The sequence below is a fragment of the Rhinatrema bivittatum genome, chromosome 3 (assembly GCF_901001135.1).
Source record: "Rhinatrema bivittatum chromosome 3, aRhiBiv1.1, whole genome shotgun sequence".
Taxonomy (NCBI): Eukaryota; Metazoa; Chordata; class Amphibia; order Gymnophiona; family Rhinatrematidae; genus Rhinatrema; species Rhinatrema bivittatum.
In genome coordinates, this window is record NC_042617.1 from 496,506,095 (window position 1) to 496,650,273 (window position 144,179).

Consider the following 144,179-nt stretch of genomic DNA (forward strand, 5'->3'; position numbering starts at 1 on the left):
GACCAGTGAGCCTGACTTCAGTGCCAGGAAAAATAGTGGAAACTATTCTCAAGATCAAAATCGTAGAGCATATAGAAACACATGATTTAATGGGACACAGTCAACATGGATTTACCCAAGGGTAACAAATCTGCTTCATTTTTTTGAAGGGGTTAATAAACATGTGGATAAAGGTGAACCGGTAGATGTAGTGTATTTGGATTTTCAGAAGGCGTTTGACAAAGTCACTCATGAGAGGCTTCTACGAAAACTAAAAAGTCATGGGATAGGAGGCAATGTCCTTTCGTGGATTACAAACTGGTTAAAAGACAGGAAACAGAGAGTAGGATTAAATGGTCAATTTTCTCAGTGGAAAAGGGTAAACAGTGGAGTGCCTCAGGGATCTGTACTTGGACCGGTGCTTTTCAATATATACATATAAATGATCTGGAAAGGAATACAACGAGTGAGGTTATCAAATTTGCGGATGATACAAAATTATTCAGAGTAGTTAAATCACAAGCAGACTGTGATACATTACAGGAGGTCCTTGCAAGACTGGAAGATTGGGCAACCAAATGGCAGATGAAATTTAATGTGGACAAGTGCAAGGTGTTGCATATAGGGAAAAATAACCCTTGCTGTAGTTACACGATGTTAGGTTCCATATTAGGAGCTACCACCCAGGAAAAAGATCTAGGCATCATAGTAGACAATACTTTAAAATCGTCGGCTCATTGTGCTGCAGCAGTCAAAAAAGCAAATAGAATGTTAGGAATTATTAGGAAGGGAATGGTTAATTGAACGGAATATGTCATAATGCCTCTGTATCGCTCCATGTTGAGACCGCACCTTGAATACTGTGTACAATTCTGGTCGCCGCATCTCAAAAAAGATATAGTTGCGATGGAGAAGGTACAGAGAAGGGCAACCAAAATGATAAAGAGGATGGAACAGCTCCCCTTTGAGGAAAGGCTTTAGAGTTTAGGGCTGTTCAGCTTGGAGAAGAGATGGCTGAGGGGGGATATGATAGAGGTCTTTAAGATCATGAGAGGTCTTGAACGAGTAGATGTGACTCGGTTATTTACACCTTCGAATAATAGAAGGACTAGGGGACATTCCATGAAGTTAGCAAGTTACACATTTAAGACTAAACGGAGAAAATTCTTTTTCACTCAACGCACAATAAAGCTCTGGAATTTTTTTTCCAGAGGAGGTGGTTAGTGCAGTTAGTGTAGCTGGGTTCAAAAAAGGTTTGGATAAGTTCTTGGAGGAGAAGTCCATTAATGGCTATTAATCAATTATACTTAGGGAATAGCTACTGCTATTAATTGCATCAGTAGCATGGGTTCTTCTTAGTGTTTGGGTAATTGCCAGGTTCTTGTGGCCTGGTTTTGGCCTCTGTTGGAAACAGGATTCTGGGCTTGATGGAGCCTTGGTCTGAACCAGCATGGCAATTTCTTATGTTCTTATGTTCTTATTCAGGGCGGCCAAAAAAAAAAGGCCATCCAGGAAGCATTACCCGCCAAAGGGGGATCCGCCACCTCAGTCCGACCAACCTCTTAATGATTTCACACCCTCTTGAACTCTCTCTTCAAAGTTCTATTTAACTTTCCCTTACAGTACTTGTTGAGTATCAGTCTGTTGTAGCTCCGTCTTACTGACCCGGCTCCAGCGACTGCAAACCCGGCTGGCCAATTCCATGATGAATGTGGGCATCCATCAGACTGATTAATGGGCCAACTGGGGAGGCTTCTGAAACTAACTTCTCCCAGGCCCTACGCTTCCGACCGGAGTGCAGCATATTCACGAAGAGCAGGAGAAAAAGGATGCCCCACGTTCAATGACTAGTGTGCCATCTTGGATTTCCCTCGTTGCAGTCTGGAGTTTTATTTTTCTTTTGTATTTTCTTTATTCTCTCTAGATGTGGGCTTGAATTCTGCTTGTTATATGGATTTACATTGGATTGTAATATCTTTGCTGATATATTTTTTTCTTATTTTCCTTCTGTAACAATCAGAAAATATCTTAATATTTTTCATGTTAATAAAGAATAAATTAATAAAGAGAAAATAAAAACAAAAGAAAATGAGTTACCTTTTTGTTCTTTCATTGGAGCTGGCATTAACTTTCAGGTGATGTACAGTAATTTAGTTAATGATACACGTGAAATGGTTTCGTAAGCACTGTGATTTATCACATAGAAAGTCTAGATTCACTAGCAATATTAAATCCTTCCTTGGTTGCATCAGAGGTGATAGTTTCTGCTTTAGATTTCATACTTTGTACTGTATAAAATGCCCCTCCAATGATCTTGAAAGCCAATTGTTTACAGACTTTCAGCTGTAAGAGGTCATACTGTAGTGAAAATGTAATTGGAAGAGCAAGACATAAGAAGTATTACTCAAATCCCAGACCAGATGCATTTAGTAGCACTGAAGTTTTTCAGCAAGTCTGAACATGATTGGATGGCCAGATAGCCATGTGCGGTTGGGTTCAGTGGAGTAAATCATAAAAATCTAAAGAAAACTGAATGGCATATGGAAATAAATAAATAATATTCTAGATGTTTCTAAGTTGGAATTGTTTCTCTACTGGAACTCATGGTGTATTCATTCCCATGCTCGCACCAGCTCAACTCCTGCGGTATGGCTTGGGGCTCCTCCCTGGGTCATGCCGTGGCCCAAGGGCTCACATCACCAGCATTAGAGACAACCGTGCCTCTGTGCCTCTGAGTGTAACAGCTGCCAGAGGTCGTACTCGTAACAGGACCTGAAGGTCACCATGCCCTCGGGTCATAATGGGATCCAAAGACCCCAAGCTCTCAGTCCCTACAGCTGCTGGAGGTCACGCTTGCAACAGGATCTGAAGGCCATGAGCTTGGTGAGCTGTGCCCGATCGGCTCCAGTTTCTTTTGGACTTTTGCCTTGATTTTTGCCTGGAAATTTTTTTTGCTTCAGTTACTGGACTTTCTTCAGCCTGCTTTTGCCCAAAGAATTTTTTGCTCCTAGCTTTTGGACATTCAATGCTTGCTTTAGTCAAAAATTATTTTTTTTGTGTTGTTGATGTCTTTGCTAGAGCTGTCTGGTTCCCACGACCTGCAAGAGGCGCCTGCAGCCAGACCATCTCTGCATCCACTCGTCCTGGAACTCCTCAACTGGCAGGAGTTGCCTGTCATGGTTCCAGTGATCATCTCCGTTCTTCCCACTTCGATGTGGCCTAGCTCCCTGGGTTTCGTTCGACCTGCAGGAGGCGCCTGCACCCAGGTTCCACATCCAACAACCAGCATCTTCAACTTCGAGAATCTTCATGCTTCAGGGAATACCTGTCTTCAAGGTGTACCATTACACCACCTCAGGTCTTGGGATGTTCCGACCAGCAGGAGGCGCCTGCACCTGAGACCTGTCTTCACATCTTCTCAGTCTATTCAGCCTTTGCCTGCACTGGATTAGTACTGGCTCTGGAGTCTTATCAGCCAGAGGTGTTCTCTACAGTTCACACCTAGGGTTCTTACAACCAGCAGGAGGCGCCAGCACCCTAGACGCATCTTCGCCTCTTCACTCCTGACTCCGCTCCTGTTTGCATTGTCCTAGTGCTTGCCATAGGAGCCATCTTCATCTAGAAGTCTCTCTTCATATCCGTAAGGGAGTTCCCACCTATAGACTACTTATTGGTACTTCGCAGATGTCACCTTCCTGCAAATCTCCTTGAATCCATAGTTTGGTCCAGCTTCCGTTCCATACAGATGAATTTGACTCAGGATCACCATCGTGAGCTATCCTGCACCTCTGATCTCAATGCCATGAGTTCTTCAAACACTCAGTATTTCAGGTCTTCAATCAGGATTGGAATTCCTGATTTCTTGTCATCTATTCTGCCAGCAGTGATTCACTTCTGCAAGTTTGCTCACCAGTGCCTACATTTGACCATCTGTCCATGGGGGTTCCTCGCACCCATTGAAATCCATTGCCATCTTCAAGTCTAGTCTCATGAAGCTCCTTCCATCTCAACGTGGCTTCTTGACTCCGTCCTAAAGGAGTGTTTTCCTTTGATTTATTTATTTATTTATGTATTTATTTTATTTATTTTTAATTTTTATATACTGAAGTTCTTGTAGGGACTACAAATCACTCCGGTTTACATAAAACAATGAACTGCCCAACAGAGAGCGGAGCTTTACATAGAACTGTAGAACATATGGAACAATATAACTAGATGACAATTTAACATAGTGATAAATAAATATTATAGTTTAACTGGTAATACTAGATGACAATTTAACTAGATGACAATTTAACCTAGTGATAAAATTATAGTTTAACTGGTAATACATAAAGATTATATTATTTATTAACAGTTCCTTGCATAGTGCCACAGTTCCTTGCATAGTGTCACAGTGACATCTATCGTCTGTTATGTTCCTTGTTCCAGCTTAAGGGGACTACATCCTCACACCATGACATAGACTTAATTGGCATCTCAGAGACATGGTGGAAAGAGGATAACCAATGGGACAGTGCTATACCGGGGTACAAATTATATCGCAATGACAGAGAGGAGCAGTCGGGAGGAGGTGTGGCGCTTTATGTCCGGGATGGCATAGAGTCCAACAGGATAAACATCCTGCATGAGACTAAATACAAAATTGAATCTTTATGGGTAGAAATCCCTTGTGTATCAGGGAAGACTACAGTGATAGGGGTATACTACCGTCCACCTGGTCAAGATGGTGAGATGGACAGTGAAATGCTAAGAGAAATTAGGGAAGCTAACCAAATTGGTAGTGGAGTAATAATGGGAGACTTCAATTACCCCAATATAGACTGGGTAAATGTATCATCGGGTCACGCTAGAGAGATAACGTTCCTGGATGGAATAAATGATAGCTTTATGGAGCAATTGGTTCAGGAACCGACGAGAGAGGGAGCAATTTTAGATCTAATTCTCAGTGGAGCACAGGACTTGGTGAGAGAGGTAACGGTGGTGGGGCCGCTTGGCAATAGTGATCATAATATGATCAAATTTGATTTAATGACTGGAAAAGGAACAGTGTGCAAATCCAAGGCTCTCGTGCTAAACTTTCAAAAGGGAAACTTTGATAAAATGAGAAAAATTGTTAGAAAAAAACTGAAAGGAGCAGCTACAAAAGTAAAAAATGTCCAAGAGGCGTCGTCATTGTTAAAAAATACCATTCTAGAAGCACAGTCCAGATGTATTCCACACATTAAGAAAGGTGGAAAGAAGGCAAAACGATTACCGGCATGGTTAAAAGGGGAGGTGAAAGAAGCTATTTTAGCCAAAAGATCTTCATTCAAAAATTGGAAGAAGGATCCAACAGAAGAAAATAGGTTAAAGCATAAACATTGGCATGTTAAATGTAAGACATTGATAAGACAGGCTAAGAGAGAATTTGAAAAGAAGTTGGCTGTAGAGGCAAAAACTCACAGTAAAACCTTTTTTAAATATATCCGAAGCAGAAAGCCTGTGAGGGAGTCAGTTGGACCGTTAGATGATCGAGGGGTTAAAGGGGCACTTAGAGAAGATAAGGCCATCGCGGAAAGATTAAATGATTTCTTTGCTTCGGTGTTTACTGAAGAGGATGTTGGGGAGGTACCCGTAATGGAGAAGGTTTTCATGGGTAATGATTCAGATGGACTGAATCAAATCACGGTGAACCTAGAAGATGTGGTAGGCCTGATTGACAAACTGAAGAGTAGTAAATCACCTGGACCAGATGGTATACACCCCAGAGTTCTGAAGGAACTAAAAAATGAAATTTCAGACCTATTAGTAAAAATTTGTAACTTATCATTAAAATCATCCATTGTACCTGAAGACTGGAGGATAGCAAATGTAACCCCAATATTTAAAAAGGGCTCCAGGGGCGATCCGGGAAACTACAGACCGGTTAGCCTGACTTCAGTGCCAGGAAAAATAGTGGAAAGTGTTCTAAACATCAAAATCACAGAACATATAGAAAGACATGGTTTAATGGAACAAAGTCAGCATGGCTTTACCCAGGGCAAGTCTTGCCTCACAAATCTGCTTCACTTTTTTGAAGGAGTTAATAAACATGTGGATAAAGGTGAACCAGTAGATATAGTATACTTGGATTTTCAGAAGGCATTTGACAAAGTTCCTCATGAGAGGCTTCTAGGAAAAGTAAAAAGTCATGGGATAGGTGGCGATGTCCTTTCGTGGATTGCAAACTGGCTAAAAGACAGGAAACAGAGAGTAGGATTAAATGGGCAATTTTCTCAGTGGAAGGGAGTGGACAGTGGAGTGCCTCAGGGATCTGTATTGGGACCCTTACTGTTCAATATATTTATAAATGATCTGGAAAGAAATACGACGAGTGAGATAATCAAATTTGCAGATGACACAAAATTGTTCAGAGTAGTTAAATCACAAGCAGATTGTGATAAATTGCAGGAAGACCCTGTGAGACTGGAAAATTGGGCATCCAAATGGCAGATGAAATTTAATGTGGATAAGTGCAAGGTGATGCATATAGGGAAAAACAACCCATGCTATAATTACACGATGTTGGGTTCCATATTAGGTGCTACAACCCAAGAAAGAGATCTAGGTGTCATAGTGGATAACACATTGAAATCGTCGGTTCAGTGTGCTGCGGCAGTCAAAAAAGCAAACAGAATGTTGGGAATTATTAGAAAAGGAATGATGAATAAAACGGAAAATGTCATAATGCCTCTGTATCGCTCCATGGTGAGACCGCACCTTGAATACTGTGTACAATTCTGGTCGCCGCATCTCAAAAAAGATATAATTGCGATGGAGAAGGTACAGAGAAGGGCTACCAAAATGATAAGGGGAATGGAACAACTCCCCTATGAGGAAAGACTAAAGAGGTTAGGACTTTTCAGCTTGGAGAAGAGACGACTGAGGGGGGATATGATAGAGGTGTTTAAAATCATGAGAGGTCTAGAACGGGTAGATGTGAATCGGTTATTTACTCTTTCGGATAGTAGAAGGACTAGGGGACACTCCATGAAGTTAGCATGGGGCACATTTAAAACTAATCGGAGAAAGTTCTTTTTTACTCAACGCACAATTAAACTCTGGAATTTGTTGCCAGAGAATGTGGTTCGTGCAGTTAGTATAGCTGTGTTTAAAAAAGGATTGGATAAGTTCTTGGAGGAGAAGTCCATTACCTGCTATTAAGTTCACTTAGAGAATAGCCACTGCCATTAGCAATGGTTACATGGAATAAACTTAGTTTTTGGGTACTTGCCAGGTTCTTATGGCCTGGATTGGCCACTGTTGGAAACAGGATGCTGGGCTTGATGGACCCTTGGTCTGACCCAGCTTGGCATTTTCTTATGTTCTTATGTTCTTATCATCAGAGCAATTATCATTAGCATACAGTCCCTTGCTTAAGTACTATAGTGACACCTATTGACCATCAACTCTGAGTGTAACGTCACTACGTTGTGAGTGCCCGAAGTATTCATGGATTTCCCATGTCGCTCACTGTCATACTAAGCTGTAAAGCCCTTTCTCACTCAACCATGCCAGTCGGGAAGCAACAATCCTGAGCCTCTTAGTCTCCGCTACCTGCTCAGTTTCAGACTGCTGCTTTCCGTGGACCACACCTAAGTCCAAGCAGCTCAGATCCTCAAGGGCTCCTCCCGGGGGGATCTCAGGTCTCCAATGGTGAAGATTGTGGGTCTCTCCGGTTTTGACTTCTTGCTCGACTCATGTCCTTTGAAATTTCCATCACACACTAGTTCCCGTATGTCTACTCCTAATCCTAAGCAGCTCGATTCCTCAAGGGCTCCTCCCGGGGGGAATCTCAAACTTCCAATGCTGAAGATCTTGTGAGTATCCCGATTACAATCTTCGCTGAGAGTCTTCCTTCAGAAATGAATTCACCATCTTCTTTAGACAAGTTGCCTCTAGAATTACTCTCCAGCATCTGAACTCTGTGCCTCAGACTTACATTAGAGTCCTCCTGACACCACGGCTCTTCAAGTCAGCTAGTAAGTTGTCTACATATTCTCCTGAGTTCCACCGTTACAGCTACAGAATCCAGTTTGAACCTCACTTTCTGTTACTACTGTGTACCAAGAACAGGCCTTCTCTACACTTAATAATCTGCCTCTTTGATCTACAGAATGTGAGATGCAAGCCTGCCATTCTGCAATCTCGTGCCTTGCTGTTTTATGTCTTCAGTGTCTCATCTATGTCTTGCCTGGATCTTCAATATTCTTCATGTCTTCAGTTACAGTATTGCCATCACTACAGTTCCTCACCAAGAACCTTCCAACATTTGTTCTTGGACCCTTGCTCTCCCCCTGTCAGTTTGGACTGATACCTTGTCTCCTCCAGCTATTGATACGAGGCTTGAGGAGGGGGTCTTTAAGGAGGAGGTACTGTTACGATTCCTGCCCTTGGAGCTAATCTTCTCGAGCTGGCTTCTCACCTCAGCCGCTGCCTGCCTGCCCCACGGTAGGGAGAGCCACCAGCAGAAGCCTCTTCAGGTGGCAGGACACCGCCAACTCCATCCTCCGCAGCCTGGGGGCCGCACCCATCTTCAGCCCTGCACAGCAAGGCTGGTCAGCTGGGAGCCTTCCCTCATGGCCAATGCCGCTCTGGCTCCCCGATGCTCCTCCTGGATTCCACAGACAGCAGGGAGCCGTCCTTGCCGCTGCCAGGGTCTTCGACCAGCAGGGAGGCTGTCCCTGCTGGTGCCTGCAGCCAACCTGCCTTCCCTGCATTGGTGTCAGTGTGCAGGGGATGCTGCTGACCATGGTCCTGCTTCTCTTCTTGCTTCAGCCTTCCTTAGGTGCCAGCGCGCGTCTCTTCACTCTGTTTAAAGGGCCAGCCACAGGAAGTGCTACTGGCTCCACCTGATGACAGTTTCCTGCTTCAGCCCTATAAAAGGGCTTTCCTTCAGTTCTTCCATGCCTTCAGATCGGGTTCCACAGTCGTCTGTGTCTTCTGACTGGTCCAGGTCCTCGGTGGTCTTCCTCTGCTTTCACAGCTTTGTCTCTATGTTCCAGATGTCTTTTGTCCAGGTCTTCAGTTGTTTCCATGTTCCAGATGTCTTTCATTCAGGTCTTCAGTCGTCTCCATGTTCTGGATGTTCTTCATCCAGATGTCTTCGTGTCCCCAGTACCTGATGTTCAGCTCTTCTATTGTCTCGATGTTCCTGAATTCTTTTCCTTCGTCTCTGCCTCCATGCCTTGGTTCCTAGATGTCCACCTTCCTGGCATACCGCTGTCATGGTCCGTGACCAGTCCATCGGGTGGGCTGTGTAGGGCACCTCACGGTACAAGGCCATTCTCATCTCTGCAGCGCAACCCCCTGGAAGACCTCCTGCTTCAGTGTGTTGTTTTTATTCCTTGAGAATCAAATCCTGCTTCAGAGTTGTCCCAGTCTTCAGAGCCTGTTGCACCCTGCATGAAGTCCATGTCACATTTCTGTTTGAACTTGCCCTGAGTCAGGCGTGGTCCGCGACCAGTCCCATGGGGGGCTGTGTAGGGCGCGCCCCAGTGCAGGTCTCTGTAGTTGATTTGTCATGTTCTGGTATCAGCTTCCACTATTCCTCCTGGAGTACTGCCTCGAGCCCAACGTGGTCCGCGACCAGTCTCACGGTCTGTGTAGAGCATGCTGCGTCACAGACTCTCACCAGCTCTTGATCCTGCTTCAACCCTCATCTACAGTGTCTCGCTTCAGCCCTCATCTACAGTGTCTCACTTCAGTCCTCTTCCATGATGTCTTCGCTCCAGTCCTCGTCTGTGGTGTCTTGCTTCAGTCCTCGTCTATGATGTCTTTCCTCCTGCCTTCGTCTCCAGTGTCTTCACCTCAGTCCTTGTTTACAGTGTATTCGCTTCAGTCCTAGTCCAAAGACTTCTGTGTTCCAAGGACTCCATCTGCCCTCGTCCTCTGTCCGGCCTGCCACCCATTGCCGTACCCAGCGGCAGGTCTGAAAGGGCTTGGAACGGTCGGAGGACTGTTCATCAATCAACATTGCATTGTTGGTCATCCTGGGGCGTGCAGGCCTGGTTAAGGGTCAGACTTTGTACTTTATTCCTTGCTTCAGCCTTGTCCTGCTTTCGTTAACCATGCTCACACCAGCTCGCCTCCCGCGGTATGGCTTGGGGCTCCTCCCTGGGTCATGCCGTGACCCAAGGGCTCACATCACCAGCTTTAGAGACGACCACGCCTCCGTGCCTCTGAGGGTAACAGCTGCCGGAGGTCGTACTCGTAACAGGACCCAAAGGCCACCATGCCCTCGGGTCATAACGGGATCCAAAGACCCCTAGCTCTCGGTCCCTGCAGCTGCCGGAGGTCGCGCTCGTAACAGTACAGGTCACAAGGGTACACAGCACACAGGATGGAAAGAGAGAAAGGGAGAGGAGGACTATATTTCACATCAGATGTTTGAAATTTTACAATCAATGGGAGCCTGGGAGAGGGGCATCTAAGAACTGTAAATACAGAGACACACACTCCCCCCCCAAATGCAGAGCAGAGGGTGTTAGAACTGGTGGTTGCATGTTTATAGGTTGATATTCAAAATGTTTATCTAGCTAACTTTTGGAGATAGCTGGACTAAACAGAAGATTCAAATATTTCACTCTACTCTCTGACTAAATTTTTTCTGGGTATTTTGTCGCCTGCACAAATGATAGCTATTTTAGCTAGACAAAAACAGGTGGCACTAGGGGCATTCCCGGAATATGCTTTCATTTTATCCAGGTAGTGCTAATATTTAGCATTGTCTGGACAAAGCAGGGTATTCCTAGTTGAATAACGTTTTGCAGAAAACATTATCCAGGTTTATTCAGTGCAACCTTCATTTGAATAAATTGTACTCAATATCAAAAAACGCAGCCGCTCGTATATTAACCGGCTCCCGCAGAAAAGAACATATCACCCCTGTCCTCAAACAATTACATTGGCTTCCCATCACTGCCAGAATTCAGTTTAAAACCCTCACCCTCATACATAAAGCTGTCCACAATCCTAACATGCTTTGGTTCTCAGACAGTCTACATATCCGTTTCCCCTCCAGACCCACCAGAACACCCTACACAGCATATATGCATATGCCATCTCCTAAATTCTACCACCTAACAACCACCAAACAACGTGCACTTTCCCTAGCTGGACCCTCACTATGGAACTCTATCCCCACCTACCTACACCATGAAACCTGCCCCAAACAATTTAGAAAAAATCTCAAGACTTGGCTCTTCGCACGAGCCTACACATGAACCCCTCTGTCTGTCACTCACCCTTCCCAAACCCCTCCCCTGCCCCCTCCTCTCCCCCCTAACCCTGAACTCATTCATTGTAAACAATTTACTTGTAAATAATCCTCTGTATATAATTTCTATTGCTTATATATCATCATGTTTATAGCTTATATTCTTTTCGTTCAGTAATTCCCTTTTGTTTCCCCTCCCTTACCTCCAGCCAGTTCCATTATCAGTTTCATTGTAAAGCCATGTTGGCCAGTTTTTATGTTACATGGAAACCGATGTGATGTTTGCCTAACAAATGTCGGTATACAAAAATTTCAAATAAATAAAAATAATAAATAAATAAATATCTGGTTAAAGTTATCTGGGAAACTTTCTCACTTGATGGTTTACCAAATATGGACCTTGTAGTCCCTTTTATTCATTGTTAAGCAATTTGTAACACCATATTGTTACACTCTCTGCCCGCGGCAGCCCTCTAACCTTTCTAAGCAACTTCCAGGCTCCAGCTCCCCATCGCTTGCGGCAGTGGGCCGCTAGCTCCGACCTCGGGCTCCCGCCAGCACCTCTGGTCCTGCTCCACTTCCTGGAACTTCCAGCCAGGATGCCTCCATTCGTCGGGCCTCTCCGCGGGGGTTCGTGGAGAGACGCCGACAGCCGCACCGCACCCCTCCGTAGGCACGCTTGCATCAGTAACTCTTTTAATGGGCCAGCGGCCCATTAAAAGACCTGGCCACGGACCCGGATGCTGACATCAGATCCTTCAGCATATAAATGCTCAGGCCTCGCACCATAGCATCGCCTTTACAACAGGTCTCCTCAGTTCCCTGTTGGTTCTGAGTACTTGTTGCCTCTGTGATTCCTTGTTCCGTGTTCCTGAGTGTTTCCGTTCCTGTTTCTTCGTTCGTCTTGTCTGCACTCTGATTGACCTCCTGGTGCTGACCTCTGCCATGTCTGACATTGCCTGCCTTCTCCAAGCCTGACCTCTGCTGCATCCAACCTTGCTTGCCTTCTCCAAGCCTGACCTCTGCTACGACCGACCATGTCTGCCTTCTCTGTGCCTTGACCATTGCTATGCCTGACCATAGACATGACATAGACATAGAAATGATGGCAGAAGAAGACCAAACAGCCCATCCAGTCTGCCCAGCAAGCTTTCCACTTTATTTTTTTTTCCTCATGCTTATCTGTTACTCTTGGCCTCCCATCAGCAACCCCCTGGTTCCATTTTCCCTCCACTCCCACCATTGATGTAGAGAGCAGTGCTGGAGCTGCATCCAAGCGAAACATCCAGCTCAATTGGTCAGGGGTAGCAACTGTTGCAATAAGCAAGTTACTGCCACGCTTGTTTACCCAGCCAGTGCCATTCAGTCCTTGTTAGTTGTCTGAATATAATTCCTCTTTTCTTTATTCCACCTGCCGTTGAAGCAGTGTGTTGCACTGGATATGTATTCCCAGTGAAGTATACGGCTTAATTGATTCAGGGTAGTAACCGCCGTAACAAGCAAGCTACTCCTATAATTATTGGTTTGCCCAGACTATGTAATTAATTCCTTGTTGGTTGTTGCCTGAATATAAATCCTCTTTTCCTCTCCCCCCCCCCCGCCTTCTCTGTGTTTTGACCATTGCAAACGTCTAACCAAGCTGGCCTTCTCCATGCCTTGACTATTGCAATGCCTGACCATGCCTGCCTTTTCTGTGCCTTGACCATTGCTATGCCTGACCACATCTGCCTTCTCTGTGCCTCGACTACTGCAATGTCTGACCATGCCTGCCTTCTCTGTGCCCTGACCATTGCTACAGATGACCACGCCATAGACTCCTCTCTGTCCAGAGTTATATGTTGCTTGCTACACGCTCTGATTGCCGCAAGCTTTCATCTGAGTTTGACAGTGATGCTTCCGTCCCTATCCTCTGGACATGGACTCGCAAGGCTCCGGCCTTTCTTTGCTCAAGCACCTTCAGTCAATCCTTGTTCCTTGGTGCTTAGGTTCCTGTACTGGGACTAGTCCAGGATAGAACTAAGCCACCTGCTGGCTGCTGTCTCTGGGCTGAATTTCCTGCCTTTGACATCCAACCTCGAGGCCTGCCTAAGTCCTGCCGGCCCCAGCACCCTAAGGCTCAACCCGAGTGGAACGTGGGCTGGTATAGGTGAAGCTCCAGTGGCCTCTAGCTTCAGCCAACTCCACCTGCTGATGGTGGGGACCCCTAGGCCCTCACCCATGGGTTGCATCAACCCCACCTCAGCCCAAGGATCCAACTCCTGACACAACACATATAATTCGAATTAATGTAATAGAGTGCTAAGTAAATTAGGGTTTTCTTGCCATCCAGAAAGCTGACAGAGAGGGTGATGAGGGCCAAGATAAAGATTGTTACCCTTCTACCTAATGGTCCTGTTGTGTTGTTTAGAGGTCTTAATGAAATTCTTACCTGTTGATACTTCACTAATCAATACAGTTTATCACACTTGAATGGACAGAGGGATAAGAACATAAGAAATTGCCATGCTGGATCAGACCAACATCCTGTTTCCAACAGAGGCCAAATCAGGTCACAAGAACCTAACAATTACCCAAACACCAAGAAGATCCCATGCTACTGATGCAATTTATAGCAGTGGCTATTCCCTAAGTAAACTTGATTAATAGCAGTTAATGGACTTCTCCTCCAACAAAGTATCCAAACCTTTTTTTAAACCCAGCTACACTATCTGCACTAACCACATCCTCTGACAACAAATTCAAGAGCTTAATTGTGCATTGAGTGAAAAATCATTTTCTACGATTAGTGTTAAATGTGCTACTTGCTAACTTCATTGAATGCCCCCTTGTCCTTCTATTATCCGAAAGTGTAAATAACTGATTCACATCTACTCGTTCAAGACTCTCATGATCTTAAAAACCTCTATCATATCTCCTCTCAGCCATCTCTTCTCCAAGCTGAACAGCCCTAACCTATTCAGTCTTTCCTCATAGGGGAGCTGTTCTATCCTCTTTATCATTTTGGTTGCCCTCTGTACCTTCTCATTCACAACTATATCTTTTTTGAGATGTGGCAACCAGAAGTGTGCACAGTATTCAAGGTTCTTTGTAAGGGCTACGTCCACAAGTTCTTAGTTGTATGTAAACCGATACGATGTGCGAACGGCTATCGGTATATAAGAAACCACAAATAAATAAATAAATAAATAAATAAAGGTGTGGTCTCACCATGGAGCGATACGGAGGCATTATGACATTTTCCATTTTATTGACCATTCCCTTCCTAATAATGTCTAACATTCTGTTTGCTTTTTTGACTGCTACAGCACACTGAGCTGACGATTTTAAACTATTATCCACTATGATTCCTGGATCTTTTTCCTGGGTGGTAGTTCCTAATATAGAAGCTAACATCGTGTAACTTCAGCAAAGGTTATTTTTCCCTATGTGCAACACCTTGCGCCATCTGGCGCCGGCGATCCAGTGCTCCTACCATGTGACAGGAGCCGGCCAATGGCACGGATACCCTGTCAATTGGTAAGGGCAAAGGGCCATCAGCGTCATTTTTATTAATGCAGCCGATGGCCCGAGAGCGGGAGATCGTTCCCCGTGCCCCCACTGGACCACCAGGTAATTTTAAAACGGTTTTTGGGGGTTCGGGAGGGTGGGGGAGGGTTTTTTGTTATCGGATTGGGCACAGCTGATAACAAAAAAAAAATCGAGCCGGACGATAAAAATTCCGGTTCCGATTCACATCTCTAATAGAATCTGGGGTATGGCAGCCAGCCAGAGTGGATTAAAGAACCCCAAGGTGGTACAACATTAGTAATGCAGCAAAGCAGAGTGGCACATAGCCCCCCAAGGCGTAGTATAAGAGCCACAGCAGCAAGGAAGTGAAGCAGCAGGATTCCAAAGGTGTAGCTTCAGAGGCACAGATGGCAACAAGCAGAGTATCAGCAAGACCATCAAGGTGTAGTGTCAGAAACAGGACAGCTAGGCGGAGTGACAGCAAGATAACAAAGGTGTAGCATTAGGAGCAGGGCAGCAAGGCATAGTAGCAGCAATACCCCCAAGTGTAGAATCAGGGGAATGGCAACTACTAGACAGAATGACAACAAGACCCCCAAGTATAGCAGTACAGCAGTAAGGTGGAGTTGCATCAAGTCCCCTAATGGGTAAAGTCTGGGGTATGGCAGCAAGGCTAAGTGGTAGTAACACTCCTCAGGTTATCTTCAGGAGCAGGACTGCTTCACCTTGACTGTGCTCCATCCTGTCTACTTGCCCTCTTCTTCCACCTTGGCTCTGTCCTGGCTACTATTCCACTCAGGAATGTTTTGGTTACTATACTTTCTAGTCTCATTCCAGCAGTTTTGAATGGGCCATAGAATTGAAAGGGAAACATGAATGAAAATAAAATGTTCTTTTAATTCATAGGCACCTTCCATTCATTTTAGGGGTCTACACATAGAATAAAAATGGTTTCATTTTATCCATTGTTTCAAACAAATGCACATCTGCACTAGATATTTTTAGAGGGGTCAAGTTTTCAAATATGACTATCTCCCCAGCTGTGATGTGAAGTGTTATATTTACTTAAAGGCTGCATTAATAAAGTTACTAGCAAATGTCATGGGACACAGAGGGTGCTCTAGGAAATAATAAAGAAGTACACTCTTCCTGTTTAACTGTGTGGCTGAGTGTCTTTGTGATAGGGCCTAGTTATATCTCAATAACCAGCACTCAGCCCTCTAAAACCTGATTTTAGCCAGGTTGACCCTTTAGTGCATAGATTTGTTTTCTTTAAGATTCTCTTGTTATTTACTTTTGGGAGATGATTGATGGAGTCATTAGTTTGCTCTTGAACAGGGATTTCTCTCATCATCTCTACTTATTTTCTACATAAACATTCACCGTGCACTTAACTACAAATCTAATCTACAAATGAATAATTTTTCTTTAAGGTCAGATTTCTTAGGCAATTGTCTGCCACTTGGAAATGTCACAGCATTAATCCTGATCATATCCTCTTTCACACTGTCTTTTTACCCTTTTAAAGTAGTACTAAAAATGAAATTCACAGGAGTTCTTGAGATGCTGTTAACAATATTCACAGATGGGTAAAGGAATGACTATGATAATAGGTTTCAAACTACCATAACATCTTTTTAATTTGTTGAGCTTGTCGGGTGTTAAAGCACATGTATTAACAAGGCAGTATCTCAAATGAGGGTTTAATCTAGATTTAATAAGAATCCATTTAAACATCTTGATATATTGTATGGCCTTTACATGCATGGAAGCCTACAATGAAAATTTTGTGTCTACTGATATTATTTCTGAAAAAACTTTTAGTCTGAAGAAACTTGATTTAATTTAATTTTGCTTTTTACTATCCCCAACTTTTTTAGTCTATTTCCCAGTGATCATGCTTTACAGAACTGGTAATGAAACTAAATATAGTTCAATAAGGAGAAAAATATGATAAAACTGTAGTGCAAATTTAAAATTCATTGTTGTGTCTATACTACTAGTATACTTATTGTGGAAAAGGTTAATACAACAAACACTGCTATCACTGTTGTATGTAATTCTTTACTTATGGCTATACGTTTTCAAGGAAAAATTGGATCTGAGCTACACAGGTTCTTTTAACACATGTACTTTACACACATTTTCAAAGAAAAACTACCTGAGTTGTTTCTGTTTGAAAATTAGCAACTTCAATGTATATCTACTAAAAGTGTCTGTGAATTTTGCTCCTCTTAATTGTGTAGGCAATGAAAATTGAATATTCACATGCCCCCAGCATAAGCACTCCCAAAGGAATGCCTCCTTTCATGGCAGCTAAAAGTGTGTGCACTATGAAACCCATAAGTACATTTTGCCACATTTGAGGAGGGCAATTTTAAGTCTGTTAATTTTACCGAGATACATACTTTTGAAAATGTCAATCTCTACATGCACATGTTGATCAGATAACAGTTGCATCATGGTAAATGCTCTGCTCATTCCTAAATTAATAGTATAAATCTGAGCTTCCATATATTAACAGATGTTGAAGTCCTCAACCATCTCAGGTGCAACCACCTTCTCTCACCTATCAATAATTAACCCCATCTTTGTCCCATGCTGTCATATTTGTAAGAAACAGCTGTCTTTATTGGATGGATATGGCCATAGCATAGGTCATTGCATACAACAATAAAATTACAAAATGATTCTAATATTCTTCAATTTTCAAAACATTAATTACTAACATATTCTCAATCACCAGGGGTGACCATGCCCTTACCTGCTGAATTTCAAATCAAAATGCTCCATAGGATCCTGCTACTGTAATGTAGCACTGTTGGGGGACACAGGGCCATCGAAACCTTGCCCCTCATATTATCCTGCATTCAATCCTCATTACAGATGAAGTTCTCAGCAGTGCACCGAAGTCTACTTCATAAAAGAGCAGGTGTCACTCATTAAGCATGCCAACACAATTTTGGGTGATGAGCAGGCCAAACTCGGCCATTGAAGCCGAAGACTTGACAGTCAACTCATCTTTCTGTCACCCACTGATGCAATGTAGGTGCAGGAATACCATGCTACTTGGTATTCTCCACCCAGCCAGCTTATAAGAATTACACAAGCCATGCACCCTGGGCCATAGTCAAATCCCTGCCCCTATGCTGCGACTGTTCTGTGGTCCCCTATACCCACCATGCCATGTTAGAACCATATAAGCCATCCCCTTGTGGGTGGGCTGAGTGGAAAAACCGCCAAAATAAGAGGCTGGGTAGTGGATCAGCTCACATTTAAATTCTGTTTGCTGGCTCAACCATAAGCCCCCTGCCCCCTCTCTTGCTCCAGAGGTGGAACACCTCAGGGGCTGTGGCCTCCCTGCCTTAGTTGGGGGTGGGTTGGCTCCTCAACCATGTCAGGTGCAACTGCCTCATCTTGCCTATCCATAGTTACTTCACAATTGTCCCATGCTGTCATATTTGAAAGAAACAACTGTCAGTCCATTGTTGTGGGAACACTGGAGGCGGTCCCATTTTTGGGAGATTGTGTAACTTCAGCCATGATGCAACCACAGAGGAGCTCTGGAAAACGCCGAGGCAGGAGAGGAGTGTCCAAGCACAGGCTGGAGATGCAGAACCCTGGCCTCTACCGAACCTGATTGCATCAAAGAGACCCAGCAATGCAATGTTGGTCTCTGGGGTAGCCCTCCGGCCACTCCATAGCCCTTTCGGACCTGCTGTACGGAAACAGCAAATGCGACAGGACGGACAGAGGCTGAAGGGCGAAGACATCAGACTCAGATGAAGACTCAGGATATGTGAGGGATTCACACAAAGAGTCAGGATACTTAAGAGGTTGAGACGAGACTCTGGATACTTAAAGGGTTGAAGAACTGAGACGGACTCAAGTTGCTGAAGAACTGAGACGGGCTCAAGTTGCTTGAAGGGAAGGACTCCTACCGAGTCACAAGATCAAGAATACTGTACAGGTACTGCCACATCACGCGCCCTACACAGCCAATCAAGGAAGGTCACGGACCATGCTGGTGGTTCCCAACTCAGGCTCCTTGGAGGTTCCACGATGAAGACTCTGACGAGGCCTGCACCAAGGTGCGCCCTCCACAGCCAGTTAAGGCAAGGCACAGACCACACTGGTATGGTACAGGTTATGCAGATTTCATACATATGGACAAGGCAAATACAAGGGGCTCCAAAGACCCGGACAGGATTCAGGTTAAGGAGAAGGACTTCAGGATCCAAGGGCTCAGAGTAAAAAGGCTCAGCATGGAGCTCGAGTGAACTCAGAGTATGGAACCTGAAGCTCGGAGGATTAAAAGCCAGAATCTTCAGGAGGCTTACGCTGCCGAGGCAAAGGACATCTGGATAAAGGAAGATCAGGACGTGAAGACATTCGGAGAAGAGGACATCAGGACTTCAGGGGATCCGAAGAACGACACATCAGGGACATTAGGAGATCTGAAGAGATGGATGTCGGAACATCAGGAACTGGATGGATGAAGACACGGGGTCTGACGAGAGACCTTGATGAAGATAAAGACGAAGACATGGAATTCCAGCATGGAACCGAGTTCCAATGAGAAGCTGGATTGCTGAGAAGTCCTAAGAAGGACTGGCTCCTTGTGAAGGCAATGAAGCAATGAAGACAGGCCCTTCTTATAGGGTTGAAGATAGACTCCCATGATGACATCATCAGGAGGACCAGTCCCTCGCTGGCCCTTTAAGAATGGAAGAGAGGCACGGCCTCACGCCTAAGGAGGAAGTGGGCAGGACCTTGGAGAGCAGCATCCCTACCATTGAGTGCAGGAGCAAAGCTGAGCTGCGGAACAGACCCCGACGCTGAAGCGGTGGGGTCCAGACCGCAGGGAAGTGACTGAGGGCAGCTCCATGTCGCAGGCAATGCCGAGGATGGAGGCCCCTCCCCAAGGAGGGGGCAAGGTAACTTCGGCAGCCTCTGGACTGCATGGGAATGCTGTCGGCGGCCTCCTGGCTGCCAAAGCAGCACCTGGGCGGCTCCCCGCCATGGTCAGGCAGTAAGAACATCGGCGGTCTCTGGACCGCGCGGGGACGTCGGCGGCAGCCCCCTGGCCACAGGGCAGCACCAGAGTGGCTCAGCCGCGTGAGAGAACGTTGGCAGCCTCCAGGCCACTGAAGAAGCTGGAAAAGAGGTGAGAGGCTACCCAGGTGGGTAGAATCATAACACCATTATTCGAAAGAAGATCTTTATTGAATGGATATGGCCGCAGCATAGGTCATTGCATACAATCATTAAATTACAAAACAATTACTAACATTCATTCAATTTACAAAACATCAATTACTAAAATATTCTCAATCCCCAGGGGTGACCACAAACTCACCTGCTGAATTTCAATTCACTAAATGCTCCATAGGATCCTGCTAATGCAATGTAGCACTGTTGTGGATGTAGGGCCATCGAAGCTATACTCCAATTTCAAAGGGCTCTATAGTATCATACTACAGCAATGCAGCGCCATTGGGGGACACAGGGCCATTGAAGCCTTGCCCCTCAGTTTATCCTGCATTCAATCCTGATTACAGTCAAAGTTTTCAGCAGTGCATTGAAGTCCTGCTCTATAAAAGAGCAGGTGTCACTCATTAAGCATGCCAACACAATTTTGGATGATGCACAGGTCAATCCTGGCCATCGAAGCCGAAGTCTTAACATTCATCTCATCTCGCTGTTACCCATCGTTGCAACATAGTAGCGGGAATACCTTGCTACCTGGTATTTTCTATCTGGCCAGCTTTCAAGAATTGCACATACTGCGCACCCCAGGTCGGGGTCAATCCCCCACCACAAGCCCACGGTATTGACAAATCACTTGCTGTAGGCACCCCAGGGACCCCGCTGCGGCCATATTTTACAACCACTGATGCTGCTTAGAGCTTTAACAACTCTTAATGCTCTTGTTCAATTTCTTACCCAAAATGCATACTGTTCCAGAGATAGCACCATCCCTCTAAAAATCCACAGGAGGATACTGCATATTGTCTAGAGATGTGAATCGTGTCCTCGATCGTCTTAACGATCGATTTCGGCTGGGAGGGGGAGGGAATCGTATTGTTGCCGTTTGGGGGGGTAAAATATCGTGATATATCGTTAAAATCGTTAAAACCCGCTAAAACCCACCCCCGACCCTTTAAATTAAATCCCACACCCTCCCGAACCCCCCCCAAATGACTTAAATTACCTGGTGGTCCAGCGGCGGTCCGGAACGGCAGCGGTCCGGAACGGGCTCCTGCTACTGAATCTTGTTGTCTTCGGCCGGCGCCATTTTCCAAAATGGCGCCGAAAAATGGCGGCGGCCATAGACCAACAGGATTCGACGGCAGGAGGTCCTTCCGGACCCCCGCTGGACTTTTGGCAAGTCTTGTGGGGGTCAGGAGGCCCTCCCCCAAGCTGGCCAAAAGTTCCTGGAGGTCCAGCGGGGGTCAGGGAGCGATTTCCCGCCGCGAATCGTTTTCCGTACGGAAAATGGCGCCGGCAGGAGATCGACTGCAGGAGGTCGTTCAGCGAGGGTTCCGGCCGCTGCCGTTCCGGACCCCCAGGTAATTTAAGTCATTTCGGGAGGGTGGGGGATTGAAGGAGGTAGGATTTGGCAAGGAAATGTTTAAGTTATTTGGGGGGGGTTCGGGAGGGTGGGGGATTTAATTTAAAGGGTCGGGGTGGGTTTTAGCGGGTTTTAGTGTGGCGGCTCACGATTCTAACGATTTATAACGATAAATCGTTAGAATCTCTATTGTATTGTGTTCCATAACGGTTTAAGACGATATTAAAATTATCGGACGATAATTTTAATCGTCCTAAAACGATTCACATCCCTAATATTGTCACCAACCTATGTGACTGTCTCCATTCTGGAATGTGCTGAATATCACCATGTGTCTGGCGAGCCCTCTATCCTGAAACCTATGGGGTTTATTATGTGGGATGCACTGTATGCCATAATTATCAAATGGGAATATGGTAGTCTTGAATCACTCTAACTGCCAGGGTCCACTAAGCTCATTTCTAGAGCATAGATGTATACCGCTAAATTGTCTAATTTTTGGTTTGGAGATTTTGCCATAAGAGATTTAAACTATTGTAATGTGCGAGGTTGCAAGAGCCGAAGATCAAACAGAAGAACGTATAACCAATAAACTTAGCAAATGTATTAGCAAACACTGGGTGATTACCAGCCTATAATATATCAGGGTTACTTTCCAGAGTCCTTCAAATGCTATCATGCATATGCTAGAGACTAGATTATAGGTGTGTATAAATCCCCTTTCATTCACTTGCAGTAATGAGGAAATTAACTTTGAGTAGCTCCAATGCTGTGCAAGCTATGATGCCACCTCGTGAACACTAGATGAAATATCCTACTTGGACAATAACTGGTCATCCGCAGGGGCAACTCCTCCTGGAAGAGAAAAGAAAATCCAGCATGCAAGGGCAACTATTGCTATAGGCCATCACAAATTCACCTTATAAGAATATGCTAATATGCTCTGGTCTTGGAAAATTCTGACATGCAAATGCTGTAGCATAGAAGGCATCAGGGATAGTAAGTATCTCTTATACCAAGCTACTCAGATCGACAAGCCTATAATGACACAGGGATGCTGAGCAAGGTTTCTGATTGCAAATGCATGACTATCCAAACCAAGAAGATGATGGATGATTTATAATCCTTCAATAACTTATCTTAGTGGCAACATTGCCTACCATATATCTGGTCATGGCCCCAAATTCTTAAAGGAGGAGCCAAATGCTGATGACGAAGGAACAGAACCTTTGCTAGATGGCCATCCTTCTGACCCCTATCCCTCGAGATTCATGGAAGTAACCTGCTGAACCAGTCACTGGTAGCCAATGGTAGCTCTCTGTTTATTGAATCCTGGATGCATTCCATGGCCTCTATTGAAATGGAAATCAAGCAGCATGGGATCAACATCAAAGATATCCGGTCACAAAATGGGCTAAAATTTTGATAACAAGCGAGAAGATACATACTGAAAGCATAGAAGTATAAAGATCTTGCTCCACACCAAGAACCTGCCATGCGCTCTCTCAAAGGCAATGCAATAAGATCCCACTACCAGGAGAAAGCTGAGACAGAGAAAAACAATGTCTGGGTGCTATAAAAGATTAGGAGAACAAGGTAACTGGACAGCTTCCCCACATCCTGCTTCACCTGTCCAGTGAATTGAGTATCTCTGTCACTCTCAAATGTATCTGGAATACCAAATCTCAGAATGACTTCTGTTATCAATTTCTTTGCGACAGTGAAAGCAACAGCCCTAGCCATAGGAAGCACTTCATTCCACCCAGTAAACATATATGTAAAATGTAAAATATACTTCCAATATAGTACTCATGGCATCACAATAAAATCCATTTTCAGTCGCACAAATGGTCCCTAGGGGGAGCCCAGATATGCGGGTGCAACCCACAAACCTTTTCCAATGTTATGAACAGCTCAGGTACCACATGTCTGCATCAGAGCAGAGGCAATGGGTCCTAGATTAGGGGCCCAACAGTGGGAATATATCTCCTTCTTCACTCCTGGCTTGCTTGAGCGAGAGCTGGAGCAAGCCAAACGAGCAAAGTATGGAAGGAGAGTAGAGGGGGGCCACATGAAGGTTAATGGGACCATGCCAAAGGCCAGCTGGCAAGGTGGTGCAATTCTGAGGCGTCTAGCAGGGGTGTTCATCGGTGGCAGCTACCTGCTGCAAAAGAAGTACAGAAAGAGAAACCTGGTCCGGAACCTATACTGGAAAAATAGAGTGAAGAGAAGAAGTATGTGAGTCAGATATGGCAGCCTGATGGGTGGCAGCATCAGCAAAGGCATTTCCATGGGTCTCAAATGAGTCTCAGATGAATAGGCTGAGCATTTCACCATCGCAACCTGTGAAGGAGAAAATAGAGTATATAACAAGGCTTGAATGAAATCATGATGTTTAATTGGAGATCCAGAGGAGGTAAGGAAATCTTGATGCTTCCAAATGGCCCCAAAATGATGGACAACCCCAAAAGCATACTGAGAATCTGTGTAAATAGTGACTGATTGGGAAGGGGTAAGGAGGTATGCCCAAGTTAAGGCCACAAACTCTGCAATTGGGCAGAGACATCTAGCCCCAAGAGCTGGTACAAAATTTCAGTCTTTGACATATTCAGCAGTAACTTATTTTTAAACAGCCAATCTTTAATGGTTTTCAAGCAGAGAGAGATCTTCTTCAAGATACAATCAATTGATCCTTGAATAGGTACAAAAAACTGAGTATCATCTGCGTATAACCGGTAGCCTACATCTAATTGCACCAGTACTTTGCAGACAGGAGCTATATAAATATTGAAGAGAATGGGGGAGAGTGCTGATCCATGTGGTACTCCAGTAGTGAGATTGAAACTATCAGAATGATGGCCTGCAATATAAATGGATTGAGAACAGTCTTTTAGAAAAGAGGAAAACCAATTTAAGACTGTATCATCAGTTCCGATATTAGATACAGTGTAGAGCTTATCCAAAACATACAACTAGACTGCATGTTGATTGCTGAATTGTTTCTGGTGGCACAGAGACATATGAAAGAGGAAGAGGGGTGGCCCCAATAAACTCTGATGGAGAACAGACAGCATACCTGGCCTGAAGGGACCCTGACAGGCCCTTAAAACAGGAGCTGTCAGCAAAATAAATCAAATCTGGAATGAGGAGAAGAATATCCATAACATATGGATGAAACCTGGCATCCATGTGGACAGCGGCATCACAATCATGAGGCTCCCCATCATCTGGTAAAGACAAAAGGGAAGTCTGGTTAAGAGGAGGGAAGTGGCGAATAGTCAAATTATCCTGGCCAGTAAGTATGAGCTCATATCTAGTCAGACGAGCTTGAGACAGCAACTGGGTTTTAGAGTGAGTCAAAAATGTAGAAACAAAATGTGGAACAAAAGGCTGCAGAGGATGGTCTAGTACAAATGGCTGTGATTGTTCTACCAGGCCAGCCACAGCCACAACTGCTTTCATGCATGTTGGGAGACCTCAGGCAACAGCATCAAGTAGATGGGAAAAGTAAGCTACTGGTCTATGAAGTCCCCCATGTTTCTTGGTGAGAACTCCTGAAGTCACCCCATCATACTTGTGGCAACAGAAAGTGAAAGGTAAAGAGTAGTTGGGGAGGCCTAGAGCAGGAGCAGAGGGAAAGGCCTGTTTGAGAGTAGTAAAAGAGGCCTTCTTTAGAGAATCACAGGATAAGAGGGTGGCCTTGGAGGCACTGGAACCTTTAAGTAGATCATAAAGAGGCCTGGTGTGGGTAGAGAAATCAAGGATCAAAAGACAGCAGAAATTAACTGTAGCCAAGAAGGAACACAGTTGTCTAGTAGTAGTGGGATGGGGAATGTTCAGGATGGCCTGAATGCAGTTGGCAGTAAGAGCATGAGAGCCTAGAGAAATATGGAAACCAAAATAAACAACAGAATAAGAACAAAGTTGCAATTGCTCCTTGGAAACTTTGAGACAATCCTCAGCTAACTGAATCAGTAAGTGCAGAGTATCCTCAACAGAGACTTGGTAAGTAACAGAGCAGAGGAGGAGGTCATCAACATATTGAAGCAGGGTAGAACTTTTAGGGAAATGGAAAGAGTTGAGAACAGAGTGTAGAGCATGAGAAAAAATAGAGGGGGAGTGGATGAACCCTTGTGGGAGGTATGTCCAGGTATAATGCTGACATTCAAAGGTAAAATAGAAGAGGTATTGGGATTCTGGGCCAATGGAAATAAAAAAGAAAGTGGAACACAAATCTAAAACAGAGAAGACAAGAGACTCAGGGGGTATCTTATAAAGGAGAGTGTAAAGAACAGGGTCCACTGGAACACAAGGCAAAACAATGGAATCAATGTCCCATAAGTCCTGCAAAAAGCGGTAATGGATGGGACTTTCTTGAGTGGCAGGTTTAGGGACAGGAAAGATGGTGGAATTGCGAAGGACAAGAGTAGCTGGTGGAATTTTCACTAAAATGCCCTGGGCCAAAAGATCTTGAATAGCAGGACAAATGCCCTCAATGGCAGCAGGCTTTAAGGGAAATTGAGGCCTGCAGGGCAACTGGCAGGAATGGTCAACAGGAATGACATCAGGAGGGATAGCCAGATAACCTACATCATTATTGTCCTTAGCCCAAAGGGACTCAGGGACAATTGAGAGGTCTAGTCCAGGAGAGCAAAAGAGAAGAAAAGGGGAGCAGGGAGTATACCATAGGGAGAATCTAAGCAGGCTTGCATTACCAGGGCTCCAGACGGAACTCTGGTACATAGCTCCTGGTCAAGGCCATAACTGGAATGTTCCATAGACAGTCCAGGACATGGAGACAAGACAAGGAACAAGGCGAAGATATCGGCGGAGCACCACCGTCGGGCACATGGCCTTGCATTCTGTTGTGTTCTGTGGTGGTTTAGTGTGCCCATGGGCCTCAGCCCGACCCAGACCTTCCAGGCCGAGCCAAGGATTGATGGTGGCTCCGCATGGCTGATGACCAACAAAACCCAAAAGTAACAGATAGGGATGTGCATTCATTTTTCACGAATTAGACAATGTCACCGATATTGTCTAATGCATCACGGTTCAGTAGCACCAATATACGAAGTGATTTTTGCCAAAATTTTGGCAAAATTCGTATTTTGTGTTAGTGCGCACTAACGGAGTTACTGTGCACTGCATATCTCTTAGTGTGCAGTAATACCAATTAGTGCGCACTGTTTCTAGCTAACGAACTCTTCATGAATTGATACTTTTAAATTTTTAAGTAGCATTTTTTTAGTGCGCACTAACATTAGTTATAGTGCACTACTACATACTTAGTGCACTGTAAGTTCTATTAGGGTGCACTAACTAACCTGTTGGTACGCACTAACGGGCCTTAATGAGCATTAACATATAGCTAGTGCGCACTATCTCGGGTGGTGTACTGCGCACTAATGTGTAGAAAGTGCGCACTAACTGGCTGTTAGTGTGCAGTAAGGCCTGTTAGTTCGCACTAATGCACTTCGTTGAAAATTGCCAAAAAAAAAAAATGAACCGTGGGAAATCAAAATTTCCCATGGAGCACCCGATCCAAAGCCTGAACCGAAATGTTTAAATGAAGCACATCTCTAGTAACAGAAGCCATGAACCTTGGATTTATTATGGACACTACATTGTCACTGAAACCTCAAATCTCCAAGGTTATTAAATCCTCATACTTTAAACTTCATTTGTTATGTAGTTTAAACCTTTTCTAAGTCAGGCAGATTTGAGGACAACTGTACAATCTATTGTACTGACTCCTCTTGACTACTGTAACTCTTTATATTTGGGACCCACAAAAATCTCCGAGAACCCTGCAATTAGTGCAAAGCTCAGCAGCCAGGGTTATTTCATGGGTACCAATTAGAGAACATTTTACCCCTACCTTGATTAGCTTACATTTCTTACCAATAAAATGGAGGATTATTTTTAAAGTTATCCTGCTTGTGTTCAAAGGCATCAATGAGCTCACCCCTCCCAGTTTTAATGCAGCATTAAAACTGTATCCATTTTCCTGCTAAGATCATCAGATCATCATTTATTTATTTATTTGTTTAGTTTTATATACCGTCATTCGGTTTAGCCATCATAACGGTTTACAAAAATCAAACAGAGTATAAACCATTAAAAACATTGATGCATAAATTAATAGTGGAAAAGAAGAAGGGATCGGGGAGAGGTTGGTGGTGAAAAAGGGAGCATAAGGAAAAGAAGGGAAAAGGATAGTGGTAACAGTATTGGTATTTAAACATATTCAGGATGGTCTTCTAGTGCTGTTAATTATAAGTTCATATTGCTATTATGATGGTCGTTGCCAGACAATATTTCATTATCTCTTTTGCATGAGTATGGTTGGTAGTCTTGGTTAAAATTAGATTGTTGAAATAAATAATCATTAATGTAGACTTTATGAAAAAGAAAAGTCTTTAGATCTTTTTTGAAAGTTTTGATATTCGTTTGAGTTCTTAAATAAGGTGGTAAGGAGTTCCATTTTTTAGGACAGGCTATGGAGAAAACTCTATTTCTTGTTGTTGAAAGATGAGCCTCTTTGATGGGTGGAATTATTAGACTAGAGGTATTATTTGATCGAAGATTCCTGCTGTTGTTCTGTGATGTGATTTTTAAGCTTGTTTGTTTGTGGTGATCAGAATGAATTAATTTGTGTATAATTATTAAAATCTTATAATCAATTTGTGATTTAATAGGGAGCCAGTGTAGTGAAGATAATATAGGGGTAATGTGATCATTCTTTTTTTTTCCAGTTAAAATTCTTGCTGCAGCATTTTGAAGAATCTGTAAAGGATTGATATTGATATATGGAAGGCCAATCATAAGGGAATTACAGTAGTCAATAGTTGAGAAGATAATTAGTTGTAAAACTGTTCTGAAATCTACTAAATTTAGAAAAGGTCTTATCCGCCGTAGAATTAGGAGTTTGTGATAACCTTCTTTGATTTTGGTGGTAATGTGGTTATTATAAGATAGGATATTGTCAATTATTACTCCAAGGTTTCTGGCGTGATTGACAGGGGATATTGGCTTAATTTGATTGTTAGTTGTGAATAATGGTGGTGGTAATACAATGGGTTTTTTGTTCATTATAAGTATTTCGGTTTTATCAATGTTGATTTTGAGTTTTAATTTTGTAAGGAGTTGCTTGATTGATTCAAGTAACAAAGATGTGTCTTCATAAGTATCATCAATGGAGTTTCTTATGGGAATTAAATGTTGTATGTCATCAGCATAAAGGTAGTGGGTGATTTGCAGATCATTTAATAGCTGGCAAATTGGTAAGTGGTATATGTTAAATAAAGTCGCAGATAACGCTGAACCTTGAGAAACTCCAGTATTGAGTGTAATTTTTTTAGAGATGTTGTTATTAAATGAAACTTGATAAGTTCTGTTGGAGAGATAAGATGAAAATCATTGTAATGTAGTCTCAGCTAAACCAATTTCAGATAGTCGTTCTAGAGGAATTTGATGATTAACTGTGTCAAAAGCTGCAGAGAGGTCAAGGAGTACTAGTAGATATTAGAGATGTGCCTTCGTTTTTCACGATTTAGCCAATGCCAACGACATTGTCTAATTCGTCATTGTTGGGGAAGTTGGGAAAAAGAATCAAAATTCCACGAATTTTCGGGTTAAAGTCGGTTTTTTATTACTGCGCACTAACGGATGTTAGTGCGCATGGACTATCCGTTAGCGCGCAGTCGCTGGACGTAGTGCGCAGTACATGGCGCCTCACCATACTGCGCACTAACGGATTATTAGTGCGCACTAGGTACATGGCAGTGCGCAGTGATATATGTTAGTGCGCACTAACGTAAATTGATACTAAATTGACACTTTTTTTAAAATTGAAGGTTGAATATGTATTCCTATTGGGTGTCTTCTTGTTTTTTTATTCATTACCAAGGTTACCAACAGCCAAGGTGCTGTTTTTTACAGATTGTTTTATATGGGGGATGGGGAATGGGAATGGGGGATAGAGCTATTAGCTTGAAGTTCTAATCCTACTGTAGTAGTGTGTCTGTGGATATTGTGATTATGTCATCAATCATGTGACTAGAATTTGTTTGATATATTATGCATAATATTCATTTGCATCATTTTTGAATTGGCCACTTAAATTAATAGGTTTATTTTCCCTCCTACTTTTAGTCAATAGGTAGCAATAATAGCTATATAATAAGGGGTGCTCTGCTTATGTGTTGCTTTTGTTTTGTGGGTTTGAGGAGAAAACATCAGTCAATCAGTTTATAGCTAGCTGCAGCTGTTGATTTGATAGTTAGTTAATATTATACAGCCTTTATTGTTATTAAGGGGTACTAGCTGCTAGCTGGCTTAGCTAGCTGATACTAGTATCAGCCTATGATACTAGCAGCCAGCCAGTAGCCAGCCATTGCCACTAGCCACAGTAGCATATAGCTAGCTACTGGTAGCAGCCAAGCCACTAGCCAAAATAGCCAATAGCCACAACCAGTGAGCTGAGCTGAGCTCTACTCTTTTTTTCTGTTTCTTGAGTGAGCTCTTCGTTCGCAGCATTCCTAGCCTAGGCATAGGCAGGCACCAGCACTCCAGTCCAGCAGCAGGGCTTGCTTATAAAGGACAAGGTGAAGGTACTAAGGTAGGTGCGTTGATTGCTTTCTGAACATTGCAGCAGTAGAGTTTTAATAGATTTATAAAGATATAAAATTATATAATATTATATTTATCAATATTATATAGATGTATGTGTAATCTACCAGATTTATCACTAATAGTGTTTATAGCTAGCTAGCCCTAGCCAGTGACACTAGGCTAATAGCTAGCTTGGCTATTAGCCTAGTGTCACTGGCTATATTGGCTAGCTATTAAAGCCAGTGAGTCACTACTATCAAATCAATTCTACTACTAAACCTATAATTGGCCAATAGTCTGTCCAATATCCTATATTATGTATCTTGTGCTTGGCTTGAGGCTTCTGCTCCTGTGTGTGAGATCTGTGGGTAAGACTTGAAGTGGGAGGGAGAAGTTATTTTAGTTCAAAGAACAGAATAGGCCTGAAAAGGATATGAAAAAATAGGAATAGGACTTCTCTAACCTCAATGCAGAAAAGCCTAGTCACTAGCCAGTCCTGCCAGGAGGCTAGTGTAATGAGTGAACTGAAGTATTGCAGCCTAGTTTCAGTCTCAGTCTGCTGCAGTTTGATGCTCTGGCCAATGCATGGTATAAATTGCAATATAATATATTAGTAAGTATACTATATCAAATTATCAATTGTCAGTGTCACTCACTGACTAATAAATAATCACTATATCCTTCTTTGTCCTGTGGTCTGGGGGTAGCCTTAGCAATAGCTAGCTAGCTAATGCTATTAGCTCAATAAAGTTTTAAAAATGAATACCAAACTAATTTATTAACTTGTTTAATGTACTATATTTATTATATATTTCTTTGACCACAGAATCATAATGCCCCTACCAGTACCCTCTGGAAAAAAACGTGTTGCTAGTGATAGTGCTACTGGAAAGAGCTGTCTGCCAGTCCCTAGGAAAAAACTGCGATTTTTTGAGAAGAAAGAGGATGTAGAAGTGCAAGGAAACTTGTTGCAAGGGAAGGAACGAGCAAAATTTGAGGGAAAGGTGAAAAGATTAGATGAAAGAATGGTGCTACAGAAAGTATTGGATGATGATGATGAATCAGATATTGAGGAGGAGGAGGAGGAGGAGGAGGAGGAGGATGATGATCAGGAGTTTTTGGCTAGTAAACATTCTGAGGAGAAGGAGGAGGAGGAGAACAGAAGCAATGACAATGTTAGTCAGATTGCAAAACAAACAACTACTGCCAGTGCCAGCAGTATTGCTGGTACCCTGTCCCCTACACCATTTGAACATCCACGTGTGACTACTACTACTACTACTATTTCTACTACTAGTATGAAAATGACAAGTATCCAGCCTAGAGTAAGGAACAGTACAAGGACATCAAAGATTTGGAATCATTATCATGTTGTGGCTGACCAGAGATTTGGACAATGTATCCATTGTAAAAAGATGGTGAGCCGTGGAAGAATTATTGGACATCTTACTAACAGCAACATGAAATATCACCTTGAAAGAGAACATAGAGCACTGTTGCTTGCAGAAGAAGCTGGTCCCACTGTGCTTGCCCAGGTTTCAAGTAAAGCAACAGGGAAGCAGCCACAGAAGGAAAGTAGTAGTAGTACTAAAGATAAAGAAGATACAGATTGTGTGCATCTGCAGAAGCAGCAGTCTCCTCTTCCTCATCCCCAGCAGCAGCGGCAAGCTACCATGGAGCAGATGGGGTGGTGTTCTTCTGCAATGTCACAGAGCAGGAAGCAGGCAATGTCTAAAGTGGGTACACGACATATTGCTCTAATGATTGCTTTGGATGATCAGCCGCTGCAGATTGTAGAAAATGAGGGATTTAAGCGGATGCTCCATTATTTCACCCCTTACTACAAACTTCCTTCAAGAAGTACATTTAGCCGTCAGGTGCTTCCTTCCCTATACAGAAAATGTCGTGCTGAAATGCAGATTATGATGGCAAGGGCAAAGGGGAGGAGCATCCATCTCACCACTGATGTTTGGACTAGTATGAATGCAATGCATGCATATTTATCTCTAACAGCACATTGGTGGCAGCTGGATGAGGCATTAATACCTGTAAGCACTAGCAGCATTGGCAGTGGCAGTGGCAGCAGCTCCAAAAAGGTTTTGCCAGGATACCATTGGGCTTTACTGCATGCTCAAGTGCTAGACAAGAGACATACTTCCGAAAATATCTTACACGCAATTCAGGGGATGATGGAAAAATGGAATGGGCTCCTTAGAAGCAGTGATATGGAATGCTTAAATGGATTTTTCATTACTGACAATGGTTCCAATATTATTAAGGCTCTGGCTGATGGTAGATTCAACGGCATCCGATGCTTTGCACATACCCTGCATCTGATAGTGAGGGATGCTTTGGGGCTTAGTGGCAAGGAAGGTGGTACTACTAGTTGTAGTAGTCAACTCCTGAAGCGGTTGATTGAAAAGTGTCGCAAAATAGCTGGGCATTTCAATCGTAGTGTAAAAAGTGGGAAGCAACTCAGAAAGAGGCAAATAGCAGTTGGCGCACCTTTGCACAACCTTCTTCAGGATGTGCCTACCAGATGGAATTCCACCTATCTTATGTTGGAGAGGTTGTCTGAACAGCAGACACCTCTTCATGATTTGGCAATGGCAACTGAAATTGGATTGGAAAATCCTCTTGGATGTCAGGACTGGACAAACATTGCACACATGGTGCATGTCCTCAAGCCTTTCAAAGTATATACTGATGCATTGAGTTCAGCTAATGCCACTTTGGGTGGTGTCATCCCTGTAATAAACTATCTGGAGGAGGTATTAGAGGAATTTCTGCATCATCCAGATTTCTCTAAGGAAGTGTTAATGCTTGTTAAATGCTTAAAAGAGCAAGTTGAAAAAAGATTGAAACCTCTCATGCAAAGGGATTGCTATATGTTAGCCACGATGTGTGACCCACGTGTGAAAGGCAGTATTGCTCTCAAGAACAATGCTCTTACACATTGGAAAAAAAAGTTGATTACAATGGTTGAAAACATAATGTCTAACAGGGTCTGTTCCACTGCTAACGATGAAAAAGATTTAGTATCATCCTCTCAGTCTCCAACTCCATCCTGCTCAAGTACTAGTATGATCAGCTGCTCCCCTACCCCTTCCATAACACATCAAAATATGAGTCATTCCACATTTAATGAACTGCCTGCCATGTCACAAGCAATCGCATCAGCTGTTGGCAGAAGAGTTACTACTGAGTCCTACCTGCAGGAGAATGTTTCAGAACTGCATGTTAAGAGTTTTCTGTCTGAGCCAATTCAGAGCATGGACTCAGATCCCTTGAGATATTGGGCACAGAAAGCTTCAATGTGGCCTGATCTTGCAATACTAGCACAGCACTTTCTTTCCTGCCCGCCAACAAGTGTGCAAAGTGAAAGAGTATTTTCAATGACAGGGAACATAGTGAGTCCACACCGTGCACGTTTGTCTCCAGACTTAGTCGAGCAATTGGTTTTTATCAAAACGAACTTTCCACAGCTTGGGTATCCGAACTTTCCCTGTGACTGGGAGGAGTGAGTCTCTTGTCGAGGGCCGAGATCCAAGGACAAGGGGTGGAAGAGAGGCTTGGCTCTATGCAGCTGTGCTCCCCGCATCGCTTGCTGGGGCGCCCGGCCACAAGAGGCAGCAGCGGCCACAACATTGCCGCTGCTGCCTCTTGTGGCCCACAGGAGAAGCCAGTCTGGGAGTCACAAGACATGAACACTCTGTCCTGCTGCGTCTCCAACACAGGCTTCTCACTCCCAGGCTCCTTTCCCCCAATGTCCACCTCTGAGGCAGGCAAGTCCTCGCTGGGTTCTTCTGCCTCAGCGTCCATCTCCGACAGCATGATTGTGTGAATGAAGTATGAAAGAATTTCAGGCCAATACAATATTAAATTGCACTTACAGTGCACAGAGAGGTTGATACTCTAACTAAGTAGCTAGTGGCTGTACTAGTAGTAGCTAGCTACTAGCTACTGGATATCCAAGTACTAGCTACTACTTGGATATCCAGTTTATATCCAACTAGTAGCTGCTACTACTACTAGCTACTAGTTGGATATAAACTGTTACTGTCTGTTATATCCACTACTGTAACAATATATTGATTAACCAAATATATACAGACACCCTTGAGTGTAATAAAAAGAGAAAACTGAGCACCCAGAAGTTGTACATTTCTGAAGGATTTTTTGTTCATGAGTCTGCTTTCTCCTAGTCCTTACTCCTACTTTAGTATCACAAGCATTACATTTTTTGCTTCAAATGGCTGTCTTGGTCATGGAGCAATTTTTGGCATTGACGTGTGAGTCATTGCAGTAGCTTGAGTGCTGCACACACTGCACACAGTGCACAATATTGTATTGGCCAGGTTGAAAGATGTGTGAATGGTCAGTAGCCACGGTTGAAGCCTTGACGTTGGCGCTACAGCTCACAAGTATACAACTTGTGCTAATTCAGCCAGACTGAATGTTGTATGGAAGTGTATGACTAACTTAGTTACTACTACTAAAACAATGAAATGTGTTGGATTATAATAGACATACATCCGTACATGTCTGCTCTTTGTAATTTAGTAGTACCATACTATATTATTTTGGAATAATAATTATTAGTTAAATGACTAATAAAATAATATATAAAAAAGAACAAGCAAACATTTACAATATAAACAAATTTATTTTAACATTTATATTTCACACCACCACCACAGTACACACATTTAAAAAAAAAAACAAAACAAAAAAAAAAAAACCCAGGCCAGCAGCCCAGGTCAAGGCGAAATATGATGCCTTGACTTCTTGATGTTGCAGCAGGGTCAGGCTCATGTGGAGAGGAGGGTGTCGCCACTGGAGAAACCTCCTCTGAAGCAGAGGGAACTGGCACCTCCTCCTCATGAGGCATCTCATGAGGAGGAGAAGCCATTTCCCTCTGCTCCTGAGGGGCCTCCTCCAGGGCTAACAACCTCCTCTCCACATTGCTCACACTGGCCTGCACCTCTCCGACCCTCTGCTGCAACATCATGAAGTCGGCATCATATTTCGCCTTGAACTGCCGTACTTCCTGCAGGATCTCCTCCAACTTTGAATATTGTGCACAGCAGCACTTACATGTTGGAGGAGATCCTGGAGGAAGTACGGCAGTGCTGGTGCTGGTGCTGGCACTGGCGCTGGCGCTGGTGGTGGTGCTGGTGGTGGTGCTGGTGGTGGTGCTGGTGGCAGTGGTGGGCCGCTGGCTCCTGGCAGCTTTTTCTGGTCCTATAAAGAAATTAAAATAAATAATAATTCAACATGAGACACAGAACTATACATTATACATACATTACATAGTCAGATATGACAAATAAAAAAGCAAATACTACTGGATGCGTGTGAACAAGTTTATAAAATAATCTACCCCTTATTTAGTTTATTGACCTTGAGGATTATAGAAAAATGAGGAGTCCATTGCAGGGGAGAAGGAGTGAGGGGGAGAGTGGAGGGATATCAAATCTATCAACATAGATTAGAGAGAATACATAATTTGAAGGATTGGAAGGAGAAATAATAGTCAATCTCAGGTTACACAGAATATGATGGTAGGAGATACACTACAAACCTCTTCTTTTTTTTCACCTTCAATTCTTTAGTTTACTATCATAGCCACTCAGTGTCATTTAATATATACAAATAAATAAATACACACATCCCCCCATTCCCAATCCCCAGCCACTATAACTGACTGATATAAAAAAAAAAAGATTTTGTTTTTCAGCCTCAGATAATATATACTACTGTACTGGCTGTGCCAAGATATATTATTTCCTACCTAGACCACTTGTTGTTGCTGCCTCCGTCCTCCTCTGGTGACAGCTCTGCCTCCCACTAGGCCCAGGAAGCCCCGCCTCGTCCCTACCTGGGTGTTGTTCTGTACAAGACAAATCAAAATTCAGAGAACAACAGTTAGAATTTTAAAAACAAGAATGAGATCAGACACAATGATTCATTCACTGTTATAGTAAAGAAACATTTTTAACACAAATTCCATTACAATTAATTGAATAGTTGTGTAATGTGTGTTGTTCTTGTGTAGTATTCTGAAAACAACTTACCAGGCACGGAACGGGGCAAGGTTCGGCGGACCTCCTCGAGCCACCTACCCTCGTGCAATCGCAGATGGCGACCTGAAAATTAGAGGAATATACAGGAAAAAGAATAACATTGATTAATTTTTACAACATGCCCATGTTTTGCCTTGACCTACTAGATTATTTTTTATGCAACATACAAAAGTTAGTTATACATAAATACTATTTTATTTATATTTCAATGTGGCTTTCAAAAAAATCCCAAATACCACCATTTCAAAAAGATAAATATAAATATCAATAATATACCACAGATAATTTTATTTCCTTTGTAGTCTAGTTATTAAGTATTAATACTAGTATAGTATAGGGTAAGGGTGGTACACTAGTAGCTAGCTAGCTAGTAGCTAGCTACTAGTATTTCTGTTTTTTTAAAATATATTTACTTAACATTATAACTTTTATTACTTATAGTAGTTAATTATTACATTATAATTATATAACTCACTGTATGCTACTAGTAGCTGCTACTGTAGCTAGTATTACTATCATACTCTATTTAATTTTCAATGACAAAATAATATACATAATTTATAATTGAATAATATGATCAACATTATTATTTCTCACCTTTCTTTTTGAGGTCTTCCACCTCACGAGGGTAGGAGGCCCGCCGGCAAAACTCCTCCTGGAGAGAGGCCCAGGCAGCAGTCTCCCTTTGCAGGTTAGGCCTGCTGCCTGAGGGGGTGTACAGGTTCCTCTCATCCAGGAGCATGAGCCGGGCCAGGAGGTCCACGTCGCCCTGGGTAAAGCGGGGCTTCCTGGAACTTGCTGCCACCTTGGAGGAGGACGGTGGGGAGGAGTCAGACTCCCTCCCCCTGTCCTCACCGGACTCCCTTTCACGTTCCATCCTACCATGAGAAAATAAAAAAGAAGATGAAAAAAAGTATGTGCTATAGGACAGCTGTTTGTTCAGAAGCTCACACACTAATGCAGGGAGGGGCTAGGCAGCTCCCCCCTGTCTGTGAAGCCAGCCCTCAGCCCTCACCCTCACAGTGACAGTACACTATTCAGTTCAGTGGCAGGGACATGGGGGGAGGGGAGGAGTGAGGGTCAGGCAGCTGAGCTCCCCCCCCCCTGTCTGTGAAGCCAGCCAGCCTCTCACTACGTAATGCAGGCAGGGAGGGAGCTGTCTCAGCCCTCACCCTCACAGTGACAGTACACTATTCAGTTCAGTGGCAGGGACATGGGGGGAGGGGAGGAGTGAGGGTCAGGCAGCTGAGCTCCCCCCCCCCCCTGTCTGTGAAGCCAGCCAGCCTCTCACTACGTAATGCAGGCAGGGAGGGAGCTGTCTCAGCCCTCACCCTCACAGTGACAGTACACTATTCAGTTCAGTGGCAGGGACATGGGGGGAGGGGAGGAGTGAGGGTCAGGCAGCTGAGCTCCCCCCCCCCTGTCTGTGAAGCCAGCCAGCCTCTCACTACGTAATGCAGGCAGGGAGGGAGCTGTCTCAGCCCTCACCCTCACAGTGACAGTACGCTATTCAGTTCAGTGGCAGGGACATGGGGGGAGGGGAGGAGTGAGGGTCAGGCAGCTGAGCTCCCCCCCCCTGTCTGTGAAGCCAGCCAGCCTATCACTACGTAATGCAGGCAGGGAGGGAGCTGTCTCGGCCCTCACCCTCACAGTGACAGACAGTACGCTATTCAGTTCAGTGGCAGGGACATGGGGGGAGGGGAGGAGTGAGGGTCAGGCAGCTGAGCTCCCCCCCCCCCTGTCTGTGAAGCCAGCCAGCCTCTCACTACGTAATGCAGGCAGGGAGGGAGCTGTCTCAGCCCTCACCCTCACAGTGACAGTACGCTATTCAGTTCAGTGGCAGGGACATGGGGGGAGGGGAGGAGTGAGGGTCAGGCAGCTGAGCTCCCCCCCCCCTGTCTGTGAAGCCAGCCAGCCTCTCACTACGTAATGCAGTCAGGGAGGGAGCTGTCTCAGCCCTCACCCTCACAGTGACAGTACGCTATTCAGTTCAGTGGCAGGGACATGGGGGGAGGGGAGGAGTGAGGGTCAGGCAGCTGAGCTCCCCCCCCCTGTCTGTGAAGCCAGCCAGCCTCTCACTACGTAATGCAGGCAGGGAGGGAGCTGTCTGTGTGACACTGACAATCTCTGTTAAACTTTTTTTTCACTAAATTAGCATAAAATTAAATGAAGTACTTTTGTGTGTTAAACTTTTAATTTCCCCTAATGTAAGTAACTTCATTTAATATTATTTTTATATTATTTTATGCTATTTCACCGAAAAAAAAGTGCATTAACTATTTAACTTAACCAACTAACTAATAGTAAAGTAATACTGTATAAAAACTAAAACAAAATCTTATATATTTATTATATTATACACTTACACTGGTAAAGTTGTTGATGATACTGCACACTATAGCTCAAGCACTCAGCTTCTGATTCCAATCCTGTCCTGAATGGCACTGCAGTCTGCTGCTGCTCTCCTCTGTCAGACAGCACGTAGTAAGAAAATAATTATTAGTGCGTGCAGCAAAATGGCCTCTGGGGACCTCACAGAGCATGCTCAAGAGAGCGCGCACTAATCCGCGTTTGTGCGCACTAACCAGCGGTAGTGCGCACTATCCAGCGGTAGTGCGCACTAACTACAGATGAGTTAAAATACTGATTCTACATTCCCATTGGCTGTTTTCCAGGTGGTGCGAACCAGTGGGAGCCCAGAACCGTACATTTAGCTAACGAACTCCTTAAAAATTGATACGTTTTACTTAAAAGTTGCAATTTTTGGTAGTGCGCACTAGCATTAGTTAGTGCGCACTAACGGGAACTTTGGGCACACTAACCCCATTAGTGCGCACTAACTCTGTTCGTAAAAAAAACCAAATCACACGCGAAAAACTAAACTTTTAAACGAATCGGTCGACCGAAGCCCGATCCGATTCCTAAAAACGAAGCACATCTCTAGTAGATATTGCTTTCCATTATCAAATCCTCTTAAAATAGTATCATTTAGAGAGAGAAGGAGAGTCTCAGTATTTAGGTTTTTTCTGAAACCATATTGGTTTGGAGATAGGAGGTTGTTAGTTTCCAGGTAATCATCGAGTTGAGAGTGAACAACTTTTTCAATGATTTTGGCAATAAAGGGTAGATTTGAAATAGGCCGATAATTTGATAGGTTATTCGGATTGAGGTTATTCTTTTTTAATATGGGTTTGATAATTGCAGATTTGAGACAATTAGGATAATTTCCTTCAGTAAGTGATAGATTGACGATCTTGGTGATTAAATTTGTTATAATAGGTTCAATTGACTTGAGGCTTGTAATGTGTATGCTATCCAGAGGGTGGTTGGCAGGATTCATTTTCTTGATGATAGACTGAATCTGGATGTTGGAGGAGGTGTCAAAATGGGTCCATTTTGATTTTATTTTTGTGTTCAGACATATAGATTGGGTGTTATTGATGAAGTTGGATTGAATAAGGTTTAAAATTTTATTATTAAAGAAATCAGCAAAATCATTACTACTGTAGGAAGTACAAGTAGGTTTATGAGTAATCTTTGTGAGGATTGAACTATTGAAAAGAGCATCATGGGATTATGATGAAATTTATTATTTTTTTTTGAGAAATATTATTTTTTTGCATTATTGATGGAGTATTTATATTGTGCTAGGTGTGTTCGATATCTATTTAGAGTGACTGAGTTTTAGTTTTGTCTCCATTCTCTTTCTTTTTTTCTGAGTATTCGTTTAGATGTTCTAATGGAATCATTATACCATGGATTGTTGTGCCTTGATGGTTTTATTGATTTGGATATGATTGGATTTATGTTATCAGCTACTTTTTTGGTGATCATTAACCAAGATGTTATGGCTTCATCTGCTGACCGTACCCTCTCCTAATATAATTTGCCTCGATGAGACTAGGGAAAAAATTTTTATGTTCAAGGCCCATTGTTATGGAATTCCCTTCCCCTTAAATTAAAGGAGGAAGTTTTATTACCAAAGTTTAGAAAACTTCTTAAAGCACACCTATTTTATCAGGCATTTATGAACACATAGTTGCTGGAACAGTCTGTTGAACAGTCTATGATGTTTTCAGCTCAGTATGTTGGAGTGGTCGCTAAGATTAGTTTGTTTAATTTTATTGTTATCTTTTGTTTTTAGTTTTTAATTATTTTATTGTCTTATTAATTTGTTTGTCTTTCATCGATTGTATTTTTATGAGTTTATTATGAATGTCACTTCTGTTAAACTGCATAGGAATTTATATTTGTGGTATATAAATATAATAAATAAATAAGCCTTTGCTTTCCAATTAGAGGATCACTGTCAAAGTAGGAACTCATAACTTTTTTCCTTCTGAAGAAACAGAGGTATTATCTGATTCCACCACATCTCTTGATGTCTCATGTAAAGTAGGAATATCCCACTCTAAGGGCCTCATTTTCTAAAGTATCGCAGGCCTGCGATACTTTAGGGAATGAGGGGCAGGGGGCCGAAACGGGGGCGGGCCTGCGCTAGCTGGCAGCGATCGCACCGTCGTGGTGCGATAGCTGCCGGTTTCGCACCTAATAGCGCCACCATAGGAGGTGTAGCTATTGGGAGTGAACTCGGACGCGAAAAGGGCCTTACCTTTTCGTCGTCCGCGGTGTCTTCACAGAATCGGCCCCGGTGACACCCTGACTCCTCCTCTTCCAGGGCCGACTCCACCCCCATTTTGGTATCGCACGTGAAAAGGGACATTTCGCGTGCGAAACGTCCCTTACCGCGTGCGATACGTTTAGAAAATAAGGCCCTTAGTCAGGCTTAGGTGATCCCTCAATGGTCTGAACAATGTTCTTTTGTGGACCCAATGGGCAGATGAGTGCCTGCATAACCAAAAAAAAGCAGTCTCCTTGATATACCTGGAGAATATAGCTCATGTTAGCATTAATATAAGTAATACATTCTAATGGTTCTCAGGACTAATGTATAGCTTATAGTGCTGCAAGTGTCATTTATCTATGGCCATGATTTCTCTTGGGGAAGACCTATAAATGCTGCTGTTGTAGCAGTGCCATTGCGGAAGAAATGCATGCCATATAAACTTATTTCACAGCCAATGGCTGTGAAGATCATGTTTAGAACTCTCATGAATTAAAAATTAGAAAGGAGCAGGCTATTCTTTTAAAGTAATAAGAAAGGCTGAAAGGCCAAGCATGCATTAAGGTTCTGTACTAAGTATGTAATCTCACCTCAGCTTAGCTCCCTACTCCTTCTAGTCTGTTTTTGACCTGCAAATTAGAATCATAATTCTGCTATGCCTAAAGTGAATGATTCTTATCATAAGCCCAGTTGTGTGTTTAATGAGCAGACAGTCTGGGGAACCTGCTGGCTCACTCATAATGCTCTGAAAAATGATAGCAAAAATGCACACCTGAAAAAACATATTTCAAAAGCATTCAAACATACTGATTGCAGAGCTTTTAATAACATTTTAGGGCAATCATGTGTGATTAGTTTTCTGTTGTCAATCCTTAGACCCAGTGAATTAGCATACTCCGTATCATCTTTTTAACATGTTTTTATCTTTGCTGTTAACTGTTGTGATTGATAACAGAACAATGGTATATAAAGATAATAAATAAATAAATATAATAATTTGTTTGTTGGATCATCCTTCCCTAATGGATGGACAAAGCAGCCTATCCTGGCTATCTTATCTGCCATTGATGATCTGGATATGCCTTCCAGCTTACACTGTAGTATAAGATGTACAATTTTGATAATTTTAATTGGCCATGAGTATTAGGTGCCCATCTGCATGGCAAATAATTGGTAGTCTGATTTGGCCCTAATGTAGCTTTTTCTGTGCTAAGTGCCAGGGTTCATGAGTCACCATGCCTCTGAGGGTCAAAATGCCATACTGTCTCAGAGACCGGTGTTCCTTTGGCATCGGCAAATGGTGCCAGGGATCTGAAAAAGCACCACTTAAGGCAGGCCAATGAATCAGCTTATATCACTATTAAGTCCTGGAATGGCGCTAAGGAAATACCTACAGTACCTAAATGTAATCTGCTTTGAAGTGCCTGGAAAAACAAAATTATAAATAAATAAATAAATAAATAAATAAAATGTGCAGTGTGAAATGTTATTGTTATGCTGAAGTCATTATAGATCTAATTTTCTCAGGAGGGAGATCACTTCCTGTGTTCTAGCTGATGTCCTATTGATATCTTCTATGATTGCCATATTGTGAGATCTGAACATGATATCTTTGTTTCTAGGAGAGAGCCACGTAAAAAGGAGGAAGGGCACAACTTAAATGGAGTGGATGCCAGCCCTCCCCTTCCCCTGATTTGTCCTTATATGCATTAGTGTGAAGCATATCTCTACCACATAGGACAACACAGGGGCACCCCTTCCAACTTACCAGCCCTTCTACTGTGGCTAACAAGGATGGGGATTGGTGACACATTGTTATTATACATGGCCATCCCACTTCTGGAGATAATGGGTGGGTGCCTGTGTACCACCAAAGTTGTGGCTCCCTTCCCCTTCTTCCTAGGAGAGAGGTGGAAAAGCTCCTTTTTGTGCAGATACAAACGTAGTTCAATTATTTGGGAAACATCAATACTTAGGAAGTAGATTTTTAAAGAATGCTATCCAAACTATGCCATTGACATGACAAGGGTACAGCATACCAACAGACTAGTCCTCTGTGCGCTTTGGCACGGACGAATTGCCTAATAAATTAGGTCTCTAATTTGGTACTCAAATACTAGATCACACCTCATTTCAATGTTTTCTTTCTTTCTTTTCTTTTTTTTTTTTTTTTTTTACCAAAATCTCACAATAGAACCCAAATTTTGAAAGTAGTAAGGTCCTCTTTCATGTATCTGCATCAGATCCACCAACTATGACATTTCCTTGATAAATGAAATCATGCTACTGTTATCCAAGCCTTAATCACCAGTCAAATTGATTACTACAATTCCTTATACAGCAGCATCTCGCAATACAGAAAGTACTGCCACAAGAATTTTGGTAGATGCAAAATAAACTTATCATATCAAGCCTATTCTACGTCATCTTCACTGCCTCCCAGTAGAACATAAGAAAATAAGATATGCCATATAGGGTCAGACCAAGGGTCCATCAAGCCTAGTATCCTGTGTCCAACAGTGGCCAACCAAGTCAAAAGTAAGTACCCAAACATTAATGAATAGATCCCAAGCTACTATTCCTTATTGATTAATAGCAGTTTATGGACTTCTACTCTAGGAACTTATCCAAAACCTTTTTTAAACCTAGTTACATTAACTGCCATAACCACTTCCTCTGGCAATGAATTCCAGATCTTAATTATGCATTGAGTGAAAAAGAATTGTCTTATATTTGTTTTAAATGAACTACTTACTATCTTCATGGAATGCCCCCTATTCCTTGTATTATCTGAAAGAGAAAATGACCAATTCACATTTACCCGCTCAAGTCTTTTCATGATTTTGTTGACCTCTATCATATCTCCTCTCAGCCATCTCTTCTCCAAGCTGAACAGCCCTAACCTCTTTAGCCTTTCCTTATAGGAGAGCCATTCCATCCCCTTTATCATTTTGGTTGCCCTTCTCTGCACTTTCTCCAGTGCCAACTATATCTTTTTTGAGATGCAGTGACCAGAGGTGCACAGAGTATTCAAGATGCTATATTATAGAGACATTATGACATCCACCATTTTATGCGCCATTCTCTTCCTAATAATTCCTAACATTCTGTTTGCTTTTTTGACTACCACAGCACACTGAGCTGACAATTTCAATGTATTATCTAGAGATGTGAATCGTGTCCTCGATCGTCTTAACGATCGATTTCGGCTGGGAGGGGGAGGGAATCGTATTGTTGCCGTTTGGGTGTGTAAACTATCGTGAAAATCGTTAAAATCGTGAGCCGGCACACTAAAACCCCCTAAAACCCACCCCCGACCCTTTAAATTAAATCCCCCACCCTCCCGAACCCCCCCCCCCAAATGCTTTAAATTACCTGGGGATCCAGCGGTGGTCCAGAACGCAGCGGTCCAGAACGGCCCCCTCAATTGAATCCTGTTGTCTTCAGCCGGCGCCATTTTGCAAAATGGCTGCCGCAAAATGGCGGCGGCCATAGACGAAAACGATTCGACGCAGGAGGTCGTTCCGGACCCCCGCTGGACTTTGGCAAGTCTTGTGGGGGTCAGGAGGCCCCCCCAAGCTGGCCAAAAGTTCCTGGGGGTCCAGCGGGGGTCAAGGAGCGATTTCCTGCCGCGAATCGTTTTCCGTACGGAAAATGGCGCCGGCAGGAGATCGACTGCAGGAGGTCGTTCAGCGAGGTCCGGAAATCTCGCGAGGGTTCCGGACCTCGCTGAACGACCTCCTGCAGTCGATATCCTGCCGGCGCCATTTTCCGTACGGAAAACGATTTGCGGCAGGAAATCGCTCCTTGACCCCCGCTGGACCCCCAGGAACTTTTGGCCAGCTTGGGGGGGCCTCCTGTCCCCCACAAGACTTGCCAAAAGTCCAGCGGGGGTCCGGAATGACCTCTTGCGTCGAATCGTTTTTGTCTATGGCCGCCGCCATTTTGCGGTGGCCATTTTGAAAAATGGCGCCGGCTGAAGACCTCACGATCTAGTGTGCCGGTTTTCGTGCTCTCCCCCTTCCCCCGATTTAGCCACGGACTGCCGCTACGGAGGACTCCCAGGTAATTTAATGCATTTGGGAGGGGGGTTCGGGAGGGTGGGGGATTTAATTTAAAGGGTCGGGGGTGGGTTTTAGGGGGTTTTAGTGTGCCGCTGGACCACCAGGTAATTTAAGGCATTTGGGGGGGGGGTTCGGGAGGGGGGGATTTAATTTAAAGGGTCGGGGGTGGGTTTTAGGGGGTTTTAGTGTGCCGGCTCACGATTTTAACGATTATGACGATACTTTACACACACAAACGGCAACAATACGATTCCCTCCCCCTCCCAGCCGAAATCGATCGTTAAGACGATCGAGGACACGATTCACATCTCTACTGAATTCCATTGCTTTATTAATTACAAATTCTGATTTGATTGTAAGTTGTTCTATTACCTCTGTTCATTTAAATATATTGTGATCCACTTTGAGACCAACTGTGGAAAAGGCAGAATATCAAATATGCAAAATTAAATAAATAAATTAATATTTTTGCTTATTGGCTTTACAAATTTTATTTTTCATATATTGCAACATTTCATTTATTCTACTTTTCACCAAATATATATTATAGAATTTAATAAATGTTTTCCAGAAAATGTTAAATATAGTTTTCCTTAACATATACTGGCATTACAAAATATTCTCTAGCTGCAGTACAATCATGAAGAGAAAAACAAATCCTTTAAACTGTTTCCATACTGAGAGCCTGTTATGTGTGCAAATAGATTAAAAGGATGTATAAAGGTGTATCTTTAAATGACTACAAATAGCTATTTTACTGGAGTTGCCTCGGCTACATCAGTAGCCCCCTAAATGTTCAAAAGCTATAGCCAGAGGCAAGGTCCAAAGCCACCTGCTTATCCAAAGGACTTTTATAAGAGAAAGTTGATATGATATATTTACATTGATTTTTCTTAAAACACTGTAATGAATAAAGGCTTCTACTTTTAAAAGGTTGTATTGACATAAAAAATACTCTTTTTAGTTATAGCCTATTCTTGCTTAGAAATGGCTTCCTATGGGCTTATTTGAATAAAAGAAGGAGTATTTTACATTCACTCAGTACAAAAAAAAATCTAATTTCAATTTCAACTTGGACTGTACTTAGCAGACAAAACTTTAATTTTATTTAAAAGATAGCTTTCCATATTTATTCCTGATTATTTTTAATACAATTATACTTTGTACATTTCAGTTATTTTATTATTCTGAAAGTTGCATGACTGGATATTTAATGCAATATACATTAAATACTTATCTTTGTTGACTCTAGGATATTCCAACAAATGTAGATAGAGAATGGGGTCAACATAAATAAAATAGAAACATAGAAAGATGACAACAAAATAAGACCATGGTGGTAATTTTAATAGGAGATACACTTGCAAATGTAACATACTATTATAGCAATTTTAGAAAGTCATTTACACACATAAAGTGCACTTACACGTGAATATCCTTTGGACAAGTCAATGGGATTTATTATAACAGTTTTCAAAACCACACTTACAAGGGTATAGAGCATTTACATATATAAAACTCACTGCTAAGTGTGTAAATACTTTATAAAATCACATCTCATATGTTCTATTCAGTATTCACTATAATAGACACAGAGAAACATGATTGCAGAAAAAGACCATATGACCTAATCAGTCTGCCTATCCATCCAAATAATTTAGCATCACTTTCTTAGAGATCCCTGTATTTATCCAATGCGCTCTTGAATTCAGATATAGTTTTTGTTTCCACCAACTTCACTGGGAGTCTGCTCCATGCATTCCCCACCTTCTCGTAAAGAAATATTTCCTAAGATTACTCCTGAATCTACCGTTTCACCCTTATTTCACTACGCCTCATTCTAGAGCCTCCTTTCCATTGAAAATAGCTTACTCCTATTCATGGAAACCTTTGAAATATTGAATATCTCTGTCATATCTCCCCTATCGCATCTTTCCTCTAAGGTATACATGCTTAGACCTTTACGTTTATCCCGAAATGATTTAGAACAAAGAGTGCTGACCATTCCAGTAGTCACACTCTGGACCAACTCCACCCTTTCTATATCCTTTTAAAGATGCAGTCTCCAGACTTGTACACAGTTTTCCAAGTGAGGTCTCACCAGGGACCTATACAGGAGCAATATCACCTCCCTTTTCCTTGCTGACCATTCCTCTCACCATGCAGCCAAGCATCTTTCTGGCTTTTACCATCACTTTATCAACCTGTTTAGCAACTTTAAGATGATCAAATAACAATTATCCCCAGATCCTGCTCTTCCATCGTGCATACAAGAATTTCACTTCTAATACTCGGGCCGATACAGTACAGTGCGCTCCGACGGACGCGCGTTTTCGACGCGCTAGCGTTACCCCTTATTCAGTAAGGGGCCGAAAACACGCGTCCAACCCCCCAAACCTAATAGCGCCTGCAACATGCAAATGCATGTTGATGGCCCTATTAGGTATTCCCGCGCGATTCAGAAAACAAAATGTGCAGCCAAGCCGCACATTTTGCTTTCAGAAATTAGCGCCTACCCAAAGGTAGGCGCTAATTTCTTCAGGCACCGGGAAAGTGCACAGAAAAGCAGTAAAAACTGCTTTTCTGTGCACCCTCTGACTTAATATCATGGCGATATTAAGTCGGAGGTCCCGAAAGTTTCCAAAAGTAAAAAAAAATAAATAAATTTGAAGTCGGCCAGCAGCTGTTGGGTCGATAACCGGATGCTCAATTTTGCCGGCGTCCATTTTCCGAGCCCGTGGCTGTTAGCGGCAAAATTGAGCGTCGGCTGTCAAACCCGCTGACAGCCGCTGCTCCGGTCCAAAAGGAAGCGCTAGGGACGCGCTAGTGTACCTAGCGCCTCCTTTTGCCTGTTTTTACCACTGGGCCTCATTTGAATAGGAATCACGCGTACAGGAGAGCGGGCAAACGCCCGCTCTCCCGCGGACTTTACTGCATCGACCCAACTGTAACTTTCCCTTGGGTTTTTGCACCTTAAATGCATTACTCTGCATTTTTTATCATTTAATTTTAGCTGCCAGACCTTAGACCATTCCTTGAGATTCACTAGATCTCTTCTAATGTCTCTGACTCCTTCCTGGCTGCCCACCCTGTTACAGATATTGATATCATCAGCAAAGGACAAACATTTCCTGACAACCATTCCATTAAGTCTATCACAAAAATGTTGAAAAGAATCAGTCCAAGGACTGTTCCCCAAAGCACACCACTAGTAACAACTCTCTCCTCAGAGAAAACTCCATTTACCACTACCCTTTGTTGTCTCCCACTCAGTCAGCTTGTAATCCAGTCAGTCACTCTAGGATCCATAATAAGGATGCGCAATTTATTTATAAATCTTTTGTGTGGAACTGTGTCAAAAGCCTTGCTGAAATCCAAGTACACTCCTTCCTGGGCAGGACAAATTTCAGGCAATTTACCCAGGTAAAATGGTTTGACTGAAAATTGCCCTCCACTGCCCTGTTAAAAATACTTTCTGTCTAAAGAGGAAACATAAGCAGTAATAAATCACGTAATCCCTGATGTATGAATTTAAGCGCTATGGCAACAAACAGAGTGCCAACAGTGCCCACAATATATGAAAAACGCTTACATTTGTCAGAATTGACCAGTCATAATAGGCTTCATCGTGGGAGCAGTTCACTTTATGACTCAGCCTTATTTATAATCATCGGTCAAGTGAACAAATCTTTAAACTTACACGAAGGCGCAGATTTGTTTGCACAACCCGGCGCAAACAAATTTGTGCCTGATTTTATAACATGCCGTGCGAATGTTATAAAATCCAGGGTCGGCGTGCACAGGGGGGAACTTTTTTTTGTTCCCCCCCACCTTTCCCTCCCTTCCCCTATCTATCCCACTCCCCAGCCCTAACTAAATCCCCCCCACCTTATTTCATGGAGTTATGCCTGCCTCTGGCCTCTGGCAGGCGTAACTTGCACGCGCCACTGGCACCCTGCCCCGGCACAGGCCGCTGTGCCGGAGCACTCGGCCTCGCCCCTGGACCGCCGTCACACCTCCGGCCTTGCCCACGGACCGCCACCATGCCCTAGATACGCCCCCGGCCAGCCTCTTATTCGAAGCCCCGGGAATTACGTGCATCATGGGGCTTGCGCGTGCTGCCAAGCCTATGCAAGATAAGCTCGCGCGCGCAGAGGGAGGCAGGGGGAGGTTTTTGGGGGTTGCGCATGTATCTTACGTGCACAACCCTTTGAAAATCTACCCCATATTTTTTTTATTTTTAAATTTTGCTTAGTGAATATAACTTATCTCAAAAATCACCGCTGCTTTATTGAATAGCTCTGAAGCCTTAGTTCTTAACATGCCCGACATAGGTCAATGTTTCGAACATAGCCATTCTTTTTCAAGGGCTTAATTGCAGCATTGTATTTGTAGTCTTTAAAGTCTTGAACATGGCGTTTCTGCGTTCTTTTTCCTGTATCACAGAATCCTAGAGTGACTAACTGGATCCTAGAGTGACTGACTGGGTTACAAGCAGCTAAAAGGTTTTTGGAAATTATCCAAAACATTTTAAACCCAGCTACGCTGTCTGCTTTAACCACATCTTCTGGCAATGAATTCCAGAGCGTAATCATGCATTGAGAGAAAAAGAATGTTCTCTGATTTGTTTTAAAAGTTCTACTTGCTAACTTCACGGAGTGCACACTAGTCCTTGCATTATCTGAAAGAGTAAATAACCATTTCACATTTACCCATTCATGTCCTTTCATAATTTTGCAGATCTCTATCATATCCCTCCTCAGCCATCTCTTGTCAAGCTGAAAAGCCCTAATCTCTTTAGCCTTTGCTCATAAGAGGGGCCAGTCCATGCCATTTATCACTTTGGTCACCCTTTGGTCACCCTTATCTATACTTTCTCCAGTGCAACTATATCTTTTTTGAGATGTGATGACCAGAATTGCACACAGTATTCAAGGTGCGGTCTAACAATTGAGTGATACATTTGTAATTCCCTTCCTAATAATTCCTAACATTCTGTTTGCTTTTTTGACCACAATAGCACACTGAGCTGATGATTTCAATGTAATATAAACTATGATACCCAGATCTTTTTCCTGGGTGATAACTCCTAAAATGGAACTTATCATCATATAGCTATAGCATAGGTTATTTTTCCCTATATGCATCACCTTGCACTTCTCCACATTATGTTTCTTCTTCCATATGAATGCCCAATCTTCTAGTCTCACAAGGTCCTGCAATTTATCACAATCCACTTGTGATTTAGGTACTCTGAATAATTTTATATCAGCTGCAAATTTTATCATGTCGGCCCCTATGACATAGTGAGGGCAAAGGCGATCGGCGCCATTTTGAATACTGGCATCCGACGGCTGGAGTGCAGGAGATTGCTCCCGGACCCCCGCTGGACTTTTGGCAAGTCTTGTGGGGGTCAGGAGGGTCCCTCAAGACTTTCCAAAAGTCCCTGGTGATCCAAAGGGGGTCCGGGAGTGATCTCCTGCACTCGGGACATCGGCTGCCAGTAATCAAAATGGCGCCAATAGCCTTTGCCCTTATTATGTCACAGAGGCTACTGGTGCCATTGGTCAGCCCCTGTCACATGGTAGGAGCACAAGATGTTGCCGATGGCCATGTGACAGGGGCTGACCAATGGCATCGGTAGCCCCTGTGACATAGTAAGTCAAAGGCTATTGGTGCCATTTTGAAATGGCAGCCGAGGGTGTGAGTGCAGGGGATGGCTCCCGGACCACCCGCTGGACCACCAGGGAGTTTTGGTAAGTCTTGGGGGGTCAGGAGGGTGGGGGGCTTGTTTTAAATTGATTCCTTTAGGCTGCCAAATAATTCAGCGCATATTCATTGTATTCTTGGGGAATCATGATACGTTTCGCTTTCCCACGAATACAACAAATATGGCCTTATACATTGCGGATTCCCAATTTGTAGGGAATGAATGCATACCCCTACTGGTCTATAGCTTCCCAGATCATCTCAGGAACCCTTTTTATATATTGGAGTTACTGTGGCTATCTTAAGTCTTCAGGAACAATGGATGATTTTAATGATAGGTTAAAAATTACTTAAATTTCATTTTTTAGTTCTTTCAGTACTCTGGGATATATACCATCTGGTCCTGGTGATTTGCAGCTCTTCTGTTTGTCAGTCTGGACTACTATATCTTTCATGTGAAGGAGGTAAAGTTGCTGCCATGGTGACTAGCATGGATGCTTGATGAGGTTCCCATATTGCTGACCTATTGCTGCCATTCTCATTCCTATGGCTCAGAGTAAAAGGAGTATACATGAAAAGTAAGGAGATTGATAGAGGAGAAATTTGAAGGAGAAAAAGGAAAGAGCAGGAGCAGAACCTGGGAAAGAAAGAGAGGATCTTTTTGGGGAGGAACCAGTAAAAGGAAGCAAGAGAGGAATTTGAGGAGAGTACAGGAGAGGAATTTGTGGGGGGTACTGTAGGAAATACTAGAAGTTTCACTACCTGAATGAAGCAAAATGTGAATTCTCACTTCATAATATGGACCTATGAATTTTTAGGCCACACCTTTTTATATTTGCTTGTTATTATTTTCAATTGTTTTCATTTATGGGAAGAATGCTATGATTCTTTTATCAATGATTGTTCCTTTGTACTATGATGTGAACCGTTGCAATGGCTTGTCTTAGTGACAATAAATAAAACCAAATAAATAAATAAATACAGAGATGATGAACTTTGGCCAGAATATCATTAAGTGACTGAGTTATTTGGTCTGCCAGCACAGCTGTTTACCAAGACCCCTCTAAAGAAATATCTTCTCTCCATAACACAATGCAGATATGGTGTGTTTGTGTGTGTAAGAACAATTCTAAGACCTCCAGAAAAGCAGTTCTTCCTGGAGGACAGTCTTATCAAATGGTCACACAACCAGGTCAGTTCCCTGGTCAAGATATCACAAGGTTAGATAGCATGACCTGGTCAAAAGTCTGATCATGAGATGACTGACACCCCTCAGTTGGGGGGAGCTTAGCAGCTAAAAATAAAGAAAAGACCCAATTTTGTGCTCCTGTTTTACTATGCAAGAGCACTTACATATGAATATCTGGGCTTTCAAAAACAGCACTGAAAAATGACTCAGGAAAGGGTGAGGAAGATATCCATTTAGCACCCAAGCCATCACTTTCTGCTTCTCCATCTGACTGAATGGATAAGCTTCAGTATCCTAGAGAGCACTGCATGGATGATGGACTACAGTGGCTTTCCTGGCTCAGTCATAGAGACCTCTCCAGGGAAAGACTGAAAGCATCTTCTAAAGTTATGGGGACATTTAGCTAAATTTATTAATAACATCCTAAACAATCAAGATTATCCTGATGGGTATTGCTCTGAGTTCACCTAGGATATGTTAAGTTTAAATTACTATAAATGTATGCTGTGTTAAGGATTGTAGTATAATTTTTTCACCTAAGTAGCATAAGTAGTGTTTAATTTTGAGCACTAAGCCTGAAAATAAAAAGGTCAGATTCTGAGATAAGCAGTTGTCCTTCCCTGGGCTTCTCCTATTGCATATAAGGTAATAAGAGTTAAACTTCAACAGCACTGTCCCTCCTGCGAAAGAAAGGGGAGAGACAATGGCGAGGAAAGTGGGTAGGAACCCACAGGCTACAGTATACCCTTTGAATTCCTTACAGCATTAAAGGAGAAGAAGAACCTGGAATTGGACAAAGAGAGAAATCCAGGGGAAGGAGACAGGATAAGAATCTGAGAACAAACTGGCATGGGGAAAAGATGGGAAAAGAAGAGAAGAACCTAAATGAAAAGAGAGAAGCGACAAGAAAATGAAGGGATGAATAAGTGATGAGAAAGAGGAGGAATTACCCCAATATTGACTGGGTAAATGTAACATCAGGACTTGCTAGAGACATAAAGTTCCTGGATATAATAAATGACTGCTTCATGGAACAACTGGTTCAGGAAGCAACAAGAGAGGGAGACATTTTAGATATAATTCTTAGTGGAACGCAGGATTTTGTGAGAGAGGTAATGGTGGTGGGGCCACTTGGCAATAGTGATCATAACATGATTAAATTTAAACTAATAATTGGAAGGGGAACAATAAGTAAATCTACAGCTCTAACACTAAACTTTCAGAAGGGAAACTTTGATAAAATGAGGAAAATAGTTAGAAAAAAACTGAAAGGTGCAGCTGCAAAGGTTAAAAGTGTTCAACAGGCAAGGACATTGTTTAAAAATACCATCCTAGAGGCGCAGTCCAGACGTATTCTATGCATTAAGAAAGGTGGAAGGAAGGCAAAATGATTACCATCATGGTTAAAAGCTGAGGTGAAAGAGGCTATTTTAGCCAAGAAAACATCCTTCAAAAATTGGAAGAAGGATCCATCTGAAGAAAACAGGATAAAACATAAGCATTGTCAAGTTAAGTATAAAACATTGATAAGACAGGTGAAGAGAGAATTTGAAATGAAGTTGGCCAAAGAGGCAAAAACTCATAATAAATTTATTTTTAAATATATCCAAAGCAAGAAACCTGTTAGGGAGTCTGTTGAACCATTAGATGATCGAGGGGTTAAAGGGGCTCTTAGGGAAGATAAGGCCATTGCAGAACGACTAAATTAATTCTTTGCATCCGTGTTTACTAATGAGGATGTTGGGGAGATACCAGTTCTGGAGATGGTTTTCAAGGGTGATGAGTCAGATGAACTAAACCAAATCACTGTGAACCAGGAAGATTTAGTAGGCCAGATTGACAAACTAAAGAGTAACAAATCACTTGGACCGGATGTTATGCATCCTAGGGTGCTAAAGGAACTAAAAAATGAAATTTCTGATCTATTTATTAAAATTTGTAACCTATCATTAAAATCATCCATTGTACCTGAAGACTGGGGGGTGGCCAATGTAACCCCAATATTTAAAAAGGGCTCCAGGGGTGATTCAGGTAACTATAGACCAGTGAGCCTGACTTCAGTGCCAGGAAAAATAGTGGAAACTATTCTAAAGATCAAAATTGTAGAGCATATAGAAAGACATGGTTTAATGGAACACGGTCAATATGGATTTACCCAAGGGAAGTCTTGCCTAACAAATCTGCTTCATTTTTTTGAAGGGGTTAATAAACATGTAGATAAAGTTGAACCAGTAGAAGTAGTGCATATGTAGCAAACTCCAGTTCCAATATTGAGTATATCTGTCCAATGAAAGCTTTTATTCTGAGCTGCAGGTTGATAGGATAATTAACTTGAAGGTGAGAAGTTAAAGTAAAACCATTTTTCTTCTTGAAAGCAAACATATAGCCCTATTATTGTGCAGGAGCACTCAGCTTGAGTGATTTGTTCTTGCATTGTAGTCAATTTAGGCCTAGGGCAAGAGTTGTGAACCCTGCTCCTCGAAAGTCATAAACATACCTGGTTTTCAGAATATCCACAGTGAATAAGCATGAGATAGAGTTGCATTCAGTAGAGGTAGTGCATGCACATTTATTTCATACATATTCATTATGTATATCCTGAAATCCTGGCTTATTTGAGGCTCTCAGTGATTAGAGTTGACCACCTCTGTCCTAGGGTCACTCCAGGGGGGGATATTTTTATTCACAATTTATTTATAAATCATTTATTTATTCATTTATTTATTTATTTACTTACTTATTTATTTACTTATTTCAAATACTATAATTATAACCTGCACTGATCACAATGCTCCAGGTGGGAAACAGCATTACCCACACAAATGTTCAACTAACAAAAATAAAAACACTACTAAGACTGATCCACCAGTTCTTCGTAAATATATAAAGTTAATCATCCTTGATGACATGAATCAAAGCCTCAAGTGCTTAATTTCCTCAAGATTTCCTCAAGATTCTTTCACTAGATATTTTGTCAAATCCACCAGTTTACCCAGTTCATATCAAAGTCTTCAAGACCACTCTAGCTCTTCATCCTGCAAGCCCCCACTTGAACCCGAACCTTCACTCTATGCTAAATGCCCTAAAACACAAGATGTCTAGACTTGCTCCTCATCAGGACCAGAAGTGTAAATGTAGGCCCTGGTCTGGAATGCGTATGCCCCACCCATGCCCCATCACTTTTCTGCCCCCTTCTTCTTCTTGATACGCACATGAGTATGTACATGCATACTTTGTAGCTTCTTAAAATGTGCATTTGAAAGTTATACAGTAACTTTCAAATGGATGCACGGGTGCATATGTATGCAAGTATTTTGGCACATGCCCAAAGATGCAGCAATTTTATAACATGAGCGCATGTACACACACACATCATAAAATAGCCTAGGCACGCGTATATGTGTGCCTAATTTTAAGCTTGTGTGCACCCAGAAGTGCAAATTGGATTTGAGCTATGTGAGATAATTTTACAATAGGTACACGTCCATGCCATGACCAGTTTCAACAGCTTGTCCACTAGTTTGCCTAGTTTAGAGCTAGGTCCTCCAAACCCCCCTGGTTGTTAAGCTGGCATACCCCCCCAGTTACCCCATACCTCTTAAACCCCTCACAGATGCCTGGAAATAGTTTTAAGACTTATGCCTTTTCCATAGCAAAAGTAAAGTTATATGGCACTGGACCTGGATGCACACCCCAGCATATCGGAACTTGCATGCACATCTCTTGGCCTTGCCCGGAATGTCCATCATCTGTCCACACCATGCCCATACCATGCCCTTTTTTTGCCCGATACAAGATGTGTGTGCATCGGCACTTGCGTTCACATCCAGGTATCTTATAAAATTGGGTGGACACACGGAAGTGCCAGGTGCATTCAATTCTACAGATTTTTGTGCTTGCCCGACTTTAAAAATTCAACTTTTAGTATTCCCTTTACCCCTTGATCATCTATTGGTCCAACTGACTCCCTCAAAGGCTTTTTTCTTCAAATGTACCTTGAAACATTTGTATTATGAGATTTTGCTTCCCCAGCAAGCTTCTTGTCAAATTCCGAGTTTTGCCTTCCTTATGAATGCCTTGCATCTAACTTGCCAGTGCTTTTCTTGTTTCCTATTTTCTTCATTCAGAGCCTTTTCCATTATTTGAAAGATGTAATTTGGGCTAGAATAGCTTCTCTCACCTTACCTTTTAATCATGTTGGCAGTTGTTTGGCCTTCTTTCCACCTTTTTTAATGTGTGGAATACATCACGTCTGAACTTCCAAGATGGTATTTTAAACAACATCCATCTTTACCTTTGCAGTTGCTTCTTTCAGTTATTTCTAATTATTTTCCTCGTTTGATCATAATCTCCCTTTTGAAAGTTAATGCTATCACAGTAGATTTCCTTAATGTCATCCCTCCAGTTGTCAAGTCAAATATGATCATATTATAATCACTACTGTCAAGTGGTCGCAACACCTTTATCTCTCGCACCAAATCATGGTCTAAAATAATACCCCCTCATTTTGGTTTATGTACCAGCAGCAACAAGATGAAGTCATTTATATCATCTCGAAAGTTTACTTCCTTAGCATGTCCTGGGGTAATTGAAATCACCTATTATTATTGTGATGCTAATCACCTATTATTATTGTGATGCTACTTTTGTTAGTTTCTCTATTAGCATCTCATTGTCTATCTGTTCATCCTGACCAGATGGATGGTAGCACACTCCCACTGCTATTTTATTCCTTATCTAACATGGAATTTCTATCCAAAAACATTCTACAGTGCATTTTGTTTCCTGTAGAACTTTTATCCTGTTTGACTCTATGCCTTTTTTAACATATAGCGCCTCCTCTTCACCAATTTGGTCTAGCCTATTGCGATATAATTTGTGTCCCGGTATCATATTTTCCCAGGAATCTGAGATGCAAATTATATCTATCTCTTCGTTCAGTGCTATACATTCTAACTCCACCATCTTATTTTTTAGGCATTTCAAAGTATGCATTTTGTTTGAATTAACAACTGCTTAGCAGTTGACAGGGGTAATGTGGAATCTTTCTGCTCTGTTTGCTCTTTGCTTAAACATGTTTATCACTGATTTATTTATCTGATTTTTATATTCCGCTTTTCAGCACTTCAAAGTGGATTACATTCAGGTACTATAGGTATTTCCCTATAGTACCTGAAATTCACTATCCCCAGAAGGCTTACAATCTAAGGCCTAGATTTATCAAAGTGCTAGAAGTATAGCAGAAATAACATTCACAATTTTAAAAAAAAGGGGACATGGTTAGGCTAATTTCCTTGCTCCCATATTAGTAATTTCTGCAAGCTGCAATAAATGTATCACATCTGCAGTAATTTTTGCATTGCATACTGATTAATCCACCACAGGCACAAGAGAGAGAGAGAGAGAGAAGGAAAGTGAGAGAGAGAGAACACCTCTATAGAGAGCAATATGTAACTTTACTATTTATACCACTGTAAGAGGGGAACTTTTAACTCGGCTTGGGATTTGGGAGTTGGGGTAGGTTTGGGGGGGGGGGGTGCAGTTTTACATACACAGTCAGAGGTATGAACAGCAAAGTTGACATCACTGAAGATTTTCTGTCATTTGGAGTGCTGAAAGGTAAAAGAGGAGTTGATTTTTACAATGACTCTGTAAGTTTGTACCTGAGGCAACAGAGGGTAAAGTGACTTGCCCAAGGTCACAAGGAATGCCAGTGGGATTTAAATGCTGGTCTCCTTGGTTCATAGCCTGCTGCTCTAACCACTAGGCTACTCCTCCACTTAAACATACCTGGGCTACTTTAGCATTTATTGCAACCTCTCTATCGGGATGTCCTAATCTATTTTGTTAGTATCATTCAAAGATACATCATTCTAAACCATGCACTTTTGAGTAACTTATCTAGTTTAAAAGATTATCTATCTCTTTTTCAAAGGTTAATGCCATCAGCCTGGTTCTGCTCTGCCTTAGGTGGCGCCCATTCTGTTAGTATAGACCCCCACTTCCCCAGCATGTTCCCCAGTTCCTATCAAACCTATTACCCTCTTCTCTGCATCAACGTCTCATCCATGCATTGAGACTCTAGAGCTTGGTGTGTCACTGGGGTCCTGCACATTGAACAGGAAGCATATCTGAGAATAGCACCCAGGTAGAGTGCATCAAGCTAAGGTGAGAGTACAATGTAGATAACTCATCTTTGTGTGCCTTTCCTCATTCCAAATCACATCAAATCTTCAATGATGTGTACTGTGCTGTTTGTATGTTTTGCCCCCCCCCAAAAAAAAACAAAACCCTAGACTACCACCAAAACCTCACCTTGAGTTACTAGATAACCCTCCTATATATAGTGTCTCTCTCACTCCATGCACTGCTCTCCCTGCCTGAAATGGGATTTAAATATCATTTCAGGCATAATGCCTGTGTTGTGCTATTGCATGCAGAGTTAGCACTTCTCATTTTCATTTACTCCTCCCAAAATCTGCCCACTTGAATATATTTTGAAACTTTGCATGGTCAGTGTGTGATGTGATAAATAATGCCTGCATTATGGTGTCAGGGATCTAATGCATTTTGATGAATGACCATGTAAGTTTGTACCTGAGGCAACAGAGGGCAGGGTGGCTTACCCAAGGTTGCATGGAGTGGTAGTGGGATTTGAGCCCTGGTTTCCATGGCTCAAATGTTATAGTCCTGGAAATGGACCCCTGTTCCGAGGTAGAGTAGCACTGCCCCAAAACGGTTCAACCCTTTTAGGTGTCTACCGTCGGTGGGCAAGGCCTGAAGATGCAGATGTTGAATGAAGACTTCACCCTGGAGGCTCATGATTCCCCCAGGAGGAGCTCGTAGGAACCCAGCCACTGGGACTTAGGAGACTCACCAAAGACTGATTGTAGATCTGGATGCAGGCGCCTCCTGCAGGTCATTGATTCCAGACGGCTGACGCCTCCAGCAAGTCGTAGACAGTCCAGGAATGGGAGTCGAAGGATAGTCAAGAGCCGGTCCAAAGGTTAAAGTCTAGAAATGAAGGATAGTCAAGAGCTGGTCCAAGGGTCAAAGTCCAGAAACGAGTCAGGAGAATGGTCCGAAGTCAGTCCAGGATCGAGCCAAGAAGATCACCGCAGCCGGTCCGAAGGTCAAAAGCCAAGAAGTCAGTCCAACAGAAGGCAGGAGCGGGACATGGAGCGGAACGGAACCAGGAACACGGAACACAAGCAAGCCCCCTCCAGAGCCACTTAAATACCCAGAAACAGGAAGGAGTCCAGAGGAGGAACCACAACAACTTCCTGTCATGGTTCCTTTAAATTTTGCAGACAGTCGCGCGCGCGGCCCTAGTCATCCCCAGAGGGGGACGGAGCCAACCCAGCCGAAGAGGAGCCATGCGGTCGGACGTCAGTCTAACCACTAGGCTACTCCTCCAGCCCCCACCCTCTGCTGAGCTCCCAACTTGGTATCAGATTAATAGTGGCATCCGTGCACTGGTCAGATGCCATGTCCTTGTTTCTCTTTTTGTGTTTTATATGTTAAAAAATATCCACTATACGATCACTTGCTGTGTTTTCCTTCAAAACTAAGATGTCAATTATTTAAAAGTGTGTTCTGACTTCTGAGCAGATTACAGCTAATAAAATCCTGTTGACTGCAACATACTGGGTTGGTGTTTGTGTGTGTGATGTGTGCTGCTGGCATATTGCATGAAGCCATCCATTGCATATGCAGATTATAAAATGTTATAATAGATCTCTGCATTCCAATATCAATGTGAGGTTGTTTGAATGTTATCTTTTAAACTTGTGAGCCTCGAAGGGGAAAGTGTGCAGGGCTCCATGGACACTAGAGTTAGACAGCACAAAATACAGTTGCATCATCCACAACTATAGTAGTACACCTGATGCCTGAAATACACCTACATATCACTCTATTTTATTCTAATCAAGATTTTCATGTTGGCCCCTTTTGACATGCAGCTATAATATAAAGATTTTTTTAAAAGCATAGACAGATACAAGATAACACATCACAAAGAAAAGTAAGACAGTTTCATAGGAGAATCTATTTGGGGACCAGACCACTGCATCAATGATCTTATGATCAGGATATCAAAAGGGAAATTGAGAACAATCCAGAAATATAGGACATTTTGGGGGGTAATACTCAAAAGCACTTAGGTGCATAAAACTTGGTAGCTCTTTGAAAATAGCCTGATGAGTATGCTTGTATTAGTATTTGCAGAACATGATTTGGCACATACTTATAAGCATTCTAAATAGGCATACTGGGGGGTGGAGTTGAGGTGGGATCAGGATTTATATGCATTCTTTTGATTTTCAGAAATATGTGTATACATCCAGCAGCTATGAGACCTACTGTTGCTTGGGAGCAGGCAGACCTCAACAGACTGACTGCCTCCCCTGTACTGGCCTGGCATGTGGATCTGTGTAATACCTGTTCGCTAAGGCTGTTAGGCTACCTGTGATGGGTCAGGTGAAGCAAATAGCTTCTAACACACCTTTGCATTGAGTTTAATGACATGATCTTTTTATTAGGAAAAATGTGGGTGCTCTTAGAGTCATTAGAAACTTTACTGTGACACTGACATTTCTGAGCTGAAGGCATGACACCATCTGATACCTTAAATTGTCTACCTGTAGCTTTAGGCTGTGCCGTTAAGTTTCAGAGCTACTTGTGATTTATAGGATTTCTAAAATTGTTGCTCTCCATGTTCAAGCTCCATCTGTTGCCCCAACCCATCTATGGTACTATCTCACCCACATGTGAGGGATAGGACAGCATCCTAGGTGTAGGCCGGCCAAGCAAAGCACAGCAAGTTAGGCCAATCTACGGGCACTGTGGTGGAAATCGTACACAAACTCTCTTGTAACATATGCCTCTTTTAGATTCACTATCAGTCAGAAAACATTAGGCATGCCACATGTATTTGGTGTTATTGTTACTTTGACTACAATTTTTCAAGTACAGTCTGATGAAGTCTAAGTAGGTGTATGTGTTTTCTGTTATACACTGAACCAGACAGAGGAACAGTGCGTGAAAGAAAGATGATAGAAAGCAGCTACAAACATTCTACTGACCTCCCCTCCATGGAAGGGGAAGGGATAGTTGAGGCCTAACAGGCAAAGTCGTTTTCTATGAGGCTTTGCTGAAGCTGGCTGCCGCTCAGCATGGTGACATCGGTTTGTACAGGTGCACATGGGGGATTCGGGGTAGATCCAGAAGTATCTCCATTGGTATCCCATAGCATAGAGTGAGATTATGGAATACACAGCAGAGCAGCACTATATCTCCTATTTAGGTTGGGCATACATTAAAGCTCCACCCATTTTGTCCAAGATGCATTCTATGACACAGCGAGTAGAACATAAGACCTCATTGTACCTCATCTCTGCTGGTATGGGTTGGGAAGAGCAATGGGTGTGAGAAGCCAGGTCCTGCAACCGTATCCCAAATCTCCGGTGGCAAAGACAGAATGGGGCATCAATCACACTAGTCACTTAGAGATCTAGCTGCCAAACCACAGCATGCTATAAGATAGTAGAAGCTAATAATCTGTAGCTTAGCCTGAGCGTTAAAAGCTTATTTCCCATCCCTAAGTGCATGCCACCTTTTTCTGGGACACTATATGACCAGTATAGCATTAGCTGAATCCAGGTCAGATCTTCCTGATTAGTAAACTGCATCTGGGGATTCCACCAAATGTGTGGCAGCCCTTCACAACCAAACTAAGGCTACTTGTTCATGACAGACATCAAACCCATCAGAGCTGCCACACCTATCCTAGCAGAAAAACCTCAACCTCATGGTCTGAATGTACAAGTCCCTAGTTGCTCTGTAGTATATCCTCCAGAGATACAAATTTGTCAGCCCTGACACAGGAAATATGCTAGGCCCCAAAATGCATAGTCAGCTGCTTATGATTTACCTGTGTGATGGGCAAGACAAACTGTGCCTGACATCCTGGATGACCCATCATTTTCAGGCCATACCTGTTCTGCAAGTACCAGCAGTGTGGACATTTAAAGGTTGTGATTAACCTGTAAGATGTCAACTGCTCCAAATGGAAGGATTGGAAAGGCCACTTTTTCAAGTGAAGCTATATAAAGTGTGCAGTGCCTTCTCACACATCAAGCTTTATGGCAAGCCCATTGGGTTGTGGAAGATCTCCTCCCTGTCACAGGGTGGGATGATGGCTATGTGAGTGCAGTTAATAGCTCCCAGAATATTGGGAAAGTTAGCTATGGCATAAAAGCCTTTATTCAATTCCATCAGACCCTTTCTGTCCTGAAGAAATGCTATGTAGCTATTCATGCAGTCAGATACAGCTGTTAATGCCTGGTCTAGACACTGGGAAAAAGTGGTTTAGGACATTCCCCCCATGAACCCTACTGTCATTTGTAAGGAACTGCTTGCCAGGAAATGCAGGGTGGCCAATAGTTGGTGAAGCATGGCACATTGTGGCGCATCTCTTTGCCTGGATCCAGATCACCTCAGATTTGTTCATATAATTCCAGGATAGCCCAAGAGCTGAGGTGATACCTGCTAATCATATAACCCTCTTGCATGCCCAGCAATGAGGCTCGTGGAGGAAACATGTGGTCCCTGTATCTGATCCACCTTGCCAGCCTGCATACCAGGCGCTGCAATGGGTCCGCACTCTCTCCCTGGGGGCCAGTGGGTTGTGATCTGTTGCAGGGACTTCCCTAGGAGGGGTTAGAACTTCCCTTGCCTGTTCTTGTGATCATTGTTGTTTCTCTTGTTGTTGTCTGCGGCGAGCCTCCTGAAGCATCCAGTATCCCAGAACAAGTAAACTTGCCACAAATATTATGGGTTTAAGGAGACAGGCCAGGTAAGAACAGGTGTTTTTATTGGCCCAGGATGGCCTGGTAGGTGTGTCTGATAGAAGACCTCTTTTTATCAAGCACGATAATAGCTGTGATAATAGCTGCAATCTGCGATAACGGCCGCGGGCGCAATAAAATGTTATTTCCCCTTGTACCACAAAAAAAGGTGTAGTTATGTCTGACATTAAATCCTGTGTTTGTGTGCGTTAAGCTATCTTGAAATGTGGTAGGATACCTTAATTTGATTTAAGTCCATGCTAGCTTGTAGGGATGTGCAATTGTTTAGGACGAATTAGGCAATTTCAATGAAATTGCCTAATTCATCCTGGTTTGGGGAACCCGAAAACTGAACCAAATTTTCCTGAAATTATGAGAGAATTTGGCTTTCGGGCTAGTATGCAGTAACTCCCGTTAGTGCGCGCTAAAGTTAAAATGTTAGCGCTCACTAACGGAAGTTAGCACGCAGTAACGGGGAGTTAGCGGCTCCTGTTAGTGCGCACTAACCTGAAATTCAAGTCCCCCGATTTATAAAGGCCCGAACCACGGGAAATAAGATATTTCCCGTGGCGGGCCGAAAACGAAGGCCAAACCGAAAGGTTCAAGCTTTGCACATCTCTACTAGCTTGCATTTATTACATGTGTGAAGCATGTTTGACCACATTTAACATGCATTCAGGCCTAATGCACTTTGATGAATAATCTGATAGGTGAGATAGTGCAAAAAGATGTTGTTTTTGTTTCTTTTTCGTTCTATGGGTGGGCCTTTTTGGGCAATCCCTGGATCTTTTTTTTTTTGGTTCACGTTTCATCATCTAAAAAAAAAAACAGAAGCCCCCAACATTTCCCATTTATTAAAAGATGGAGCACCCACCCTCCTGACTCCTCCAGGCACTGGTAGCCCCTGTCACATCGTAAGAGCAAAAGGGTGACTAACGCCATTTTGACTAATGGCAGCCACTGGCTTGTGAGCAGGAGATCACTCCTGGGTCCCCCACTAAACCACCATGGATTTAAGTTAGTCCTGGAAGGGGTCAGAAACATAGCTGGGGTGCTCCGCTAATGGGGGGGCTCCATCTCTTAATAAATAGAAAGGGTTGGGGGTTCTATTTTTTTTTCTTAAAATGTGCTTTTTTAACTCCCCACCCCCAAAAAATGATAGGAAAAACCACACAAAAGTTTTGTTTTTTCCAACCTTTTTTTAAATTCCCAAAATGCAATGGGATAGGAAATATTATTGGTATTTCTTATTTCATTGCAAATTAATTCCCACCCCTAATTCATTCATTCATTCATTCATTCATACAATGTAATGTTCACTTTTCCCTCTGTTTTATTTACTTTACAGCATCAGAGCACTGCAGTCTCCGTAAAAGAGTTAAGATAAAACACTCCTGCTCTTGTCTATGTTCACTGTCCCTCTCCTCAGAATTCTGTAACTGACTGAATTTTTCAGATATAGTGATATCCATGTTTCTGGCTATGAAATCAGAAAAAATACTACCAAGTAGTCCGTTAATAACATACTGCCAAATACCTCTAAATATCCTCCTATTTAAGGTAATAGTACAGAATAAAGATTTTAAGTTTTATTTGATGCAGGTATTAGGCTTTTAAAACTCTCAGTAAGCCTAATTACTGTATAATTTACAGTGTTTTTACAAAAGCCTTTTTACAGCATTTTATATGCTCTCCCCACTAGGCAGTTCTCTAACCATAGCAATGGCTCCTTCTGAACATTTCAAACTGCTTGGAACTGTGCCAATTTAAGATATTCACTGGAATTTATCAGAAAAAATTTGGACTGGATTATCTTAAAATGCCTGGAATGGACTAAAAGTGTGCACAAAATTTAAACTTTAAAATACTTTCTCATTCAGAAATTATTATCTGAGTTCTTTAAAAGGTGTTAGGTGAAGTTCCTGGTTGTTTTCACACTTATTTCATCTTTTATTTGTTCAATTAAAGAGACACACCTACATTTTAACTTGATTTCTTTCCAAACTTAAAATAAATAAAAGCTCATGTTCTCATTATTTAACACTACCTTGATAACTACAACCTTTATTCCAATTTAATTTGGCCATTTTAAGCACTTTTAAGCCCATTTTGGATTGCTGGTAATTATTTTACTTTACTTTTAAAATTTCTTTTAGAGTTTATCTGGGGCCAGAATAGAGGTTTATAATCTCCCCATATTATTCTTAACTTTAGTTTGTTTTATTATTCTGTTTTTTATTTGATATATTGGGATTGCATTTATACCTCCGGGGCTTCCAAAATCTCATCAGAGTTTCCTTGAAACTCTCCCATTGAGGAAGGACTATTTTTATATTTGTTATTTATTTAGTTTTTGTTTTATTTAACTTTTAATATTAGGCACACAATTTACATCATTGTCATTCCAGCATCAAGGCCTAATTTCCTGCTATTCCAGGGACTTGTTGGAACCTCTAGGGCATGCAATTTCTCTTCCCCAGCCACAACAGCATTTCCAGGGTTCCCACTCCTAAAATGAAAACAATTGCAGAAGCCTTGTCTCTCCCATAATCGTGTGAGAGAGATAGAGAGCATGTGGGAGTGACAACCTATATGTGATATCATATGAGACTGAGACCCTGTGTAAGTGTATATGTTTGTCTGGGAGTGTGAGCCTGCATGTGTGACCTGAGTGTATGTGTGTGTGTCTGTGTGTGTGTGTGTGTGTGAGGTAATGTGAATCTGATTGTGAAAGAACATGTAAAAATGAGAGTCTGTGTGAGTTAGGGGGGGACTGAAGCCTCCATGTAAGAGAGAGCATGTGAGAGTGAGAGCCTGTGTGTGTGTGTGTGCAAGAATGGGAGTCTACATGTGACAGAGGGCATGTGAGAGTGAAAACCTGTGTGTGTATGTATTAAAGGGATTAATGTGAGAGAGATCATGTGAGAACCTTATATGTGAGTGGGAATGGGAGTCTGTATGTAAGAAAGCATATAAGTGTGAGAGATTTTGTGTGTGTGTGTGTGTGTGTGTGTGTGTAGGGGGAAATGGAAGACTGTATGTGAGAGAGAACACGGATATATGGGACTGGAAGGCTGTGTATGAGAACTTGTGAGAGTGAGAGCTTGTGTGTGTGGAGGAATGGGAATCTATGTGTGAGAGAGAGCATGTGGAAGCAGGAGCCTATGTGCATATGAGAGAGAGAGAGAGCATGTGAGAGTGAGATCTCGTGTATGTGAGAGTTGTATATGTGACAGAGAGTGTATGTGAGAGATAGCCTGTATGTAGGTGTTTGAGGGACAAAGAAAAGAAGAGAGGAAGACAGAGAGAAACAGAAGGACAAAAAGACCCTGGAAAAGGAATTGGATCAAACAGTTACCAACAAGGTCCCTGAACTTGGTGGTCGGTGAAACAGATAACTATGGGAAAATAAGTGTGGGAGCTTGCTGGGCAGACTGGATGCGCCAATTGGTCTTTTTCTGCCTTCATTTCTATGGTTCTATGTTTCTATGAATTATGAAAAGACAGACAAGGGGAAAAAAAGAGACCTGGACCAACAGATTGGAGAAAAATAGATCAGAAAACAAAGGTAAAAAAAAAATATTTTGACTTTCAGCAATTGGAATATGCCATCTTTGGGAATGTGCATTTCTTATATATTTTTGTATTTTGCTTTTTCTTTAGTATTCCACTGTTCACAGTCTGGTTTCTTGGGATTTCCATTTCAATTTTGCCTGCATGTTTTTCTGTTTCTAACTTGTAATATCTTATTCTGTATTAGGAAGGGGTCTGTCGGTGGCTGAGCATTATTTCTGCTAGCATGTAGTTTTTCTATAGGGATTTATCACAGTCCAGCTTGTTGTTTGCTCAATAGGTGGTGTATTGGTATTTATGGTGTAATATTTGCATTGATGGATTTTCATAGATGATTGCTGCTGTTTGAGCCCTGAGAGTTAGTGCTTTTATGGTATGGGATGGCAAGTTTCAATTTTTTTTTTTTTTTGCAGGGGTTTATGTTATTTCACAAAGTATTTGGCAGTGAAGGAAGTTTGTTTTGCTGGTACTAAGGTGACACCAGAATTTGAAAATATTTGTAATGAATATTGGGTTGTAATATGAACTGTCCTAGTTCTGTTCTGTAACCACTGCAAATCTTAATTTCTTATGATTATTATGATTATTGCTGTTTTATTGTCATTATGATTTTCTCTGTATTTTTAGAAAGAGGATACATAAAAGAATACATTGATATTTGTTTTATTATGTGATTTACTGGATCTGATATTTCCATTAACTGCTCATTGTTTACTTTTTACATGATATTTTGTATATTTATCAACTGCAATAAATATAATATAAATTAATACAGATAATTAAGGCATTTTAATGTTGGTAAGTGATTATAATAATTGAATTAAAATATTTTAAAGCATCACTCATGATGCATGATGGCTGTTGCAGACTACTTAGAAATCCATTGTCAGGTGCATTCTAAGACATTATATATCATTAAGATTACAACTAGCAGAGCCTATACCTCTATGCCGCCTACTGTCAATCAATGTTAACCTTGGGCCCCTCAAAAAAATGAATTCTGTCTATGCAACTTACAAAGATTTCAAGCCAAGAATAAAGATAAACAGGAATATATCTCTTGTGGTACACATAGGCGGTTATTTTCTAAAGCTATCACACGCATGTGATAGCTAGCTCGGGGTGGAATCGGCCCCAGAAGCGGAGGAGTCGGGGCGGCACCGGTGCCGACCCTGCGAAGACTTCACAGGCAGCGAAAGTATGCATCCTTTTCGCTGTCATTTTCGCACCGAATAACATGGTGTAGTTATTTGGCGCGATGCCAGCAGCGATCACACCGCTGGGGTGCGATCGCTGCCGGCTATTTCAGGACCACCCCCCCACTTCACCTCCCCGCTCCCTATTACCACGGGATTCAGAGAGCCCGGCGGTGTTAGTGAATCCAGACCTAAGGGATGTGTAGTGCATACAAATATTCATTCAACTGGACCAACACACAACAGCAACGTCACAGCATCAGGAGAGACAAATAGTGCTTGAAATCTAACTTCCAGCCATATATAGACACACAAAACAATGCTATGCAAGCATGTCATCTAACTAGATAAATGATGCCTGACCGACGTGCTGCAAATGCGCAGTAGAGAGCAGCTCTACTGCGCATGTGCGGGCGAGCACGTCGGTCTTAGGCAGGGTAAGGAAAAAAAAAACATGGCGGCGGGTGGCAGCAGTAGCGGCGGCGGTGGCGGTAGCGGGCGGTAGCGGGCGGCGGTAGCGGCGGCGGCGGTAGCAGCAGGCGGCGGTAGCGGCAGCGGGCGGTAGCGGCAGCGGGCGGTAGCGAGGGAGGGACGGACTGAGTGAGAGGGAGGGAGGGAGTGGGAGGGACGGAGAGAGGGAGTGGGAGGGAGTGACTTAGTGAGAGGGAGGGACTGAGGGAGGGAGGGATTGAGGGAGGGAGGGGGAGGGAGGGACTGAGGGAGGGAGAGGGAGGGAGGGACTGAGAGGGCGAGAGAGAGGGAGGGAGGGACTGAGGGAGAGAGAGGGAGGGAAGGACTGAGAGGGAGGGCCTGAGTGAGAGGGAGGGAGGAGTGGGTGAGTGTGTGGGAGGGAGGTAGGTAGGGGGTGGGGAAGAGTGAGGGGAGAGGGAGAATGAGGGAGAGGTGAGAGACAGGGATGTGAGTAAGTGGAAGGTAGAAGTTGTGGAGGCAGAGAAAAAGGGAGTGGAGGAGGGCTGAGGGGGAGGGGATGGATTGAGAGAGGGTGGGGAGTGACTGAGGGAAGGGGAGAGAGGTGGGAGTGACTGAGGGAAGGGGAGGGAGGTGAGAGTGAGGGGAAGAAGGCAGTGGGAGACAGAGGGTGAGTAAGACTGAGTGGGAGGGAGGGGAGGAGTGAACGAGGGGAAGGGGGAGAGAGGGAGAAAAAGTGTAGAAGGGTGCTGTGTTAGAAAATGGACTGAAAACAAAATGTAATGTAGCCCGTTTTAACGGGCTTAACGGCTTGTATAGGAATAAAATACTCACCATGGGATATCGGAATACCACCCATCTAAACATTTCTTAGACTTCCCTCTATAACCTCTCCTGGTTACTAGGACACCTATGAATGCATAAACTGTTCATCTCTGTACCCTGGAGGGAGGGTGTTTCATTCTTTCTTCCTGAAAAAAGAGGGTCCAGGCTGGTATTTTCTTGGTCTAAACATGCATAAACTAATTAGATGATATTAAAAAATTGCCTGTAAACATGCCAATGCCCTTAATAATAGAAAAGCAAACACCTGATTGCATAGATAATACAGATCAACTATGGTTAAGAACCCACAAATAATGGCATTACAAATGATCATGTCTTACCAAATAGATGCAGAGAGACACTTGCAGGGTGCTGTATTAGATGTCTGGAGGATGGACAGCAGGAAGGTAGACCATGGGGAAATCAGAAGAGTGAATCAGCCTTCAAACATCAAACAATTGAAATAATGTGACATCAACGTTTTGATAGTGTCATGCATGTCCATAAAAGTGGTGATGATGAGGAAATTAAAAGATCTGTGTCTTTCATTCAGTTGAAAAACATAATATGAGAATGAAAGGAAAAACAGGGCCACCTGTATAAGCAGGACAGTAGATGGGATGAATTTTTTTATTTCATGTGGTCTCAGTCTGATGGCTATGTCTTTAATATACATATTTATTTCTATGATAATATCTTGTTTTGAGCATTTTAGGACACGCTGATCTTCATTTAGGAGATCATTTAACTCAGACTGGATCTGTAGGATCTTCAAAAGGATGTATATAGAAGTGAGGCTGTTGGGAGAATGGACAGAGACTTTATTAGTTTCACAGTTAGACAATATGCGCTGTTGTTTAGATAGTAAGAAGATTGGTATTTTAATGCAGTTAGATGTTCAAGCATCCTTTGATAGTATTTTGCATTTGAAATTAATTAGAAGGTTGTCTGAAGCTGGCTTGGGGGAGCATTGTTTTAAAAGGTTGTTTTTTTTTTCTCCAAGGAAGAACACAGCTAGTTCAAGTGGATGGCAATCAATCCGGCCAATATTCTAATGAGCAGGGGGTTCTGCAGGAGTCTTCCCTTTCTGTGGTTCTTTATAACATCTTCTTACAACCCTTAGGTGCTTTATTAGCCTTGCTTCAATTAGTATATTGGATTTATACTGATGTACAATTTTATCTACCAAGCAATAAGATCAGGGCATTTCCTGTTGATTCTTTTAATCATTATTTTAAGATCATTAACCATTGGTTTGAAGGGAATTACTCGGTTCTCAATTGTGCTAAAACTTCAGTGTTATGGTTAGGACCTTTGCCCTTGCCTGTTGTGCATCAGTTACATATACAATGTGATGTGCACTAGAATTTGTAAGTGAGGCACAGAATCTAGGATTTGTGTTGGATTCTAAATTGTTATTAACAGCGTAAATACAGAAAGTGCTAAAACTACATTCATTAAGTTGTGATTATTGAGGCCTTTCCGATATATTATTCCTTCTCTTGAATTTTGCTTAATGGTTCAAGCTATTGTTTTATCATAATTAGATTACTTCAATACATTATATGGGGATGTGTCTGAAAATCTATTGCATGCTTTGCAATTAATCCAAAATAATGCCGTCAAAACAGTGTTTGGTTTACAGTTTAGGGATCATATGTCTCCTCATTTAAAAGACTTACCCCCAGGTTCATCAAAATGCTATAATAATGCATGGATAACAGCTGTGGTAAGAAAAAGGGGTGTAATCATATCAGTTTTTGCACTCTGCAACTGGGGGGGGGGGGGGGGAGAGAGAGTCTATTTTCATGGTCTTTATAGTAGTCAACTATTTATATCTCTATAAGAGGGCCAGCCAATATCTCGAGGAGAAGTGTTGGTGTTGGTGATGATTTAGGGTTTAGGGGCCAGTTTTATATGCAGATTGAGATGTATGAACAGCATAGTACACCTAGGTGAAGATCTGATGATGTTTGGAGTGAAGAAAGTCTCACAAAGTTGAGATTTCTACTATATTCTTTCATCCTAGCTTGAGGGTATTAGTTTGCTCATCACAAATTGCATTACAGCCATTTCAGACATATTGCACAGCTTAGCACCAGAAAAAAAAGATGTAGTTATTTCCAGCATTAAAAACACGCAATAGCATGCATTATGCTATCACACAAGGCAATATTACCCCTCATTTTAATTAATCCCACCCAAACCCATCACCAATCCTACCCCTTAAAAAAATTTGCAATCACACCGTTTGGTAACATGATTATCACATGCGTTATGGCGTCACTACATTCGTTAATGTGTTATCACATGTGTTAACACCATAACGTATTTTGATGAATGATTGCCGGTTGGTCAGAGGATTCAATTACTAACCATACTTCATAAATTCATATATTTAGATTCTTTTTTTTGAAGCATAAATTGAAATATTATGTACCAAATTGTTCTTTATGCCTACTTCACAACATTTATTTACTGTTCCATCATTGACTGTAGCTAAACTGGGTGTCACAAGAGCTAACGCTTTTTCAGTTTTAGGCCCTGAACTTTGGAACATCATTTCCTGGGAGATGCGCAGTGAACCGGAATATTTAAAATTCTGAAAGATGTTGAAAGCTTTCCTATTTTTTAGAGGCTTTTAACTGTTAGATTACACAATATATATTATATTTTATGAATGGTTTTATTGTACTCTATGAATGTTTTTTTTATTGTAATCCACAATGTGTTTTGAAGAATTTACAGAATAAATAAATAAGGCTTCCAAAACTGTGCTGAGTTTGCACCATCAGTCCTATGAGGAGAGACTTAAGAACCTAAGGGGCAGATTTCAAAAGCCCTGCATGCGTAAATCCAGCTGGATTTATGCGCACAGGGGGGTTACATGCACCGAGCCTATTTTGCTTAGGCCAAGCGACGCGCACAAGCCCCGGGATGCGCGTATGTCCCGAGGCTTGAAAAAAGGGGAGGGGTGGGGGGGTCCGAGGCGGGGTGGGGGCATGGCCAGAGGCCTCAGAAGGCTCACTAGGCCGGGGGAAAGCACGCCGGCCCTCGGCCGGTGTGTGTAACCTATGCCTGCCCGGAGGCAGGTGCAACTTAAATAATAAAGGTTAGGGGGGGTTTGGTAGGGCTGAGGGGCGGGTTAGGGAGGGGAAGTGAGGGGACTGCCGCCACGCCCATGGACATGCCCTCGAATGCTGCGCCGCCCCTGACATGCCCCTGAGCAAAGCCCCGGGACTTACGCTCGCACAAAGTGCCGGATTTACGCGCGCAGGGCTTTTAAAATCTACCCCTTACTGTATATATTCATATATATATATATATGTAGTAACTGAAATATGCACACATATCTTCGATTTCTTGCATGCTCATCCAGACCTCACAGCATGAGTAGGCTCCGTGTCCTTCCTCTACCCACAGTGTCACACCTTGGGCAAACAAGAGCAAATATGTATTTGCTTATTAATTTATTTAAAAACACGTATCCCACAACCTACAAAGATTGGGGCAGGTTATATAAAAGCATTCATAATAAAACACATAGTCATAACAAACTCTTGGACTAAATGGTTCATGTGCCTGGAGAGTGTGGGGGGACCAAACTGGAAGAAATTGGGTGCCTATATTCTATATTATTAAATTCTCAAATACCTTGTTAAACCCAAAAAAGGTTTTGAGGGCTTTCTGGAATGCCTTGGGGTTTCAATGTTAAAAAAAACCTGAAAGGATAATGAATTCCAAATGGTAGGGCCTACAATGGAAAAGGCTCAATCCCTTTGGAGTTGAGACAGGCAAACCAAGTTGAGGGGGTTTCAAGAGCTGTTTATTTAATGAAAGGAATGATCTGCATGGAGTGTATAGTTTGAGGTTAGCATTGACCCAGGGTCTAGAGGCATTGAGGTAGATTTTCAAACCAGCGTGAGCGCGACTATGTGCGCGTGCTACCCGGCGCACGCACATGGACACACAATTTTATAACATGCATGCGCAGGGACGCACATGTTATAAAATCGGGGGTCGGCACGCACAATGTGGTGCACAATTGTGCACCTTGCACCCGCGCCGAGCCACAATGCCTTCTCCCATTCCTACCCCCCCCCAACCCACCTTCCCTTCCCTTCCCGTACCTTCCCTGCCATTTCCCCCCTACCTTTTTCTTTTTTTTTCTTTTATTCAAAACTTACTTCAGCCCTGGGGCTGAAGTAAGTTGCACGCGCCAGCCAACTGCTGGTGCGCAATCCTCGGCACAGCAGCAAATGGCTGCTGGGCCAGGAGCTTCTGACCCTACCCCGCCCCACCCCGCCCCCCTTCCTGCCCCTGTTTGCAAGCCCTGGGACTTACACACGTCCCGGGGCTTTACGCACGTCGCCGGGCCTTTTGAAAATAGGCCCAGTGCGTGTAACCTTTTGAAAATCCATCCCTTTATGGGTCAGATTTTAAAAGCCCTACGCGCGCCGAGCCTATTTTGCCTAGGCCCGTCGACGCGTGCAAAGCCCCAGGACGCGTGTATGTCCCGGGGCTTGAAAAAAGGGGTGGTCCGGGGCGGGGCCAAAGGTCTCTGTAGGGCCACTAGGCTGGGAGATCACGCGCCGGCACTCGGCTGGCATGCGCAACCTACGCCTGCCTAGAGGTAGGCGCAACTTGTAAAATAAAGGTTGGGGGGGGTTTAGGTAGGGCTGGGGGCGGGTTAGGTAGGGGAAGGTAGGGGAAGGTGGGGTGGGGTGGAAGGAAAGTTCCCTCTGAGGCCACTCCGATTTCAGAGCGGCCTCAGAGGGAATGGGGAAAGCCATCAGGGCTCCCCTAGGGCTTGGCATGCACCCCCTTGCGCGTGCCGACCCCAGATTTTATAACATGCGCTGGGTTGCGTGCACAAATGTAAGCCCGCACGTACATCTTAAAATCCGGCCCTATGTGTGAGGTTATGAATAATGGAAATGAGTATATATTGGATTTGCCAGAATACTGGGAGCCTGTAAAGTAAGAAAAGTACAGATGTAATATGGTCATGGATATTTGTACCAGTAAGAAGCCTTGCAGATACATTTTGTGTTATCAGGAGAACACAAATTGAATTTTGAGGGAAACCAGTGTATAAGGAGTAACAGTAGTCGAGAGTCTAGGTGTCTGGCTTCAGTTGAGCTGATATTAGTGGCCCCAGTAGCGGCCTATGTTTTTCTGTTATTAGATATCAGTTCAGTATCTTGAACTGTGGGTACTGAAAAAGTATCTGACCATCAACAGAGGCAGAGCCACAGGTGGTGGTCTCCATACTCTACCACCTCAAATAATACACATGTTAGTGAAATCAGGAGAGTGACTGCAAATTAAAAAAAAAAATGAGATTTATACAGGTTGAAACAAAACCAATAATGTATTTTTGTTTGAAAGCTGGGGAGGGAGATAAACATTCTATACTCTGGAAATAAGATTGTTTTACATTTTCCAAACTATGCAGGTCTTCTGAAGCCATTTTTTAATAAAGGATGTGATTACTTTTATTTACCAATGCTTGTGATTACATATTTCTGAGTCTCAAATTTTGATAAAATTAAACCTTCAGTAATTTATTTTTGTAAAGTGAGAAATAAAAAAAAACCATAGCCTTGATGACTTTCTGAGGTCATTATGCAGTACCCCTATGAACAGAAAATGGCAGAGAGAAAAAAAAAAGTCACCATACTGTCTTTAATCTTTTTTATTCAAATGACAGAAAAATATTTCCAAAATGCTAGTTAATATACTTGCTGTAAATTAGCACTGAGTTGCATTCACTGCTAATTAACCTATTCCCAAAGATATCTAGTGGGGTATGCTTTATTAATGTTTAAGACCTAAGATACAGGAAAATGTTTGCAGTACTGCGTTATGGTACCCAGGAGCAAGTCTGTGACACACTCTTCTAGCCTCTATCTGTAGCTCACTCTCCACAGGAACTAATTTTGAAGCAGCGGCATGCTGTGAATTGGCTGTAAAACATTGTAGAAGAAGTTCAATGTAGAACAGAAGGCATGCTTTCCCTGGCAAGAATGCTGATAAAATTTTAATGAAGTAACATGTTGTCATGGGGATTTGTTGCTGTTCATTAATTCATTGTGCTTTTTCTCTACAGTTTTGCTGAAGTTGAGTGACAAATTGTCACATAGTTTCTTTCAGAGGTTTAATGTTCTTCATTGATAACGTAACTGTCCTGTAGATTGCTAAGATGTATTATTGTTTACAGAGTAATCCATTTTCAAAAAGTAGATTAGCTATTTTTAAATCCAGTTAAAAAAAAATAAAATCACTTTGATACATACAGTATACTTTGAGTCCTGAGTATATCATTTAAAGCTGGTTTTCCACCAGTTGAAGCAAATATTTAAAAGTTGTTACTTCTTTAATGTGAGCCTCTATCAGGTGTTTAGAGAACAAGCAAGATTTAATAAAATCATTTTAATTATAAAGAAATATGGTTTTAAATTTCACAAATATTTTAGAGATACACAATATCTATTTTCAAATTATATTTCTAGCTTTTGAGGCAATACACATTAGTTCAGTTCATAACTGAGACAAATTAATAACCAAATTATTTCTTTTTAAGCCAGAAAAAAAAAATCTGCATATCCAGTTCTGCATTTTTAACGTTCATATTCTTTCATTTTATCTTTCATTTACATTCACCACTATAGCTATAAGAAAAGTTCAAATTAAGTACATCTCAGAAATATTAGCAAAATGAAGAAATGTAGTAAGTTGGATAAAATTAACTATGCCACATTTGCTAGCCAATAATTGAATTCAAGCCATAACCTATTACATGGTCAATATATACTGAGTTGAAACAAAACAAAAGCTTTCTACGTATGAAATTAATGTCTCCATAGAGTCATTATGGATCAGTATACTGTAGTTTGCCTTTTTTCCTCTATTCTTATCTCTCCTATATCTAATTGTAAAATGGAAAAGTTAATTATATTGATTCTTTATGCTTATAAAACAGACTGAAAAGCCTTACATTCATACAGATAATTACTTTTCTGCAAATTCTTATAAATAAAGGCTGAAAATGACATACAGCTTTATTTTCAAAAGCATCCTCCTCCCTCGCCCTGCTCACTTGCTGCTGACATTATTTCTTGGTTATTAGATGACAGTTCAGTGCCTTGAGTGCTGCTCTCGCTGTAGGGTTAGCAGTATAATTGACAAACCACAGGGACCAGATCCCTGGATTAGGTTGACCAGACTGTCAAAACAGCCATGACAAACTCTCACATCAACTTCTACTGCAAGTCAAGTCTAGGAGGGAAAAATGCACCTTGGCAGAGTCAGGAGGAAAGTCTTTAATTTAGTTCTTTTCCCAGTACAGGGAGCTGTTCAAAGTTTCCTATCTGTTTAATTCATAGAAATTTATTTTAAAGTAAGTCACAGCTGATTACAGTTCTGACTGCAGAGATGCAGCCAGCTGTTTGTCAGAGATCGGATTCTCATGAACAAAACCCTGTTGGTTCAGCTAAAAGTTCAGACAAGTATCTAAGTTCTAAGATGGTAACTTTTAAACAGGTGAGCGGGCATACATGTGTTTGCATTTGCTGGTTCATGTCCAGAGCCACGTCCATTTTATAACATATTTGCATATATGTGTGCACATTATAAAATAGCCTGCTCACGCGTAGATATGTGCACAATTTTAAATGGTCACAAGCATGTGCACATTTATGCCACTTCTGTGTACATGGGGAAATTTCTAAGGGACGTATGCCAATGCCATAGCTAGTTTTCCCAGTTTGTTTCCTGCTCATCCAGTTAAGGGATATCAACTACCAGACTCCTCTAGTTTTATAGCCACCCTTTCCCCCTGTTAGCCCTGACCCTTAAAATCCTGCTGACTAGCCTAGATTTTTTTTTAATACTTCTACTCCATCCATAGCAGAAGTAAATTTACGTGGCAGGGGATTCTGGTATATGCAAGGACGCATAAGTAGTTACACGCACATTTCTAGCCCAGGTTCCAATATGCCCACGCCCTGCCCATATCACGCCCATGCTCCACAAGAACCTGGCAATTATCCAAACACTAAGAAGATCCCATACTACTGATGCAATAAATAGTGGTGGCTATTCCCTAAGTAAACTTGATTAATAGCCATTAATGGACTTCTCCAAGAACTTATCCAAAGCTTTTTTGAACCCAACTACACTAACTGCACTAACCACATCCTCTGGCAACAAATTCCAGAACTTAATTGTGCGTTGACTGAAAAGAATTTTCTCTGATTAATCTTAAATGTGTTACTTGCTAACTTCATGGAATGCCCCCTAGTCCTTCTGTTATTTGAAAGTGTAAATAACTAGGGATGTGAATCGTATCCTCGATCGTCTTAACGATCGATTTCGGCTGGGAGGGGGAGGGAATCGTATTGTTGCCGTTTGGGGGGGTAAAATATCGTGAAAAAATCGTGAAAAAATCGAAAAAATCGAAAAAATCGCAAAACCGGCACATTAAAACCCCCTAAAACCCACCCCCGACCCTTTAAATTAAATCCCCCACCCTCCCGAACCCCCCCCAAATGACTTAAATAACCTGCGGGTCCAGCGGCGGTCCGGAACGGCAGCGGTCCGGAACGGGCTCCTGCTCCTGAATCTTGTTGTCTTCAGCCGGCGCCATTTTCCAAAATGGCGCCGAAAAATGGCGGCGGCCATAGACGAACACGATTGGACGGCAGGAGGTCCTTCCGGACCCCCGCTGGACTTTTGGCAAGTCTCGTGGGGGTCAGGAAACATAGAAACATAGAAACATAGAAATGACGGCAGAAGAAGACCGAATGGCCCATCCAGTCTGCCCAGCAAGCCTCACACATTTTTTCTCTCATTCTTATCTGTTACTCTTAGCTCCTTGTTCTATTCCCCTACCACCCCCACCATTAATGTAGAGAGCAGTGATGGAGCTGCATGCAAGTGAAATATCTAGCTTGATTAGTTAGGGGTAGTAGGGGCAGTAACCGCCGCGATAAGCAAGCTACACCCATGCTTATTTGTTTTACCTAGACTATGTTGTACAGCTCTTGTTGGTTTTTTTTTTTTTTTTTTTTTTCTTCTCCCCTGCTGTAGAAGCAGAGAGCCATGCTGGATATGCATTGAAAGTGAAGTATCAGGCACATTTGGTTGGGGTAGTAACCGCCGTAACAAGCCAGCTACTCCTCGCTTTGTGATTGCGAATCCTTTTTTTTTCTTCACCCCTGTCATTGAAGCTATGCAGGATATGCGTGAAGCATCAGTTTTTTGTTTTTTTTTTTTTTTTTTCCCCCTGCCCTTGAAGCAGAGAGCTATGCTGGAAATGCGTGATGTATCAGTCTTTCTCCCATGCCGATGCAGGAGAGAACCATGCTAGATATGCATGGAAAGTGAAGTATCAGGCACATTTGGTTTGGGGTAGTAACTGCCGTAACAAGCCAGCTACTCCCCGCGTTTTGAGTGCGAACCCTTTTTCTTCTCCTTTGCCGTTGTAGCAGAGAGCTCTGCTGGATGTGTGAAGTATCAGTTATTCTTCTCCCCTGTCATTGAAGCAGAGAGCTATGCTGTATATGCATTGAAAGTGAAGTATCAGGCATATTTGGTTTGGGGTAGTAACCGCCGTAACAAGCCAGCTACTCCCCTCCGGCAGGAGATCGACTGCAGGAGGTCGTTCAGCGAGGGTTCCGGCGCCTCGCTGAACAACCTCCTGCAGTCGATCTCCTGCCGGCGCCATTTTCCATACGGAAAATGGCGCCGGCCATACGCGTATGGCCGGCGCCATTTTCCGTACGAAAACGATTCGCGGCGGGAAATCGCTCCCTGACCCCCGCTGGACCTCCAGGAACTTTTGGCCAGCTTGTGGGGGGCCTCCTGACCCCCACGAGACTTGCCAAAAGTCCAGCGGGGGTCCGGAAGGACCTCCTGCCGTCCAATCGTGTTCGTCTATGGCCGCTGCCATTTTTCGGCGCCATTTTGGAAAATGGCGCCGGCTGAAGACAACAAGATTCAGGAGCAGGAGCCCATTCCGGACCGCTGCCGTTCCGGACCGCCGCTGGACCCGCAGGTTATTTAAGTCATTGGGGGGGGGTTCAGGAGGGTGGGGGATTTAATTTAAAGGGTCGGGGGTGGGTTTTAGGGGGTTTTAGTGTGCCGGCTCACGATTCTAACGATTTATAACGATAAATCGTTAGAATCTCTATTGTATTGTGTTCCATAACGGTTTAAGACGATATTAAAATTATCGGACGATAATTTTAATCGTCCTAAAACGATTCACATCCCTATAAATAACCGATTTGATCAACTCATTCATGACCTTTCATGATCTTAAAGACCTCTATCATATCCCGCCTCAGCCGTCTCTTCTCCAAGCTGAACAGCCCTAACCTCTTCAGCTTTTCCTCATAGGAGAGGTGTTCCATCCCCTTTATCATTTTGGTTGCCCTTCTCCATACCTTCTCTATCGCAACTATATCTTTTTTGAGATGCGGCAACCAGAATTGTACACAGTATTCAAGGTGTGGTCTCACCATGGAGCGATATAGAGGCATTATGACATTTTCCGTTTTATTAACCATTCCCTTCCTAATAATTCCTAACATTCTTGCTTTTTTGACTGCTGCAGCACACTGAGCCGACGATTTTAAAGTATTATCCACTATGATGCCTATATCTTTTTCCTGGTTGTTAACTCATAATATGGAATCTAACATCATGTACCTACAGAAAGGGTTAATTTTCCCTATATGCAACACCTTGGCCTTGTCCACATTAAATTTCATCTGCCATTTGGATGCCCAATCTTCCATTCTTGCAAGGTCCTCCTGTAATGTATCACAATTTGCTTGTGATTTAACTACTCGGAATAATTTTGTATCATCCGCAAATTTGATAACCTCACTCATCATATTCCTTTCCAGATCATTTATATATATACTGAAAAGCACCAGTCCAAGTACAGATCCCTGAGGCACTCCACTATTTACCCTTTTCCACTGAGAAAATTGAACATTTAATCCTACTCTCTGTTTCCTGTCTTTTAACCAGTTTGTAATCCACGAAAGGACATCGCCTCCTATCCCATGACTTTTTAGTTTTCTTAGAAACCTCTCATGAGGGACTTTGTCAAATGCCTTCTGAAAATCCAAATACACTACATCTACTGGTTCACCTTTATCCACATGTTTATTAACCCCCCTCAAAAAAATGAAGCAGATTTGTTAGGCAAGACTTCCCTTGGGTAAATCCATGTTGACTGTGTTCCATTAAACCATGTCTTTCTATATGCTCACAATTTTGATCTTGAGAATAGTTTCCACTATTTTTCCTGGCACTGAAGTCAGGCTCACTGGTCTATAGTTACCTGGATCGCCCCTGGAGCCTTTTTTTAAATATTGGGGTTACATTGGCCACCCTCCAGTCTTCAGGTACAATGGATGATTTTAATTTTAGGTTACAAATTTTAACTAATAGATCAGAAATTTCATTTCTGAGTTCCTTTAGTACCCTAGGATGCATACCATCTGGTCCAGGTGATTTGTTACTCTTTAGTTTGTCAATCTGGCCTACTACATCTTCCAGGTCACAGTGATTTCATTCAGTTCGTTTGACTCATCACCCCTGAAAACCATCTCTGGAACTGGTATCTCCACAACATCCTCATTAGTAAACATGGAAGCAAAGAATTAATTTAGTCTTCAGCAATGGCCTTATCTTCCCTAAGAGCCCCTTTAACCGCTCGGTCATCTAATGGTCCAATCGTCTCCCTCACAGGCTTCTTGCTTTTGATATTTTTAAAAAAGATTTTTATTATGAGTTTTTGCCTCTATGTGCTTTTCCTAGCATTTTTTTCTCTGGAAGTGTACATGTACAAATAAAAACCACCCCAAACCTGCCCCAACCCTTCAAATTTAATTAAATATAAAGCCCCCCACTCTTCCGCCCCCCCCCCCCCCCCCAAGACAACCAAACTCCTGGCAGTCCAGCAGGGGACCCGGGAGTGATCTTGCTCTCCCAGGACGACGGCTGCCAGTAATTAAAATGGCACCAGATGCGCTTTGCTCTTATCATGTGACAGGGGCTAACAGTGCATTTGGCTGGCGTCTGTCACATGGTAGAAGCAATGGATGGCCAAATCCACCAATATTTAAGTTGCATGATCAATTATTTCACTTCGGTACAATTCATGTTAATAGGTTAAAACCTTAAAAAATAATTTTATAGTTAATACCTGCTACTTCCTTCCAAATTCTAGCAATAGAGAATCTAATGTTCCATTTCAAGGCGATCTGACCAATTTTTTGGAAAATTCTGAATTGCTGGTTATAGATAAGGGAACATTATTGATATCTCTTGTAACAAATTTCGAAGTGAATAAAATAATGAAAGTCTACTTCAGGAAATATCCTATAAAATGTCATGATTCAAATATTAAAATATTTCCTGATTTGGCCTTAGCAACCCAGCAGAGATGGAAGAGTTTCTTGAATTTACGTCAAGAAGTTATTGCATTAGGTTATTCTTTTTTATTACATTTTCCTTGTAAATGTTTAGTTAAAAAGAGAGATGAATGCAATATCTTCTTTACCCCAGAGCAATTAGCAGGGTTCATAGAATTAAAGAAACAACCTACATCATCACCAGAGGCTATAGGTTAAAGAAGTAGGTTTGTCTTGTGCCGCTTTATCTTTAGTTTATCCTTAAATATAATAGGAAATAAGTTACTCCCTTAATTTCTTTCAGCCTTGTATTAGAATCATTGAAGTATAAGTTAAGATATCATATCTTGTAATTCGACTAGTGTAAATTATGTTTCTTGAAATTTGATTAAATATGATACTTGTTGTTTCTGTTATGAACTAATATTTTGGTTTGTAAATTTTTAAAAAGATATAAATAAAGAATTAAAATAATAATAATAATAATAATAATAATAATTTTACCCACTAAATATTCCTCCATGCTGTTACTGTTGTATCTCTTGTACTAATGCAGAGGACACATTTTTCTTTTATCTGTGTTTTGGCTTATAAATCTCAATACACAAATAGCATAAACTTAAAAAAGACCCATTGTTTTCATTTGTATTTCAATTTATAATGCACAATATTTCAGGGTCAGAAATCTCCTCAGAAGTAGCAGAAAATAAGCATCAAAAGCACAACCTGGAGGCAATGTCATGCTAAAATTATCTTTCATTTGAAAAAAAATAAGTTATGATACATGCACTGGAGAGTAAAGAAAGGTCTTGCAACTTCAACTACTACTCCTACTATTTATCATTTCTAAAGCACTACTAGACATACTCAGTGCTGTAAAGACACATAATAGACAGTCCCTGCTTCATGGAACTTATAATTTGGTCAGGACAATATGACATGGCAAAAAGGTCTAGGGGAAGTACATTTAATATTGTTAAACAGAAGCAGTCACAAAAATGTAAGTTTTTAAACTAAATTTGAATATGGCCAGAAAGGGAGCATAATGCTTTGACTTAGGAAGTCTATTTAAGGCATACAGTACAGCTAGGTGGAAAGAAGGGAGCCATGATTTGGTGGTGGAGGAGAATGGAGCAGATAAGAATGACTTGCTGGATGAACATAGGTGATGACGAGCTGCAAAGTGAATACACAAGTGAAAGAATATTCCCGGGGGAATTCTGTGCCAAAAAATTTGAAAAATCTGCACCAAAAAATTAAAAATTCTACACACACATTATGTAAATTCTGCAAAGTTCTGCACAACTTCTCTATTGACTGCTTTGAAAAAAAAGTTACTAACAATACACCAGCATACATGAGACAGGTATTTCTTTACCAGTTAACTCTTTATTGATACATACACATGGGAAATCAGTAAGACACTGATTTCAAATTGGCATGGCATATGCAAGCTTTAAATACACTTTCTTAAAAAGGAAAACTACAGAGATAAGCACTTTGATTGAAGATAAAAGGGTGATAATGTTTACATTTCTAACTCCTCTGGGAAAGCTAAATTAACCTTGAAGACATCCTGGGAGAGATTAGGTTTACAGCCTTACTTTAATCACAGAAAGGAAACAATAAATACATTTGCTAGTTCTTATCTTTGTACCAGACTCTCCACTGCTTGGGCCTCAGTCAGCAATATATTTTACCCTGACATTCTTTCTTGAACAAATCCTTTAAACCATTTTAACTATTTCAGTCCCTCCTTGAAGCCCAAAGCCACAGGACAAGATGTGGAGCTTGGTCCCTCAGGCGCCCTACACAGCCCGTAGGCTGGTCGTGGACCATACTATCCTCTACGCGTCGCCACTCCAGCCTCAGGGCCTGCTTGCAGCCCAGCTTCCTACTGCACTCCGCAGCGGCAGCGTGGCCGCTGTCCAGGGTCCTGCCCATTTTCCCTAAGGGGTGAGGCCACACCTCTTAGTGGGATTTAAAGGGCCTCCTCAGACTCCTCCCTGGGCATTTCCTGCAGAGCCCTACAAATGGGCTCCTCGCTCATTCACTCCTCGCCTTGGCAAGGAGCCTGTCCTCCTGGGAGCTTCTCCTCCATTGGACTTCGCTGCGTCCTGCTCCTGCCTGGCTTCCGTTTTTGTCTTCCTGTTGTCTCTATTGTTCCAGTCCTGATGTCTCCATTGTTCCAGTCCTGATGTCTCCACTGCTCCAGTCCTGATGACCGAGTCTAATCCAGATGTCCCAGGTCCTGAGTACCCGTGCCTCCGGAGATTCCTTGTTTTTAAGTGATCCGAGCATCCGGTTTCCAAGTTACGTGTTTTAAAGACTGTATCCTGTTCTGACTCCGGAGGATCCAATGGGGTAACTTGTTCCTGACCTGTGTCTGTGTACAGAGCTTGCCTGCTCCTCTCGTGGTCCACAATCAGCCAGCTGGCTATGTAGGGCACGTAGAGGACAGTGTGGTCCGCGACCATCCTAAGGGCTGTGTAGGGTGCCTGAGGGACCAAGCTCCATGTCTTGTCTCCTGAGTTCCAAGCTCCACATCTTTTCTCCTGAGTTCCAAGCTCCACATCTTCAGCTCCATTCCCAGATGAGGTTTGTCTCACCGCAAGGGCACACACTCCTCGTCCCACACTGGAGGGCACTCCCTTCCATTGCAGCATAACAGATTTGCCAAGGCCATGTACCCAGTGGGACTGTCCTTCTCCTGGATCTTGTCCTGGACGTTGTGTTTGACCCAAGAAAATATTTTGGGGGGGAATTTTTTGTTTTTCTTCTACGACCCACTGGAGGCACCAGCATTCCTGGAGAATCTTCTTGACCAGCTGCCTGGAGTCCACATCTTCAGCTCCATTCCCAGACAAGGCTTGTCTCACCACAAGGGCACATACTCCTCGTCCCACACTGGGGAGCACCCCCTAGTGCTTCTTTCCATCGCAGCACAACAGTGTGATAATCAAACCTTTGGATGCCTTGTCTAAATTGCTTTGCATGAAAACATATTGTAGTGGCCAAAGCCCTGACCACTGAAATCATTCCCCATCGGTGCTGAAAAACAAGGTGATCAGTGCTGGAGGAGCTGCATGAGAAGCCTGATGTATTTTGAGTAGAAAAATGGAGCATTACAAATTGGGGGGCCACTACGTCACCATTCGGGCCAAACCACACTTTATCCTTTAATTTTTACTGTGGCCCTCCTTTTAGCCTAGTTTCTAATTATGCTTATCGTAAGCTTTCCAGTGAACCAAATTGTCAAAATTAAAGTCTGTATTGTCACTAGGAAGTTTCCATAACATCAGTTGGTGTCCAGTAACTCCTACAGTGTAACATGTCAAGAATGCATATTTAGCTGCCTAATCTGCCAAGTTGTTGCCCTTGGTTACATCTGATTCTTCCTTGCTATGCCCAGTTCAGAAGGAAATTGAATTGTATCTAGCAAGTCTTTAACAATTTACCCATTTTTAACCACCTCAGCACAAGCAGTTAGGAACTCCCTCATTCTCCACAATGAACTATAATTATGAACCACACTGAAAGCATAGCAAGAGTCTAAATAGATAGTAGGAATGTGCATTCGTTTTTTGAAGATTAGGAAATTCATACAAAATTTCCTAAATCGTCATGGATCGGAAAATCGATAAAACGTGCTAACGTGCTAATGGCAGTGTGCACTAAACCAAAAATGATTTTTCATGAAAAAAAATGGCAATCCACATGAAACCGAAAGCGGAAACGATTGGGCATCCGATTCACATCTCTAATAGACAGTGAAATGCAAGGCCTTTCCCCTTAAACAAGCCCTAGTAAGAGCAACCAATTCTGTGCAGAATGGGCATGAGTGAGGGTCCCAGCTTCCACCACTTCCCACTGGGTACACTCAGCATATCCAACCTTCAGTGAGCCTGTATCATCATGGAGAGTGGAGCCACTTACAAAATAAACTGCATCAGCGTTAGAAAGAGGGCTGTAATTCATACTCTCATGACAAATAAAGCATAAAATGTCAACAATAAAAATAATTTCAAGAATTAAATATGTTAAACCAAAATTAATACTTATCAAAAACCATTTGGAAAATTTCCACTTTGAACCCAGACCAAACACCCCCTCCCCCTCTTCTTTCAAACCATTATTATTCAGTTGGTTATAGATAATTCCTTTTAATTCAGAAACAAGGAAGAATTTAAGAGTAACATTATTTTCTGATATTCTGATGAAAGCAAGGTAAGAAATTAAACAATATTCATTGTTTCAGATGAGTACATTTTGAATAAGCTCCCACACAAATGTATCTGGCAGGCAGTAAAAACAAACTCTTTCTTATGGCAGAAGCAACTCTGGAGTTTCTAAAGGTATTGTTATTTCAATTTAGGGTAAATAGATCCAAATATTTTATTTTACCCTTCCATCATTAGTTTGTTTATTAGCACCTCTTTCCTAATTGGTTCCAATTATTCTTTTTATTATATATATGTGAAGGGATGACACTGTGCTAGGACTAGCAGCAGCTCCTGAAGAGTCAGACCTCTTGGAGCTGGGAGTGTTGTCACTTTGGGCATAAGGGAGGTCTATGGGACGCTCACTTTGGGGTTGCAGCTCGGGGAATACATTCACTAGGTATGTGGAGCCATCTAAGATATCCTGCACCATAATAGACACCTTTTCTCTGTATGCCAGAGCTGTAACCAAAGTGGAGATTATACGGGAACCTTCTAACAGTACAAACCTTTAACTATCACATCTTTTCTAAATCGAAAGTATCTTTAGCTGGAAATATCCTTTTAGTGGCATGATGCCATTCAAACGTATACCGTACTGATTCGTGATTCTGACCCATAATTCTTTCATGTTTTGTGAGCAGGGGTTTTGGAATTTCTTTACTGGATAGGTCTGGATAGCAACACATGCTCTCTTTCCTATCACAAATATTCATATACTTCATCAGGGTTCTCCCAGGCAGGAATCCTTATTTCTACTTCACAAACAGGGTTTTATTTCCCTGTAATATTTGTTTTTGTCTCAGTCTATGTACCTAGAGTATATATCCAGGCATTTACCTCCCTGAAATCGCTGCCTATTTACCAGGCTATATCAGGCCTTAATCCTTTTCAAAAGATCATACCAGTCTCTAGGGATGTGAATCGTTTTTTGACGATTTAAAATATCGTCCGATATATTTTAAATCGTCAAAAATCGTTAGGGCCACGATACAATACCAATTCCCCCGATTTATCGTCAAAAAATCGTAAATCGGGGGAAGGGGGAGGGCAGGAAAACCGGCACACTAAAACCCCCTAAAACCCACCCCCGACCCTTTAAATTAAATCTCCCACCCTCCCGAACACCCCCCCCAAATGCCTTAAATTACCTGGGGGTCCAGCGGCGGTCCGGAACGGCAGCGGTCTGGAATGGCCTCCTGCAATTGAATCGTGTTGTCTTCAGCCGGCGCCATTTTTCAAAATGGCGGCGCAAAATGGCGGCGGCCATAGACCAACACGATTCGACTGCAGGAGGTCGTTCCGGACCCCCGCTGAACTTTTGGCAAGTCTTGTGGGGGTCAGGAGGCCCCCCCAAGCTGGCCAAAAGTCCCTGGGGGGCCAGCGGGGGTCCGGAAAACGATCTCCTGCCGTGAATCATTTTCCGTACGGAAAATGGCGCCGGCAGGAGATCGACTGCAGGAGGTCGTTCAGCGGGGGTTCCGGGGTTCCGGACCGCCGCTGAACGACCTCCTGCAGTCGATCTCCTGCCGGCGCCATTTTCCGTATGGAAAATGGCGCCGGCAATACGCGTATGGCCGGCACCATTTTCCGTACGGAAAATGATTCGCGGCAGGAGATCGTTTTCCGGACCCCCGCTGGACTCCCAGGGACTTTTGGCCAGCTTGGGGGGGCCTCCTGACCCCCACAAGACTTGCCAAAAGTCCAGCGGGGGTCCGGAACGCCTCCTGCAGTCGAATCGTGTTGGTCTATGGCCGCCGCCATTTTGCACCGCCATTTTGAAAAATGGCGCCGGCAGAAGACAACACGATTCAATTGCAGGAGGCCGTTCCGGACCACTGCCGTTCCGGACCGCCGCTGGACCCCCAGGTAATTTAAGGCATTTGGGGGGGTTCGGGAGGGTGGGGGATTTAATTTAAAGGGTCGGGGGTGGGTTTTAGGGGGTTTTAGTGTGCCGGCTCACGATTTTCACGATTTTCACGATACTTTAAACACCTAAACGGCAACAATACGATTCCCTCCCCCTCCCAGCCGAAATCGATCGTTAAGACGATCGAGGACACGATTCACATCTCTACCAGTCTCCATATCTATCTATTTATTTATATATTTATTTGTCTGTTTATTTTTTTAGTCCGCTAAATCAGATTAGGTGATACTTTGATTTATTGAAACCTGTGGTCTATATCTTCCACTGTTTTTGGTTCTGTTGCAAGATCAGAATTAATGTATTAGGTTATGTTGAATGAATAAACTTTGGATTTTGAACAGATATCCTAGTGCTTATTAGGGAGGGGAAAGGGGGTGGGAGGTAATTAGATCTTGCAACAGGACCAAAACCAGTAGAAGATATAAGCCACAATTTTAAATAAACTAAAATATTACCTAACCAAAACCCCCATACCTGTGCTAATTCAGCACTCACCACTGAGGAGTCTTTTTTTAATGTTAACAATATCTTCTTTTCCATCATTATTTATTTTTTATTTATATCCACCTCCTTTCGCCTCATGAAGCTGTTCTGTGCAAGATGTTCAGGGAAGGGCCCCCCACAATTTCTAATTTCATATTCCACCAACTCCCTGGATCAGCCAGATCTCAGCATGGGTTATTTAGTCTTGCCTTATATTGTGTTTTCCTACTTGGGGGCTGTTCTCAATGTACTAAATGCTAACACCCACCACCAGCCCAGGTGCCCTTTATCTAATGGCATCTGAATGCCACCATTTTCGTCTTCTTTTTTGACTGGTAAGATGCTGTCCTTTAACTGTGACAAGAACCCTACCCTTAGCTCCCATACTACTGAATGGTTTCTTGCCTAGTCAACCGGGATTGTGGATGTGATGAGAGGGTAAAATCTCTCTTGCCTCCCTTCCTTGCTCCTGCTGCTGTTTCTGCTGTTGCTATTTGTCTGCACATGCCCTGACTTAGACCTTTTCTTACCTTTTCTATCTCTCCCCCACCTTACCTGTTGAGACCATCCAGGCTTGCTATGCTAATTATCCTACCTTCCCCCTCCCTTGGATTGTGTTTCACCTACCATTGTCCCTCATCACAGTGGTCCCAACAGCTAGAAGTTGGGAACCATCTTTCAAATAAAACTAGAGAGTGGAGGCCAAGGGTGGTGGCTGTGTTTTACACCCTTGGCCACCTAGGGGCAGCCATGATGACTTAACACAGGCACACCGCACCGCCTCTCCAGTCTAACTACCTCCCACTCCCTTCCCCTGCCCCAATAAGCACCGGAATATCTATTCAAAATCCAAAGTTTATTCATGCACTGTAACCTAAGACATTAACTCTGATCGTGGAACAGAAACCAAAAACAGTGGAAGATATAGACCACAGCTTTCAATAAATTAAAGCATTTCATTCAGGAGGTCGTTCAGCGGGCGGTCTGGAACCCCCGCTGAACGACCTCCTGCAGTCGATCTCCTGCCAGCGCCATTTTCCGTACGAAAACGATTCGCGGCGAGAAATCGCTCCCGGAACCCCGCTGGACTCCCAGGAAACTTTTGGCCAGCTTGGGGGGGCCTCCTGACCCCCACAAGACTTGCCAAAAGTCCAGCGGGGGTCCGGAACGACCCCCTCCGTCGAATCGTTTTTGTCTATGGCCGCCGCCATTTTGCGGCGGCCATTTTGAAAAATGGTGCCGGCTGAAGACAACACGATTTTATTGAGGGGGCCGTTCCGGACCGCCGCCGTTCTGGACCACCGCCGGATCCCCAGGTAATTTAAAGCATTTGGGGGGGGTTCGGGAGGGTGGGGGATTTAATTTAAAGGGTCAGGGTGGGTTTTAGGGGGGTTTAGTGTGCCGGCTCACGATTTTAACGATTTTTCACGATAGTTTACACACCCAAACGGCAACAATACGATTCCCTCCCCCTCCCAGCCGAAATCGATCGTTAAGACGATCGAGGACACGATTCACATCTCTATTATCAATATCACCTTTTCCATCATTGTTTATTTACTATTTATATCCACCTCTTACCCCCTCATCGAGCCACACTCTGCAAGATGTTTGAGGATGGGAAAGCCATACTGTGCCACCCTCACATTTATTATTTATTATTCCACAACTCCCTAGGTCAGCCAGATCTTGGCCTAGCTTATTTTTATTTCCCTTATATTTTTTTTCCTACTTTTGAGCAGTTCGCAATGTACTAAACGCTAATACCCATCACAAACCTAGGTGCCCTCTATCTAATGCCACCTGAGAACCCCCATTTTTGTCTTCCTTTTTGGCTGGTGAGCTGCCACCACAGGTGGGATCAGTATCCCCTTACTGCAGGAGGGGGGGCCCAACCCCCTCATATCCTGCACCCGCAATAAGACAACTGTATATGTGTCATTGTAGACATTTTGCTATAATATCCTAAAACATGACAATCCCATTACTTGTAGCAGCTGACTTTATCTACCTTTGTTTATCTGCAGCTTATTATTAAGTACAGTGGCAAAAAAGGGTGGGGAAAGGGGCCACTTGGCTTGAGCTCAGCTACACTGTGTTAACCCATGCCAGACTTTGTTCCCCATGCCCCCAGTGTAGGCAACTTGCAGCCCCAACTCTAAAAATGATCGGTTATCCCTTGCAGGTTGATTATGGTAACTATGTAGGAATAATGCTTTATATAGTTATGTATGCCTATGCATCTGATGCTCCCACCTCCCTCTTTGTACCACTCCCTACACTTAGGGGTGTGCATTCGTTTTGAACTTATATGTAAAACGCTACTTTTTTTTTTTTCTTAACTTAAAAAAGTGATGAGGCGAAAATGATCGGATTTCCAACTTATTCAACATAGCTATGTCGAATACGTTGGAAATCGCGATCGTTGATCCTAAATAAAAATTTAAACCCCTCACCCTCCTTAATCCCCCCAAGACTTACCAAAACTCCCTGGTGGTCCAGCGGGGAGTCAGGAAGCCATTCCTCTATTCCTTTGCGAGGAGCACGTGACGGCCGCGTCACTCCGACGTGACGCGGCCGTCACGTGGTCCACCGCGGTTCCGCTCCCGGACCCCTCGTTGGACACAAATGGAACTTTTGGCCAGCTGGCCAAAACGGAACTTTTGGCCAGCTTGGGGGGGTCAGGAGGCCCCCCCAAGCTGGCCAAAAGTTCCGTTTGTGTCCAACGAGGGGTCCGGGAGCGGAACCACGGTGGACCACGTGACGGCCGCGTCACTCCGACGTGACGTGGACGTCACGTGCTCCTCGCAAAGGAATAGAGGAATGGCTTCCTGACTCCCCGCTGGACCACCAGGGAATTTTGGTAAGTCTTGGGGGGGGATTAAGGAGGGTGAGGGGTTTAAATTTTTATTTAGGGAACCGGTGCACGTATGGACATAGACTCAACTTATGGAATTCTCCATATGTCCATATTGACCGAAATTGACCCCCCTTTTCGACTTATGGACTTATGAACATAAACTTTTTGTCTGCACATCCCTACACTTGTACATCTTCTTGTCCACTATCATTTCTTTCAATAATCTTCAGATTCTTCTTTACCCATGGAAGAAAGACTCCACATAATAAAGTTCACTCTACATTCAGAATGTGCCCCCATTATTTTCCTGCATAATAATTAACCACTTAATTGTTTTGCCCACCTTAGGCAGAAGCAAAATGTATTTGTGTCCTCAAGGTAGCTAATCAAAATGGATTGATCTCCCCCAAAGGCTGTAAAATATCAACTGCAGCTTTGCATTAAATTAACAAGTATACTAATTTTCCCTATTGCATGAAAATTTGTTCCAGGTCTTATCCTTCTCTCCTCCTGTGACTCCAACAACCATTAGCATACCCATAATGGATTGTTTGCTAGAATGTATACCTTTTGGATTTGCTGTATTACCTCTTAAATAGTTGTTCACTGGTTTTGTTTGAACCCATTTGTTAATCAGTGCTCTGCAGACATCACTGCCTGACCTCCACCCCTTAAATTGAAAAAGAATCCATGATTTCCTCTTGTTCACATGTCCCTGATACATCTTGTTCAAATTATCTCCAATTTCATCTCCACCATTTTACTCTGCTATTGGTTTCTGACTCTTGCAAACTTACAGAATGTCCCAATACAATTTCTAAACTAGTTTTGCAGAAGCTAGTAAACATGAATATGTTGCCCCCACTACATTACTCTTTTCTCACTATTGTATGACAAAGAGCCATTTCCAGTCTCCAGTGTTATCTTCCAATGCATATTGTGAGCCTCCCCACCTTTTAACATTCCTACACATCACAAAACTGAGTTACTCATGCCTCTGAGTCTTCCTCCTCCCAGTTCGAGTGCCCCTGTTTTATTGTAACTTTTCACTTTTCGCCTAATTGTTTATGTTGATGTTAATGTTATTGCCCCATTGTTTCTAGTAAACCGATATGATATGATTGGTATCATGAATGTCGGTATAAAAAAAGCACTAAAATAAATAAATAAATAGATAGATAAATAAATAAACAAATCACTTTTTCCTCAATCTGCTGTTTTCACAAGTGCTGACTTTGTGCCTGTCCAGCTTTTCTGAAGGGAGACAGCAGCTAGCACTGTAAATGAAATCATCCTTGAATTAATCATTGAATGATTGTTGGTATTATAGATTAAATCAATCTCCTCCAGAAAGTTTTAAACTACACATTTTCTTACATTGCTCCGTTATAACATCAAAGTAACCTTCTCAAACAAGTTTACCAAAATAACTATTATTTTCCTTTACTGTAAACTCTTGCCATTTGTTAACCCTTTGAAGGATGTAACTTGTAGGCAAGCTAAGTGAAAAGTTCATTGAATATACATCCTATCCTAGCTATACAATTCTGCATGCAACATATAATGTTAGATAGTTATATACCTGTTGTCCATACAGATACAGATGTAAAGGAGTTTTGGTTTTCCCTTACTAAGGGAGTGTATCATTAAGCTGGAGAGGTACTGCGTAGAAATAAGTGAGAGAGATTTTGTTTTTGCTCCCTCATGTAGTAACATGCAGATGGTGTGTCCTAGCTGTTTATCATCCCACAGCACCTGCTATCCACATGGATTTTAGTTTGGATTTTGTTGGAGTAGGAGCTCTCTGTCTCCTGTCTTTTAATTTTTCCTTCTAATTTATGGGAAAGGAGTAAGGGCGTTCCATTTAGGGGGGTCAGTCTCTCATTGACTCATCTACCTGCCTTTAAACTTGTTTCAACTCTTTTAAACCAATTTTTTAGATTTCCCTGTGAGAGCCCACCCCCCTTGTCACAGTGGATTGGGGTGCCCTTGCATTGAAGGCTGGATGTGGGGTTAGGATGACCTGCTTGTGCTATGTGTCCTATCGAGCATACACGGTGACAGTGACATGCTGCAGAGGAAGAAACCTTGGGGATTTTTGAGCTATTTCTTATGTTGGAGACAAGGAAGCTTTATTCTACCCTTCCTACTTCTTGCTTAATTTCCCCCCTCTTTGGGTTCAAGTAATATTTTTTTCCACTTGGAACTGATAACCCATGCTACCTCAGATTCAGTATACCAGACTTTTGGAAGAGAAAAGTCTTTCATCCAGAAAGACACAGAGGTGTTACAATTTCCATCTAAAGCAAGGGATCCCAGTAAAGTGTACTTCCAAGGGAAACCAAGAAGATACAACATAAAGGTAACAAGAACTTTGCTGCTTTTGGGAAAAGTTTACTTAAAGGTGTGAGAAGTGGCTACCTGGTGCTGCTTAAGCAGTTAACGGAATCCAGGAAGAGAGTGAAGTACCCTTCTGGTGCTGCATTAGGAGTTAAAATTATTCAGAGGATTTCTGGAAGAGTATTAAATCAGGGACTCAGCTCTGATTAAATATTGGGACTGACTGTGTGTTCTAACCTCCTTCAGTGGTAAAAGGCAAGAGAAATAAATTGGGCGGTAAAGGAAGACACAACTACCTTAAATCTGCATATGCTGAGGAATTAAGGAATTGGATACAAGAAGCAATTCTGGGTAAATATGAAGCTTCCACTAGAATAGAGATTTTACTAGGAAGTGGAGTCACAAGTTTATTCTATCTATCTACTGTTTATTATTTATTAACTTTGATGAAGAAAACAAATTTAAGCTGCAAATATTATTCAATCATCTAACCAAACTGTCAGTAAAGAAGTTGGATACCACCATTCCTTTCCTGTGTGCTGAGACTGTACAAATATTTGCAAATTTTTAATTTAGGGGGCAGAGCATATGTAAAGTGTCACATGTTTCCAGACAGGAGAGAGAGAGAGAGAGAGAGAGAGAGAGAGAGAGAGAGAGAGAGAGAGAGAGAGAGAGAGAGAGAGAGAGAGAGAGAGAGAGAGAGAGAGACTTGCTATAGTGTCTCTTCCCTAGACAGGTATTTGTATCCCTATGAGAGGCCCACCTAGTAACTCGAGGTGGGGATTACGTATTAGTGTAGGGGGTTGGGGGCCACTTTCACATTCAACATGAGACGTACGAACAGAACAGTGGTCTCTTGTGAAGATTTGATGGCCTTCGGAGTGAGGAAACTCACTCCAAGATGAGATTTGGACAATGTTCTCTCCACCTAGCTTGTTGTTGCCCAGGTAGAGTGTCCATTAAGTTAGGTGGAGAGAACATTGCCCAAATCTCATCTTGGAGTGAGTTTCCTCACTCCGAAGGCCATCAAATCTTCACTAGAGACCACTGTTCTTTCCGTACGTCTCATGTTGAATGTGAAAGTGGCCCCCAACCCCCTACACTAATACCTAATCCCCACCTCGAGTTACTAGGTGGGCCTCTCATAGGGATACAAATACCTGTCTAGGGAAGAGACACTATAGCAAGTCTCTCTCTCTCTCTCTCTCTCTCTCTCTCTCTCTCTCTCTCTCTCACTCTCACACACTTTTTTGTGATTCGCGAAAACATTGCGGCACGTTAACTTTCCCTGCTGCACGAAAAAAGCCTCATTTGCATGGGAAACGCCCATATTGGACTCAGTTGAAAGCTGTCCAGTAGGGAGAAGGAGTTGTGCATAAATGGTTCATCTCTTCTTTCTATGTGCACCTGTGTGCCAAGTAAAGGGTCCATCCCACCAAGGGGTTACACAGACCTGCAGATACCTGATAGGTTTTAATGATGCACTAACTTTGAACCTTTTCCATTGGAAAGAAAACAGTAGAACTAGGGGTCTTGAAATAAATCTCCAGGGGGAACAACTCAGAACCAATATCAGGAAATATTTCTTCATGGAGATCGTGGTGGATTCTTGGAATGCCCTTCTGAAACAAATGAGGATGAAAACAGTAAACATTCAAAAAAGGCATGGGATAATAAACAATGTGGATCCCTAAAGGCTAGAGGTTAGAAATGAAGAAAAAGGTGAATGGGTGTAAATTGTATGGAGTGGCAGTTATACCCTTAGCAGAGGGCATGGGAATTACCATCCTTAAACAATTAGCCTTGATTCTTGTGATGCAATTGCAATATCGCTCTCCACTTCAACAGCTGGGGGGAGAGGGGATAGTAAAATTGGATTCAGATGATAGCCAATGCTAGGTCCCAACTTTTACAGTCCAGGTTACTGATACACAGACAATAGGAAAAATGCACAGGATTGCTTTTATGGCCAAGTCCAAAAGCAAAGCATGTTCAAGCAGTATTGCCTGAATTATTAAGATGGCAGCTCACCCATTAAAAATGGTGCTAGCAGTAATTTTGTTATGGCTTTGACAGTTGCTTGGTTTTGATTGTAAATAATACTACCCTTAATATAAGGCTTTGGGTAACTGGCACTGAGAAGATAGTATTATCCTTAACATAAGGCTTGGGGGGTAACCTGCATGAAGTGGCAGTTACTAACATAAGAAACTTCCTGGGCAGACTGGATGGGCCATTTCATCTTTTTCTGCCCTCATTACCATGTTACTATGTTAAAGTAACACAAAATCCCGCCATTACTAGGTAAATTGTGAAGTAACACAAAACCCTGCAAAAAGTCACTCAGAAACTATATACCAAACCTGTTATGTCAATTCAGTATTAACTCCAAGAACTCAAACAACTACAACCCTGTATGAAAAGCCAACACTGCAAATATTCCACCTGGGCCTAACATCCGCAATATACCTTCCAGTGGGAAAATAGAACAACCTGTTCTGCTACAGATCCCTATACAGAACCTGCATATTAGCAAAATACTTCACCTCCGTCAGACATATAGAACACAGACTCTCACCAAATACAGAATAAGGGATCACTAATTAGAAAAAGAAATATGCAGATAAAAAACCAGATGGTATACACCCCAGAGTTCTGAAGGAATTAAAAAATGAAATTTCAGACCTATTAGTAAAAATTTGTAACCTATCATTAAAATCATTCATTGTTACCTGAAGACTGGAGGATAGCTAATGTAACCACAATATTTAAAAAGGGCTCCAGGGGTGATCCGGGAAACTACAGACCGGTTAGCCTGACTTCAGTGCCAGGAAAAATAGTGGAAAGTGTTCTAAACATCAAAATCACAGAACATATAGAAAGACATGGTTGAATGGAACAAAGTCAGCATGGCTTTACCCAAGGCAAGTCTTGCCTAACAAATCTGCTTCACTTTTTTGAAGGAGTTAATAAACATGTGGATAAAGGTGAACCGGTAGATGTAGTATACTTGGATTTTCAGAAGGCGTTTGACAAAGTTCCTTGTGAGAGACTTCTAGGAAAAGTAAAAAGTCATGGGATAGGTGGCAATGTGCTTTTGTGGATTGCAAACTGGTTAAAAGACAGGAAACAGAGAGTAGGATTAAATGGACAATTTTCTCAGTGGAAGGGAGTGGGCAGTGGAGTGCCTCAGGGATCTGTATTGGGACCCTACCTTTTCAATATATTTATAAATGATCTGGAAAGAAATACGATGAGTAAGATAATCAAATTTGCAGATGATACAAAATTGTTCAGAGTAGTTAAATCACAAGCAGATTGTAATAAATTGCAGGAAGACCTTGTGAGACTGGAAAATTGGGCATCAAAATGGCAGATGAAATTTAATGTGGATAAGTGCAAGGTGATACATATAGGGAAAAATAGTCCATGCTATAGTTACACAATGTTAGGTTCCATATTAGGTGCTACAACCCAAGAAAGAGATCTAGGCATCATAGTGGATAACACATTGAAATTGTTGGTTCAGTGTGCTGTGGCAGTCAAAAAAAGCAAACAGAATGTTGGGAATTATTAGAAAGGGTATGGTGAATAAAACGGAAAATGTCATAATGCCTCTGTATCGCTCCATGGTGAGACCGCAACTTGAATACTGTGTACAATTATGGTCGCTGCATCTCAAAAAAGATATAATTGCAATGGAGAAGGTACAGAGAAGGGCTACCAAAATGATAAGGGGAATGGAACAGCTCCCCTATGATGAAAGCCTAAAGAGGTTAGGACTTTTCAGCTTGGAGAAGAGACGGCTGAGGGGGGATATGATAGAGGTGTTTAAAATCATGAGAGGTCTAGAACGGGTAGATGTGAATCGGTTATTTACTCTTTCGGATAATAGAAAGACTAGGGGGCACTCCATGAAGTTAGTATGTGGCACATTTAAAACTAATCGGAGAAAGTTCTTTTTTACTCAACGTACAATTAAACTCTGGAATTTGTTGCCAGAGGATGTGGTTAGTGCAGTTAGTATAGCTGTGTTTAAAAAAGAATTGGATAAGTTCTTGGAGGAGAAGTCCATTACCTGCTATTAATTAAGTTGACTTAGAAAATAGCCACTGCTATTACTAGCAACGGTAACACGGAATAGACTTAGTTTTTGGGTGCTTGCCAGGTTCTTATGGCCTGGATTGGCCACTGTTGGAAACAGGATGCTGAGCTTGATGGACCCTTGGTCTGACCCAGTATGGCATGTCCTTATGTTCTTATGTTCTTATGTAAAAACCTTTTCTGTTGCCTGTGGAGAGGAAGAAAGCAGAAACAAGAGAGGATAAGGGGCTGGATTAGAGAGAACTGTTCATTGCTTTCCACTGTCTACTCCAGGCTCACATCCACCCATCCTGTTCCTTGCATGCTACTTGGGAGGGGAGAAGCTAGAGTAGAAACAGAGAGCTGATCTCTGATGCCTGAGATTTTGGGCACTGGTTAATAGAGTCATCGGGGCAGAGCCTTGTGTGCTTATGCCCATAAGCAAAAGCAGTCATGCTGATGACATCCCCTTGGGCTTGATAACCGGGCAGCCATCCCCCTTGCCCCCACCCCATAGTCCCAGTTCTACACTCCCAAATCAGAAGCCTGGGCTTCATCCTAGATTCCAAATTCATCACTGATGACCAAATACTTTCTCTTATTAAATCTACTTTCTTTTAACTACATCAATTTCACTACATCTGCCCCTGCCTTTGCAACAGTGATCCAGGCTTATATCAACTCCTGCTTGGACTATTGCAACACCCTTTACATTGGTCTGCCCAAAAACCTCAATCACTGTCTGCAGCACATTCAAAATGCAGCTTCTCAAACCATTCTAAAGGTCAGAAAATGTGATTACATTACTCCCCTCCCTAATTCACTATACTGGTTCCCTACACACTACCGGGCCTTATTCAAAATCCTGGTCCTAGCGTCCAAGGCCAATAGAGGCTTAACATCCTCCTACCTGAAAAATTGACTCATCCTTTATATTCCCATCCATGCATTGCACTGACTACCCTAAGCCCAATTGGTAGTGCCAACCTAAAAAAAAATGAGACTCGCAATCATGAGGAAAAGGACTTTCTCCAGCTCAGCCCCCACTCTCTGGAATTCTCTGCTACCTAAGATTAGACTTGCCCCAAACCTCTCCAACTTCATGAAATCTTTGAAAACATGACTATTCACAGCAGCCTTCAGCTCACAACATTATCTCCAATCCCCTGAAGTGGTACCTGATGCTTTACTCACACCCATAGTTGCCACATGAACTATATACCAACAGATAACTAAACCCTCACTGCATCACTGAGCTGATTACTCCTAGCTCCTGAATAACCATTTGGTCATATGTTAGCTATGACAAATTAATCTTCATTGTTAACACCTCCTATCCCCAAATTTGGGCTACAAAATTGTTTGTGGAAAACTCATTGTTTATCTCTGCTTTCTACATTTTGTATTCACCATTCTCTTCCTAGGAATTATTAGAAAGGGTATGTAGAATAAATTGGAAAATGTCTTAATGCCTCTGTATCGCTCCATGGTGAGACTGCATCTTAAGTATTGTGTATAATTCTGGTCACCACATCTCAAAAAAGATATAGTTGCACTGGAGAAGGTACAGAGAAAGGCAACCAAAATGATAAAGGGGATGGAATGTCTCCCCTATAAGGAATGGCTAAAGAGGTTAGTGCTGTTCAGCTTGGAGAAGAGATAGCTGAGGGGGAATATGATAGAGGTCTAGAAAATCATGAGAGGTCTAGAACTGGTAAGGTTATTTACTCTTTCAGAAAACAGAAGGACTAGGGGGCAATCCATGAAGTTAGCAAGTGTTATGCTCAGGCTTGTGAACCCTTGGACCGACAGGAGGATGGTATACCTGAGGAGGTGAGTTCGTAGGTTCTCCCGTTGGGTGGCGAGGCAGAGCAGAAAATGCGACCAGCTGACCCTCGGCACTGGAGACTGAGGCGACAATGGAAGCAGGCGAGAGTTGTGACATCAAGGAGAGGAACGAGTCTTTGCCACTGGAAGCCCGCGGTCCCCTTGGAAGGAGCCCATAGAAACCCATGCCCATGGAACTTAGGTGGACTTTGAGAGGTCGAGGTTGGTGTAAGGGCTAACTGGAGCTTAACCCCTGGAAGCCCGTGGTCCCCCCGGGAGGAGCCCGTAGGGACCCGGGCCGCTGGGACTTAGGTGGACCCTTGGAGACAATGGTCCAGAGAAAGTCCAAAGTCAAGTGCCAGAGAGTCGTCGCTTACCAATCCAAGGTCTTACACCAAGGGATCGCCGCTTGCCAGTCCGAAGTCACACACCAGGAATCACCGCTTGCCAGTCCGAAATCACACACCAGGAATCACCGCTAGCCGATCCGAAGTCAGGAACCAGGAACACCAAGACGAACCAGGAACAAGGATCTAAAGCGCAAGAAGAATCACCGAAGCAAGCAGACTTAAACAGCGCTACAAGAGCCATTGCCAAGTCAAGGAATGAGCAGAGGAAGTCTCCTTATATACTTCCTCTGCTCTGGCTCATTGAGAACAGCTGAGTGTACTTAAGGGACGAGGTCCCTTTAAATCTAGCAAGGAGGTGCGGCTTCATGCCTAAGATGGTGGCAGCCATCTTGGATTTCCTCCGCGGAGGAAATGCTGCCTGAAGCCACGAGGGAGGAGCATGGAGGCTCCCCACCAGGTGGCCATCCCGGGAACCCGCGCCGGAGCGATGGGCACGGATTCAGGAGCCTCCCCCAGTGCTGCTGTGGCAGGTCGCCGCCATGGGCAAGGTAGGGGGCCACGGTCGTGGATGTCCACGGCCGCGGAACACAACAGCAAGTAGCACATTTAAAACTAATCAGAGAAATTTTGTTTTCACTGAATGCACAATTAAGCTGTGGAATGTGTTGCCAGAGGATGTGATTACTGCAGCTAGTGTAGCTGGGTTTAAAAACATTCATGGAGAAGTCCATTAACTGCTATTAATCAAGTTGACTTAGGGAATAGCCACTGCTATTACTGGCATTAGTAGCATGGGATCTATTTAAAGTTTTGGGTACTTGCCAGGTACTTGTAACTTGGATTGGCCATTGTTGGAAACAGGATGCTGGGCTTGATGGACCCTTGGCATGACCCAGTATGGCCACTTCTTATGTTCTTATGTTCTTATACTCTTTGAGTCCTCATTTATGCTTCATCACCTCCAATGCCAAATTATATAATTGAATTGTTTTCTGTGTTATTGAATTGATATCTGTTAAATCAATGTTCATCTATGCCTCTCTATATTTAGTAGGGATGTGAATCGTTGTTATAATGAATTGAAATATCATACGATATTTCTTAATTCGTTATATATCGGTTACAATGCAAAATGAACATTTTTTCCCCAAAAAGTTTTGTGAAACTCTTTTTTGGGTTAGCGCACGCTAATTGGAGTTAGCGTGCACTAACTCCCGTTAGCGTGCACTAACAAAAACATGTTTATTTTTATTTTTTGTTACTTTTTGTTATTTTTTGTTAGTGTTAAGCTGAAAGACGTTTTTTCACAAAAATAATGCTGATCTACAGGAAAAACGAGATTTTCCCATGGCCAGATAAACCCAAAAGCGCAAACATTCAGGCACCCGATTCACATCACTAATATTTAGTTTGCTTGTAACATCCTTTGAACTCATACAGTGAAAACGTGTGCACACAAATAAATGATGATGATGATTTTTCTCTCTGTATCATTTTATATATCAGTACGTCGATATTCAAAAGCATTTAGACAGCTAACACAGAAGTTAGCTAGCTGTCAGGCTGATTCAGTAAAGTCCGCGGAAGAGCGGACGAACGCCCGCTCTCCCAGCGCGCGCACCGGCCACTCATCGGTGCGTGTGATTCGGTATTTAAATTAGGTGGTGCGGTAGAAACAGGCAATAGGAGGCACTAGGGACACTAGCGCGTCCATAGCGCCTTTTAGCCCAGAGCGGCGGCTGTCAGCGGGTTTGACAGCCGATGCTCAATTTTGCCGGCGTCGGTTCTCGAGCCTGCTGACAGCCACGGGCTCGGAAACCGGACGGTTTTCGGCCAGACAGCCGCCGGACATTTTAATTTGTTTTTCTTTTTTTTTTTTACTTTTTTTACCCTTCGGGACCTCCGACTTAATATTGCCATGATATTAAGTCGGAGGGTGCACAGAAAAGCAGTTTTTACTGCTTTTCTGTGCACTTTCCTGGTGCTGGCAGAAACGGTAGGCGCTAATTTCTTAAAGTAAAATGTGCGGCTTGGCTGCACATTTTACTTTCTGTATTGCGCGGGAATACCTAATAGGGCCATCAACATGCATTTGCATGTTGAGGGTGCTATTAGGTGCCATGGGTTGGACGCGAGTTTTCCGCCCCTTACTGAATAAGCGGTAAGGGAAAACGCGTGTCCAAGGACAGGTTAACAGTACGCTCCGTCGGAGCGCACTGTACTGTATTGGCCTGTAAATGAATATTTGGACACTTATCAGCTATATTCAAGTCAGCTAATAAGATAACTGGCTAAAATTTAGCCAGCTAAGTTAGGAGCATTCTAGGGGCATAACTGAGAGGAGGTGAGTTAGCCAGTTAAGTTACCATATGACGTAGGCCTGGATTTATAAAAATGCACTAAATATTGCATGCGATAGAAAAAGGGGTGTGTTTTATGGTAATAGGCAGTTTATTGCAATTTATGCTAATACCTATGCGAAGCGCTAAGTTACTGCACATTGCGATAACTTTGAGTTAAGTGCCAGAATTGTGGTATTTCCTACATATAACTACTGGGGGGACCATGTTTACCATCAGGGGGAGTGAGAGAGAGAGAGAGAACAGAATAGTATGAACAGAACAGTACTAACAGAACAGTGCTCTCTTGTGAAAATTTGATGACCTTCAGAGTGAGGAAACTCACTCAAAGATGAGATTTGTGCAGTATTCTCTCAACCTAGCTTGATGTTACCCAGGTAGAGAGTCCATCAAGCTAGGTTGAGAGAACATTGCACAAATCTCATCTTTGAGTGAGTTTCCTCACTCCAAAGGAAATAAAATATTCGCAAGAGAGCACTGTTCTGTTCATACGTCTGACTTTGAATGTCAAAGTGGCTCCTAACCCCTACACTAATACCTAAACCTGACCTCGAGTTACTAAGTGGACCTCCCATAGAGATATAAATACCCATCTAGTGTTAGGACATTATGGCTAGGTTCTCTCTCTCTCTCTCTCTCTCTCTCTCTCTCTCTCTCTCTCTCTGTCCTTAACACAACCTATCACACAGCTAAGGCATTAACAGCACTTTTCACATGCAAAAACACCTTATAGCATTTTGATGAATGACCCTATTAGTCGGCTAAGTCTGGTCAGGCCAAGGAACTGTCCTAAAGTTAGGCGGCTATAGTTAGCTGGTTAACTTTAGATAGCCCGCTATATTGAATAGTGTGTTTTCACTGTTGAATATACCTCCAAAGTTAGCCAGATAAGACTGTGTCTGAATATGGACCACTTTATAATCAGTTGCTGTGTTTTGTGTTATTTATTGTAATCCACTTAGATTGATTAGTCTCAATATAGGCAGAATATAAGTATTTTAAAATATATAAGTAAGATAATGAAGAGCACACTTATTATTATTATTATATTCAGTGTGCTCGCTACAAGGCTCATTAGAATTCTGGTGAACAATCCTATGCAACTACAATTTGATTTTAATTAGTTCAGATAGTAGCAGAATAAACTCCCAGCAGCCTCTAAATGTCACAGAGTTTCCCAGAAGGCCAAGAGAATCTCAGCCATCTTCCTTTTTTTGTCCAATGAGCCTGTGGGAAACTCAGTAAAAGCCAAGAAATATCAAAGACTCTGGGATACTGTGGTCACCCACACTAATCAGCATTAGTCTTTTAAACTGTATCTTTGACTTACATTACCATTTTTTTTTGTAGAATGTATTAATAGTTTCCTGAAATTGCCCACTAAGGGTATATGTAACATTTAGCAAGTGATCTTATATAATTCAATGGGGGCTAAGCAATTAATTTAAATGGAGAAGAATGCATATGTTATGTACTTCATACAGAAATATGTTATCTAACTTTTTAGGGCACAGTGCTATATACCATCAGGACAATAATTAATAAGAATAAAGGTGAATTATACCATGAATCAAAGTAGTATACTGAACTGCTAAGTGGATCCTAAAGTGGTACTTTAAGTGTTTCAAGGGCTTTGATGATGTTTGTTTTTAAGATTACTGTGAACTCAAATCCTGTGACATTAGCTGATATTTAAATGAGATGGTAAACTTGAAGAGAATATAAATAAACTATAGACAGACATATTACAGAAAAAAAAGAGCTCAAGATAGACTAAAATTCCAACTCTGTATTAAATATAAACAATGATAGACAAAGGCTTATTGAATCAGTTAAGAGCAGCGAAGAGTTCAAGCTATATTTATTTTACTTATTTGTTAACTAAATGTATATGCCACCTTAATCCATGGCTCAAGATAGCTCACAGAGATAAAATATTCATAAAATCAAATAGAACTTACAACATGCTGCAACTCATCATAATTACAAAATGGCACAGACCATTTGCCTCCTGCATGCCACAGCCTAACTAAATGCCTGCAGAAATAAAAAGTCTTCTATGGTTTCTGGAAAGCTTTTCTGAGGTGCAGCTCTTCTGGCAAAGAGTTTCAGATAACTGCTACAGGTACAGAAAAGCCCCTTTCACAGCTTTGCATATTGAATCAAAAGAACATCCTCTCTGTGAGGATCTCAGCATACACGTCAGATTATAAATGTGTAACATTGAGCTCATTCAGAGAAATGCAGTCTCACTCAGCATCTTATGTACTAGCATGGGGATCTTGTATTTAATGTGCCATTCAACTGTCAGCCAATGCAAGTTAGCATGGGTAGGTCTAATATGAGAATACATTGCTTGCCCTGAAATAACCTGGGCTGTCACATTTTGTAAGATCCATAAAGTCCTTAACACCATGGCTGACAGTCCTAAATAGAGTTGCAGTAATCAGTATAAGGCAGAGTTACCGACTGTACCACAATTCAAAAACAGGAAGAATTTAATAATGGTTTTAACTGATGCTGCAAATGTAGCTTGAAAAATCTGCTGTCATGACAGCTTTCACTTGCTTCTCCATATTTAGGTTAGAATCCAAAATGATTCTCAGACATTTCATAGAAACATAGAAACATAGAAATGAAGGCAGAGAAAGACCAATCGGCCCATCCAGTCTGCCCAGCAAGCTCCCACACTTATTTTCCCATACCTTTCTGTTTCACCAATCACCAATTTCAGGGCCCTTGTTGGTAACTGTTTGATTCAAGTTTCCTGCCATCCCCTGCCATTGATGCAGATAGTAATGTTGGAGTTGCATAAAAGGTGAGCATAAGGCTTGATGGTTAAGGATAATAACCGCCGCATCAAGCAAGTTACTCCGATGCTTGTTTACCCAGACTGCACAGATCATTGCCTTGTTGGATGTTGTCTGAATTTAAATCCTGTTTTCCACATTTCCCCCTTTTCCCCCTGCCGTTGAAGCACAGAGCAACATTGCATATGCATTCAATGTGATATATCAGGCTTAACTGATTTAGAGTATTAACCACCGAATTAAGCAAGCTAACCCCACGCATATTTGTTTACCCCGATTGTGAAGTTCAGTCCTTAAGAAATTGCAATGCTGGGTCAGACCAAGGGTCCATCAAGCCCAGCATCCTGTTTCAAATAGAGGCCAAACCAGGCCACAAGAACCTAGCAATTACCCAAACACTAAGAAGATCCCATGCTACTGATGCAATTAATAGCAGTGGCTGGCTATTCACTAAGGGGCGGATTTTCAGAGCCCTGCTCGCCTAAATCCGCCTAAATCCGGGCGGATTTAGGCGAGCAGGGCCCTGCGCGCCGGTGCGCCTATGTTCAATAGGCCTACCGGCGTGCGCAGACCCCGGGACTCGGGTAAGTCCCAGGGTTTCGCGAGGGGGCGTGTCGGGGGGCGGGCCCGGTCGGCGCGGCGTTTTGGGGGCGTGTCGGCAGCGTTTTGGGGGCGGCCCTGGGGGCGTGGTTATGGCCCGGGGCGGTCCGGGGGCGTGGCCGCGCCCTCCGAACCCGCCCCCAGGTCGCGTCCCGGCGCGCTAGCGGCCCGCTGGCGCGTGGGGATTTATGTCTCCCTCCAGGAGGCGTAAATCCCCCGACAAAGGTAAGGGGGGGTTTAGGCAGGGCCGGGCGGGTGGGTTAGGGAGGGGAAGGGAGGGGAAGGTGAGGGGAGGGAACGGGGGTAGGCTGCGCGGCTCGGCGCGCGCCGGCTATACAGAATCGATAGCCTTGCGCCCGCCGATCCAGGATTTTAGCGGATACGCGCGGCTACGCGCGTATCCACTAAAATCCCGCGTACTTTTGCTTGCGCCTGATGCACCAGCAAAAGTACGCCAATTCGCTCGGTTTGAAAATCTACCCCTAAGAGGTAGATCTTAAATAAGTACGCGCGTGCGTACATTTGTTCGTGCAACCGCAAAATCGGCAGCCTGCACACGCCGAGACGCGCAGCCTGCCTCCGTTCCCTCTGAGGCCGCTCCGAAATCGGAACGGCCTCAGAGGGAACTTTCCTTCCGCGTCCCCCCACCTTCCCCTCCCTTCCCCTATCTAACCCACCCCCCAGCCCTACCTAAATCCCCCCCCCTACCTTTGTTGTGCAAGTTACGCCTGCCGCTTCGGCATCCCCCGGCACAGGCCGCAGTGTTGGGGGACTTGGGTCTGCCCTCCCGGCCCGCCCCCGAACCGTCATCATGCCCTCGGACCCGCCCCGGGCTGCCCCTGACCCTGGACATGCCCCCAGACACGCCCCCGGACACGCCCCCTCCTGCCCCTTTTATGAAGCCCTGGGACTTACGTGCATCCCAGGGCTTTGCGTGCGCCAGCGGCCTATGCATGACCTCTATCATATCCCCCCTCAGCCATCTCTTCTTCAAGCTGAACAGCTCTAACCTCTTCAGCCTTTCCTCATAGGGAAGCTGTTCCATCCCCTTTATCATTGTTGGTTGTTGTCTGAATGCAAATCCTCTTTTCCACATTTCCCCCTGCCATTGAAGCAGAGAGCAACGCTATATATGCATTCAAAGTGATGTATCAGGCTTAATTGATTTAGGGTAGTAACTGCCGTATTAAGCAAGCTACCTCCATGCTTATTTGTTTATCCCGATTGTGAAGTTCAGTTCTTGTTGGTTGTTGTCTGAATGCAAATCCTCTTTTCCACATTTCTCCTTGCTATAGAAGCAGAGAGCAATGTTGGAGTTGCATTAACCTTGTGAAGGCTTATTGAGTAAGGGTAGTAATCACCATGTAGTAGCCTCCACTCCAGTAATCCACCCCCATGGCTCTTCACTTCATTCCCATCCTCTAGCCTTTATGGATCCATAGTGTTTCTCCCATTCCCCTTTGAAATCCTTCACAGTTTTAGTGTTCACCACTTCCTCCGGAAGAGCATTCCAGGCATCCACCACCCTTTCCGTGAAGAAATACTTCCTGACATTGGTTCTGAGTCTTCCTCCCTGGAGCTTCAAGTCATGGCCCCTAGTTCTACTGATTTTTTTCCAATGGAAAAGGTTTGTTATTGACCATGGATCATTAAATCCTTTCAAGTATCTGAAAATCTGTATCATATCACCCCTGCTCCTCCTCTTTTTCAGGGGATACATATTTAGATTCTTCAATCTTCACCTGTGAAACAATGGGTAGTTCAAGAACTTCATAATGAAAAAAAGGTGGAATAGAAATTCTACAAGCTCTCTGTAAGACAATTATCACTGTTTTATTGATGTTAAAGGTTAGTTTGTTATGATGCATCCTTTGCTTCACAGTGGAAAGACAAATTACAATCAAGCTACCATAGCAGACCATGTTGACAATACCAGTATTAAGAACTGTATGTGTTGGCAAACAGCCTTTATGCTGAGGATAGTCCTGAATGCAGACGAACATAATAACATAAGAACATCAGAATTGCCATACTGGGTCAGACCAAGGGTCTAGCAAGCCCAGTCTGTTTCCAACAGTGGCCAATCCAAGTCACAAATACCTGGAAAGTACCCAAATACTAAATAAATCTCAAGCTACTATTGCTTAATAATTAATAGCAGTTTATAGATTTTTCCTCTAGGAGCATATCCAAACCTTTTTTAAACCGAACGGCCCATCCAGTCTGCCCAGCAAGCTTTCAAACTTTTTATATTTTGCTCATACTCATCTGTTACTCTTGGCCCTTGGTAACCTTTTCGTTCTATATCCTTTCTACCCCCACCATTAATGTAGAGAGCAGTGCTGGAACTGCATCTAAGTATCTAGCTTAATTGGTTAGGGGTAGTAACAGCTGCAATAAGCAAGCTACTCCCACACTTATTTGTTTACCCAGCCTGTGCAATTCAGCCCTTCTTGGTTGTTGTCTGAATATAAATCCACTTTTCTTCATCCCCCCTGCCATTGAAGCAGAGATCTATGCTGGATATGCATTGAAAGTGAAGTATCAGGCTTAATTGATTCGGGGTAGTAACTGCCTTAACAAGCAAGCTACACCCATGTTTATTTGTTTACCCAGACTATGTAATTCAGTCCTTGTTGTTGTTGCCTGAATATAAACCATCTTTTCTTCATTACCCCTGCTGTTGGACATATCAGAAGGTATACAAAAACATTTGCATACACAATCAAATTACCCATATAGACATATCAAAAAGATATAAGAGGCTATTGCCATCTACCCATAATTCACTCATATTCACCTCACCACTCATATTTATTTATTTATTTATTTATTCATTTTTATATACCGTCATTCGGTTCAGCCATCATAACGGTTTACAAAGTCAAACAAAAACAGATAAATTATACATAGTTACAAAAAAGTAACAATGGGGGGGGGAATGGAAGGAAGGGGAAGATGGTGGGGTGAAAAAGGGAGGAAAAGGGAAAAAAGGGAAGTAACAGTAATAGTATTAATTTATCATAAAGGAGGGATTCTATCATTACTTCTTATATGTTCCGAATTGTAATGAATATGGTTGATGCTAGTTGTAGATACTTTTTCTTTCGTGCCTGGGTTTGGTTGGTTGAGTTGATTGTAGATGGATTGTTGATATAGATGATCATTAATGTAGACTGTATGAAAAAGGAAAGTTTTTAGATCTTTCTTGAACTTTTTGATATTGGTTTGAGTTCTCAAATAAAGTGGTAGAGAGTTCCATTTTTTTTGGACAAACAATGGAGAAAGCTCTATTTCTAGTGGATGATAGTCGAGCATCTTTGATGGGAGGAATATTTAGACAAGAAGTGTTATTAGATTGAAGATTTTTTTTGGTAATTTGTGGAGTGACTTTTAAACCAGTATGTTTATGGTGATCAGCATTCACTAATTTGTGAATGATGGTCAGGATCTTATAATCAATTTGAGATTTAATAGGAAGCCAGTGAAGCGACACTAGTATTGGGGTGATGTGATCATATTTTTTTGTTCCAGCTAAAATTCTAGCTGCTGCATTCTTAAGAATCTGCAGAGGTTTGATGCTAATGAATGGAAGACCAATCAGAAGGGAATTACAATAGTCTATTGTTGAGAAAATTAAGAGTTGTAAGACAGTTCTGAAATCCAATGAATTTAGGAAAGGTTTTAAATGCCTGAGAACTAGGAGCTTGTGATATCCTTCTTTGATTTTAGTAGTTATGTGCATATTGTAGGAAAGGTTTTTATCCATGATAACTCCAAGGTTTCTGGTGTGATTGACAGGGGATATAAAATTGATTTGATTGTTAGCAATGAATTGAGGTGGTGGAATTAAGTTGGATTTTTTGTTCATGATATATCATCCCATACATACATCATACACATCTAAAACAACTTTCATCTAAAATCACAACACACAACCACCTCCCGACAAGGACCCTTGTTTCTCCCCACCCGGGCTTCCTCAAGGGATGTATTTCTGCACCATTACCTTAAAATCCCTGGATCAGTATCTTCTGTGAGACCAACTCCCATCAGTGCAGTCTGCACTGCTCATATGTAGTCCAGCCACCATCCCATACACTCTACAAACTAAAACATATAACAATCATTAATAATGCATAAATCATTCCTATTAATTATCACACTTCTATAACAAATTTTCCACTTACTAATTGTGAGCCTCACACCCTCTTCATCTCCATATCTATCTTCTATTCACATAGTTCCCTTTTATTTTCCCAAAACGAACTCACTAAAATAATTAAAAATCATTCCTCATTTTATAAATCACAAATAAACCCTCCCTACCCTTATTACTTGCCACTTTAAATATACCTACCGCATATTTTTCAATGCTCAATCACTATAATCCAACCAATAATGGCACATTCACTAATCACGAACACCCTAGTTCACATCAATACAACTTCAACTTCTTCTGCACACGTCCACCCTCCTTTTCTAAATTGAAAACACAAATAAAGCATCAAAAATCCCCCAGGTCACACATAATCATACTTGTTCCTCCCATAGGATACTAACCTGGTAATATTTATTTATCTATCTATCTATTTATTTATTTATTTATTTTTTAAGTCTTTTCTATACCATCGTTAAGCTAGGTGCCGTCACAATGGTTCACAATAAGGCACATAAATTAATGTTACTAAATGTATTAAATTATATCAACTTATACAGGAGCTATCAAGGTCGGGTAACATAGTTTCATAATAAATACTAATTGTTGGGTGTGATAAAACATGTCCATCTCTATCTTTATCAGCTATAAAATGAATTAATGGTTAAATCTTATCTTTTGGTGTTGATACGAGAATATAAAATAAAATACACACATATTGATTAAGGTGATGTGTGTGGGTATCTTACTGACCGCATTCTACACTTTCCTGGATTCTACTCTCCATGCTCTTTGTGATACGCTTGCTTAAATAGCCATGTTTTTAAACTTTTCCTGAATGTTTTGATGTCTCTTTGCAGTCTGATTTCTAATGGCATGGTGTTCCCTATTGTAGGTCCTGCTAAGGATAGAGCCCTTTCCCTTACTTGCATTAGTTTCGTTGTTTTGCCTGAAGGAATAGTTAGCAGTGCTTTATTTGCTGATCTCAGGTTCCTGTGAGGGAAGTGTATGCGAAGGGCTGTCTTCAGCCATTCTGCTTTTTCGTTAAGTATCAATTTATGTATGCTACATAGTGATTTGTATTTTATTCTTTGCTCAATGGGTAGCCAATGTAACTCAGCTAAGGTTCAGTGATATGGTCTCTTTTATTTTACCAGTCAGAATTCTAGCAGCCATGTTTTGTAGTTTCTGGAGTGGTCTTATCGTGGTGTAAGGTAAACCCAGTAGAAGGGCCTTTAAAAACGACCCCTTAGCTTTCCCCCCTCCTGAGCCCCACAAAACATTTTAAAATTACCTGGTGGTCTAGTGGTGGTCCCGGGAGTGATCTCCTGTTCTCAGAACGTCGGCTGCCACTTATAAAGATGGCACCGATGGCCCTTTGCCCTTACCATGTGACAGGGTATCCGTGCCATTGGCCGGCTTCTGTCACATGGTAGGAGCAGTGGATGGCTGGCGCCATCTTTAAAGATGGCGGCGGCCATCTTTACGACAGCAGCGGCCATCTTTAAAGACGGCGGCGGCTATCTTTAAAGATGGTGCCGGCTATCTTTACGACAGTGGCGGCCATCTTTAAAGATGGCGCCGGCCAGCCAGTGCTCCTACCATGTGACAGGGGCCAGCCAATGGCACGGATACCCTGTCATATTGTAAGGGCAAAGGGCCATCGGCGCCATCTTTATGAGTGGCAGCCGACTGCCCAAGAATGGGAGATCGCTCCCGGGACCACCACTAGACCACCAGGTAATTTTAAAATGTTTTGGGGGGATCGGGAGGGTGGGGAAAGCTAAGGGGTCGTTTTTAAAGGGTCGGGTGGGTTTTTTTTTTATCGGGCCATCGGCACCATTTTTGAGTGGCAGCCAAAATGGCGCCGATGGACTGAGAGCGGGAGATCGGTCCCCGCGCCCCCATTGGACCACCAGGTACTCGTAAAAAATTTTGGGGGGTTTTGGGAGGGTGGGGGAAGGTAAGGGATTAGTTTTATAGGGTCGGGGTGGGTTTAGGGGTTGTTTTGGTGTGCTGGTTTTCCCCGCCCTCCCCTCCCCCGATTTACGATTTTTCACGATAAATCGGGGGAATTTCTATTGTATCGCGACTCTTAATGATTTTTGATGATTTAAAAAATATCTGACGATTTTTTTAAATCGTCAAAAAACGATTCACATCCCTAGAGGGCAGTATATAAGGCAAATTTGAAAGTTGTTGGATTCGAAAAGAGGAATTTCATGGTTTCTAGGGGGTGTTGCCGGGATTAGTTTACATTTAAAATGTTTTTCAATTATTAGGAGTAGTCCACCTTCTCTTTTATTTATTCTGGGGATTGAAAAGACATCATAGTTTTTGTGTGCTATATGATTTTTTAATACGGTGTCTGATTTTTTTAACCATGATTCTGTGACTGCAATGAAGCTTGGTTTTGTGTCGTATAATAGGTCTGTAATTATAGGGAATTTCTTAGTGATTAATTGTGCATTTACTAGTAGGAAGGTTATCATTAATACATTATTTGTAATTGTGTTGTTTTTGATTGTGGTCTTTCTTATTTGGATGAGGTTACTAGATTGTGTTTTCTTGGTTTTGTTTGCTGTGTATCTGTTTCTGTGTTTATATGAGTAGTCATTTCCATATTTACCTTTGTTTAGGCAAGTTTTGATAGATTGAGTTCCTGGTTCATCTCTTTCGTTGTCCATGATCAATGCTGTCCGTTCTGGATTTATAGTCAGTTTGTCTTTTGTTGTAGGATTTCTTAGGTGTGTATGAAGGGGCGTATCATGGGGCATGCCCCTTTGGTGCGTGACACCAGTGCGTGGTGCCTCTGGGTCCGGCTCCGCTTTAAATCCCTCCTCTTGGGGCACTTTTGCCAACATCGGTGATGTCAGCGTTGGCCAAGGAGGAGGGGCATGGGTCTCGGCACCTGTGAACAGAAAGAGAAGCAGGGAGAGTGAGAGAGAGAGTAAGAAAAACCAGGTTAGTGGGTGCCTTGGCGTAGCAGTTAGGCAGGGCGGCATTCAGACTTCTTTCTCCGGGTCTGGCTCTTGGCGCGGTTTTGCCGACATCGGTGACATCAGCATCAGCGTCGGCCAAGGGAAGGGGCGTGGGTCGCACTTCCGGGGTTGCGGGTCTTGGAGCATGTGAAGAGAAATAGAAGCAGAGAGAGGGGAGAGAGGAAGAAAAACCAGATTAGTGGGTGCCTTGGTGTAGCAGTTAGGCAGGGCAGCGTTCACACTTCTTCTTCAAGTCCGGCTCTGCTTTAAATCCTCCCTCTTGGCGTGCTTTTGCCAACGTCGGTGATGTCAGCATCAGTGTCGGCCAAGGGGGAGGGGCGCGGGTCGCCCTTCCGAGGTCACGGGTCTTAGTGCCTGTGAAGAGGAAAGAGAAGCAGGGATAGTGAGAGAGAGAGAAAGAAAAACCAGGTTAGTGGGTGCCTTGGTGTAGCAGTTAGGCAGGGCAGCGTTCACACTTCTTCCTCCGGGTCCAGCTCCGCTTTAAATCTCCCCTCTTGGCACACTTTTGCCGACAAAATTAAGAACCTAAAAGCAAAGATCCTAAAAATAACTAAACAAAAAATTAAAATACAAAAAAGAGACGTTAAACAATGGACAACATTCAATGAAATATCTGAACTAGAAGTCAAATCTATGCTAATAAAGCTAAACCTCGCCCCACATGCACTTGATATAATACCAACCATAGAAATAAAAAAATTAGCCAACATAGTCTCTCCGATATTAACAAATATTATTAATTTATCCTTAAAAGAAGGAACCATGCCAGACACACTAAAAGGGGCAATCATAAAACCACAAACACTCCTCAAACGCAGAGGAAATCCATTACTTCCGGGCGTCACTCCTGTGAAACCCCACACAATGGAAGACAGTTCTGAAAATTCATCTCTAACCTTTACTGCTGCCATTCTATCAGAAAAAAATTATTTGATCCAGCTCAAAGCCTGAGCCCCCTATACCTAAAGCTACATCATTCTAACAGCAGGCAATGGTCCACCAGTCAAAGCACTGGTCAAATCCAGTAAAATCAAAAGAGCCAAGTTACCTTTATCCTGCATCCTTAGCAAGATATCATTTACTGATACTACTGTCTCCATACTATAATCTTTTCTAAAACCAGATTGACAATTGTACAACACCTGTACTTCTTCTAAAAAAAGATGTCAGTTGTTTACACAGTCTTTCCACAACCTTAGCTAAAAAAGGGCTATTAGCCAATGGCCTATAACTAGTCAACTTCTCATTATCTAAAGACTTCTTCAAAAGAGGAGAAATAATCAACTGCATCAATGAGGCTGGTATACAACCCTTCTTCAAAGATGTATTTATAATTTGAAAAACTCTTCTTTTTAAATCTTCTAGGGCTTGTTTTATAAAAAGAAAAGGACAAGGGTCAAACCTACAAATGGTTCCTTTACAGGAAGACAGAATGCCCTGTAACTGTCTAACCCAGAGAAGAACAGTCTCCAGAACTGGATTAAGCATCCCCGCCTTTATAAGTTTTAACTTTAAATAACTTTAACAACTCAATAACATTAAGATTCAAAGGCAGTCCAACAGTGGGATGGGAGCTATCCAGTATTTTTGTAATAACTGCTACCTGTATCACTATCTCCAGTTGGTAAAAGTTTGTATGCATGCACACGATCCAAACAGCTCCTGGATATTGGAGAATGAGTCCAATCTCTAGGAGCTGAGGCAGAAAGAGGTATATAAAGGAGACTTTTAGGGACATAGGTGTTCAGTCCCACCTGCAGTGTGGCAGCCCTTGTGCTGCTTTGGAAAAGGAAGGTCATCTGGAAGGAGAGCTTCATCTTAGTTTGTAGGATTTGATCCTGTTACTAGGATCTGCCCTCTAGGTGATGCATTATTGTCTTGCACCATGGATGTGATTCCAGGGGCATATGTCCTGGAGAGAAGGGTTATTACTGCCATTTTACAGGGTCATTCATTAGTTTGCAATAGACTGTTATCACATGTGTTACGCCATTGTTGCACATGATAATGCTGTAACACACGTGATAAACAGCATATCGCAAATTGTGTATGCAAATTTAGCATTAATATAAAAGTAGCACAGGAACTCTGTAGTGAGAATGCAACCAGTAGGTTTCTTTCATATAGCTGGCACAGGAATTATATAGTGATGACGGGACCAATAGGCTTCTTCTATCTAGCCAGCACAGGAGCTTTGTGCAGAGCCGAGGCCAGACTTGTCCTGTAAGTGTGGAAGTTTTACCTTAGACACCAGGTGGTTGTGGAGTTCCTGGCCCCTTGCCATGATTTTGGGGGGGCTTACCCTTGGCCATCTACCATCATGGGGATTGCTCTGTGGTGTCAAGTCCACTGATGCCGGTGACGATTCAGATGCCAGCTCTGGCATCCTTTGTAGGATCTGCATGAGCACATTGGTAAGGGTGTTAATAGCTCCTGTCAGTGTTGTTACATTGCAGGTTTGGGCTGCCATTTGCTGTTGCAGATTCCAGTTTTGTCTGTCTGTTTACAGCCCTCCTTAGCCTCACTAGCTCTGCTCGTACATGTCTCTGGTGTCCAACTTGCCTCCTTTGCAGCTGGTGTAGCTGCTAATGTATGGACTCTTCAGGTGACGGTGATGCTGATGGTGCTGGTGCTGCTGGCAATGGCTCTGTTGTTTTTGGTGCTGGGTTTTGTGGCTGTAAAATTGGCATTAACAGGCTTGTGGCCTCCTCCTTGCAGAATAGTGTTGATTCTGGATGGTGCTGTGGTGTGCTGCCTCAATCTTCATCTGATCCTGGAGGCACCCACTCCAGACTATGCTCCTTCATTAACTGGAGAGGTTGAAGGAGACATGCTAGGGGAGACATGCTAGTTCCAGCATAACTAATGTGCAAGTAGCCTGTGGCTGCTACTGCTGCTGCTCTTCCTCCTCCTCCTCAGTGCTGACCTGTGTCTGGGCATCCATGACAAAAGGCTTTTCAAAACCTGGTGGTGGCTGGCTGGTCCATGGTCATTGCTGGCTGGTCTCTGGGGCATCCTAGTAGGTCACTGGGGCATCCTGGCTGAAACCGGTTGCTTGCTGGGCGAGAGCTGTGGAAACAAAACATAAGACATAAGTACCAATGAGAGTAAGTACCCTTTTTTCCTTTTGGCATGAGAGGTGCACTTTGCCTCTTTGCATTGTGAGCATCTGATGCCAAATGATGTGTACACCTGTTGCTGCCTGCCCTTTTAGAGGTGAGATGAACTTACCAGCTGCGGAACTTGTGGTGTCTAGCCACTCATCCATTTCCTTGAATAAATCTGGTCCCAGACTTTGGATTAGTCAGTTCTCCTTTTCGGTGACATGGGGGCTCCTCCTCCAATCATTCGTCGGTCTTTGTCTTGGGCCGCCACCTTAGCTTTAAGCTATGCCTTTATATTTCTGTACCGGCGGACGACCTGCTCTCTGCTTCTTGGTTTGCCACTGTGCCTAGTGATGGCCTGGGCTAGGTTTCGCCAGCTTTGATGTTTTTGCCGCCCGGTTACCAAGCAGCGTGGCATAGTTTTCCAGGATCCTGCAATTACCATTTTGTTATTTATTTATTTATTTAACAGTTTTTGGGTTTTTTTGTTGTTGTTGTTTTGTTGTTTTTTGTTGTTCTCCATGACACTGAACTTAATGGCATGGAGATGAACACATCCTGCTGCCTGGGTGCCACTTCCTCTTCCGGAGAGGTGGCCCTCCTGTCCTCACTCTCCGTCCAGCTCAACTGTCCCCTCCCTTCCTCCCCCTGGCCCTGCCTTGCCAACCCCCTTCCCCTCTGCTTATACATAGCCTGGCTTACTCCTCTCCCCATGCTTGCCTGCCTATCCTCTTTCACCACCTGCTTCCTCCTGTCCCTTCCATGCTGCCTCTGTCTGCTCCTGTCCCTACTCTGACTCCTACTCCTTCTTCCCCTGCCCTCATCCTCCCACTTCCTATCCTCCCTCCTCCCACCTCTCCTTTCCTCTCTCCCCATGCCTCTCACGCTTCGTCTTCCCCACCTCCTTCATGCCTCCATATACCACTCCTCAACACAGCACTCCTCCACACAACACCTCTTCCACTCCTTAACACACCTCCTCACTCCACTACAGAAAAAAACAAATGGACAAACTTCACAAACAAATACAAACTTTCACACACAGAGTGAGACTAAAGACAAAGGAAAAGGTTAATAAAAGGAAGCACAGAAAATTACAAGACAATGCACTTGGCAATTGCAATAATCAACTATTTCCTATCACCACAGCAACTAACCTCCTCTTCTCTAAATCACATCTACAGACACCCTCAAAGAGACAGCTGCAGGAAGACTGTATATATAACCTGCAAAAATAACATGCTGCTTGATGATGCAATGCACGATGTGGTGATGTAGCATTGCGTGCATTGCCGAAGTGTTGCGTGCGTTGAAATTTTGCCACGTGTGAAGAAATTTTACTGCATGCGTTATTTAGCTATTTGTTCCCTCTGGTAGCACATTATCCTAAACACAACCCTTTTTTTTTTTTTATTGCGGATGCTATTTTTACTATGTTTATAGCAAAATGATGAATCTAGCTATTAGCAATTCATTAATTAAGAATGTACATCACTGCATAGTTGGAGGGCATGGGGATTAATTGATAACTTGCCTACCTGGTGTGAAAGTAATGGACCTCATCCATCACCTAGATAGGCTTTTCAAGAATGTTGGGTTGGAGCTGACATAGCAGCATGGATGTGTACCTTTGACATAGGAAGGTACAGGAGAGAGGTTCTGGAAGCCAATTTTAGACTTTTAGGTAGGAAATTGAAATCTAGAACCTCCATGGTTGCATTTTCTAAAATGCTTCCCATTTCTTATGCAGGATTCCAGAGGTAAGCTGAGCATCAAATTCTCAATGTTAGGATGAGATGATGGTTCACAGAATGGCTTTATACTTGTTAAGAAATGGTGAAAAATTTGGGGAAGGGGAGAATATTCTAACTGGATGAAATCTGCCTTCACCAGGATGGAATTGGGTTACTGGCACTAATATTTAAATAGAGCAGCTTTTAAATTATATCATGGGGGAAACCCAACAGTTGCTCAGGAGTGCATGGTTCAGAGTCAGGTACCATCAAAAGATACTGACAAAACAAGAAGATAGAATATCCCTATAGGGAGATTGTGGTAAAGGCTGAAATAGTCCAGGTAGGTTTAAAAAAAGAGCAAACAAATATGAATGATTCCAAACTATTTGCATCAATTGTTAATAAACAGGTTGTGAATACAAATAAAAATAGAAATACAAAATTAAAAAACATTTTTATACTGTCAGAAGCTAATATTCAAAAACAGAGAACAAAAATATAACCTATCTAGCTAAAATTAGCTAGATAAATTGTCTGTGATATTCAGTGGATATAACTGGGGATATTCTTTTGAATATCCCATTATGTATTTAAAAGTGGCAAAGTGTAAAAAAAAAAACCAACAAAAACAGATCCCAGGTCTACAGGCCTTAACCAGTCCCCCTCCTATCTCCCACCTGAACTCCAAAGGCTTGACCCTGCATGGCTGAGTCTTCCACCTCCTTCCCAAATTGCAGCCAATCTCAAAAATCAAAACATATATAGGCCGGGCATTGGAGTCAGTCTCTACCTCTTCCCCCACCCCTCATTCCCAGGTCCTATCTATGTATTAAAATCTATTTCTCTCCAGTAATAATGGTTGATTACAATTATCCCAATATTGATTGAGTAAATGTCTTGTCAGGCCATGATATGAAGATAAAGTTTCTAGATGTCATGAATGACTGCTTTAGGGAGCACCTGGTCCTGGAGCTGACAAGGGGGGAGTTTCTTTAGATATACTCCTCAGTGGAACATTTGATCTGGTGCAAGATGCAATAGTAATAGGGATGCTTAGAAATAATAATTATTTTTTTTCCAAACCATTTTTATTGTCGAGGCACAGACATATGCAACCTCAAAACATACATGAAAACAACTGAACAATATATCACATTAGAATACGTGTGATTCAACAATGAAGTTCAAAAGGCACTGATGATACCTCAGCCTCTGCCTCTTTTCCTTTATTCACCCCCACCCTAGATATTCTGCAACACACCCTTACTCGCTCACTGACACCCACTGCATCCATTCCATACACACACAGACAACCACACCCCCACCCCCCATTCCTAGGAGAATTCCACTACAAGTGTTACTAGATGCAGATGAACCCTGGACATGTGAGGTTAAGGATACAACCCAACATGACAGCATAGCACCCCTTGTGGGGCGGATAAAAACATGTATGTCCAACAGGTGTCCAACCATTGAACAAACACAAGTCATTTCCAGGACACTTGATATCCGGCTGTTAGAAGAGCAGACTGCATTTCCTGAGGCAATAGCAAAAAACAAGAGGCCCAGCATCAGCGATATTTCTCATCAAATTTGTGTGGATTATCAAGATATGCAAGACGTTCCATTTGCATAGTAAGAGCCAATCGGTGATACCAGGCCTGTAGCGTTGGTCTACCAGTAGGCAAAATCCAATCTGCCAAAATTGTACGGCAAGCTAGCAATAATGCTGTATGCCCAAATTTATTCAGAGCAGGGCAGCACACAGTGATGGAGCCTCTCAAACAGATAAAAGAAGTTTTCCATTACGGACTATGGATGAGGCTGTGCACTGTGCAATAACCTGTAGCACTCCTTGCCAGAACTCCAGTAGTTTTGCGCAATTGAACAATTGGTGGGCCCTGTGTCTGACCACATTGAATACACAGTGGGGATTCCGTTCTCTCCATCTTAAAGCGGTGGACGTCATCACAGATGATATGATGAAGAATTTTGAATTGCAATTCCTGTAATGAGATGTCCAAAAAACGTTTGGGCAGCATTTGAAAGCAGGAGAGTAAATAGTTTGTTGTTAAGTTTATGCCCCACACCTCGGTGCAATACTGTGCTAGAGAAGCAACATGCGGCTGATCGCCGAAGCTGGCACATAAAGTGCCCCCATCCTTTGATACAATTATGCTGAAGAGCTGTATCAAAGATTTTTTGAGCAAATACCAATTCCAGTCGAAAAGCCTCCTGAGACCAATGAAGGGATTGTAGGTAGTGATGTGTTTGCAAATAAGCAAAAAAATGTTTGGAAGGCAAGGAATAGTCTTTTGCCAAGGATGTAAAGTCCCTAATCGTGGGTGTGTCTCTTGTATAGAAATGAAAGATGAACGGTAGTTCCCTCTGAAGCCAATCATCAAAAATAGCCGCATGCTCACGTCCAGGGACAAACTGATGATTGCCCATAAGTGTCATCAAAAAAGAGAGCATTCCGGTCATATTCCCCTGTGCTCTCAGCCGACGCCAGGCCTGACGACACGGGAGGACAGGCTCCGAGGTATTTCCAGATTGCGGAAATCAGCATTCGTAGTTTGTATCAAAAAAAGAGGAGACCGCGGAGATACCATACTCAGCACAAGGCCATCATCGCAGCAAGCATAACTGTCCAACAACCACTCCCCAACAAATCTAAACTGGCAAGTGGCATTATACCGCCTGAAATCTGGAAGACCTAAGCCTCCCTTAGCACGGGGAAAGGTAAGTGTACGATATCCCAACCTAGCCTTCCCTCCCCCCCCCCCCTCCACAAAAATGTCTGGAAAGAGGATTGCAACCATCGGACATCTTTGCTCATCAGCCAGCAAGGCAACATATGTAGTTTATACAACAGCTTAGGAGTGAGCACCATTTTCAATAAGGCACTCCTTCCAAAGAGGGTAAGGGGTAAAGATCTCCATTGTTTAAGTTGAAAACAAATGTTGGCTATTGTACTCTTAATATTGAGGGCATAAAGATCTAAGGGGTTCCTGGGGATCCTCACACCCAGATACTTTAATTTGTTCGATGCCCATTTAAAGGGAAATCCGTTCACCCAATCTTGAGGCAGGCAAGGATCTAAAGCTAGGGTTTCCGACTTGGCAAAATTAATCGCCAAACCAGCTATTGCCTGTAACTGAGTAAAGTGGTTAATTATAATAGGGACACTCTCCCTAGGTTTCCCAATAAAAAGCAAAATATCATCTGCAAATGGGGCTATCTTTAATAAATGCCTCCCAAGGCGAAGCCCACGAAATGAGTCATCACCTATCAATTTTAGGGATGTGAATCGTGTCCTCGATCGTCCTAACGATCGATTTCGGCTGGGAGGGGGAGGGAATCGTATTGTTGCCGTTTGGGGGGGTAAAATATCGTGAAAAATCGTGAAAAATCGTGAAAAATCTAAAAATCGAAAAATCGCAAAACCGGCACATTAAAACCCCCTAAAACCCACCCCCGACCCTTTAAATTAAATCCCCCACCCTCCCGAACCCCCCCCAAATGACTTAAATAACCTGCGGGTCCAGCGGCGGTCCGGAACGGCAGCGGTCCGGAACGGGCTCCTGCTCCTGAATCTTGTTGTCTTCAGCCGGCGCCATTTTCCAAAATGGCGCCGAAAAATGGCGGCGGCCATAGACGAACACGATTGGACGGCAGGAGGTCCTTCCGGACCCCCGCTGGACTTTTGGCAAGTCTCGTGGGGGTCAGGAGGCCCCCCACAAGCTGGCCAAAAGTTCCTGGAGGTCCAGCGGGGGTCAGGGAGCGATTTCCCGCCGCGAATCGTTTTCGTACGGAAAATGGCGCCGGCAGGAGATCGACTGCAGGAGGTCGTTCAGCGAGGGTTCCGGCGCCTCGCTGAACAACCTCCTGCAGTCGATCTCCTGCCGGCGCCATTTTCCGTACGAAAACGATTTGCGGCGGGAAATCGCTCCCTGACCCCCGCAGGACCTCCAGGAACTTTTGGCCAGCTTGTGGGGGGCCTCCTGACCCCCACGAGACTTGCCAAAAGTCCAGCGGGGGTCCGGAAGGACCTCCTGCCGTCCAATCGTGTTCGTCTATGGCCGCCGCCATTTTTCGGCGCCATTTTGGAAAATGGCGCCGGCTGAAGACAACAAGATTCAGGAGCAGGAGCCCGTTCCGGACCGCTGCCGTTCCGGACCGCCGCTGGACCCGCAGGTTATTTAAGTCATTTGGGGGGGGGTTCGGGAGGGTGGGGGATTTAATTTAAAGGGTCGGGGGTGGGTTTTAGGGGGTTTTAGTGTGCCGGCTCACGATTCTAATGATTTATAACGATAAATCGTTAGAATCTCTATTGTATTGTGTTCCATAACGGTTTAAGACGATATTAAAATTATCGGACGATAATTTTAATCGTCCTAAAACGATTCACATCCCTAATCAATTTTATAGCCAATGGTTCCAGCACCAACACAAACAAAAGGGGGGACAATGGACATCCTTGTCTCACTCCACACTGTATTGGTAAGGGTTCCGATAAGGCGCCATTAATGAGCAACTGGGCACTGGGGTTGGTATATAAAACCCGTAACCAGGTTAGAAAGTCACCCTCAATCCCATAAGCTTGTAAGCTTCAAAATAAATAGTCCCATGAAAGAGAATCAAATGCTTTTTCGGCATCTAAGCTTAACACCAAGGCTTCAGCTCTTGGTAAAAAGCTAAGAAGTCCAATCAATCTGCGGAAATTTTTCACCCCTTGTCTCCCCTTAATAAATCCTGCTTGGTCAGGATGAACCAAAAGGGGGAGCAAAGAACTAAGTCTGGCAGCCAGTATGGCCGCTAACATTTTTAGATCACAGTTAATAAGAGATATGGGCCAATAAGACCCTACTTCCTGGTGATCCTTCCCGAGCTTGGGAAGCAAAATGATAGTCGACTGATTTTCCTGAAAATTTAGCTGACTGCCTTTAACAAGACTATTATAATATGGCCGCAAGACAGGCAACAGAGGAAACTTTAGAATCTTATAGAATTTAGGACCAAACCAATCGGGCCCTGCCACTTTTCCACTTCGCAGTCCATGGATCACTGCATGGATTTCTGAGTCCAGGATCGGGCCATTTAAAGTCTGCAGCTGTTCTGAGGTCACATGGGGCCAGGAAAGGCCGTGGAAAAACCCTGCTAAGAGATCATGGGCACTAGGCTTTGATTTATAAAGACCACAATAATATTCATGAAACCTAGCCGTAATACTATCTAGTATAGTATGATAGTTCCCATTACTATCCCTTATAGTGGTAATCAATGATTTGGGGCTTCGAGCTTTTACTAAATTAGCTAGAAGTTTACTAGGCTTGTTGCCAAAACGATAAAATTGATATTTATAGTAGCACATAGACTTGGACGCTCGTTGATAGAGAAGCGTGTTTAACGTGTCTCGGATACTATGTACCTCATACCTACTCTGTTCTGACATGACTTGTATATGGTGAAGTTGAGCTTGTTTCAAGTCAGCCATTAGATGAAGAATGTCTTTGTTTCGATTTTCATTTTGAGTGGCAACATAAGCAATAACATAGCCTCTCATCACTGCCTTCCCCACCTCCCACAGGGTTCCAGGGGTGACCTCTGAACTAGAATTTAAGCCGAAATAGTCCTCCCATTTTTCCCATAAATAGTCAGTAAATGCCTGATCAAGTATTGGCCTCGGGGACATATGCCAAGAAAAAGGGGGTTTTGGGACTGACCCAAGGGTGACACTAAGTGACACTGGTGCGTGGTCTGACAGAGCAATAGTACCAATGGTAGCAGCCGTAATTCTCGGAAACATAGATTCCGAAACCAGCAAATAATCCAGGCGGGAATAGCAGCCATGGGGGTGAGAATAGAAGGTATAATCCTGCTCTCCTGGATGAAGGGCTCACCAGATATCCAGTAAATGGAGTTCCTGGCATAAAAAATGTACACTTTTTCATTACAGTCTGCAGATTTGGGAAGTTTACTATCCTCTTGCCGATTCGCAACTATATTAAAATCCCCTCCTATAAACTGCGCATAATCAGAAAATTCAGTGAGAATAGTTGTCAATCGAATAAAGAACTCATGGGAATACATATTGGGGGCATAAATATTACAAAACACTACTTTCTGCTGGTTACATGTGCCCTTTACAATGATATATCTGCCCTCTGGATCATGCCACACTGTCTCAGATTGAAAAGGCAGTTGTTTGTGTATTAAAATAGCCACCCCTCTCTTCCTGGAAGAGTAAGAAGAGAAGAAACACTGCCCCACCCACTCTCTCTGTAATTTGGCATGTTCTTTCGCCAAAAGATGTGTCTCCTGAAAAAACACTTCTTGGGAACCCATTCGTTTAAAATACATCAATAATTGTTTCCTCTTAAGAGGAGAGTGGACTCCATCCACATTTAGAGATGACATTTTTACTGTCGCCATAAATCAACAATCACCAAAGCATGGCCCCTAAGGACCCTCACTTTTGACTGTTCAATCTCTCTGATCCCTGGGCCCCCCAGCCTAGGCCACCAGGATCATGTGGCACATACAACAAGGTGAGTTGCACAATGTCCAGTAACCAGTCCCCCACATCATGAATAATTCTGACCTCTCCTAGCATCACCCTTTCCCCTCCCCTCTTCCCCCAGAACCCTCCACATGCAAACCATACAACCCACACATACCATACACACCAACCAGACCACACACTCGCCCCACCATTGCCCTTTAGCAACATCCTCTGCTCTAGGAGGCCCGAGAGGGCAGCACCCCCCGCGCCAGTCAGGGGAGTACCACCGTCCCCCTCCATCCCCCCCCCCATCTCATCCCCAATAAAGCTAGGCAGATGTATTGTGCATAGACATGAACACTAACCAAATATCAGTATCTCATGAACAGAACATATAAACCTGGATCATAAACATCCATACCAACATCGGTAGCTGTCTATAAAGAAACAGTCGTGAGGAAAAAGAAAAATACCCCCTCATTGTGGATATCAGAAAATACTCAGTGAGCTCCAACCTGACCCCGAAAAACCACCACCCGATCATTGGTCTGCAAGGTCCTGAAAGAAGGGTGATCAGAGTAACATAGGACCAGGTCAGAAACAAGAAAATAGAGGCATACTCCTCGCAATCTTTTGCTTAGCCCCAAAAGATCCTGGTTCAGAACATAACACAAGCCTCATCACCAATCCATCAGATTTTTATATTGACTGTAAAAGGGGCCTGTCGCTGCAGCTCAGTAGCGCCATACTGATCCTGCAGACCGCGTGCTGGAAAGAAAGGAATAATATTATGAATTTGTCTCCGGAGCCAGACCAGTCAAGAAATTAGATGCCTCTTCATGAGTAGTGAAAAGAAAGGTTCTGTTATTATGTTGAATACGGAGTTTGGCAGGGTATATTAACGTGAAGGGTATTCCACGCTTATGAAGCTCCGTGCAGGTGGGAGCCATAGCTTTTCACTGGGAAGCCACTGCAGCTGAAAAGTCATTAAAAAGTAGCAGCTTGTTCCCTTGATATTCCAGCACTGGCTTCTTCCTATATTCCCTCATTAATTGGACCTTGTGGAGCCAATTTAATATGCGAGCCATGATTGGTAGGGGCTGTGTACCTCCCTCACGGGCAGGACCCATTCTATGTGCCCATTCACAGCGTATTTTTCCCACCAGGGAGGGAAGGCCCAGAGCAGTGGGAAGCCATTCTTCCATAATTTTGTAGAGCTCTGCTTCGGAGACAGACTCTGGCAGCCCTACTATTTTCAAGTTGTTACGACGATTTCTGTTTTCCTGATCGTCAACTTTGTCTACTAATGCTGCCTGCTGCGTTAAGAGAAGCTGCACTTGCCTCTCTGCGTGTGCCAGCTGGTCATCCTGGTCTCCCACTCAGTGTTCCACAGCATCGATTCTCTTAGCCTGCCCCTCCAGCACGCTCTTGATATATTCCATAATCACAGTGGCAACATCTTTGTCCGCCTGTTTTATAATCAGGGTTGTAGAATTCTTTAATTCTTTGAGTGCCAAATGCTGATCATGTGAAAGGTTGAATTGGAGGTGTTCATTATGTCATTCGAAAGGTACTAAATCACTAAGAACAAGGTCAATGAACGTTTTTATATGAGCATCAACAGGGCCCGGGGGGGAGCCAGAAGGACTTAGGAAACACAATGGAACCATCAGTCATAGGAGGTTGAAGTGAAAAGAATAATCTCAATTGGAGCTTGCGAAAGAATTCATACAAATCACATCTGGTGAGAAACGCATCATAGTGATAGAAAGGCACAAAGGATAGACCCTTTTCAAGTAGAGATATTTGAGAAATTGATAGCTGTTGTGAAGAAATATTAACTACGGTGGATTGTGGCTGCTCTGCGAGCGGGTCTGTGGGCGGCCGCCCGTGTCTGAACAATTGGTCCCGCATTGGCGAAAAAAACGTCGTCCAGACCGGCGTGATGATGAGTGGTAGTTATTATATCTCGAGTCCGATGTTGTCGATTGTTGATTCTGGTTCTCCATATTGTCCTCATCAGAGCCAGAAGAGGACTCAGCAAAGGCTACCTTTCTAGGTCTGGGATTTTGACTGCGCTGCCATGTAAAGATGGTCCCTGCTGCATAGTCTTTTTCATCCCGCTTGAATTTGTATTGTATCGTTAAATAGGGCGCGAGAAAACCGGCACACCAAAAAACCCCTAAAACCCACCCCGAACCTTTAAAACAAAACCCCACCCTCATGAACCCCCCCAAAATGTTTTAAATTATCTGGGGTCCAGTGGGGGGGTCCCAACGCGATCTCCCTCTCTCTCTCTGGCCACGGCGACCGTCGCCCGTATGACATAGTGAGGGCAAAGGTAGTGCCGGCGCCATTTTGAAGATTGGCAATACGGTCCACGTGCAGGAGGTCGCTCCCGGACCCCCGCTGGACTTTTGGCAAGTCTTGTGGGGGTCAGGAGGCCCCCCCCCCAAGCTGGCCAAAAGGCCCTGGGGGTCCAGCGGGGGTCCGGGGGCGATCTCCTGCACGCGTGACGTCGGGAGCCAGGAACCAAAATGGCGCCAGCGCTACCTTTGCCCTGTCATATGATAAGGGCAAAGGGCCACCGGCGCCATTTGTCAACGCAGCCGTGGCCAGAGAGAGAGAGGGAGATCGCGTCGGGACCCCCCCCCCCCACTGGACCCCAGGTAATTTAAAACATTTTGGGGGGGGTTCGGGTGGGGGATTTGTTTTAAAGGTTCGGGGTGGGTTTTAGGGTTGTTTTGGTGTGCTGGTTTTCCCGCCCTCCCCGATTTACGATTTTTAGCGATTTAAAAAAAACAAAACAAAACACGATGATAAGATTTCCCTCCCCCCCCAGCCAAAATTGATCGTTAAGACGATCGATCACACGATTCACACCTCTAGTGTCAACCAATAAGAATATTTCCTGATCTCTCTAAGATGACTCAGGAGAGAAGAAAAGGTTTTTAGCCTTAAAGCAAGAAACCCTGAATATTGGGGCTTCTTTCTATTTAAGATAGCCAGCAAAATGTTTAGTGAAACTAAGAGGAGATAATTTTGTGTTTACAGCACCAGAACAGTTGAAAATATTTATCGACTCAAGGAAATTGGGAACAGCAAATGGAATCACTGAATGACATAATAGGATTGAATGTAGCCCTTTTTCTGCTAGGCTGTTCTTATAAAGTATTTTCTGTTTTCTCCTCAATAAATCTCCATCCCCAAGGCTTGGGGTCTAACAGATACATAAGATGAAAGTTTATTTTGTTTTCCTATTGAAAATGTGTTGATTTCTTATTTTCCTTTTTAATTTGTATCATGTTACTTAAGCAAAGTGGCATCTTTGTGAAAAAATTTGAAATTCAATAAAATATAAATTAAAAAAATAAAATAAAATAAAATACCACTATGGAAGCCCAGGTACAATGAATTCCAGATATTACAAAAGGTCAAAGGAAGTCTAAATGACTGCCATCATAGTTAAATAACAAAGTGAAAGAAATAATTAAAACCAAAATTACATCATTCAAAAAATCAAAAGCAGATCCAAATATGGAAAGTACTAAAGAGCACAAGCACTTGCAAGTTGTATATAAAATAGTAATAAGGAAGGCAAGGAAAGAATTTAAAAAGAAGCTTGCCATACAGGCAAAATCAAATAAAACTTTTTTCAAGTACCTTTGAAACAAGAAGCCTGTGAGGGGGTCAGCAGGACCACAAGATCACCAAGGGGACACTCCAGGAGGGCATATCCATAGCAGAAAAAGAAAATGAATTATTTAATTTGTTCTTTACTGAGGAGGAAGTTGGGAAGATATCAACACTGGAAATATTCTTTGATGCTGATGATTCAAGGGAACTGAAATAAATCATTGTGAAAATGGAAGATGTAAGAAAGCAAATTGACAAATGAAAGAGTAGCAACTCATCAGGAATGGCAGATATTCACCCAGAGTTCTGAAAGCACCCAAATATGAAATTGCAGACCTGTTATTAGTCATCTGTAAGATATTATTAAATACTGCTATGTACATGAAAATAGGAGGGTGGCAACAAAGTTAACACAAATTATTTCAATGGATTCAGATGTGATCTGGGAAGCTATACACTGGTGAGCTTAATATCAGTGCTAAGCAAAATGGTAGCAGCTATTCTTAAAAACTCAGTTGCAGGTCATATGAACAGATATTGTTGACTCAGGAAGAGTCAACATGGATTTGCAAAGGGACAGGTTAGCTTACCAATGGTCTAGATGATTTTGATGGTATTACTCAACATGTAGATAAGAGTGAGATAGTTGGTATAGAGTACCTGGATTTTTAGAAGGCATTTGACAAAGACTCTCATGACATACTTCTTAGGAAATAAAAAAATTAATGGGATAGGAGGTAATTTCCTATTGTCCCGGCGCGCTAGCGGCCCCATGGTGCGCGGGGATTTATGTCTCCCTCCGGGAGGCGTAAATCCCCCGACAAAGGTAAGGGGGGGGTTTAGACAGGGCCGGGCGGGTGGGTTAGGTAGGGGAAGGGAGGGGAAGGTGAGGGGAGGGCAAAAGAAAGTTCCCTCCGAGGCCGCTCCGATTTCAGAGCGGCCTCGGAGGAAACGGGGGTAGGCTGCGCGGCTCGGCGCGCGCCGGCTATACAGAATCGATAGCCTTGCGCGCGCCGATCCAGGATTTTAGCGGATATGCGCGGCTATCCAAGATTTTAGCGGATATGCGCGGCTACGCGCGTATCTACTAAAATCCCTCGTACTTTTGCTTGCGCCTGATGCGCCAGGAAAAGTACACCAAATCGCGCGGTTTGAAAATCTACCCCATAGGTACTAAAATCTGGCCCTGTATGAACAATACTTTGAAATCCTCAGCAGTCAAAAAAAGCAAATAGAATGTTAGGAATTATTCAGAAAGGAAAGAAGAATAAAACTGAGAATATCATAATGTCTCTGTATTGATCCATGATATTATTGAATCTTCAGTACTGTGTGCATTTTTCATCACCCCATCTGAAGAAGGGTATAGTGGAACTAGAAAAGGTACAAAGAAGGGTGACTTAAATGATAAAGCATATGGAACGACTCCCTCACGAAGAAAGGTTAAATAGGTTAGGAATCTGCAGCTTGGAGAAGAGACGACTGAGAGGGGTTATAAAATCATGAGTGGGATGGAACAAGTGCATAGTTGACAGTTATTTACCTTTTCAATTGATATTAAGACTAGGGGACACTCCATGAAACTAACAGGGTGCAGATTTAAAACAAATCAGTTTCTCATTGAACACAGAATCAAGCTGTGGAATTTATTGCCAGAGGATTTAGTTAAGACATTTTGCATAACTGGGTATGTATGGGATTTGGTGAAATTACTGAAGGTATAGTCCTTATAGCATTATTAGTTAGGTAGACTTGGAAAAGCCACCACTTATCCCTGGGAGTAAGGAAGAAAGAATGGATCTACTCATTGTGATCTGTTGTGACCTGGATTAACCACTGTAGGATGCTGGGCTTGAAGGACCCTTGGGCTGACTCGTCATGGCATATGTCTTATGTATAATGGCATAATTACTTCCTTTCTTCTACTTGTTATTCCTATCCCTATGTACCTTACCATCCCTTTAGCTTTGGTCACTGCCATGTTGCACTGTTTTGCTATCTTGAAAACGTTGAATATAATCACCTAACAGCTCTTCTGCTCTCTGTATATCAGTGTCTCATCCCCCGTTGTGCACAGTTCCCTTGGATTTCTGTATTTCAAATGCATAACCGTAATTTTTAGTTCTAAAAATTGTCAAGCAGTCTACTACTCTTCAAGTTTTTTTAGATCAGGTCTCATAGGGATATATCTTTCAAATCGGTGAATGGGCAAACTTTGGCCATTTTATAACTTATGGGGCGGATTTTAAGAGCCCTGCTCTCGTAAATCCGCCCGGATTTACGCGAGCAGGGCCTTGCGCGCCGGTGCGCCTATTTTACATAGGCCTACCGGCGCGCGCAGAGCCCCAGGACTCGCGTAAGTCCCGGGGTTTTTCGAGGGGGGCGTGTCAGGGGCAGGGCCGATCGGCGTCGCGTTTTCGGGGCGGGACGCGGTGTTTCAGGGGCGGGCCGGGGGGGCGTGGTTTCAGGTCGGGGAGGTCCGGGGGCATGGCCGCGCCCTCCGGAACCGCCCCCAGGTCCTGTCTCGGAGCGCTAGAGGCCCGCTGGTGCGCGGGGATTTACTTCTCCCTCCGGGAGGCATAAATCCCCCGACAAAGGTAAGGGGGGGGGGTCTAGATAGGGCCGGGGGGGTGGGTTAGATAGAGGAAGGGAGGGGAAGGTGAGGGGAGGGCGAAAGCAAGTTCCCTCCGAGGCCGCTCCGATTTCGGAGCGGCCTCGGAGGGAACGGCGGCAGGCTGCGCGGCTCGGCGCGCGCCGGCTACACGAAATCGGCAGCCTTGCGCGCGCCGATCCAGGATTTTAGCGGATACGCGCGGCTACGCGCATATCTACTAAAATCCAGCGTACATTTGTTTGCGCCTGATGCGCCAACAAAAGTACGCTAAGGCGTGCTTTTTGAAAATCTACCCCTATGTGCATATATGCTAGGGATGTGAATCGTTTTAGGACGATTAAAATTATCGTCCGATAATTTTAATATCGTCTTAAACCGTTATGGAACACAATACAATAGAGATTCTAACGATTTATCGTTATAAATCGTTAGAATCGTGAGCCGGCACACTAAAACCCCCTAAAACCCACCCCCGACCCTTTAAATTAAATCCCCCACCCTCCCGAACCCCCCCCCCAAATGACTTAAATAACCTGCGGGTCCAGCGGCGGTCCGGAACGGCAGCGGTCCGGAACGGGCTCCTGCTACTGAATCTTGTTGTCTTCAGCCGGCGCCATTTTCCAAAATGGCGCCGAAAAATGGCGGCGGCCATAGACGAACACGATTGGATGGCAGGAGGTCCTTCCGGACCCCCGCTGGACTTTTGGCAAGTCTTGTGGGGGTCAGGAGGCCCCCCCCAAGCTGACCAAAAGTTCCTGGAGGTCCAGCGGGGGTCAGGGAGCGATTTCCCGCCGCGAATCGTTTTCGTACGGAAAATGGCGCCGGCAGGAGATCGACTGCAGGAGGTCGTTCAGCGAGGCAACCGGAACCCTCGCTGAACGACCTCCTGCAGTCGATCTCCTGCCGGCGCCATTTTCCGTACGAAAACGATTTGCGGCGGGAAATCGCTCCCTGACCCCCGCTGGACCTCCAGGAACTTTTGGCCAGCTTGGGGGGGGCCTCCTGACCCCCACAAGACTTGCCAAAAGTCCAGCGGGGGTCCGTAAGGACCTCCTGCCATCCAATCGTGTTCGTCTATGGCCGCCGCCATTTTTCGGCGCCATTTTGGAAAATGGCGCCGGCTGAAGACAACAAGATTCAGTAGCAGGAGCCCGTTCCGGACCGCTGCCGTTCCGGACCGCCACTGGACCCGAAGGTTATTTAAGTCATTTGGGGGGGGGGATTTAATTTAAAGGGTCAGGGGTGGGTTTTAGGGGGTTTTAATGTGCCGGTTTTGCGATTTTACGTTTTTTTCGATTTTTCACGATTTTTCACGATATTTTACCCCCCCAAACGGCAACAATACGATTCCCTCCCCCTCCCAGCCGAAATCGATCGTTAAGACGATCGAGGACACGATTCACATCTCTAATATATGCACACATGTTAAAAATAGCCTGTCCGTGTGCACATCTGCACCTAATTTTAAGAGGGCACATGCATGGGTGCTCAAATCCCACTTCTACCATGTAAATCATAGGATTTTAAAATACCATTGCCAGTTTCACCATTTCATCCACCAGTTCACCCAGTTAACAGCTATGACCTCCAAACTCCCTAGTTTAATTGCATTCATTCCCAAGTTACCTCAGACACTTAAATCACCTCAGCTATAGCTTGTCTTTATTTATTTTTTAAGGTGCATAAATATTGTTGCACTCGGGGGTGGACCCTTGTCCTGGGGCAGAGATGGAATGTCTTCTGAAAGGGAACAGGAGGTAGCTGCCCCCAGGGGGCGGAGCACTGGAGGAGACAGAGGCTAGGAAGAGCTTCACCAGTGGAAGCCCGAGGTCCCCCCCGGGAGGAGCCCGTAGGGACTCAGGCCACTTGAACTTAGGTGGGCCTCACAGGGTCTCCTAAGAGAGTGAAAGTCCGGCGTGCCCACAGAGACAGGGGGAGCGTGATTGGGTTCAAAGGTGGCTGCTGGTTGGAACAGGGAGAACAAGAACAGTGTTGGTGATGACAAGGAGAGGAACAGAGCCAGAATCTGGAGGCGAGGTCAGGCAGGCAAAAGTCAATATCCAGAGGTCAGTCTGAGGAGTGGTCAGCAAAGCAGAGGTCAAGTACCAGAGGTCAGACGAGGTCAAAGGCAGGCTGAGGTCTTGAGGGAGGCGGCAGGCAGGCAGGTCAGGAGCAAGCTGAGGTCTCTGAGGCAGGCGGCAGACAGGCAGGCAGGTCAGGAACAGGCTGTGGTCTTTGAGGCAGGTGGCAGGCAGGCAGGCAGATCAGGAACAGGCTGAGGTCAGTACCAGAAAGACAGTCCGAGGGTATTACCTGGGTAGACAGACAGACGAACATAGGAACAAGCGGGATAAAGGAACTAGGATGCAGGAAAGAGTCAGGAACAGAACTGGAACAGAAGGATCCAAGAATGAGACTAGGAACAAGCAGGAACAAGTACAAGCACAGAGGCAATCTCAGAACAAACCAACCCGATTGCCAAGGCAAGGAAGCAGAGACAGGAACTTCCTTATATTGGGGGATCAATCAGGGTGCGCCGAGGAGCTAGGACCCGCCCTTGGCCCTACATGAGTCCAGGCAGTCTGCGCGTGCGCGCGTATGGCATGGCCAACATGGCCGAGGTCGCCGAACCTCAGCATGAGGCCCGACGCACAGTGGAAGGCCCAGCGACCGCTGCCGTGGGACGCCGGGGCCTGGCAGGACTGCCAACTACCACGAGGGAGGTCATCCCGGGACCCGCTGTGGAACATGAAGGTGAGAAGGCCCGTGCTCAGGACGGCCGCTAGTGGGGCGCATAACAGTGCCCCCCCTTCTAGGCCTCCCCCTACGCTGCTGTAGTTTCTCAGGGTGCAATCTATGGAAGGTCCTCAGAAGATCCTTAAGGATGTTTTGGGAGGGTTCCCACAAATTCTCCTCGGTCCCATTGCCCTCCCAAGCTAAGAGGTATTCTCACTTGCCTCGACATCGCCGGACGTCAAGGACCTCTCTTACCTGGAGAGAAGTATCAGGTTCTGCAGAGACACGTGGAGCAGGAGGGTCTTTGTGTGAGGGCCAGGAGAGGACCAACGGCTTTAACAGGGACACGTGAAATGTGTTGTGGATACCCAATGAATGAGGTAGCTGGAGTTGACATGAAACAGCTCCCACTCTTCAGATCACAGGAAATGGTCCAATGTATTTTGGAGACAGACGGTGAGAGGGAAGTCTCAGTCAAACGTGTCGAGCACTCAGCCACACTTTCTGGCCAGGTCGAAAGAGTGGGGTGGGTCTTCTATGAAGATCAGAAGTGTGCTTGGTGCATTCAGCTCATTTACTCAGGTCCACACTTGGCGAATGGTTTGAGCCATGGCTTGAGCCGCTGGAGATGGAACCGTCAGAGGAACAGAAAGAGGCAGTCGAGGCTGCCGTCCAAAGACTACTGCAAACGGAGATGTGTCGGTGGCTGCCACGACATGGGTATTGTGCGACAGCTCAGCCCAGGGGAGAAGATGCAACCAATTGTTTTGCTGGTCATTTACACAAGAGCGTAGGAATGTCTTCAAGGTCCGATTGGTTGTTTCGGCCTGCCCATTGGCCTGGTGTTAGTAGGCCGATGTATAACTCAGAGAAATGTCGAATGTTAGACACAAGGAATGCCATTACTTGGCGGCAAACTGTGGTCCCCGATCAGATATAATCTCCTTGGGGAGTCCGTGGAGGAGAAAGATATTCTTCAGCAACAGCTTCGCCAGTTCTGGGGCTGAAGGAAGACCCGGCAAAGTGATAAAATGACCTATTTTCTAGAAAAGCGGTCAATGACTACCCAAATCACTGTGTTATTCTGGGAAGGAGGTAGATCAGTAATAAAGTCCATCGAAATGCTGGACCAAGGCTCGGTAGGTGCTGGAAGAGGCTGGAGCAAGCCCCACGGCATCCCCATTGGTGGCTTTTGCTGGGCGCAAATGGGACATGAGTCCATGTAGTTTTGTGAATCTTGCACCATCGTAGGCCACCAATAGTGTCTTCGCAGCATTTCCAGAGTCCTGGCATGACCAGGGTGGCCTGCCAGTTTAGAGTCGTGAGCCCATTTTAAGACAAGTTCACGTAGCCGTCAGGGAACAATGGTCTTCCAAACAGGGACTGTGGTAGTTGCAGCAAGGGAAATACAAGCAGGGTCGATGATGAAGCTAGGAACTTCCGGGACGTCCTCAGGCTTGAATGATCTGGAAAGCACATCAGCATGCAGGTTCTTGGAACCAGGACGGAAGCACAGGTTGAAGTTGAATCTTTCAAAGAATAAGGCCCACCGGGCCTGACGAGGGTTCAAAAGTTGAGCCTCTTTGAGATGTTCGAGGTTCTTGTGGTCAGTGAAGATGGTAAACTTATGTTGCACCCCTTCTAACCAAGGGCACCATTCTTGAAACATGTAACAAATATTTACATGTATATCTCTTGGCCATGCCCCAAAATGCCCATACCCTGCCAATTTTGAAAACTTTTGAGATATACATGTAGCGGGAGATATGTGCATATCTGGCAGCTTTTAAAATTCAATTTGCGGCATACCAATTTGACTTGTACATACATTCTTCAATTAATGTTCACACTTGGAGAAAAGATGGCTGATGGGGGATATGATACAGGTGTTTAAAATCATGAGAGGCCTAGAATGGGTAAATGTGAATCGGTTACTTACTCTTTCAGATAATAGAAGGACTAGGGGGTACTCCATGAAGTTAGCATGTAGCATATTTAAAACTAATCAGAGAAAGTTCATTTTCACTCAAAGCACAATTAAACTCTGGAATTTGTTGCCAGGGGATGTGGTTAGTGCAGTTGCTGTAGTTATAAATGTGCTACAAGCTAACTTCATGGAGTGCCCCCTAGTCCTTATATTATCCAGAAGAATAAATAACCGATTCACATTTACCCGTTTTAGACCTCTCATGATTTTAAAGACCTCTATCATATCCCCCCTCAGCCACATCTTCTCCAAGCTGAACAGCCCTAACCTCTTTAGTCTTTCCTCATAGGGTAACTCTTCCATCCGCTTTATCGTTTTGGTCACCCTTCTCTGTACCTTCTCCATCACAACTATATCTTTCCTGAGATGCAGCAACCAGAATTGCATACAATGTTCAAGGTGCTGTCTCACCATAGAGCAATACCGAGGCATTATGACATCCTCTGTTTTATTCACCATTCCCTTTCTAATAATTCCTAACATTCTGTTTGCTTTTTTGGCTGCCACAGCACACTGAACTGACAATTTCAAAGTATTATCCACTATGATACCTAGATCTCTTTCCTGGGTGGTAGCTCCTAATATGGAACCTAACATTGTGTAAATCCAGCATGGATTACTTTTCCCTATGTGCATCACTTTGCACTTATCCACATTAAATTTCATCTGCCATTTCGATGCCCAATTTTTCAGTCTCACAAGGTCCACCTGCAATTTATCACAATCCGCTTGTGATTTAACTACTCTGAATAATTTGGTATCATCTGCAAATTTGATTACCTCACTCCTCGTATTCCTTTCCAGATCATTTATAAATTGTTGCAGTCTGGGAAGCTGCAGTCCAGGTGTGAACCCTTGAACCGAACTACCCTGGTTAGAGTAGCTCGGGAGGCGGAGCCACAGGCACAGGTCTTCACCCGGGAACCAGGAACCCCCCAGGAGGAGCCCGTAGGGTCCTAGAACCTTGGGACTTAAGAGCCACAGGCACAGGTCTTCACCCAGGAACCAGGAACCCCCCAGGAGGAGCCCGTAGGGTCCTAGAACCTTGGGACTTAGGAGCACAGTAACAGTCTCTATAGAGAAGGCCTGGGCAAGAGTAATCCACAGAGTCCAGCAGCAGGAAACAGGAAGGCCCGGCGAGAGCGGGGCAGTAGATAGAGTCTGTAGCCTGCTGAACAAGCAGTAGAGAGCAGGACCGGGATCTGCAGTAAGCCGCGGAGCGGAGCAGACAGGTAACAGGAACAGAGTCTGTAGTGGAACGTAGGCTGTGACCTGCTGAAGGCAGGACTGGGGTCAGAAGCGTGCAAGGAGCCAGACCGGGCAGAGAGTAAGGAAGACAAACCCGAGTCAGGCAACAGCCAGTCGATGCAGTCTCAGGAGCAGGCCAAGATCAGAGGCTGGCGGCAAGCAGGAGCGGAGTCAGGAACGAGCTGAGGTCAATGGCAGGCGGCAGGCAGAAGCGGAGTCAGGAACTAGCTGAGGTCAATGGCAGGCGGCAGGCAGAAGCGGAGTCAGGAACAAGCTGAGGTCAACCGGGAAAGCAGAACAGCAGAAACGCAACTAAGAACTACTAACAGTAGCGACCCTCGTTGCAAGGCCATGAGAAGGCAGATGAACGCCGGTTAAATCAGGCTTGGGGCGTGGCATAGTTAGCCCAGGCGGGGCCAGACTTCCGGTGTCCGTACGTCCATAATGCGCGTCCTCGCGCGTGCGCGTGGCAGCAGCGAGATGACCCAGTAATGGCGGGCGCCCCACAGGCCCAGCAGAGCCGCGGAAGCGGCGTTCCCGGCATCGAAGGTGAGCTCTGAGTTCAGATAAAAGAGGGGAAGCGGTGGAGACCACAACAATAAATATATTGAAAAGCATGGGTCCTAGTACAGATCCTTGAGGCACTCCACTGTATACCCTTATCCACTGAGACAATTGTCCATTTAATCATATTCTCTGTTTCCTGTCTTTTAACCAGTTTGTAATCCACAAAAGGACATTGCCACCTTTACTATGAATTTTTAGTTTTCTTAGAAGCCTCTCATGAGAAACTTTGTCAAATTCTTTCTGAAAATCCAAATACACTATAATTACTGGTTCACCTATATCTACATGGCCTTACCCCGCCGGAGACCCGCCGGGGTAAGGCCTACTTAATTCGCACTCACCCACGACCGCCTCCATCGCCGACCACGAGGCAGCTCCGACTGCCTCCCGCAGACGCCATCCAGCCGGTCCTCCACTTCCTGCGACGTCAGCCAGCACATGCGAAGCAGCCAATCAGGGGACAGCCCTGATTGGCCTTTAAATCCGCGCGGCTCCAGGACAGAGCCCTTTCCAACCAGACGCACCCGGACGAGCAGGAGACCCCGAAGCAGTGCAGGGCCTGCGCGATCGGCGCCGGAGACCCGCCGGGGTAAGGCCTACTTAATTCGCACTCACCCATGACCGCCTCCGTCGCCGACCACGAGGCAGCTCCGACTGCCTCCCGCAGACGCCATCCAGCCGGTCCTCCGCTTCCTGCGATGTCAGCCAGCACACGCGAAGCAGCCAATCAGGGGACAGCCCTGATTGGCCTTTAAATCCGAGCGGCTCCTAGGCGTCGCGCGCCGAAGGAGCGCGACAAAGGGGCCTGCCCCTTTGTGTGCCCCTTCGTGTAGCCCCTAGTGCCTACAGGAAAGGGCAATGCTGTCCTCCAGCCAGTTCAGCAAAAGACCGCCACATCCGACGAAATTACTTGCCTGAAAACAGAGTCTCGCTGCCTTAGACACCTCACCACGCCGCAACCCGCCAACCCAAACGCGGCGTCCAGCAGACTCAGGCACCCGCAACACTCAACGGAGAAGCAGGAACGTCAAAACCGCAACTCATAACCGAGCCCGTGCGAGGTTGCGTTGCGGGATAAGACTTTCGCCTCTCAGAGAGGTTCTCTGTTTGCACAGGGGACCTCAGCTCAGCCCACCCCTGGTTGGAGTTACATACTTTAAACCTCGTCCTTCCCAGCTCCAGCATCGCCCAAATCTCAGAAGGGAGGCCTGCGCGGTCGGCGCCCTGACCCGCCAGGGTAAGGCCTTTGAAATCTTCCCTGCCCTCGGCGGGCCCGGACGCAGACCACGCGGCGAGTCCTCAATCCACCACCGCCACACCGTCTCACAGATCGGTCCTCCAGCCCTCCCACAACACAGACGGACCAAATCTCAGAAGGGAGGCCTGCGCGGTCGGCGCCCTGACCCGCCGGGGTAAGGCCTTTGAAAGGCCTTTGAAATCTTCCCTGCCCTCGGCGGGCCCAGACGCAGACCACGTGGCGAGTCCTCGATCCACCACCGCCACTCCGTCTCGCAGATCGGTCCTCCAGCCCTCCCACAACACAGACGGACCAAATCTCAGAAGGGAGGCCTGCGCGGTCGGCTCCCTGACCCGCCGGGGTAAGGCCTTTGAAAGGCCTTTGAAATCTTCCCTGCCCTCGGCGGGCCCAGACGCAGACCACGTGGCGAGTCCTCGATCCACCACCGCCACACCGTCTCACAGATCGGTCCTCCAGCCCTCCCACAACACAGACGGACCAAATCTCAGAAGGGAGGCCTGCGCGGTCGGCGCCCTGACCCGCCGGGGTAAGGCCTTTAAAATCTTCCCTGCCCTCGGCGAGCCCGGATGCAAACCACGCGGCGAGTCCTCGATTCACCACCGCCGCACCGTCTCGCTGACCGGTCCTCCAGCCCTCCCACAACGCAGATGGACCAATTCGCTGCGCGGGGAGAGGGACCTTTAAATCCAGAGATCATCCGGCGCACTCTATATTGCCTACACACCCGCTCCCTTTTCCCATCATGCACCCCCTAACCATCCCCATCATCCACAACCAAAGGTGGAGAGCACCTAAGCTCCCCACCACACCACTCCACCACAACCGCCAACAGAGACTCAGGCCCATCATGCTGACACCCATCACCCAATGCCTTGGCCTGGCTCTGTTCTCAATCACGCTGTTTAATGCGCAATCCATATCAAAGAAAACGCACATACTCAATGACTTCCTATCCGACTCCAAACCAGATATCTGTGCCATCACAGAAACCTGGTTAAAACCAACTGACACAACCCTAATCAACCAGCTTCCTATCCAGACCTACGACATTCTGTCCATACCCAGACGCAAAAAAAGAGGAGGAGGCCTCCTCTTAGCAACCAAAAAATCACTAGGTCTGACATTGCAGACATCCAATACTATAGCAAATATGGAATTCGCTTTATTCAACTCTAAACATCTGACGATCGCGCTAATCTACGCTCCACCCGGTCTTTTGGAATCAGACCCTTCCCCTATTATAGAACTAACAGCAAAACACTTAAATTCAGGAAAACCAGCCATCTTAATGGGAGACTTCAACCTCCACGTGGACGTCCAACCTCAGTCCTCCAACTGCAAAACTCTTCTCTCCTCCCTCAACCATATGGGTTTCAAACAAATTGTGACAGAACCTACCCACAAAGCAGGTCATACTTTAGACCTGATCTTTATAAACGAAGGTCTTTCATCCCACTCCACCCCTACCTGCCTTGCAGTTCCTTGGACTGACCACCGAGTCATCTCATCAATGTTAAAGATCCGTGACCCTCTTCCCCAAACAACTCAAACAATCACCATCTCAGTCAGTGCTCAGGAGATCACCTAAGCAAACACCTAGCTAAAGAACTAATGAATCTGGACCTCACCAACGCCAACTCAGCAACCTCATCATGGATCAACATCACCAACAAGGTTGCAGATCAAGTGTGTCCCATGACAACAAAGTCTATCAACCCGGACAAAGACAACAGGAAACCTTGGTTTACCACAGAGCTGAAGTCTCGTAAACACGAGCTTAGAAACAAGGAAAACCAATGGCGTAAAAGCCCGTCTACGACAACCCTCCTCAACTACAAATCATGCCTCAACACCTACAGAAACGAAATCAACAAAACAAAAAGAGAATTCTTCTCTAAAAAGATACACCACTTCTCATTTGATTCAAGAGCCCTATTCTCTTATGTCTCTGCCCTCACTAAACCTCCCGGACCAAACATCCCAGATGACCAAGCTCTAAAAAAAGCCAGTGAACTTGCCGACTATTTCGACAACAAAATCACCACACTCGTAGCCCCTCTCAAAGGGCCAACGCCCCACACAATCCACGCAAGCAACCACAGACCGCAATCAGCTACAGCAACCGCTCTTCAACCCAACACATACACAGCAACGCTCGAAACTCTTGAACCCACGTCCACCTTAGAAATAGCAAATATCCTTAAGAAGATAAAACCGTCCTCTCACCCCTTAGACCATATACCATCAAACCTGCTGAATTCAATACATGACAACATTGCCAAGCCAGTTGCTGAAATCATTAACTGCTCCCTCGCCCAAGGCCAAGTTCCTGACCAGCTCAAGTTAGCATCGCTCAAACCTCTCCTCAAAAAACCTAACCTTCCCACCACAGATCCAGCTAACTACAGACCTATAGCTAACCTCCCTATGCTAGCTAAGATTATGGAGAAAATTGTCAACAGACAACTCTCTGAATTCCTTGATGACAACAATATCCTCACCACTAACCAATATGGATTCCGGAAGAAAAAGAGCACCGAATCTTTATTAGCCACACTAACGGACACCATTATCTTCAATCTTGAAAAAGGCCAACCTTGTCTCCTCGCGCTTCTGGATCTTTCCTCAGCATTCGACACCGTGAACCACCATAGCCTACTACAATGACTAACAGACATCGGCATCACAGGAGCAGCTTTCAACTGGTTTAAGTCCTTCCTAGAGAACAGAACATACAAAGTTAAGATAAACAACAAGGAATCTCACCCCATCCAAGCCAAGATGGGGGTACCTCAAGGATCGTCACTCTCCCCCACCCTCTTCAACATTTACCTTCTCCCACTCTGTCAGCTACTTACTAACCTCAAGCTCACCCATTTCTTATACGCGTATGACATACAAATTCTCATCCCCATCACTGAGACCATACACAAAACCATGGCCTTCTGGAAAAAATGCCTCTCATCCATCAACGATCTTCTATCCAGCCTCAACCTGATACTAAACACCAACAAAACGGAAATCCTTATAATAGCACCGGATCAAGCTGCTCCGCCAACATCCAACAACTCTCCAGACACCTCAGGATATGCCACCGCACCTCAAGGCAGAGATCTGGGAGTACTACTAGACAACAGACTCAGCCTCAATAAATTCATAAATAACACTACAAAAGAATGCTACTTTAAATTACAAGTGCTAAAGAAACTAAAGCCCCTGCTACTCTACAGGGATTTCCGCACAGTACTCCAAGCCATCATTCTCCCCAAATTAGATTACTGCAATTCACTCCTGCAGGGCCTTCCCGCATACACCACCAAACCACTCCAGATGGTACTGAATGCCACTGCAAGGATCCTTACCAATGCCAAAAAAAGGGACCATATCACCCCGATCCTCCAGCATCTCCATTGGCTTCCCATCAAATACAGGATTCATTTCAAAACCTGCATGATGATTCATAAGGCCATACACAACATCTCTCCCCTCAACTTAACCTTCCAGCTTCAACTACACTCTTCTAAAAAACCAACCAGATGGGCATACCAGAACAGAATGATCACCCAATCTGCAAAATCTACCCTGAGGAAACGCGCTCTATCTACAGCGGGCCCGTCCCTCTGGAACTCCCTACCACCGGACCTCCGCCTTGAGCCATGCCACACTACTTTTAAAGTGAAACTCAAGACTTGGCTCTTCCGTCAAGCTTTCCCAGAGAGCTAAAGCAAGAAGAACAACAACCACCCTTGTCTTACAACAATAATGTAATGTCCATATTGCTTATATTACTTCAGTTATATGTTCCAAGTTGTGTTCTAAGTTGATCTTAGTTGTTTCATAATTGATTGTACTTTATTTTAGATTATCCGTTTATTATATACGATATGTTCCTTGTAAACCGCCTTCCCGGCGATAGTTATCTCTGTTAAATGTGAACCGGAGTGATATGTATTGTATACAGGAACTTCCGGTATATAAAAACCAAAAATAAATAAATAAATAAGAAAGTGAAGCAGATTTGTGAGGCAAGATTTGCCTTTGGTAAAGCTATGCTGACTTTCTTCCACTTTCACTTAGGAGAGGGGGAATGGAGAAGTGAACCTGGGGGGTGTGCCAAAGAAGGATGTGCCAAAAGAGGTTGTGCCAAACTATTTCCACCTTGGGTGCCTAGGTATGCCGTTGAGTACAATATCTTATGTTCCTATGTTCTTATGTTGATGTTCCTGCAATGGTGGGCCACCTGCTCTCTGGTCCTTTTGATGCCACTCCATCGGGATATGGCCTGCGTGATGATCCACCATATCTGGCCCTTGGTAGTCCTGGAAGTCTTCGCAGCCCAGCTGTAATTCTCCAGGACCCCAGCGATGAGTTGCTTGTTATCCTCCATGCTGAGCTTGCAAGCACGTAGACGTGGATGAGCTGCTGCTTGGCTGCCACATGAATGGGTTGCCACTTCTACTTCCAGAAAGGTGATGTCACTCTCCTAACTCTCACTCCAATTCCCATTTCCCTCCCCTTCCTGCACCTGCCCTGACAAATTCCCCACCCTCTTTTCTCTCTGTCTAGCCCTATCATAACATCCTCCTCCCTCCACACTCACCTGCCTAGACCCCTCCCCCTCCTGCATCCTCCTATCCCTTCCCTCCTCCCTATTTCTATCCTATGGTCCCTACTCCTCCTCCTGCTACCACTCCTGACCTCCTCCTCCCTCTTCTCCTTTGTTTTCCTGCCTCTCCTCCCTTTCCCCACACCTTTCATGCTCCATCCTCTCCCACTCCACTCCACTCCTTTCCTTTCCTCATCACTCCTCACTACAATGGGACAGACAAACAAACAAGACAAATGCACAAAAACTAACATTTTTCTTTCACACACAGATAAACACAATAGACAAAGATAAAGGTAAACAAATGATAAACAAATAACAGGACAACACAATCAAGAAATCGAATATAGAACTCCTCCAACTACTCCTCTAACTACGCACCAACTTCTCACCAATACTAAACTCCTCTCTTCCTCGAACTCCTGACACACCCTCAAAGAGGCAGCTGCAGGAAGCCAATATATATATATATATATATATATATATATATATATATATATATATATATATATATATATATATATATATATTTATTTATTTATTTATATATATAAAACCCCATACCATAAGTAAACTGACATGCAATGGGAGAGTCTCGCTCAACACGGTGTTTATATATACAATTTATCTTAATTTCCATAACCATGCCACTCTTTTATCATGGAACACTAATGCCATATTTCTACTATTTTTACTATGGCTTGATGAATCTAGGGATAAGATATCCAGATAAGTGTTAGAACGCTACTTTGGCTTTGTTGAAAATACATGCTGTGTATCTTTTAGATACACAAATAATGCATCCCATGAATCTTTTACAGTAGATTTGTGAACATGTTGCTGGGTATATTTAAGCACATTTTACATAGTGAACGTGTGTACATTTGTGCACATGATATAAAATACACATGCACGAGCGTGTGCACACGTCCATTTATCTGGGTGTATGGGTGTGCATGCACTTGTTTTAAAGCTATCCTGTGTGCTTAGTAAAAAAGTTATTTTCTACAGTTTGTTTTTAATCAGATAGTTGCTTGTTTCATGGAGTGTTCCCTTGTGTTGGTGTTGTTTGAAAAGGTAAATTAACTATCCATTTATTTACTCGTTATACCCCACTCATGATTTTATAAACTTCCTTTGTGATTCCTTTTAGCCATCTTTTTTCAAACTGAAGTGCCCTAACCTTGCAGCCTCTGTTCATAAGAAAGCATACCATTCTCTTGATCAATTTTGTTGCCTTCTGCACCTTTTCTAGTTCCTATGGGGGCAATATTTAGTTGCTGAGCAGCTCTACTAGTTAACTGGATAAACGTATCCAGCTAACTAGCAGGTTATATTCAGTGACGTGGGTTTGCCACTGAGTATACCTGGCTATCTTAAAGTTAGATATATTTAAGATAGTTAACTTATCTGACTAACTCCACTCCTCCTGCAAATGCCTCCTGCCTGCCCCAGACCACCCCAACTTATGCTGCTAAATTCTAGCTGGATAAATCTCTCAGTATGGTGGTTTTGCCATTTAGACAGATTTTTCAGTTATCTCACCAAATGGCTATTGAATATTGAGCACGACATGTCTTTTTTTGAGATGGGGTGACTAGAACCATGTACAGTATTCGAGGTATGGTTCATGGCTTGATACAGAAGCAAAAAGATATTGGTTGTTTTATTCTCCATTTTTTTTTTTTGGATCATTCTTAACATTCTACTTGCTTTTTTTTTTGTCTGCTGTGAGATGAATATTTCAACATATTTTTCACAAGGTTTCCATGGTCTTTCTCCCAGGTGGCGATTCTTAATATGCACCTTAGCATTGTATTCCTGTAGTTGGGCTTATTTTTCCCCATTAAATTTTCAATTCTGAGTCAGTTAGGCATAGGAGGTGCTGAAGTAAAAGGGGACTAGGACACCTAAAGGAGTTCTGATTGAAATATAACACCAGATAAAAAATATCTTCCATTTGAAGTTGTAAGATCTTCTATTAGCATATTTTCTTGAATCTAAAGGAACTTTGCTGACTCCCATAGATAACTGCATAGAAGACACTAGTTGACGTTCAACATCTATGTAATCAGTGATAAAGACTGTAGGCTGAGATGAAGAAGATTCCTGTTGCATTGTACGATTTTGGATGGGATTATTCTCAAACTTATTGGATGCTGAACAGCTAGGCGCAGAAGCCAAGGAAACTAAATCTGAAGTGGCCAAGAATAAGTTATCAAAATTATACCCATCTCTTTCCTTAACCTTGTTATTATCTTGGATAT